The sequence below is a fragment of the Ochotona princeps genome, chromosome 3 (genome assembly GCF_030435755.1).
Source record: "Ochotona princeps isolate mOchPri1 chromosome 3, mOchPri1.hap1, whole genome shotgun sequence".
NCBI classification, from domain to species: Eukaryota; Metazoa; Chordata; class Mammalia; order Lagomorpha; family Ochotonidae; genus Ochotona; species Ochotona princeps.
Genome location: NC_080834.1, coordinates 107,044,156 through 107,188,334, shown reverse-complemented (window position 1 = coordinate 107,188,334; position 144,179 = coordinate 107,044,156). Strand labels below are relative to the sequence as shown.

General features: G+C 44.0%; 3 protein-coding genes and 1 pseudogene across 6 annotated transcripts; 3 read left to right on the top strand and 1 right to left on the bottom strand.

Annotated features, from left to right (window-relative positions):
- The first annotated feature begins 27,804 nt into the window (after positions 1-27,804).
- ZNF639 (zinc finger protein 639) lies at positions 27,805-36,891 on the top strand. Its single transcript, XM_004591278.3, has 5 exons — positions 27,805-27,885; positions 31,765-31,833; positions 33,657-33,767; positions 35,277-35,411; positions 35,532-36,891. The coding sequence occupies exons 2-5, from the start codon at positions 31,776-31,778 to the stop codon at positions 36,683-36,685; spliced, it is 1,458 nt and encodes a 485-aa protein (XP_004591335.2). The 5' UTR covers positions 27,805-27,885; positions 31,765-31,775; the 3' UTR covers positions 36,686-36,891.
- Positions 36,892-45,608: 8,717 nt separating this feature from the next.
- MFN1 (mitofusin 1) lies at positions 45,609-88,038 on the top strand. 4 transcript variants are annotated; one of them, XM_058661067.1, is made up of 18 exons: positions 45,609-45,742; positions 46,666-46,784; positions 50,992-51,127; positions 55,230-55,392; positions 60,622-60,746; positions 63,423-63,531; positions 65,472-65,579; positions 70,329-70,482; positions 71,270-71,337; positions 75,140-75,261; positions 77,616-77,742; positions 77,856-77,960; positions 78,049-78,151; positions 78,275-78,504; positions 80,162-80,314; positions 83,869-84,065; positions 85,948-86,082; positions 87,363-88,038. In XM_058661067.1, the coding sequence occupies exons 2-18, from the start codon at positions 46,670-46,672 to the stop codon at positions 87,442-87,444; spliced, it is 2,232 nt and encodes a 743-aa protein (XP_058517050.1). In that variant the 5' UTR covers positions 45,609-45,742; positions 46,666-46,669; the 3' UTR covers positions 87,445-88,038. The 4 variants fall into 4 exon arrangements, with proteins under 4 accessions (XP_058517050.1, XP_004591383.3, XP_058517049.1 ...); XM_004591326.3 differs by having other exon boundaries at positions 45,619-45,742; positions 46,669-46,784; XM_058661066.1 differs by lacking the exon at positions 45,609-45,742 and adding an exon at positions 45,858-45,993 and having other exon boundaries at positions 46,669-46,784.
- A 6,017-nt stretch (positions 88,039-94,055) lies between these two features.
- GNB4 (G protein subunit beta 4) lies at positions 94,056-121,635 on the bottom strand. The gene is made up of 9 exons (XM_058661069.1): positions 121,545-121,635; positions 117,530-117,568; positions 116,817-116,923; positions 114,027-114,090; positions 111,873-112,035; positions 106,144-106,210; positions 105,838-106,039; positions 99,093-99,309; positions 94,056-94,317 (listed from the first exon to the last, which is right to left on the bottom strand). Exons 1-9 carry the CDS (start codon positions 121,599-121,601, stop codon positions 94,211-94,213), a joined length of 1,023 nt encoding a protein of 340 aa, XP_058517052.1. The 5' UTR covers positions 121,602-121,635; the 3' UTR covers positions 94,056-94,210.
- On the top strand, positions 118,187-118,943 carry LOC101518720 (small ribosomal subunit protein eS12-like; annotated as a pseudogene).
- Positions 121,636-144,179: the final 22,544 nt, after the last annotated feature.

The following is a 144,179-nucleotide window of genomic DNA, read 5'->3' as shown; positions in this document are numbered from 1 at the left end:
AATTAATCAGATAGAAATAAAAAAAGCCATACACAAAATCAATGAATCAAAAAGCTGGTTTTTTGAGAAGATAAACAAGATAGACACCCCACTGGCCCTACTGACAAAGAAAAAACAAGAGAAGGCAAGAATTAACAGCATCAAAGATGAAAAAGGCAACATAACAGACACCGCATCCATTAAGGCCATAATTAGAAATTACTACAAAGCACTGTACTCCAACAAGTCAGAAGATCACCAAGAAATGGAAAAGTTCTTAGACTTCTACCACCTGCCAAAACTTAGCTCAGAGGCAACAAACGACCTGAACAAACCCATAACTGAAGTAGAGATTGAATCAGTGATTAAAGACCTCCCAACAAAGAAAAGCCCAGGCCCAGAAGGCTTCACTACAGAATTCTACAAAACATTCCGAACAGAACTGACCCCAATCCTCTACAAACTCTTCAAAACAATAGAAAAAGAGGCAACCCTTCCAAACTCATTCTATGAAGCCAACATTACCTTAATCCCAAAACCAGACAGAGAACTAACAGAGAAGGAAAACTACAGACCTATCTCTTTGATGAACATTGATGCTAAGATTCTCAACAAAATCCTAGCCAACAGAATTCAAAAACACATCAGACAGATCGTTCATCCAGATCAAGTAGGATTCATCCCTGGAATGCAGGGATGGTTCAACATTCGCAAATCCATAAATGTGATACACCACATCCAAAAACTGAAAAACAAGAATCACATGATAGTATCAATAGATGCAGAAAAAGCTTTCGACAAAATCCAACACCACTTCCTACTAAAAACCCTAACCAAGGTAGGCATAGATGGAAAAATCCACAACATAATTAAAGCCATATATGAAAAACCCAACACCAGCATCATACTGAATGGAGAAAAGCTGGAACCCTTCCCACTGAGATCTGGAACAAGACAGGGATGTCCACTTTCTCCATTACTATTCAACATAGTCCTAGAGGTACTCGCTGAGGCCATAAGACAAGAAAAAGAAATCAGAGGAATCCAAATGGGAAACGAAGAAGTCAAACTCTCACTATATGCAGATGATATGATTCTTTATGTAGAAGAGCCAAGAGACTCAATACAGAGACTGCTAGAACTTGTACGAGAGTTTGGTAGAGTGGCAGGGTACAAAATTAATGAACAAAAATCAACAGCCATAGTGTATGCGAACAGCCCCAAGATGGAAAAAGACTTAACCAGCAAGATACCATTCAAAATAACAGAGAAAAGTGAAATATCTGGGAATAAATCTAACCAAAAATGTAGGAGCCTTATTTAAAGAAAACTACAAACTACTTAAAAAAGAAATTGAACAAGACCTCAAAAGATGGAGTAACATCCCATGCTCCTGGATAGGTAAAATCAATTTCATTAAAATGTGTATACTGCCAAAAGCGATATATACATTCATCGCAATCCCAATCAAATTGCCCAAAACATTCTTCATGGAACTGGAAACAATGATCCAAAGGTTCATCTGGAAACACAAAAAATCACGAATAGCTAGAACCATCCTGAAGAACAGGAAGTTAGCAGGGGGAATCACAGTTCCGGACCTCTGGACATACTATAGGGCAGTGGTTCTCAAAACAGCGTGGTACTGGCACAAAGATAGAGAGGAAGATCAATGGAGCAGAATAGAAACATCAGAAGGAAACCCACACAGATACAGCCAAGTAATCTTTGACAAAAAGACAAACGACAATCCAGGCAAATGGGAAGCTCTGTTCAATAAATGCTGTTGGGACAACTGGTTAATAGCCTGCAGAAACAAAAAAATAGATCCACATCTCTCACCATACACTAAGATCAGATCCAAATGGATAACAGATCTAAACCTACATCCAGAAACCTTCAAACTTTTGGAAGAAAATGTTGGAAACACACTGCAACACTTAGGGGTAGGCCCTCACTTCCTAAAAAAGACTCCAAATGCAGTAGAAATTGAGACCAAAATAAACAATTGCGACCTCAAACTAAGAAGCTTCTGTACAACTAGAGAAACAATCAACAAAGTAAAAAGGCAACCCACAGAATGGGAGAAGATCTTCGCGCACGACATAGGTGATAGAGGGCTAATCTCCAGAATATGCAAAGAGTTACAAAACAACCAAAATGTCAAAACAAACAAGCCACTCAAGAAATGGGCACGGGAAATAGGCAAACACTTCACAAAGGAACAAACCCAAATGGCAAATAAACATATGAAAAAATGCTCAAGTTCCCTGGCAATAAGGGAAATCCAAATTAAAACATCAATGAGGTACCACCTAACGCCAGTAAGACTGGCCCACATGCATAAAAGCACCAACAACACTTGTTGGCGAGGTTGCGGGGAAAAGGGAACCCTACTCCACTGCTGGTGGGGCTGCAGGCTGGTACAGCCTCTATGGAAATCAGTATGGAGAATATTCAAACAACTCAAATTCAACATACCGTATGATCCAGCAATAGCACTCCTAGGAATATATCCAGAACACTTGTTTTATGAGAAACCAACATGCACTCCTATGCTCATAGCAGCACAATCAGTAATTGCAAAAACATGGAAGCAACCAAAATGCCCATCAACAGAGGATTGGATAAGAAAGCTATGGTTCATCTACTCCATGGAAAACTACTCAGCTATTAAAAAAAACAAAATGCAGTTCTTTGTGGCCAAATGGGCCAAACTGGAAACCATAATGCTAAGGGAAATGAGCCAATCCCAAAAGGTTAAATACCACATGTTTGCCTTAATTTAAGATGATATGATGTTATGTATAACATGTTATGTTTTGAATGTTATCTGTTGTGTATAAACTAAAATTGAAGTGTAGATGAGGTGGTCACAGAAGGTGGCTGGGAACTCGCATTTACTTTTAACATATTGGTTACTCATTACTATGTCAATTAATTCCATAATGATGTAAATTTTTGCTGATGGTATGTTGGAGCTTTCAATTGACTGGGATGATACTCTGCTGGCTCTGTCTTCAGACCAGAGAGGGTATACCTAAGAAGCCATTGAACTTGACTGGACAATAAGATGCTGGACTCTATGTTTGGTATATGCTTGCAATGGGGGAATCTCAACTGAACTTGAGCTGTGGTTATGCAACAAGGTGGAGGAATCCACCATGGTGGGAGGGTTTGGGGAGGGGTGGGAGAACCCAAGTATCTATGTAACTGTGTCACATAATACAATGTAATTAATGAAGTTAAATAATAAATAATTTAAAAAAAGTATAATGCAGGAATATGAGTGAGCCAGGCTTGCAAGACCGAAGCCCAGCAACATAGAATGAGTCTCAAAGTGTTCCAGAGTGGCCACATTTCAGTTAGGATTTACCTATTTCACGACAGTAAACATTTACTCATCATTACACAACGAATGTATGCACTGGTTTGGCCCAAAAAGGTGGACTGGAGATTATACTCTAACATGATCGGTTATGGGCATCATTTCTGCAAAGAGACTACTTTGTGGAAGAAGGCTGGTATCATGGCTCAACTGCCTAATCCTCTACCACAGGTACCAGCTTATGTTCCGGCAGCTCCACTTCCCATCCAGCTCCCTGCTTACGGCCTGGGAAAGCAGCAGAGGATGATCCAAACTCTTTGGGACCCTGCACCCATGTGGGAGACCCAGAGGAGACTCAGCGCTTTAGATCAGCTCAGCTCTGGCCATTGTAGCTATTTCAGAAGTGAAACAGCAGATGGAGTATCTTTCCGTCTTTGCTTCTCTCTGTAAGTTTGCATTTGTAATGAAAATAAATCTTTAAAAATAAAAGGCTACTGAACATTAAGAATCTCACTTCTGGGATTAGAAAAGGAATGTACAGAAAAACAAAAGAATGCTCCAGATAAGACAACACAGACCCTTTGCGCACCTCACCCAAGTCAAATTAAGCTGGTGGGTCAGGCTGTGTCGGTCAGTCCTCACACAGGCTCAGTAAGTGCCATTCTTGCTCTGCAGCCTTTTTAGCAGCAGTTGGTTTCTAAAGATAATTAACTTATTCATCACACGGGAAGTTTATCACCTCTGGTAAGACGTCGCCAAAACCTCTAGTTGTTTTGAAATATAACTTTTTAAAATAATCTTATTTAGTTGATTAGGGTACAAAGGGTCAAGGGCTACAAAAGTGGGTAACACCATTGTTTCCACACTAATATCGTCATTTTTCCGCCTGTATCTGGGGTCAGGGGAGAAACAAAGGGAAAAGCCATACCCAACCTCCCACCCATCCCAGGCCCCGATGTGAGGCACGCTCCGAGGGTCCTGCTCAAGCAGTTTTGATAGCTCAACAATTCTGAGTTACTGCCAACCTCGCCATTCCAATCGCAATGAAACCTGTTCAGAATCCACTGGCTGACATAGTCTCTTCATGGTTGGGGTTCTGAGAGCTGCAGTTCAGTTGGAGGGATCTCCAAAGAAACTTCATCTGAGATGATCCAGACCTGATTCTTTTTAAAGATTTATTCAGTTTATTACAAAGTCAGATATACAGAGAGGAGGAGAGACAGAGGGGAAGATCTTCCGTCCTATGATTCACTCCCCAAGTGAGCCGCAACGGGCCGATCCGATGCCGGGAACCAGGAACCTCTTCCAGATCCGATGCTGGGAACCAGGAACCTCTTCCAGGTCTCCCATGTGGGTGCAGGGTCCCAAAGCATTGGGCCGTCCTCAACTGCTTTCCCAGGCCACAAGCAGGGAGCTGGATGGGAAGTGGAGCTGCTGGGATTAGAACCGGCGCCCACATGGGATCCCGGCACGTTCAAGGCAAGGACTTTAGCCGCTAGGCCACGCTGCTGGGCCCCAGACCCGATTCTTGTGTGTGCTTGCTAGTACAGGGTCCGGCATAGTCTGTTGCCCCAATCAGCTTATGCACATGCTGGTCGTTGCAATTGTGGGTCAGTTCTGTTTCCAGCCCTGTCTTCTACGCGAACCAATGGTTGTTGCAGTCCAGCTCAATAAAATCCACTTCATACTCTGCCACCATGCAAACCAGTGGGAGCTGCAGCCTAGTTGTAGAGACTCCCAGGAACCCCCATCAGGCCTACCCCCTACCCTCGTTCCCATGCATGCCAGTATGTACCACAGGCTTGTTCAGTCTGTCCCACACCCCTTTAGGTCTGGTACTTGCCAATGCACTTTGAAGCCTAAATTGATACAACCAGCCTACTATCCAGCCCACACACATATTGGCAGGTGCTGTTCTGTCTCGCCACCCCTGCCCCTATCCTGGTTTTCATGATCTCCAGTGGAAGTGGTTACCCATGTGGGAGGTGCCCACTATCTCCCTACTAGGCCACTCCCACTCCCAGGTTGTGCACTCTCCAGGTGGTTCTGGAGTTTAACCTGACAGATTTAGCTCCCTGTGACCGCCTCTGCCTGCTGATGCTGTGGCAAAGCCCAACCAACCCTTACCCACTCTAATTTTGGCTTGTACCAGTTGGAACAGTCAGCCCAACCTGGTTTTTCCCTAATCTAGCTCACATGAGGCCCACAGGTGTTGTAGCCCTGCCTGGTCTGGTCTGCCCCCATCCCAACTCATACTCTCCAGTGGGAGTGGCTGTCCAGCAAGGGAATCCTACACGTTCCCCCTGTTGGTTTTGTCCCCGCCTTCCCCGGTTCTCATATCCTGTTTGGATGCTGCAACCACATCTGGTACGGCTCACCTCACCTTGGCATTCTGTATTGTGCACTGGTATGTGTTGCAACCAAAGCTAGCCCGACCCACATTCTATTCTAGTGCTCGGATTTGCCAGCAGGTGATGTGAATGGGTTCAGCCTGGTCTGCCCACAGCCCATGCCATATGTATGATGGTGGGTATCTTCCTCTGGCCTGGTCTGGGTTGCTCCCTATCATGGTTCTTGCACTCACCTGTAGGGACTGTATTCCAACAGAGGAGTTTCCCAGGCTCCTCCTTAGGAACCTCTCCCTATGCCAGGTCTTGCACGTACTGGTGGTTCCATGGGTCAGCCCTCTTTGCTGGCTTTTAGTCCATTCCAGTCCTTGGTGTTGGATATTTCAGCCCAGCCAAGGCTTGTCCATACCCAGACACTGTTCACACATGCCTCAGTAGGGGCAGAGACCTAGCCTAGTCCATCCTACATCCTCCCAGGTTCTCCAAAGCACCAGATGGTGCTGGCATCTAGTCCAGCTTGTTGTGCCCAGTGCCCGTCCACACTTGTGCCAAGGGAGATTGCAACCATATCCAGAAGAGAACACAGCCCCCACTCTGGCCCCTGGACTCTCCTGTGGGAACCCAACCCAGCAAGGGTGTACTCTCATAGCTCCCCAACTGAGTCTATTCCCAGCCCTAGATTACGCGTGTGCCAGTGGTTGCTCTGACTCAGCTTGTCACAACCCCTCACCTGTCTCAGCCTTTGCCTTCAATGCTATGGCCTATTATCCCTGGTTTATGCAGACCAGTCAGAGTCTAATTCGGCATAACATGTGTTCCATCCTGATTTCTCTTCTTTCAAGACCAGGTTTGCTCAGCCCTGACCAGTCCACCCCCTTCCAGCTGCAGCTTGGCCCACCCCACATCCTATTTTAGGATGCACCTTTGGGCCTGCTGCCTGGACCTGCCCAGACTGCTGTTGGTTCCTTTACCCGTAAGTGATGGCAGATGCCATGGTCACACCTAGTTCATCCCATCACCACCCCAGCACACGAGCTAACCTGCGGTCTTGTATTTCCACAGGGTTGGGCTCACACTTCCCCCAGGGAGTCTATCCCCGGACCAAGTTCTCTCGTGTGCTGCTCAGTGTCTTGACCCTGCCAAGTGTGACCAGTCCACTATTCCACCACCCAGTCACGTACTGGTACCTAGCCCTCCCAAGCAGGCCCCCAGCCATAGCTTTCATGTGGGCTGGTGTGTGGCAGTCAGTGATGCTCTATGCCAACAGTCCATCTCAGGATTCCCATGTGGATGGTGAATCATTCTGACCCAAATAGAACATATGGACTCTGCCCTCCAAACCATCAGGTCTCAGTCCCCACACTTGCCCAAAAGTTCCGGACCCCGTTACTGTGAGTCACCCACATTTCATCCCTCACCTACACTGACACTGGCCTTCTTCATGGGTGAAATATAAATTATTAACTATAATCAATCTACTGTACTACACAACACCAGAACACAATAATCTTGTCTAGCTGCAATTTTATACCCATTATCAAATGCCTGCCTCGCATCTCTGGTTTCTCCTACCCTTGCCAGCCACTGGTAATCGCTGATCTACCCCCTACTTGCATGAAATCAACATTTACAGATTCCACATAGGAGTGAGAACATTGATATTTGTCTCTACCTGGCTTATTTTTCTTAACGTAGTGTCTCCCAGACTCATCTATGCGAACATTAGCATTTTGTTCTTTGTGACTAAATATGTGGATGCTTTTTTCCCAAGATTTCCTTATTTATGTGAAAGAGTTACTGAGAGACAAGGAGAGAGAGAGACCTTCCATCACTGGTCCATGTTTCAAATGTCTGCAAAAGCCAGGGGTAGGCCAGGATGAAGCCAGGAGCTTCCTCCAGATCCCTCAGGTGGGTAGCAGGAACCCAAGCACTTGGGTCATCTTCTACTGTAGTTTCCATGCGATTAGTAGAGAACTCGATTGCAAATGGAGCAGCTGGGTCTGCGGACAGTGGCTTAACCCAGCACGCCACAATACATCCCCAAGCAGATGCTTCTATAATTGACCAGAACTCTTAGCTGCTCAGTGTTTCTCCTTTAAAAGATCCTTTTCTTATTTCTTCAGTTCACTGTCTTGCTCCCTGAATTGGCTCTTCAATTTTCAGAAAGTGTTCGTTCACTTTCTCTTTCCCATTAAAAGCTTTCCCCAAATCTCCTGGTTGCTGCCAAGGGACAGGTAGAAAAGCCATTTGGAAGCTAAATCGTGGCCCACATTCTGAGGTCGACACTGAGACCCTCTGCCTCCCCTGGGAGCCACTTGCTGCCACCCGTTGGTTTTTCCTTGGAATAACCAGTTTCCCTGTTAGGCAAACTTTCCCACAATCTCCAGACTTTTACTGTTTCTCATTTTCCCAAATTCAGATAGGTCTTGCTCAGCTTCTCCAGGAAGTAAATCTTCCCTCTTCTCTTGCATAAGTAGTAGTATCCTGGCTATGCAGGAAAAAATTCTAAAGGCTGCCACTTTCATTTCCGTGCACTTTCCCAAGGTCTTCAGTCACATACCTGTCTTGTCTAAACTGGCCCTTCCCAGAATTTTACTGTCAAAATCGGCCTTTTGGAGTCATCCTCCTTGTAGGCTTTTTACTGGAAAGGCAAATTTACAGAGAGAAGAGGAAACAAAGATCTTTTGTTCACTGGCTCACTCCACAAGTGGCTGCAATGGCTGGAGCTGAGCTGATCCAAAGCCAGGAGCCAGGAGTTTCTGAGTCTGCCATATGGGTGCAGGGTCCCAAAGCTTTAAGCCATCCTCTACTGCTTTCCCGGGTCACAGGCAGGAAACTGGATGAAAGTAGAGCAACCGAAACACAAACCAGCACCCTATGGGATCCCAGTTCATGCAAGGCAAGGACTTAAGCCACTGAGCCATCACACTGGACCTGGCAGTTATTTTTTTTAATGAAAATCAGTCCTGCTGATATTCAGACTGCCATGCCACTAAAAGCATAAGCAATGTTCCCAAGGCACAAGGGCAAGGTTATACAAATGATGTTTCTGTTCAAGACCACAGTATAGTTACAAAATGGCAAGCAATTCAGGGTGGGGGAACTTACACTTTTTCCCCAAGGCCATTGGAATTTTAATGACATAATTTGCAGGTCATACAAAATTATGCAACTTTAAAATGTGCCTACTACATATTTGTTGAATGTCCAGTCCCAGCTGTGGTTGACTTGGAGGGACCAGACCAGTAGGTTGGGCTGGATGTTCTCCACCCATGTGAGATGACTGTGGCTTTGTTACCAGCAACATCCCCAGTCTGGTTATATTCTCTAGCCTTCATAAATAAATTTTTTCTGAGCTCCAAAGCACCTGAAACTCTCACTTCTTGACCATAGCCCACTCTGACATGGCACCACTTCCCTAACTAACCCCTTCTTAGAATCATGCAATTCAGGGGTTGGCACTGTGGAGGAGTGAGTTAAGCAACTGCCTGCAGGACTGCAATCCAGTATGAGTGGCAGTGCATGTTCTGGCTCTTCCACCTCTGATCCAGCTCCCTGCTCATGCTCCTGGGGAAGCAGTGGAGGATGGCCCAAGTACATGGACATCTCCACCCACATGGGAGACCTGGAAGAAACTCCTGGCTTTAGCTGAGCCCAGTCCTAGAAATTGCTACCATTTGGTGAGTAAACCAGTGGGTGCAAGATCTCTCTGCTTCTGTCTTCTGCCTTTCAAAAAAAAAATTGTAAAAAAAAAGGTAGAAAAAGAACCGTAAATCTCATAACCAGCGCTATAAGGGCTTCCACCTTCCCCCTGCCCCAGACTGAAATGCTCTTGAGGTTCCCTTGTTTGGCCTGGGAAAGCAGTGGAGGATGGCTCAAAGCCTTAGGACCCTGTACCCTGTGGGAGACCCAGTAGAAGCTCCTGGCTCTTGGCTTCGGATTGGCACAGCTCCAGCCGTTGCAGCCGCTTTGGGAGTGAATCAAATTGAAGATCTTCCTCTCTGTCTCTCCTGCTTTCTAACTCACTTTCAGATAAACAAATCTTTTAAAGATGTATTTACTCATCTGAAAGGCAAAATTATAGAGGAAGAGATGGGAAGAGAATGCTACAGGGTGCTAGTGAGATCACACCAGACATGTCTCAGGTTTATTAAGGAGTCTTTATTAACCAAGCTTGGTGATATAGAGCATACTTGAAATAGCAAATCACAAGTCCATATGGCAATCCAACCAATCATAATCCAACCAAACATAATCCAAAGAGGAACAAATGGTCATTTCCCTCAAGTCCATCCATTAAGCTGAAGACCTAAGTCCCAGCTTCCCCAGCAATATAAGAGACTTGTAACAATCCTAAGAGACATGCAATGAGTAACCTGGACACACTTACAAAGCTGCAGACATTCCCCTTTCCCTGGCTTCTCTGCCCACATTCCACTACTGCTAGGCCTCACCTCTCCTGGAACCCCTGACAGCACACAGACCAGAAACAACATTACTATATCCATTGTCCCATCCAAGCAGCACACAGGGACCATGCTCAGAGGCTTACCTGTCCTGGGTCAGCCAAGAGTTGAGGTGCCAGAGTAATGAAAACACTTGACTAGAAAGAGAGTGAACTCCAGCTTCATGGGCCTTTTAAAGGGGCTTGTGAGGGGAGTGGGTACACAACAATGCAATACCTTTCCCCTCTCACTTGATAGATATTCGCTCCTGCACACCTGTGACTCACCTAAGGATTAAGGAGTTGATTAGTGCTGGTTGGGATGGGCAGGAACAGGAATTGGGCTTGTAGCTGAAAGCATCTAGACTGATTGGACTCATCTGTATCCAATACCCAGGCTGAATTAGGACCCGGGGGGAAGAGTATACAAGGAGAGGTCAAGGAGCGGTCAAGGAGCAATAAAGGGAGACTTCGCAGAGACTTCCACCATCACTGGCTGCACCCCACAGCATTCCCCACTTCACGTCTAATACCCGAGTCAAACCATTGACTCAGTCACATAACATTCCAAAGAACTTTTTTACAGATTTCAAATCAAACTTCAACCAGATACTAGCATATCAGTAAAACTCATTCCTCAAATCTTCCAGACTCCCCAACCTATTCCAGAGCAATAACCATTCTCCTGCAGAAACAGCATTTAAAAGTCCCAGCATTTTTTAGAACCCTTTAACCACTGATGAACCATATTCCACCTGCCAAGATGTTTCATTTACAATTTGTAATAATCCCTCTAAATAAGAGCTTGACAAATTTACTTTGAAAATATGCGGATAGTCTTTTACCTTTGCCCAATTTATACTCACTAACTGTACGAAGATGACCCAGAAAATATACATAATTGTGTTACAGAAAACTTTCGCAGCAAAAGGTTTAACACTCCGCAATCAGCAAACAGCGCACATGCTAGCAATGTTGAGATTTTTCCTAAAGCAACTCTAGCTGGAGAAAGAGGCAGAAGAATGGAGATTACAAGTTCATTCCATCTTCGGTTTCAAAGAGGTCTGAGGCTAAGCACTGTTACTGCAAAACAAAACCTTTTCTTTCACAAAACACACACACACTCAACAAAAAGACAGACAAGACAGACATGTGGCCACACAATCCAGAAACCAGCCGTTGGGAACCTAAAGTTTGGGACTCCCAAACCAGATGGCCCGCACAACGTCTTGTACGGTCCGGACTCAGAAGTTAAGCCGCGTCCAGCCTTCTTTACGAGTCCCATTATGAGTACTCCCAGAAACAGAATCAGATCAGATGGTGAGCCCCGCTTATGGGTAAAAACTCACCAGTGACCAGTCATACAGAACTGAGCGACTCCTCCTAAGCGTCAGTGTGAATCCTGTGAGCCAAAAAGCCAGGATCAGGTGCTGGGGCCATGTTAACCATCACAGTGGCCTCTCCAGACTACTGAGCCAGGTTCCAGAACACAGGATGGCCACTGCCCTCTGACCAGGAGTCTCTAATCTCGCTGGGTCCTCCAAATGCTACAGGGTGCTAGTGAGATCACACCAGACATGTCTCAGGTTTATTAAGGAGTCTTTATTAACCAAGCTTGGTGATATAGAGCATACTTGAAATAGCAAATCACAAGTCCCTATGGCAATCCAACCAATCATAATCCAACCAAACATAATCCAAAGAGGAACAAATGGTCATTTCCCTCAAGTCCATCCATTAAGCTGAAGACCTAAGTCCCAGCTTCCCCAGCAATATAAGACACATGTAACAATCCTAAGAGACATGCAATGAGTAACCTGGACACACTTACAAAGCCTGCAGACATTCCCCTTTCCCTGGCTTCTCTGCCCACATTCCACTACTGCTAGGCCTGACCTCTCCTGGAACCCCTGACAGCACACAGACCAGAAACAACATTACTATATCCATTGTCCCATCCAAGCAGCACACAGGGACCATGCTCAGAGGCTTACCTGTCCTGGGTCAGCCAAGAGTTGAGGTGCCAGAGTAATGAAAACACCTGACTAGAAAGAGAGTGAGCCCCAGCTTCATGGGCCTTTTAAAGGGGCTTGTGAGGGGCGTGGTTATGCAACAACGCAACACCTTCCCCCTCTCAGTTGATAGGTATTCACAGGTGTGCAGGAGCAAATACCTAATGTTGTGTGTTAAGGAGTTGATTAGTGCTGGTTGGGATGGGCAGGAACAGGAATTGGGCTTGTAGCTGAAAGCACCTAGACTGATTGGGCTCATCTGTATCCAATACCCAGGCTGAATTAGGACCCGGGGGGAAGAGTATACAAGGAGAGGTCAAGGAGCGGTCAAGGAGCAATAAAGGGAGACCTCCAGACTTCGCAGAGACTTCTACCATCGCCTGCTGCACTCCATAACGGAGAAAGCCAAATATATCTTTCAGCCACTGGTTCACTTTCTTTTTTTTTTAGGATTTATTTTATTTTTATTGCAAAGTGAGATATACAGAGAGGAGGAGAGACAGAGAGAAAGAGCTTGTCCAATGATTCACTCCCCACCTGACTGCAATGACTGATGCTGTGCCAATCCGAAGTCAGGAGTCAGGAACCTCTTCCAGGTCTCCCACACGGGTGCAGGGTCCCAAAGCTTTGGGCCGTCCTTGACTGCCCTCCCAGGCCACAAGCAGGGAGCTAGATGGGAAGCAGAGCTGCCAGGATTAGAACTGGTACTCAAATGGGATCCTGGCATGTGCAAGGCAAGGACTCTAGCCACTAGGCCATTGTGCCAGGCCCCACTGGTTCACTTTCTAAATGGTTACAATAGCCAGGACTCAGACCAAAACCAGGAGCCAGGAGCTTCTTCTAGTTCTTCCAGGTGTATTGCAGGGGTCTGAATACTCTATCTTTCACTGCTTTCTCAGGTGAACACACAGGGAACTGGATTGAAACTGGAGTAGCTGGAACTCCAAATGGTGTTTGCATAGGATGCCTGCATCACAGGCATTGCCTTTTTTCCTTTTAAAGATTTATGTAATTATTTGTTGTAAAGTCAGATATATAGAGAGGAGGAGAGACAGAGGAAGATTTTCTGTCCAATGGTTCACTCCACAAGCAGCCACAACAGCTGAAGCTGGGCTGAACCGAAGCGAGGAACCTGGAGCTTCTTCTGGGTCTACCACGCAGGTCCAGGGTCCCAAGGCTTTGGGCCGTCCTCCATTGCTTTTCCAGGCCACAAGCAGGGAGCTGAATGGGAAGCGGAGCCACTGGGATTAGATCCGGTGCCCATATGGGATCCCGGCATGTACAAAGCGAGGACTTTAGCCACAAGGCCACCACACTGGGTCCCCACAGGCAGCAGCTTAACGTAATGCCCACGATGCTTGTACAGATCATGGTATGTTTTTTTTTTTTTTTTGGCCTAACATTTTTTTTTTTATTGTTAATTATTTTGCATTATGTGACAGTTTCATAGGCTCTGGGTATCCCACCCCTCCCTCCCCCTCCCCTCCCCCCGGTGGATTCCTCCACCTTGATGCAGTATTACAGTTCAAATTCAATCAAGATTCTTTCATTGCAAACATATACCAAGCATAGAGTCCAGCTACTTATTGTCCAGATTGTCTTCATCGAACTGGAAAAAATGATACACAGATTCATCTGGAAACACAAAAAACCACGAATAGCCAGAACCACTCTGAAGAACAGGCACTTAACAGGGGGAATCACAGTACCGGATCTATGGACATACTATAGGGCAGTGGTCATCAAAACAGCCTGGTACTGGCACAAAGATAGAGAGGAAGATCAGTGGAGCAGAATAGAAACAACAGATGGAAACCCACACAGATACAGTCAATTAATCTTCGACAAAAAGACAGACAACAACCCAAGCAAATGGAAAGGTCTGTTCAATAAATGCTGTTGGGACAACTGGTTAATAGCCTGCAGAAACAAAAAGATAGACCCACATCTCTCACCATATACCAAGATCGAATCTAAATGGATAAAAGACCTAAACCTACATCCAGAAACCTTCAAACTTTTGGAAGAAAATGTTGGAAACACACTGCAACACTTAGGGGTAGGCCCTTACTTCCTAAAAAAGACTCCAAATGCAGTAGAAATCGAGACCAAAATAAACAATTGGGACCTCATCAAACTAAAAAGCTTCTGTACAGCTAGAGAAACAATCAATAAAGTAAAAAGGCAACCCACAGAATGGGAGAAGATCTTCGCACACGACATAGGTGATAGAGGGCTAATCTCCAGAATATACAAAGATCTCCAGAGAAACCAAAACACCAGAACAAACAAACTGCTCAAGAAATGGGCACGGGAAATGGGCAAACACTTCAAAAAAGAACAAACCCAAATGGCAAACAAGCATATGAAAAAATGCTCAAGTTCCCTGGCAATAAGGGAAATCCAAATGAAGACAACAATGAGGTACCACCTAACTCCAGATCATGGTATGTTTTAAATTCAGATGGTGAAAGGGCTTTAACTTAATTAGTTTTCCATATTTCTCTTGAAGTAGTAAAATATTCATGCTGGTAGCCCATATTAATTGTTTATCTGGGGGCCAGTGTGGTGGTGTAGCAAGTAAGTTCTCCACCTGCAACAGCCAGCATCCCATCTGGGTGCTGGTTCTAGTCTCAGCTGCACCACTTCCAATCCCCCTCCACACTGATGACTGGATGGCCCAAGGCCTTGGAGCCCTATACTCACATGGATCCACCACCTCAACCTTTTCCATTTGTTTGTGGTAAGAACCTTGTTAGGCTCTGGAACCATATCCTGGTGGCTAAATCCTCACCTTGCATGCACTGGGATCCCAGAGGGCATTGGTTCATATCCAGGCTGCTCCTCTTTCCTTCGAGTTCCCTGCTTGTGGCCTGGGAAAGCAGCAGAGAGTGACCCAACGCCTTGGGACCCTGTACCCACGTGGGAGACTCACAAGAAGCTCCTGGCTGCTGGCTATGGATCAGCTCAGCTCTGGTTGTTGCAGCTGCTTGGGGAGTGGACCAATGGATGGAAGATCTTTCTCTCTGCCTCTCTTTCTATAAATCTGCCCTTCCAATGAGGAAGATCTATATTTTTCCAATAAAAATAAGTTTTTTTTAAAAAGGACGTTTTTAAAGATCTGTTTTTTCTATGTGAAAGGCAGGGCTACAGAGGTGGGAAGACAGAAGCAACGATAGAGAAACCTTTCATCTGCTCATCCACTTTTGAAATGGTACAACAGCCGAATCCAGGAGCTCGGAGCTTCATCTGCCACATAGGTGGCAGGGTCCCAAATACTTGTATCATCTTCTGCTGCTTTCCCAACCATATTAGCTGGGAAACAGAGCAGAAGCAAGGCACCCAGGATAGAATCAGCATCTTAGGCAGCAGCTTAACCCAATCACCTCAACCTGAGTCCCAGTATACTATACATCATTGTTAACTGTAGCCAGCCTACCATGAACTATAACATCCACGTTTGTTCTCTGTGTTACTGTAACATTGTACACATTGACTGATCCCTCCCCAATCTCCTCTCTCCAGTCTCTAATAAGCACTATTTTACTCTTAACTTCTGTAAGATCAACTTTTCTTTTTTAAAGATTTATTTTCATTGGAAAAGCATATTTACGGAGAGGGGAGACACGGAGACATTTTATCTACTACCTAACTTCCCAAATGACAGCAGTTGCCAGAATGAGCTGATCCAAAGCCAGGAACCAGGAGCTTCTTCTGGGTCTCCTATTGCAGGTGTGGAGACCTAAGGCTTTGCACCATCCTCTGCTGTTTTCTGAGGCCATAAACAGGGAGCTGGATGGAAAGTGGAACAGCTGGGACATGAGCCAGTGCTTAATTGTTGCCATTGCAGGAGGAGTTTTAGCCTGTTGAACCCCTGAGTCAGCCCCAAGGTCAACTTTGGGAATCATCCCTGTGTGAATTAGATTATTCAGTACTTGTCTTTCTATGCACAGCTTATCTCACCAAACTTAGTATCTCCCAGGGTTCATTCAGGTGTCAGAAATGACAGGATTTTAAGCTTTTTATGGCTGAAGGGCATTCCATTGTATATATACCCCACGCTTGCTTTAGCCATCCTTCTGTTGATATACACATAGGTTGACCTCACATCTCAACTATTATGAATAGTGCTGCAGCAGACATGGGAGAACAAACAACTCTTCAACATACTGACTTCATTCCCTCTGGATATACACACCCAGTAGTGGGATCGCTGCATCATAGGGTAGTGCTATTTTTAGTTGTCTATTTTTAAGAATGTTAAGCAATTGTTGACAATAATTTTGGCAATTGCTGATGTGAAACACACATGTTCCTTGAAAAACACAAATTCAGAAAACTGATGTGGACAGAAAAACATTTTTAACATCCCCATGTGTGTTAAATTTACTTTAAAAATCTTCTCCCAGAAATGATTAAAGGCCGAAGTAGTCTCACTGATGAATTTTACTGAACATTTAAGGAAGACATAATAGTATAGCAACATGTTTATTCAGAAAATAGAGAACTATCAAATGCTTTCCAACTCATTGTAATAGATCAAAATAAACCAGATTTCAAAATCCAGTTGAGTGCAAAGGGAAAAAATTATGAATTATAATCGCAATTAATACATATATATTAATTATTAACAAAATATGTGAGTGTAGCAAATCAAATCCAGAAAAGGTATGAATCAGTCAGCTTTGGTTTATTTATTTTATTGTTTTAGTATCTGCTCTTTCGTTGGAGTTTGTGCTTTCATTATGGCAGTTGTTATTCTTCCATTTCTAATTTGAAGCTACTTTAATAATTTCTTTTGGGATTAGTCTGATACATGCCATCAGGTTTTTTTGTTTTGTTTTGTTTTGTTTTTGAGATATGTGGGAAACTGCACACTGCCGTGTGGCACCACACAACAAAAAGCAAGAGGACACAAGGCTGGGACACACCACCCTACCCCCCCAGACACACCATGCATCACCAAGGAGCCAGGGAGCTACAGATTGCCTGGGGTAGAGGGCTGGGAATGTATTGTCCCTAACTAGGCCACAGCCTCCACTGATACACATGAGGACTTGGCTAACTGGGCTGGGATGCAGCAAGCACCCATAGGTTCATGTGAGAAATGGAACTGAGGCAGAACTGACCAGGCAGCTGCATCCCAGTGGTATGTGCATTGGCTGGTGCAGGTGACAGACCAAACCTGACACTGCATTACCTGGCACACGCAAGAGACAAGTCTGAGGTCACTCCAAGTGAGGTTTTGGGGGACTCCCTAATCAGATCACTGGGCTCAGACCCCAGTCACAGGAAACATCACAGGATGTGTGGTCCAAGCTTGGAGTGGCCCTCCCCAGTTGTCAATGTGTATGTGTATGTGTATATGTGTGTGTATTTATATACATAGATAAAACATCTGTCTTCAAAAAAAAATCTGCCTCCAAGCTCAGAAATTGTCTTCTGCCTGTTGAATTCTGCTGTTGCATCTATTCAGTGTATTTTTTAAAATTTTATGAGTTATTTAGCTCTGAAATTTCTGATTATTTCTTTTTATTTTTGTCTTTGCTGAATTTCTTATTAATACTATAAGTTGTCTTCCTAATGCCACTGAATTTTCTTCATTTTTAAAAATTTATTTTAACTTCTTTTTAAATTATCATCATTGTATAATACAGTTCCACAGGCCCTGGGATTTCCCTAGTCCCCTCCCCAAATCACCTCCCCCTCACCAAATTCCTCTATATTATTACTATACTATAGCATAGCTCTTCATAAACAGTAACATGTTCATCATTGCGGGCATGGACAACGGCAGAGAGTCCAGCATCCTATTGTCAAGATACAGCTAGTAGTTTCATTAGTAGTTCATGTTTCATCTGGAATTTTCTTCATTCTTTTGTGCCTTATTAAGATTGCTTGAAGGGCCTGGCACTGTGGCCCAACAGCTAAAATCCTTGCCATGAATACACCAGGGTCCCATATGGGCGCCTGTTCTAATCCTGGCAGCCCCGTTTCCCATCTAGCTCCCTGCCTGTGGCCTGGGAAGGCATTCGAGGATGGGCCAAAGCCTGGGGACCCTGAACCCGTGTGGGAGACCCAGAGGAAGTTCCTGACTCCTGACTTCGGATATCAGCACAGCACCAGCTGTTGCAGCCACTTGGGGAGTGAATCATCGGACGGGAGATATTTCTGTCTCTCCTCTTCGTAATATATATCTGCCTTTTCAATAAAAATAAATAATTCTTTGAAAAAAAAAAAAAAAAACAAAGATTGCTTGAAGTCAAGCCTGGTGTGAGGGTTCAGTTGGGTAGTCCTCCACCTGAAGATGCCGGGATCCCATCCACTTTCCATCCAGTTCCCTGCTTTTAGCCTGGGAAAATAATAAAGGATGGCCTAAGGCCTTGGGATCCTGCACCCACATGAGAAACCTGGAAGAAGTTCCTGGCTTCTGGCTTTGGATCAGCTCAGCTACGGCCATTGCAACCATTTGGGGAGTTAAAACAGCAGATGGAAGATCTTTCTTTCTGTCTCTCCTTCTCTCTGTAAATCTTATCTGCCTTTTTAATAAAATGAATGAATCTTTAAAAAATAATTATTTTGGTAACTATTCTTTCGAATATACCAAGCCTCATCATTTTCATGAGCATTAAACCATATAAAAGATCTTAAACAAAAATTGTTAAACTTTACATACTGAATATTATAAAAACCCAGAACGGCATTTTTTGCATCTTATTTCTTTTCTTAACGGCTTGACACCAAGTAGGGCCACATGCTAAGTGGTAACTGCGGGAGCTTTTAATGGCCTGAAAATACCTGAAAACCTTGAAGTTATAAGGATAACTAAACAAAGTTTGCTTCCACGCTATCATAAGACGAATCATCAATTTTCTGACTTCAGATGAAGGACTTCAAACTTTGAAACTTACCTTGATAAAAATTTTAAAATGAGAAGTACTAACAAAGTCAGCCTTTTGTTATTAAAAACAGTTTGAATACATAGAATAAACTAGTCAGTGTATGAGTACTGACAGTGTGCTAAAGATTCTGTGCTTTCCTCCCGTTGGTGTGTTATTCATGTAATCCAGCTTTATTCGTTGATCTCTCCGTACCAGCCCTGTGCTAGGCTCTGATTGGAAGGAAACAAGGCCTTTTCAGAACATAACATTCCTCCTGGAAAGATTCCTCAGAGTCCCATACCCCAGGAAGGAGGTTGGTTTGATTGTGATTAAGGACTGTTACAAATGACTCTGTCTTTGAGCTTTTTTACTCCCAGTGGCGACAAGAGGAGGAGCAGCACAGGTTTGGGCTAATCCAAGGACCTGAGTGGGTAAATTCTCTGGATATTCCCGATCACCAGAGCTGCTCCCCTGAGCGCCTGGTCAGCCAACTTCCCACAGACTAGCTTTTCTGCTGAAACATTATGAAGTGAATCTGGAGCAAATTGAGTGTATTAGACTGTTTTTGCATCTGAGAAAAAAAAAAACAGCTGTTCCCATAGTTACCATTTAGTATGCGGCACCACTTGGTGTTAAGACTTGAGAACTGCAACATAAAAATATGCCCGCTGAACTGTAGTTTCAACAGATTTACAAAGTCTTTTTTACGGCTTCTTAGGTATACCCTCTCTGGTCTGAAGACAGAGCCAGCAGAGTATCATCCCGATCAATTAAAAGCGCCAACATACCATCAGCAAAAATTTACATCATTATAGAATTAATTGACATGGTAATGAGTAACCAATATGTTAAAAGTAAATGCGAGTGCTTAACCACCTAAGAAGCCGTTGAACTTGACTGGACAATAAGATGCTGGACTCTATGTTTGGTATATGCTTGCAATGGGGGAATCTCAACTGAACTTGAACTGTGGTTATGCAACAAGGTGGAGGAATCCACCATGGTGGGAGGGTTTGGGGAGGGGTGGGGAGAATCCAAGTACCCATGAAACTGTGTCACATAATACAATGTAATTAATGAATTAAAAATAATAAATAAATAAATAAATAAATAAAACAAAGTCTTTTTTACTTGATTCTGTAAGACAACAGTGGAAGCACCTACACCTGATCTTGGCCAAAAGGCCAAGATCTATGTATTTGTTTATCTATGTATTTATTTGTTCATGTTGGAAAGGCAGATTTACAGAGAGAGGAAAAAACAGAGGAAAAGCTTCCATCTGCTGATTCACTTCCCGTGTGGCTGCAATGGCTGTAGCTGAGCTGATCCAATACCCAGAGCCAGGAGCTTCTTCCAGGGCTCACGACTTTGGGCTGTCCTCTGCTGCTTCTCCAGGCCACAAGCAGGGAGCTGGAAAGAAAGAGGAGCAGCCGGGACATGAACCAACACCCATATGGGATCCTGGCACATCCAAGGCGAGGACTTTAGCACATAGGCTACCACACCAGGCCCAAGACATGTTTGCATTGCCTCCTCTACAGTGGCTGCCATGTTTATCTTGGAAGTAGTAGGTTTTAATAAATGCAGGTTAAATTAATTCAGATCTGGGGCCAGCATTGCGGTACAGTGCATAACATCCACTGACTGCATTACCAGCATCCCACATGGGTGCCATTTGGTATCCTAGCTGATCCACTTCCCATCCACCTCCCTGCTAATGGCTTAGGGGAAAACAATAATAGGTAGTCCAAGTACTTGGGCCTCTGCCACCCACATGGGAGACTTTGAAGAAGCTCGTGGTTGCTGGTTGTGGCCTGGGCCGGCCCTGGCTGTTGTGGTCATTGTGGGAATGAAGCAGGGAGTGGCAGATCTCTGTCTCTTCTCCCTCTCTCTGTAATTCTTTCAAATAAATAATTAAACCTTTATTTTAAAAAATTTAATTAACAGGCCCGGTGCAGTAGCCTTGTGGCTAAATCCTCACCTTTCATGCGCTGGGATCCCATATGGGCACTGGTTCATATCCCAGATGCTCCACTTCCCATTCAGCTCCCTGCTTGTGGCCTGGGAAAGCAGTCAAGGATGACCCAACGCCTTGAGACCCTGCACCTGTGTGGGAGACCTGGAGGAGGTTCCTGGTACTTGGCTTCGGGTTGACTCAGCTCTGGCAGTGATGACCACTTGGAGAGTGGACCAGCAGATGGAAGATCTTTCTCTCTGTCTCTCCTTCTCTCTGTAAATCTGACTTTCCAATAAAAATAAATATTTTGGAAATATGATTTATTTATTTAAAAAGTTGATAAACTACTCCAGATGAATCTGTAATAACAAACAACCCCCAAGGTTTAGCATGTAAACACACCAAACTTTGTTTCACATTTCCAAAGGATCTGCTATAGTTCAGATAATTTTAGCAGAGAGAGCGGGAAGGAACTGAGCAACAGAAGTGACATGTTTCCACTGACAAGCGACACATAACACTTGCATTGACATTTCAACAAAACGAAGCATCTAACTATCTCTAGCTTCAAGCAAGTGTAAGTACACCTAAATAGAGAGCATTGCAAAATTGCATTTCATTAATCAGACAGTCCCTACTACAGAACTAAAGAGTGAGTTTTCTTCCTTGGGATAATGTGGGCTCAGGGTTGCCACAAACCATCACTTGTAAAAGCTGTAATATTTGGCCCAGCAGCTTGGCCTAGCGGCTAAAGTCCTTGCCTTGAACGCACCCCGGGATACCATATGGGTGCCGGTTCTAATCCCAGCAGCCCCACCTCCCATCCAGCTCCCTGCTTGTGGCCTGGGAAATCGGTCGAGGACGGCCCAAAGCCTTGGGACCCTGCACCCGTGTGGGAGACCCGGAAGAGGTTCCTGGTTCCTGGCTTCAGATCGGCGCAGCACCGGCCGTTGTGGCTCACTTGGGGAGTGAATCATCAGACGGAAGATCTTCCCCTCTGTCTCTCCTCTCTATATATCTGACTTCGTAATTAAAAAAAAAAAAAAATCTTAAAAAAAAAAAGCTGTAGTATCCCCAAAGTGAAATGTGATAAAATGACAATGCTTGTGCCACTTAGTATTCTTTTTTTTTTTTTAAAAAAAGATTTAGTTATTTTAATTGGAAAGTCAGATATACAGACAGGGGGAGAGACAAACAGAAAGATCTTCCATCCGATGGTTCACTCCCCAAGCTGCGGCAACAGCTGGAGCTGAGCCAATTCAAATCCAGGAGCCAGGTGCTCTTCCAGGTCTCCCACATGGGTGCAGGGTCCCAAGGCTTTGGGCCGTCCTCGACTGCTTTCCCAGGCCACAAACAGGGAGCTGGATGGGAAGCAGGGCTGCCAGTATTAGAACCCGCACCCATATGGGATCCTGGGCATGCTAGGAGAGGACCTTAAGCACCATGCTATAGCGCCGGGGTCACCACATTTCAGCACTTTTGTTTTTCGTTTTTTATTTTTTTTTCCCCTGCGTTGGAGGAGGAGAGGAGAGCCTCAGAAATAAAACTGGAAGACATACTGCAGCTAATCCAAACCTTTACACTCAATTGGTTATCATATTAAAGGGTATCTGAACATTGTCATGCCATTGTAGTTGGTAACTGGAGGATTTTTTTTTTAATTTTGAAGATATTACACTTGTAGAAGTAGGGGTGATCTTACCAGAAAATACTTGTAAATGAAACTTCATCCTGAAATGTAAAGGTTGAGTTTCACAGAAGGCTGTACTAAGCAAGCCATTAACTAAAGGTGAACTCGGCACACCCCCTTGTGGCTTCCAATCAGATAGGAAGAACACCCAACCAAGAGTGGAAAGGATACATGCCTGTCATAAATTTGTGTTCATTCCCTAATCTGGGCAAAGTACTACCCAGACTATGATTAAGGGCTTTTCTAAACCTCTTCTTACTTTATTCTAGCTATGCTGAAAAGTATGTGCCAATGAAGACCAAAACCCCTCTTTCGTTTGATCTCCTGGAACATAGTGCAGGGACTCACCCAAGCCCTGCGATTAATGATTGGTTGGCTAGCATGTGCTTGCTAGAAACAGCACAGCCATGCTCCAGGTGACCTTGGGCCTCATCAACCACTTAACAAAGATTTGAACCCAGATGTTTACATTACAAAACTGAGTAAGACACGAGATTACTTTCCCTAATCTGTAAATTGAAACTAACAACCCCTATCGGTTGTAAGAAAGTTTAAACACAGTATCACACTGAGAATGGTTGTTGTTGAAACAATGTTCACATGTTTTTGAAACAACGTTCACAAAGTTATCGCTGCTTATTTATTTATCATTATTATTTTGAGGTCTCACTGGGGATGCATCTTTTGAACATCTGTTCATAGAAACTCAAGATTAAAAAAAAAATTAAATAATTGAAGCCAATGCCGTGGAAAGTTGACGTTCATTCCGCCAAGATTTTTAGACCCAAACAATCTAACACTTTCATCAACGATCTTCAAGGAGGTCCACTCTTACGCCTTCTAACCCAGGTTGCCTCAGAGAAGACACGGTTCCTTTCAGTCGTCAGCAGCTTCCCACGTATTTTAGGGAATGAAACGCCATCTGCGCGGCGTAATCCCGGCAAGGCCATTGTCACGAGTCCCCTGGAGGTGCAGGGTGGGGAAGGGGCCTCTTCCACTTTCTTCCAGAATAGGAGGGAGCGCCGGGGAAGGGTGGAACCGGTTCGCAGCGCGGGCGGGCCGGCGGCCATCCCGAGGACTGGAATCACCCGGGGCGCGCCACGGGGGCCTCCCCGCGGCCTGCAGCGGCCCTGGGCGGCGCAGCGAGGCCGGCGGGGGACGCGGGCCTCCGGGCCACCCCCGGCGCTGCAGGCCGGTGGTCCTTCCCGAGCCGCGGGCCCCCGAGGCCGGACGGTCCGGTCCCCTGCCCCCACCTCACCCCGTCACCTCCCCGCCCTTTCGGCGGTCCCTTGAGGTGCGCGGCGCGCAGGCGCGGAACGGGCCCGCGAGTGCGGCGGCGGAGCTGGGGCCTGGCGGACAGGGCCAAGGGTGCGCTCGAGGTCGAGGGGCTGGCCAGGCCGGGCGCTCTGCGGCTCGAGGGCCCCGGACCCGCCGCCCGCCACCGTGCGCCCGCGGGGAGGGCCGCGCCGCCCGCTCGGAGCTGCGCCTGGACCGGCCCGGCGGGCCCGCGGGCACTGGTGAGTGTGAGGGAGGAGCGGGTGGACCCGGCGCCTGAGCGCTGCAGGGGAGCCGGGGCGTGCGGGCGTATCTGCCCGGTGGAGGACGACAGGAAAGGCCGGATGCTTGTTTGAAACTGAAATCCTGGCTTCGTTTTCTGGAGAGAGGGCTTCCCCTCCCCCACCCCACCCCAAGGCAGTTGCAGGCCCACTGCGGGACGCCTGGGCCCCGAACTCGCGTTGGCGCCCTGCTGCTGTTCTCCTTAGAGTCCCCTCTGGGCTCAGGTCCTAGGAGCCCTCTCAGCACCGGACACACCGGGGTCATCGGCCCCGGGGGGACAGGTGCGTGGCCCCGGGTTGGAGGCGACTACACGGGGTGGCTCCTTGCCTGCTGGTCGGAGGGCAGCAGTGTCCGGGCCTCTGGGCTTCGGCCACCCATGGGTGCCACGCTGGCTACCCGGCCCCCTCTGGCTTTGTGGCTCTCCCGCTGCCCTCCGCCGGCCCTGCCACCAGAGGCTCCTGGCGGTAGCTTTTTAAGCCGAGTTTGGTTTTGCTTTTAAGTAGGTCTTAGGGACCCGAGTTGAAACAGTTCATCTCTGCAAAGATAAAAATTTGTGCCAGCCTGAGAAGTAACTGCTTGAACGCTGGATCAGATAGTTCAGTGAAGATCGCCTCGACTTCAAGCTCTCATGCAACCTGTCTGTACGTGTGTGTTGCATTGTTTTTTAAAATCTGGAAAGTGCATATTTTTATGAGGCTGAAAAGAAAACTTTGGCCTTGTTAAAACTCCTTTAGAATGTAGCTTTTTGAAGTAATGGCTTATTATGCAATTTAGGAAGAAAGACCACGTTGCCTGAAAGGCCTATAAAAGATTGAGCGATTTAATATACTCCAGCTATTATGTGTGTTGTGTTTTGAATATAGGTATTTTCGGTTTAGAAAAAAGAAAATTACCTGGACAGCTGAACGTGTGTGTTTGGGGCCATGACTAGTGGTTGGCTCAGTAGTAAATATGTGAAACCTTAAATAAAAATGACAGATGGGGAAAAGCTGATATATGTATATTATTTTGTTGGGCTTTTTTACATACATATATCATATGAAAAGTTTCGTATGGCATGATGCCAGTTAACTTAGCACAGGAAAAAGCCTAGATAATATACAACAAAATACTATGATTTCCATGTGGGGCACTTTTTAATCTTCTGATTTTCCTGCAGTAGAATGTTCTGTTTAGTGTGTATGAGTAAAATGCCAAACTTCTTCATCAAGGTGATTATGCATAGAAAGACATGTAAAAAAGGTGAAAAGTGGTTAGCAATTTTGGTCTTTTTTTTTTTTTTTTAAGATTTATTTTTTTATTGGAAAGGCAGATACACAGAGGAGGAGGAGAGACAGGAAGATATTTCATCCACTGGTTCACTGCCCAAGCAGCCGCAACAGCTGGAGCTGCGCCAATCCGAAGCCAGGAGCCAGGAGCTCTTTAACCACTACGCTATCACGCCAGGCCCAGCAATTTTGATCTTGAAGCTGAATCTTACCACTGTGCAGGAGGGAGATGAATGAGCATCCTCTCAGTGAGCTGAACCCCTTCTCATCAGTGGTCCCGCCTATCACTTGACAGTTTGAATCCTGGCTGACTTGCAACATTGGTTTTATTGCCATGCGTACTTTCCTTTTCTTTTTCATGCAGGTTCTTCACTTAATTTAGTTGTTTATCTAAGACTGGTTTGTTATTTGAAAAGAAAGTTAGAGGGAGAGACAGAGATCTTCCATCTGCCAGTCTGCTTTCCAGATGGCTTGAACAGCTAGGACTGGGCCAAGCTGAAGACAGGAGCCTGGAATTGCTGACAGGGGCCCAAGCACTTGGACCGTCTTTCACTGCTTTCCCAGGTATATTAGCAGAGAGCTGCATCGGCAGTGGAGCAGCCGGGTCTGGCCCCCACTCACGAAGGATTGCTGGCTCTGTACTTACTGGTTTTGCTAGCTGTACCACAGTGCTTGTTCTTGTTTTCTTGTTTTTTTTTATTTTTTTTTTTTATTTTTGTTATTTGATACACAGAGTTAGAGGAGACAGAGAGAGAAATCTTCATATCCTGTGGCTTGCTCCGCATGTGGCCACAACCACCAAGGCTGGGCCAGGAGTTTTCCCAGGACTCCCACATGATGACAGAGGCCCAGGGACTTGGTCCTTTCCCCCTGCTTTCCCAGTCTCTTCAGCAGGGAGCTGGATTGGAAGTGGAGCAGCTGGGACCCCAACTGGCAGCCACGTGGGGTAGCACTCCCGAAGGCCCTGACTTACCCCACTATGTGCTGACCTCTTCTTCATACTTCTAATATGGTTTGAATATGAGGTGTAAAGTTTTTTGGCTGTTCTTAGAAATTCTGGAAGGATACAATGAAGTATTAGGAGTCTTGGAATTTTACTGAAGATCACAACAGCTTCTCATTTATTATTTCTTTTTAATGCAAGGTTGACGTGGTTACTAAAAGAATGCTATTTATCTTAGCAGGTGAGGCATTCATTTTACATTTCATAACATCTCTGTGAATTTCATGGTTGTCAGTTTCTTCAGGCGATTCTCTCACCAGTTTGTGACGATGTGAGAACTGGAAGCAGAATGGAGCTTGCTGCTGGTGGTGCTTAGCAGTGAAGATTCACGCATGTGCGGTGCCCGCGACTCAGAAGGGCACGGATCTCCGTCTCTGGGCCTGCCACCTTGCTGACTTTGATTTCGCTGAGTCTGTTTCCTCAGCAGTAAAAATGAGGTGGGTTTGGTGGTGGTGCCTTTGTGTCCCCCATGGGATGTTGTGAGGATGCAATAGAAGATTTTTTTTTAACAGAAACAGTCTTACTGCCATATGATCACATCACAGGCGCCCGTACCTCAGATGCTTTACTTCTAGAAATGAGGTCTGAGTGTTCTAGCTCTGTCCGTCGCACTTGGCGGTGAGAGAAGCACTGTGTGCGGCTTGTTGCTCACGTTGTTTACGTGCCTGGTGCTGCAGTGGGCAAAGCGGCCGTCTGAGGCGGAGGAGGGCCTGCTGAATCTGACGGTTAGCCTGTGTTGGAATTGAGGTGATCATTTCATCTCCCCACTTGCATCCCAAGCTAGGCTGAAAGGGATTGCAAGCCTGCGCTTTAAAATAAGTTAGACTCTGCTTAGTTCCCAACTCAAAGTTGAGTATCCAACTTTGACTTGACCTTACCATGCCTCAGATTCTTATCAATAATAACGAATTCATTTCAAGAGGGTGATTTTGATACTGTAGGATTAAATGACATAAAGCATGTTTAGGCCTGGTAGGTAATAGGTGTTATTATTAAATCTCTGAGAACCTTAAGTGTGAAGTCTGAGACTTAATATCGACCCTCTGGTACCTTTCCATTCCTATAACAGATATTAGAATAAACTATGCGGATTTATATTCCAGTTCTGGTGTCAAGATTTAACTTTAGAAGGTGAATTTGATTTCCAAAAAAAATTAGAAAAGTATAAATGCAGTCACGCAGTTACGGATGTGTACAACTTTTGGTAGTTAGTACAGAATACTGAAGAGAACAGTAAGCCTGAATTCCCGTTCTGTAACTGCAGTGGGACCAGTGTGTCACTGAGTCTTGGAACTGGGGCACAGTATGCTTGTGTGACTTCTGTATGCTTTACTTACAGGCGTCTTTTACCATCTGAGGAAACTTCCCTGTGATTCATTTTATTTTTTTCTCACTACAAAATTAAAGAATTATACCAAGTAAGTAAAATGTAGTGAAGTTAAATTTGTAGGATCATAGGTTTTAATCATACATGCTGACCATACCTGTTCTGTTCTTAGCAGAATACTGAATGTGACTATGTAAAAAGGATTTTGTTTCAGTAAATTGCTTAGATTCTGAGATGCTCTGTATTTTTTTCTATTTTTCTTCTTTTTTAAAAAATTTATTTATTTTTACTGGAAAGTCAGATATACAGAGAGGAGGAGAGACAAAGAGGAGGATCTTCCATCCAATGATTCACTCCCCAAGTGACTGCAAAGGCCAGAGCTGCACCAATCCGAAGCCAGGAGCCAGGAGCTTCTTCCAGTGCAGATTCCCAAGGCTTTGGGCCATCCTTGTGCTTTCTCAGGCCACAAGCAGGGAGCTGGATGGGAAGCAGGGCCGCCTGGATTAGAACCGGCACCCATATGGGATCCTGGTGTATGTAAGGGAAGGACTTTAGCCACCGCACTGGACCCCATAAGTTTTTTCGAGATACTCTGTATTAACACTATTTCTTGTGAAAGCTGGAAAGCCAATACACATTTGTGCCAGGTTTTTGTTTGTTTTGTTTTGGTTTTAAGGAAATGTAGCTCTCTTAAGCTTGAAGCCTATATGAGGGACCAGCACATTAACCTAGTGGCTAAAGTCCTTGCCTTGCATGCACCCCAGCTCCCTGCTTGTGGCCTGGAAAAAGAGTGGAGATGGCGTAAAGCCTTGGGACCTTGCACCTGTGTGGGAGACCCAGAGGAAGCTCCTTGCTACGGATTGGCTCAGCTCCGGCTGTTGCGGCCACTTGGGGAGTAAACTAGCAGATGGAAGATCTTCCTTTCTGTCTCTCCTCCTCCTCTGTAAGTCTGACTTTCAAATAAAAGATAATATCTTTGAAAAAAAAAGAAATCTATTTGGAAGGCACAGTTACAGAGAAAGAGGGAGAAAATGTATTCAGTGTATTTCTGTGCTACTTTACTCCCCAGATAGCTGTAAGCCAAGAGATGGAAAAACTCCATCCACATCTCCCATGGGGGTGGCTGCGAGCACCTAGGCTGTCTTCTGCTGCTTTCCAAGGCACTTTGGGGAACTGGATTAGAATTAGAACATCTAGGCCATGTGTGGTAGCCTAGCAGCTAAAGTCTTCACCTTGCATGCACCAGGATCCCATATGGGTACCTGTTCTTATCCCAGTGACCCCGCTTCCCATCCAGCTCCCTGCTTGTGGCCTGGGAAAGCAGTCGAGGATGGCCCAAAGCCTTGGGACCCTGCACCCACATGGGAGACCTGGAGGAGGCTCCTGACTTCAGTTTAGCACAGCTCTGGCCGTTGCAGCCGTTTGGGGAGTGAATCAACAGACAGAAGATCTTTCCTCTCTGTCTCTCCTCTTCTCTGTATATCTGACTTTCCAATAAATAAATAATAAAAAAATAAAAATAAATAAATCTTAAAAAAGGAATTAGAACAGCTGGGACACTCGTCTCAGAGAGCTCAACCTGCTACACTGTAAGTCAGCCCCTATATGATTCATATTAATATTGTGGCATAGGCACATGAAGGGCCGGTTATGGTGGTCTAGCAGCTAAAGTCCTCGCCTTGAACGCAGCAGGATCCCATATTTGTACCGGTTCTAATCCCGGCAGCTCCACTTCCCATCCAGCTCCCTGCTGGTGGCCTGGTATAGCAGTCGAGGACGGCCCAAAGCTTTGGGACCCTACACCCACACGGGAGACCCAGAAAAACTCCTGGCTCCTGACTTTGGATCAGCGCAGCACTGACCGTTGCGGTCACTTGGGGAGTGAACCATCGGACGGAAGATAATCCTCTGTGTCTCTCCTCTTCTCTTTATATATCTGACTTTGCAATAAAAATAAATAAATCTTTAAAAAATGATTTAAGTATAAAGTTTATTGTTATTTGGAATTACCTGGCTCTCTTGATTCTGTCAGCATTGAAGCCCAAGCAGAGCAGGGAGGAGTCCGACCCTGCCGGTCTTTCCCAGGGCCCATGGCAGGTTACAGTATTTCATCACAATGACAGCCCCAGGCTTCTAACATTCATGTTTTTCCAAATGAAAAGTATTTTTGGAGTGTATCAAAAATGAAGGGCAAAGAGTTTCTCAATCTTATTAAAGAATAGTCACTGTTCTGTCTTTAAACCTGACTGGGAAAATAATTCAAAATTAGACAGAGGCTTTGTTTGACATTACTCTCAGGAAGTAATTTTTTTTTTAAGATTTATTTTTATTGGAAAAGCAGGTTTACAGAAAGAAGGAGAGACAAAGAGAAAGGTCTTACATTCACCGGTCCACTGTGCAAGTGGCCACCACAGCCAGAGTTGCTGATTCGAAGTCAGGAAGCAGGAACTTCTTCCTGGTCTCCCACGCGGGTGCAGGGTCCCAAGGCTTTGAGCCATCTTCCACTGCTTCCCCAGGCCACAAGCAGGGAGCTGGATGGGAAGTGGAGCAGCCACGACACTAACCGGCACCCAGATGGGATCCCAGAGCATGCAAGGCAGGGATTTTGCCATGAGGCTATTGCACCAGGCCCATAAAGTAGATTGTCATATGATACATTTCCTGTTGGTTAGAAATGATTTTTTTTAAAGATTTGTTTTGATTGGAAGGACAGATATATACAGAGAGGAGGAGAGACAGAGAGGAAGATCTTCTGTCCGATGATTCACTCCCCAAGTGACCACAATGGCCGGTGCTGCGCTGATCCAAAATCAGAAGCCAGTTCTTCTGGGTCTCTGCGGCGAACACCGAGCCCGGTCACTCAACAAACGCCAGGAGTATGCTTGCAATCAGACGTTTATTCAAGCGAGCACACATTGAATAGGATGAGGGAAGCCACTGAAAGCGCTTTCTTAGCTTATCTGTCGTGGAAGCCTGCTGGGCGTTGGCTCAGGTCTGGTGGGAGCCTGCTAGCTTCTGTGAAGCCCAAGAGGTTGGCTCCGATCTGGTGGGAGCTGGTTGGCTTCTGTGAAGGCCCAACAGGTTGGCTCCGGTTTGGTGGGAGCCTGTTGGCTTCAGCTGACTGGGACCAAAGCATGGGTTTATATACAATTCAGGGGGTCAAGCCATTAGTTGTTTACAATGGTTTTGGTTGGTTATTACTTGTTTACAAAGTATTTCCATTGGTTACTTTCACTTTCACAAACATGTTTACTTATTTTTGATTGGTTATAACTTATCTATTGGTAACACTCTTTGCTTTTTCTTAATTCTGCAAAACATGTTTTTTACATATTTGTCAAAACATATTTTTCTTCTTTTATTGTTTTTACTAGAACTTGTTTTTTTTAACATGTTTATTTGCATTAGAGCTTCTTGACAGGAGTGATATGAGAGGTGACTCCACTTTACCAGTAGTCTAGGAAGATGGAGTCACTTCTGTTCAAAAGTTCCAATATACGCACTATATCCATTAGTAAGTCACAGCATAGTTTACATAAAAGGTCTAGTAGCTATTTCTAGATCATCAATCTCAGATAAACATATAGTAATATTAAGAATACAATTAAGATTATTGATAATATTACTACCCATATTTCCCATGCATTCATTTTTATCTATACCCATTCAGGTATGTACTAAGGGAGCAGTGTAGATGTAGATGGGAGTAAGTAAACACTTATAATCAGACTGTTCCTATCAGTCTCCCACGCGGGTGCAGGGTCCCAAAGCTTTGGGCTGTCCTCGACTGCTTTCCCAGGCCACAAGCAGGGAGTCGGATGGGAAGTGGAGCTGCCTGGATTAGAACCGGCGCCCATATGGGATCCCAGCGCATTCAAGGTGAGGACTTTAGCTGATGGCCACGCTGCTGGGCCCAGAAATGATTTTTTTATAACTTGTAACAGTTGCTGTTTATGACTTTTTTTTTTAGATCGAAAAGATATGAATGAGTATCCTAAAAAAAGAAAAAGGAAGACTTTACACCCGTCTCGTTATTCAGGTTAGTACATACCTGAGTTATTTTAAAGTTGTGGAATCCATCTACTTTCTCATGAATTGGATGATCAAATAAGACTTAATATCTGGCTCACTGTTTAGGTGAGAGATCACCTTAAATAAATTTTCCTGAATAGGTCATTCTCACTGTCCTTGTGCTACGCTCACATCAGAAATTTACAGATACTATTTTATTTTAAAATGAAAAAAAAAAATTCTAAGAGATAGTCAGACAGCAGGAAAGAGGTCTTTCATTTCCTGATTCATAACTTCAACGCCCAAAACTGCTGGGGGCCGGCAAGGCCAGAGCTGGAAGGTGGGGACTCACTCTGTATCTCCCTCCTCGAAGCAAGGACCCAAGTCCTTGAGCCATCACCGCTGCCTCGCAGCATGTGCGTTAGCAAGCAGCTGCAATTTGAACCCAAGCACTGTGATTTGGGGTGTGAGTATCCTACATGATATCTTAACTCAGGTACCAAACATCCTCCTTCAAACATTATTTTACATGACCCTTACAACTTTGTGGCTTATCGGTATTTGAAGTTAGATAGTCAATGTTATTTTCTTTTTGTGAAAATGATAAACTTGTTTCATTTTGAGATGTTTAGTTTTTGGAGTCCTAGAGGGAGCTGGAGATAGAGCAAGCTCCTTTGCTAGTTTACTCCCCAAATACCTGCACTGGCCAGACTGAGCCAGACAGGAGCTGGGAGCTAGGAACTCAGTCTGGGTCTCCCACGCAGGTGGCAGGGACTCAGCCGCGGGAACCGTCACTTGTGGCTTCCCAGAGTCCATAGCAGCAGGAAGCTAGCATCGAGCAGAGGGAGAACTGGGACTCGGGCACACCGTGAGGGGCAGCAGGCATCTGAACTGGCTTCCTAAGCGCTAATGCAAATGCCCACCTCCAAGGCTCCTTTTTTATGTAGACAGATTCACAGGCTGTGCTTAAGATAGTTTGCATCATTGGGGAAGGTGGGGAGCAGATGAGACTCTGTCCTCTATTATTTTCAGAAATGTGAGCTCTGTTTTTTGTGACTGAGATTGGCTCTGTTGTCTTAGTACTATGAGAGAAGTGCTTTGTTGATCCTCCGTAATGCCGCTTGTGTACACATACTTAGACAGTCTGCAGCACACGTGTTAGCCTCCCAACCTACGTGGTATTTACATCTAAGGAGATAAAACCTGGTCCACTGCTTTCTGATCCTTCCTAGGCAAGATTGAACATGACTAGTTGGACTTGAATCCTGTGCGTTATGCTTTCCCCACACTTAGGCTTGTCTTCTGGTAACTCACTGTGTGCAGTTAACACAGAGTTTATCACAGATTTTGTGAAATCCTGATTACAAGATAAGTGTATCCTTGTATATTTTAAGTTAATTTTTTTTTAACTCTCTTTTTATTGGAAAGGCAGATTTACAGAGAAAGGAGAGACAGAAAAACAGTTTCCATTCACAGTTCACTCCACAAATGGCCGCAATGGCCAGAGCTAAGCCAATCCAAAACCAGGAGCCAGGAGCTTCTTCTGGGTCTCCCGCAAGGGTGCAGGGTCCCAAGGCTCTGAGCCATCCTGTAGTACTTTTCCAGGCTGCAGGCAGGGAGATAGATGAGAACTGCAGCTGCCAATACACGAGCCAGTGTCCATATGGGATGCCAGTGCTTAGAGGTGGAGGATTAGCCAGTTGGGCCATTGTGCCAGCCTCTCAGTTACATTTTAAAGTGTGTGAGTGGTCCTTTGAAAATTTGTGTATGTCAGATAAAGGGATAACTTACTGATTGTGAATATGTTTATTGTACTTGAATTTTTTTCTTTTCATTTTGGTTTATGCTCAGATTCCTCTGGAATAAGCCGAATTGCAGATGGATTCAATGGGATTTTTTCTGATCATTGTTACAGTGTCTGTTCTATGAGACAGCCAGACATAAAGTGTTTTGACAACAAAGGTATATTTCACATTCTCAAAAATATTTTTCTTAAACTATTTTGTATTTTTCCCTGTGTGAATATATGGTTGAAATGTGATTGATGATTTCAAAACAGACAACTGTTTATATATAAGAAATCATTTTAATTTTTAGCATTTCAGATAAATAAATTTTAAAGTACACTCTCCTCCTAAATATATGTTAGTTGCGTCAGACTTGGTGGCACAGCAGGAGTGATGCGGCCCAGGGAGGCTCTGTGGCTAAAGGAGCAGGACGGTGTGAAAGCATGGCTGTTCTCAGCCGGCAGGAGGCAGAGAACTCAGTGGCGCCTCCCGCAGGTGCCTCTTCAGCATTAGATGAATGAAAACTAGTGTTCAACTCCTGTCTTCCTCTGCAATCACTGGTACTCCCTGTCCCCTCAACTCCTCCTAGAAGCACAGAACATAAGGAAACATGAAAACTAGAGGGTCAAAGTTCTTGGGATGAACTCATGTTTAGTTTATGGAAGATATTGCACACACACATTTTTTTTTCTGTTAGGAAAGAGCCTGAAAGAAGAATATACTAGTAGCAGTGAGCACATTTTGTGCCCAGATCTTGGTTTGTAATACAGTTCTTGCTTACAATGAACTATAGCTCCTCAAGGAAAGAACTTATTGTAGATCTGGGGCAGAAAATACAGGACAGTCTTACAGTGCTGGAAAGTAGGGATTTGCTCAGGTATACACACACACACACTCACAAACTTGTTATGTTGGAGGAACCCATGACCTAACTGCAGCAGCTCCCAATTACTAAAGCTGGAATAAGGTGAGGAAAAAAGATAAGATAAATTTCTTCTAATATAACAATTGAATAATAAACAAGAGGGGAGAGGTATATTAAAGAATAATTCCAAATTGTTTACATGGATACTCTGAGGTGGAACATAACTCTCTACTCCTTAATTGTGGCCTGAACATAAAGATTTCCTTCTCAAAAGTGGAGTAGGGAAAATGAAGACACCAAGTATGGACTTAACAACAATGATATGTTAGTATTGGTCATTATAGTGTTGACTTATAAAGATCTTGTGTCCTGCTTCACTACCCAAATGGCTGCAGCAGTTCAGACTGGGCTGACTGAAGGCAGAACTGGACTGGATCTCCCATGTAGGTGGCAGAGGCTGTCTCCCAGCATGCGTTAACAGAAGGCTGGATCAGAAGTGGAGCACCCAGAACGTAAACTGTCACTGTTAGAGGATGCTGGTATTCCAACTACTGGAAAACCTGCAGTAACACAGTGTCTACCCAAGCTCAGTAACTGATAAACGTCACATTCCTAGGGAACTTCAGAAAGAATATTCTAGTCCATTTGGGCACAAAAGCAAGCACAGTTGGTTATTTGGGCCGATTTTCTGTGTTTGAAGCTTATAGCTAATGTCTGTGTTCATGGCTAAATCTTAGTCCTTTGTTCCTAGTGTAATTCAAACTTATAATAACTAATACTTCATTTAATAGAAGTGTTTTTCAAAATCCCTTTTTACAGATGATGATTCTGATACGGAGACATCAAATGAATTGCCAAAATTTACAGATGGAATCAAGGCCAGAAGCAGAAGTCAAAACTACCTGGTTCCCAGTCCTGTACTTAGAATTCTAGACCACACTGGCTTCCCTACAGGTTAGCAAGAGTATCAGCATTGGTGTGTCAGTAAATGAACGAAACCCTGCTTATTGTATTTATCCAATGGGCCTTCCTTAGTATTAGCAATATGATAATGGGCTTGCTTTTGTTTCTCAGAGAAATCTGCTGACGTAGAAATTTGCGATGAAGAATGTGACTCGCCTGAATCAGTTAGCCAGCAGCCTCGGGAAGAGAGTCCCATAGAAGTGCACACAGCTGAAGATGTCCCGATTGCTGTAGAAGTCCATGCAATTTCTGAGGATTACGATATAGACACCGAAAACAATTCCTCCGAGAGTCTCCAAGACCAAACCGATGAAGAGCCACCAGCCAAGCTTTGTAAAATTCTTGACAAGAGCCAAGCTTTGAATGTGCCTGCCCAGCAAAAATGGCCTTTACTAAGAGCCAACAGCAGTGGCCTCTATAAATGTGAGCTCTGTGAGTTCAACAGCAAGTATTTTTCTGATTTAAAGCAGCATATGATCCTGAAACATAAACGTACTGATTCAAATGTGTGTCGGGTATGCAAAGAAAGTTTCTCGAGCAACATGCTTCTGATTGAACATGCGAAACTCCATGAAGAAGACCCCTACATCTGTAAATACTGTGATTATAAGACAGTGATTTTTGAAAACCTCAGCCAACATATTGCAGACACCCATTTCAGTGATCACCTCTATTGGTGCGAGCAGTGTGATGTTCAGTTCTCCTCCAGCAGTGAGCTCTACCTGCACTTCCAGGAGCACAGCTGTGACGAGCAGTATTTATGTCAGTTCTGTGAACACGAAACGAATGATCCTGAGGACTTACATAGCCACGTGGTGAATGAACATGCCTGTAAGCTGATAGAGCTGAGTGACAAGTACAACAATGGAGAACACGGACAGTACAGCCTCTTAAGCAAAATTACTTTTGACAAATGTAAAAACTTCTTTGTATGTCAAGTATGTGGCTTTCGGAGTAGACTTCACACAAATGTTAACAGGCATGTCGCTATTGAACATACTAAAATATTTCCCCATGTTTGTGATGACTGTGGGAAAGGCTTTTCAAGTATGCTAGAGTATTGCAAGCATCTAAATTCGCATTTGTCCGAAGGGATTTATCTATGTCAATATTGTGAATATTCAACAGGACAGATTGAAGATCTTAAAATTCACTTAGACTTCAAGCATTCTGCCGACTTGCCTCATAAATGTAGTGACTGCTTGATGAGGTTTGCAAATGAAAGGGAGTTAATAAGTCACCTTGCCATTCATGAGACAACCTAGTTTTTATTTTGATTTACATAACATTTTTGTAAAGTAATAAATTCAACTTTTTTGGAGATGTTAAAATGGATGATTTTAAACATGATAATGAGATTTGCCTTTAACAAACAGGTTTTAAAAAAATAAGTTTTTAATTGCCCTGTTTTTGGGGTATTGCTACATTAAATGTCCAATATATGACTGTACCTTATGTATGGCATTTTCAATTGTGTGGTAGCTGATAGTTTTAACCATTCTTGATAATATTCATCCAGTTTCTTGCGTGTGCTCTGATTTAATGAACTAGGGAAAAACAGATATGAAAGAAACTTAACTACAGTTTTCCTTCCTTAACAATAGGTGCTACTCACTGTTTTTAAAAGCTTAAGACAAGATCAGTTTTTTGTGTGTGAAATCATTGGATTATTGCGCTGCAGAAATAAAGAGTAACACAGTCTGTAATCCAGCCCGCTGATGTTCCCCTTCCTGTCAGTGATTGTGCCCTGAGCAGTCAGTGGGCTCTGAGCCTTCTCACAACACTAGCAGACTAGTTCTGCCTAAGGAAGAAAAGGTGACTGTCATGGTAACCTTCATCTTTTTTTTTTCAAGGCCGTATCTATGTGTTGAATAATTTATGATAGGGTTGGAGAGGACCTGGTAAGAATTTAGACAAGAAAAATGTGACCATTTCAAAATCACAGTGTTTTTCCATTCTATTTTCAGTTGTAAAGCTGTAAAGTCATACCCAAACTTCCAACATGAAATTCCACAAAATATTAATATACAGTTAAATCTGAGTATTGAGTTACTACCACGATGTACAAATTATTTTTGATAATGTTAAATTAACTTTAGCATCTGAATTAGTTTCCTGTGGCTATCAAACATTTCTGCAAACTGAGTTGTTTAAATAGCAAATATCTGTTTATGATCTTACCAGAAGTAAGATCTAGAGGCCAGAAGTTCAAGTCAAGATACTAGTAGATTAGGGCCCGGCGGCGTGGCCTAGCGGCTAAAAGTCCTTGCCTTGAAAGCCCCGGGATCCCATATGGGCGCCGGTTCTAATCCCGGCAGCTCCACTTCCCATCCGACTCCCTGCTTGTGGCCTGGGAAAGCAGTTGAAGACGGCCCAAAGCTTTGGGACCCTGCATCCGCGTAGGAGACCTGGAAGAGGTTCCAGGTCCCAGCATCGGATTGGCTTAGTACCGGCCGTTGCGGCTCACTTGGGGAGTGAAACATCGGATGGAAGATCTTCCTCTCTGTCTCTTCTCCTCTCTGTATATCCGGCTTTCCAATAATAATAAAATCTTTAAAAAAAAAAAAAAAGATACTAGTAGATTTGCTTCCTTCTGAGGGCTATAGGGAAAGAGGATCCATACCTGTTAGAAGACGACGCTGGATTAAGGCTCACCCTAATGACCTCATCTTAACTGCAATAGTCCTATCTCCAAATAGGGTCTCATTCTAAGGCATAGGGCTTTGACATATCAATTTGAGTAAACAATTCAACTGCAATTCAGTCACAGCTTCTGAAATAGCAGTATCAGGAACACAGTTATTTATATCATTGTCCTTGAATGTCACAAACATTGCTGCTAAAAATATTGTCCAGTTATTCTGTATAGTTGAAAACGACAATTTTCACCCAGTGGTGTTCCCCCTCGGGAACCATGGGTATTGTGTATGACATTTGCAGCTGTGATTCTCAGAATTCCTTGTTTATATCTCTGTCTGATGTGTATGCTTGTCCTGGAAACTCACTTTGTCTGATTTTAACATTTCTGGTAGGGCTCTGTACACAAATGTTTCATAAAAACTTGAAAATCTTGAGTTTAAATTTTAAGAGCGCCTTAGAAACCCACTGATCTACGTTTTAGTTTTATGTTTCTTGTATAAATAGAAAATTGGGTTGTCCTAAGGCCAAGGACATTTAACCAGTTACATGACACAGTAGCAGAATGCAGATCATTTGGCTTACAGCCCCATGTTGCCATTACGACATGATTTTAATCTTTGTTCTTGGATTTTTTTTTTTAAGATGTACTTCTATTGCAAAGTCAGATATATATAGAAGAGGAGAGACAGAGTGAAAGAGCTCCCGTCCTATGATTCACTCCCCAAGTGACCACAACGGCCGTTCCTGTGCCGATCCAAAGCCAGGAGCCCAGAGTTTCTTCCAGGTCTGCCACATGGGTGCAGGGTCCCAAGGCTTTGGACCGTCCTCGATTGCTTTCCCAGGCCACAAGCAGGGACCTGGATGGGAAGTGTGGCCGCCTAGATTAGAACCGGCACCCATATGGGATCCCGTTCCCATTCAAGGTAAGGACTTTAACCGCTAGGCCACAGCACCGGACCCCCTCTTGGATGTTTTTCATGACTGTCACCTAGCCATTTACTTGATTTCTTGATAACCCTATTATTTATATTTACTTATGTACACCCAACTTCAGGAATTTATTTTTAGGAAACCTGTTAAATGATTTTTTTAAAATGTATATTTTACTGCCTTATGTTTGATCAGGTGTTCATAATCAAATCCCATATTGTAATGAAACTACTTAATGAGATGTAAGTCAGAAATTTTAGAACCATGTAATTATGTGTTTCTTGAAGAATCTGCAGGGTATATAGCCATATCACACTGACAATTTTGTCTCATAAGAATTTTGCAATGACTCTTCAGATAAATCTGTTGACCATCACTCACTGAAGTAGTTTGTGTGTAATTTTAGCATAACGAGCTTCAGTTAAAAAACAGACCTTGCTTTAAAAAAAAAAAAAAAGACCTTCCTAAAACTTTTAAAATACTTCTGGGAGACACGTTTCCACTTCATTCTTTTGGGATTTAAGTCACAGTTCCACTCTGAGATTACTTAACTGAGTTGATACAACACTACAATAGAAGTCCTGCTAACAGTGACTTTTACTGATGGTCCTCGTAGTTCTTCTTGCCTTTTTTCATCTCCCCCTTACAATGAGTTATTACTTCAAATTCTAAAACGTTCCCTATTATCCATAAAGATACAATTCTTTAGCGGGCTGGCCTCCACCCGGGCATCCCATTCGTCCTGGCTGCTCCACTTCCAACCCAGCTTCCTCCTGATGCGCTGAAGAACGCAAGAGAAGATGGCACGAGGGTTTGAGCACCTGCATCCATGGGGAAAACCCTGAACCCTCAACCTTCTGCCCTCGTCAAGAGGTTGGGAGGGGCCAGAGTGCAAGAAATAGTGACAGGAGATTTTACTGGAGAGGGCTTGTAAAATTCATTCTTGACAGCAGTCCTGGCATACAAGCCTCAAAGCTGCCTGTGACCCATCGTAGTGGTGTTCGTGGGAGTGTTTTCCCATCCCACAGGCATCTTTAAGGCTCCACCACTACTGCCCATGGTGTCTGTCCGATTTGTCCCTCTGTGCATTGCAGCAAAACCAGGTGCAGGAACTCAAATTCCACTGTAGTCTAGGGGAGAAGAAATGTGCAGAACTGGATGAAACAGAACACCAGACTTGGGCCTCTAGGCTCTGTCAGCCCCTGAGTTTTCCATAGGCATTTGCTGCTCAGCCTGGGTTCTGTTTCTGCTGCCCTGCCTTGGCCTTGGATCTGAGCTGTAGGTCTGGGCTGCCCGCCTCCCTTCCCCTAGAGAGAGGGGCCTTTCCTTTGGGATTGGGTTTCCCCAGGGAGGCAAGGGTAGAACTCTTTAATCATATCCTTCTCCATGACCCAGAGTTTCTACACACAGTCTTTACAAACCTTCCTGAGACTTCAATGTTCTGCCCCATCTACTAACTGCCAACTGCAACATGCTGTTAACTGCAACATGGCAGTGAGGCAGATAACTGGGCATCTTTGTGTAAAAAGTGTCTGGAGTCCAGAAGCTAGCCAGCCACCTTCGTGTCCCGCTCCGTGCAAAGAGGAATAAACCCAGTTTCTTTTTCAAAAAAAAAAAATAAATAAAAGGCCCAACGGCATGGCCTAGCGGCTAAAGTCCTCGCCTTGAAAGCCCCGGGATCCCATATGGGCGCCGGTTCTAATCCCGGCAGCTCCACTTCCCATCCAGCTCCCTGCTTGTGGCCTGGGAAAGCAGTTGAGGACGGCCCAATGCATTGGGACACTGCACCCGTGTGGGAGATCCGGAAGAGGTTCCAGGTTTCTGGCTTCGGATTGGCTTAGTACCGGCCCGTTGCGGCTCACTTGGGGAGTGAATCATCGGACAGAAGATCTTCCTCTCTGTCTCACCTCCTCTGTATATATCTGGCTGTAATAAAATGAATAAATCTTTAAAAAAAAAAAAAAAAGAAAAGAAACAGTGGTGCAGGCTGGCAAGGGCAGAGCAAGTGTGCAGGAACAATCCTACGATGATGCAGGAAGCAGAACTAAGGCCAGCTGGCTGAATGACCAGGCCTCTGTTGACAATTAGCCCTTTCAAGGGCAAACCTCCAAGGACCTAAATACCTTGTACTGGTACCACCTCCTTTGTCTCTGTAAGTAGATAAAGTCTCCACCTTTAATACATCAACCATTAACACAGCACTTCAGGGTTTAAATGCCCATATCAGGGCCCAGACCGATAGCTGAGTGACTAAATCCTTACCTTGCCATGTGCCCACATCCCATTTGGGAACTGGTTCGTGTCCCAGCTGTTCCGCTTCCCATCGAGCTTCCTGCTTGTGGCCTGGGAAAGCAGTGCAGAATGGCCTAAAGCCTTGGGACCCTGTGAGTTCCAGAAGCTCCTGGCTCCTGGCTTTGAATTTGCTCAGCTCTGGCCATTGTGGCCACTTGGGGAGTGAACCACTGGGCAGAAGATATTTCTCTCTATCTCTCCTCTCCCCGTAAGTCTGCATTTCCAGTACAACAAAAAAGCAAGGGCCTAGCGTGGTGGCCTAACAGCTAAAGTTCTCGCCTTGAACATGCCGGGATCCCATATGGGTGCCGGTTCTAATCCCGGCAGCCCCGCTTCTCCCCAGCTCCCTGCTTGTGGCCTGGGAAAGCAGTTGAGGACAGCCCAAAGCCTTAGAACCCTACACCTGCATGGGAGACCCGGAAGAGGTTCCTGGCTTTGAATTGACACAGCTCCAGCTGTTGTGGTCACTTGGGGAATGAATCACTGGAAAAAAAAATATTTACTCTTTTTTAAAAAAATCTATTCATTCATTTGACAGGTAGAGCTACAGAGATGGAGAGGCAGAGGTACAGAAGGAGAGAGAAGTATTTCATTCACTGGTTCATTCTTCAAATGGCCACAACAGCCAGGGCTGGGCCAGGTCAAAGTCAGAAGCCAGGAAGTAGGAAACTTTTTTCCAGTCTCTTTCACGGGCACAGGGTCCAAGGACCTGGGCCAGCCTCTACTGCTTTCCTAGGTGCATCAGCAGGGAAGTGGGTCAAAAGTGGAGTGTAAAGGTGTAGCAGATAGCACCACTAGCTAATTCTCTGCGTGCAAGTGCTGGGATCCCATGGTGGCACTGGTTCATGTCTGGCTGCTCCACTTCCCATCTAGCTCCCTGCTTGTGGCCTGGGAAAACAGTTCAGGATGGCCCAAAGCCTTAGGATCCTGCACTGGTGTTGGAGACCTGGACAAATTTCTTGGCTGCTGGCTTTGGATTGGCTCAGCTCTGGCTGTTGCAGCCACTTGGGGAGTGGACCAGTGAATGGAAGATCTTTCTCTTCTTCTCTCTGTAAATCTGTCTTTCCAGTAGTAGCTAAATTCTCACCTTGTATCAGCCATTATCACTTATTGGTGCTAGTTCATATCCTGGCTGCTCCACTTCCTATCCAGCTCCCTGATTGTGGTCTGAAAGGAATAGAGGATGGCCCAAGGCTTTGGGATCCTGCATTCACATGGAAAGCCCTTAAGAGGCTCCTGGCTCCTGGCTTCTGATTGGTTCAGCTCTGGCCACTGTGGCTGCTTGGAGAGTTAAGCCAGCATGCCGGGGTCCGTGCAGTAGGTGTGAATAACCCAAAGGTGTGAAGAGAACAGCTCTCTGCTTGGCAGGGCCCAGGGAATTTCCAGCTACTTGGCAGGGCCTAGCGGATTTCTCTCTGACCACCTTGACGCAGTTTTCACCCCCTTTCGCATGGGCACTCAACCACCCCACTAAGAATTTTGTATTGAGGCATTGTCTGCCCCTGTGAGATGGCTTTTACAACCAACATGAGCTTCAGAGTTAATGTTACTGATAATGTCCTGGTGAGTGGGCCTTTAACTGCACACAGGAGTACAATCAAGCCCATGCTGTTTCCAGACACCTAATTGTGTACCTACTCATTGCCATAAAATCTGGCCCGGACATTTAGCATGCTTTCTGGGAAATGGCTTGATAAGAATTTTACAAACTAATGGAAATGATGGGAGTATGGGTTAAAACTGCCATGACAAAAAATATAGCTACTGGGACCGTAAAAGCTATCCTGTTACTGTGACCCTAAAGGCCATCCTGCTAGGACAAAAAATATAGCTACTGGGACCCTAAAAGCTATCCTGTTACTGGGACCCTAAAAGTTATCTTGTTACTGTGACCCTAAAGGCTATCCTGTTACTGGGACCCTAAAGGCTATCCTGCTAAGGCAAAAAAAATAGTTACTGTGACCTTAGAGGTTAGCCTGTCTTTGCAACTCTTTAGAACATAGAAACTGTAGTTGCTTTAGCTGCTTTCATAATTTCTAACTAGAGGAAATATAGGCTGATTTCACTAATATCACAAAGATATACTTTTGATTATTGTTTGATCACTTATGAGGTTGTAGAACCTGCAGTTGTAGAGGAACTTAATGTTTGAAACCTTTTGTCTTAGATCTTTGCTTTTTCTCTTTTGATGTATTTCTCCCATTAAGTGATGGATAAGTTGTAGAACAAGAATTGCAGTAAGAGTGTATTACTGAGTAAGATGTGTTGTCTACTGAGAAATTCTTGGCTGCAACGTTGGAATGGATAATGCCCTGTCTTAAGGTGAAACAATTTGTATAACTGTCTTTGGAAACACTCACTTGTCCATTGTAGAATTGAAACTTAGATGGAGTAAACTTGGCTCATTGCTAATTACAATTCTTTCCGCCGTTTTAACTCTTGCTTTACTTGTTCAATTAACAAACTGTGTGAGCTTGCTGACCTTTAGTGCCAATGGCCCGTAATCCCCCTAGACCAAGACTCCGGACTTACTAACCCATACATAATTCAAGGTAGGGGTCTGGTTGTCACAGGTGGCGCCAAGGTTAGAGCCCAGACCTGAGGAGAGCGGATGAAGACTGGCAAACCAAGATAAGCAAGGAATGTGGAATCCTTCCTCAATCATCTCTCAGGAAGCTGTACATTGTGCCCCCCTGAGGCTATGTCAAAATGCCCCTAAAAGAAAACCTTGTACTGCTTCTGTATAAATAAAGCAGACAGCTTTCTCGCAATGTCCACAATCATCCTGGAATGGTAGTGGTCTGTCTCTCTTCTTTCTACTCCTATCTCACGCACCCTTCTCGAGCTCCAAACTGAGCTGGAGCTGGTCTCCGGCACCAGCAGATAGATCTTTCTGTCTGTATGTCTGCTTTTTCAATAAAAAATAAAATAAATCTTAAAAAAATAGAAATCATTTAAAAAATAAAAGAAATGGAGTATCATATGGCATGCCAGCATCACAGGAGCTGGGCTCACGTGCTATACCACAATGCCAGCCTTTCCCCATGTCATTTTCTCAAATATGCTAGGTAGTATCCATATATCAGTTTATAGATTGAGTTTCTGAGGCAAACAGATGGAGTGGTTTCACCTGGGAGAACACATCACTGGGCAAGGGATCCCCAGAATGGAGCAAGACTGTGGCTGCCTTGGTAAGCCACTGCCTCCATCCCATCTGAGTGGCAGTTTAAATCCTGGATGTTCCGCTTCAGATCCAGACCCAGCTCCCTGCCAAATTGCCTGGGCAAGCCCTTGGGTCCCATGTCCACTGTGGGAGAGCTGGTGCTCTGGGGTCTTGTATTTGGCCAGACTCAGCCACTGCCATCATTTGGTGAGTGAACCAGCGGATGAAACATTACTCTCTCTGCTTTCCCTTTTTCTTTATAACTCTGCCTTCAATAAGCAAATTTTTTTAAAAGTGGGGAGGGAGTTTAAAAAAATTAGATTAGACACGCTAGAATGATGTCTTGAGCCTGGAAAACGGCAACAGCACTTTGATAGGGTTGTGAGCAAAGGAGATTTGCAGTTTAACAAGTTCTCCAAGCAATTTTTTTTAAGGATTGATTTTTACTGGAAAGGCAGATATACAGAGAGGAAATTTCCCACCTGTTGGTTCACTCCCCAAGTGGCCACAATAGCCAGAGCTGAGCTGATTCGAAGACAGCAGCCAGGAGCTTCTTCCGGGTCTCTCAAGTGGGTGCAGGGTCCCAAGGCTTTGGTCCGTCCTCGAATTTTTCTCCCAGGCCACAAGCAGGGAGCTGGATGGAAAGTGTAGCAGCCAGGACAACAACTGGTACCCATATGGGATCCCATTTAGCCACTAGGCCACAGTACCGGATCCTCTCCAGATAATTCTTAAGCACAAAGTTTAAGCAGTAATTAAAAATACACCAAGCGTTAGGTCTCACCTCTAAACTCAGTCATCTCTCTCCGTCTGTCTGTATTTCCCTCCTTGTCTGTACTCCAGAGAGGCAACCATGCAAAAACCATGGATTAGGTCAAGCGCTTTTCCTTGATTGCCTCTTCCGTGACAAACATGGCCTTTTTGCCTCACAGCCCCTTAACTCCACAGTTTCTCCCTTCTAAGGCAGCCATAGCCTAGGCCGTCACAGAGCTTTGAAAATTTTTAAGAGGGGGAGGAGGAGAGGAACTTGTCCGGCGGAACCACAATCCAGTCCGCCAGGTGTAGTCTCTGCCCACAGCCAATTTAGCCTTCTTCCCTTAAGAAAAATGGCGTCTGGCTGCGATGCGTTTCCGGTGACGACACCAAACAGAACACTAGGGGACCACGGGCCGGAAGTGGGCGCTCCCGCCACGCCTCCTGCCTCCGGTTCGGGTTTATGTTGAGCGAGGGCGATGAGGCAATCTTCGGGCAGGGGCCGAGCGGTGGCTGCCGAGTGACAAGTGCGAGTCGGGACAGGGTGCGCGTCAGCTGCCTCGGTCGCCCGCGCGTTCCCGACTCTCGGGGTGACCTTGGGGCGGGCGGGGGCGGGGAGCCGTGACGAGGCAGGGAGCTGCGGGCAGGGAGCTGCGGGCGGATGGCGAGCGGGGCGGGCGGCCGGCCGGGGCCCGCGGAGCCGCGCGAGGGCGGCGGGGCGGCTGGGTCGGGTCCCGAGCCGGGTGTGCGAGGCCCCCGCCGCCGGGGCTGCGGCGTGGTGGGGCCCCTCCCGAGGTAGGTAGCTGCGCCCCGCCGGCTCCCCGGCGGGAGCCGTGCCCGGGGCCGCCCCACTCCGCGCGCACCTGTGCTCGGCCCGGCTGTAGTCGTTTGGCCTGGGTGTAATTTTCGTGGGAAACCGTCAGGGGATGTAAAAAGCTTGAGATTCCTCCAAGTTTCTGGTAGTCAGGTTGGGAGCGTTAATGTCTTGCGTCCTGTATTGTGATGAAAGCGTGTTCCCCCAACGATTGGTTTTATGTTGTGATCCTGGATTCTGATTCTGATTTTTTGCATAGCTGTTTCCTCCCACGTACAACTCCAGGTTGAGAAAGTTACTTTTGCTTGTGAACTTGGCTGCTACTCAGTTGTTTGACGTGCTAAGTCACATGCAATCACAACTCAGCCATAATTAGTTTCATATTCCCCAGAGGGAAAAGTAGAAATTGAAATAAAGTAGAAATGTTGGCTAGTCACTTTCATTTATTGTAGTGAAATAGCTTTGAAAAGTAGTCCTTAACTGTCTAACTGGTATATTTCTGCGCCTCCACCCCCCCCAAACAACTACCTAAAAATGTTTTGGTAGTTTGTTCCATTGGGGAGTTAAATGAATGAACTTACAAGCTGTTACTAATGGACATGCTGTTATCAGTCACTAATTGATGCTGTTTTACCTTTGTATTTCTGTGCTAGCAGCATGATGGCAGACACTGCATCTCCGCTGAAGCACTTTGTGTTGGCTAAGAAGGCCATCACCACCATCTTTGAGCAGTTGCTGGAGTTCGTGACCGAAGGCTCACGTTTTGTTGAAGGTTAGTTCCTTTTAAGTTTGCTTGTTTTTTTTTTAAAGATTTATTTTTATTGCAAAGTCACATACAGAGAGGAGGAGAGACAGCGAGGAACATCTTCCATCCAGTGCTTCACTCCCCAAGTGACCGCAACAGCCAGAGCTAAGCCAATTTGAAGCCAGGAGTCAGGAGCTTCTTCTGGGTCTCCCACGCAGGTGCAGGGTCCCAAGGCTTTGGGCTGTCCTCGATGGGCTTTCCCAGGCCACAAGTAAGGAGCTGGAGGAGAAATGGGGCTGACAGGGATTAGAACTGGTGTGTTCAAGGCGAGGACTTTAGCTGGTAGGCTACCATGCCAGACCCCCTTTTAAGTTCTTAACATGATTATTGTTGAAAATATTTACAGTTACTTTTTTCTTCAAACTGTAGTTATCGAATGCACACACATACAGGAGACTGTGCTGTATAGTATGTGAGGATGAGTAAAGCCGACGTCAGTCCTGCAAAAGAGGAAGTTCAGATGTTGTTAAGAACAACTGATGTTGTTAATTACTTCTGTATCAATAATTCATATGTTGCTTCTGTCACCAATGGCATTTTGTAATCATACTCATTTGAAAGGTGAAGAAAGGTGATGGAGAAGTTAAGCAGGTTGCTCAAGATTATATAACTAGGAAATGCTCAAATGGCAAACCAGGCAGCCCGCAGTTAGCCATTATATTTGTCCAGCTTTGTAGCTAAGCGTTACCTAAGGCCTGTTTCTCTCAGGTGTGGCTGAGAGGTGGAGGGTAAAGGCAGAAAGTTTTCATCAGCTGAGTGTAACTGCTGAACCAGCAGCAGTGATGAGAAGCGTATCTTCCTTTGCAGCACTTCTTTGGAAGTTGTTTGTTGTTGTTATTTAAAGGTTTGTTCAGAAGACAGAGTGACAGAGGGGAGATGGACAGATTTTCTGTCTGCTGGTTCACTCTCCAGATGGCTACAATGGCCAGCTCTGGGCCAGGCTGAAGCCAAAGGCCAGGAACTCCGTCTCTGTCTCCCCTGCTCCTAGTAAGATTCAGACACTTGGGCTGTCTTCTGCTGCCTGCCCCGGTCATAATCTATGCAGCTGTACTGAAAGCAGAGTAGCCTGGACTCTACTTGGTACCCAAGTATGGGATGCCTGTATCACAGGCAGAGTTTTAACCTGCTGCCCCACAGTGCTAGACTGTAGAAGTAACAAATTTCTTTTGGATTTTAAAATTATGTGATTGACAAATATGCAATGAAAAGGGAGGGATTTGGGACTAGGTGTGGTAGCCTAGCGGCTAAAGGCCTCGCCTTGAACACACCGGGATCCCATATGGGCGCTGGTTCTAATCCCAGCAACCCCACTTCCCATCCAGCTCTCTGCTTGTGGCCTGGGAAAGCAGTCGAGGATGACCCAAAGCCTTGGGACCCTGCACCCAAATGGAAGACCCAGAAGAGCTCGGGGCTCCTGACTTCTGATCGGCTCAACTATGGCTGTTGCAGTCACTTGGGGAGTGAATCATCAGACGGAAGATGTTCCTCTCCCTCTTCCTCTATACATCTAACTTTGCAATAAAAATAAATAAATCTTAAAAAAAAAGAAGAGGGATTCACAGCTGACAGTGGGAGACATTGGTAGGTTGGTACAATCAACCTGTTTTTTTCTTTATTTTTAGGACTTGTTTAATTGAAAAAGTGACAGATCTTCTATCCACTGATTCCCCCAAAGTATTGAGGGGTAGGCCAGATAGAAGCCGGTAGTCTGGGAGTCCATTTGGTCTCCCTTGTGAGTGCTAGGGGCCCTGGTATTTGGGCCATCTTCTGCTTTCCCAGGCACATTAACAGTAAGCTAGATCAGAATTGAAAAGGTTGAGATTTGAACTGGTCCTTCACCCACTTTGTCACAGTGTCAATTTCAGAATCAAGCTTTTGTTTCCTTGTTGTTCCTAACTCTTCATTGCTATATTTAAACTCCTTTTAACCAGGAATTCTGCTTTGTTGTAATCCTAGCACTGAACTTTACACTTCCAAGTTTTGTCATTGACTGTTTATGCTTTGGCAAGAATTTGGGTTAGCACAAGACATTAGCAAAATATTAAAAAAAAAAATCGGTGGTAAATGAAAATGAAGTTAAAGAATCGGCATTGTTGATGGAGCACGCCAGGTTGCCCACCATTGATGCCAGTGTCCCATTTGGGCTGTGGTTCGAGTCTTGAATACTCCACCTGTGATCCACTTCCCTGCTAATGTGCCTGGAAGAGCAGTGGAAGCTGGCCCAAGAGCTTGCACCTCTGCATCCTTGTGGGAGACTAGGAAGCAGCTCCTGGCTTTTGGCTTAATGTGGCCCGGTCGTGAATGTTGCATTCCTTTGGGGAGTGAACCAGCAGGTGGAAGATACCTCGCTGTCTTTCCCTCTCTGTAACTCTGCCTTTGAAGTAAAAGTACTAACTAGGGCCCGGTGCAATAACCTAGTGGCTAAAGTCCTCGCCTTGAATGTGCTGGGATCCCATATGGGTGCCGGTTCTGATCCCGGCAACCCTGCTTCCCATCCAGCTCCCTGCTTGTTGCCTGGGAAAGCAGTTGAGAATGGCCCAAAACCTTGGGACTCTGCACTTGCGTGGGAGACCCGGAAGAAGCTTCTGACTCCTGGCTTCAGGTTGGCTGAACTCCAGCTGTTGCAGTCACTTGGGAGTCAACCATTAGATGGAAGATCCTCTTCTCTGTCTCTCCTCCTCTCTGTGTATCTTACCAATAAAAAATAAATCTTTTTTAAAAAAAGTAAAAAAAGTAAATATATATATTTCTGAAAAAAAGGAATAAGTCTGATACCTGCCTTTTCTTGCACCTGGTCCACATTGCTAAGAGTAACGTTTTAATGGCAACCCCTTAGAAATTCAGGTATGGCTCACGGTCTCCAAGCTAAGAAAAGATCTGTCTGCGTTATCACTTGTCTTCTTCCACAGAACTGAGAAGAAACAATATATTTAACAAGAAACATGAAGATTTTAGGTTTATATTCTATTTTTTCTTTTCTAAGACTTTTGTTGTTGTTGGAAAGTTGCAGAAAGGAGAGACAGAGTGGCTGCAACGGCCACAGCTGAACCAACCCGAAGCCAGGAGCCAGGATTTCCTTCTGGATCTCACACGTGGGTGCAGGGTCCCAAGACTTTGGGCCGTCCTACACTGCTTTCCTAGGCCACAAGCAGGGTGCAGGAAGGGAAGTAGAGCAGCTGGGATACAAACTGGTGCCCATGTGTGATCCCAGTGCATGTAAGGCGTTGACTTTAGCCACTAGGCTATGGCGTTTGGCCCAGCTATTCTATTTCTGTTAGGTTTAGGGGTAGCCACCCACCCTAGTCAGAAACAAAAAAGGAGGGAGATCCCCACCCTTATCAGGCTCACATTGGCGTGTATCCCTCTCAACTATGTAGAAGATGTTTGAAAAATGGAGACTGAACTTAAGAAAAATGTTCCAGTTTTGTGTATATTTCAGGAGCAGGAGATAATCTGACATTCACTCTCTTATCACTGTTTATTTACATGATTTATTTGAAAGTCCTCCTCATGGGTGCCTTCTGCAAATGCCTGCAGCATCCTAAGCTGGGTCAGGTTGAAGCCAGGAGCTGCAGCGTCAAGTAGCTGGCCCCGGGTAGGCACACGGGAGACCTAGACGGAGTCTGCAACTCCTGGCTTTGGGCTGTCCTCAACTGCTTTCCCAGGTCACAGGCAGGGAGCTGGATGGGAAGCAGGGTTGCCAGGATTAGAACCAGCACCCACATGGCATTCTGGTACTTGCAAGGCAAGGCCTTCAACCACTAGGCTACTGCATCAGGCCCTAAAGGCTTATTTATTTATTGACAGAGTTAAATATAAAGAGGGAGAGACCGAGCACGAGATCTCCCATCTGGATTGATTCTCCAGATGGTTACAACAGGCGTGGCTGGGTAAGGCTGAAGCCAGGAGCCAGGATCTTCCTCCTGGCCTCCTACATGAGTAGCAGGGGCCCACACTTTGGGGCTATCTCCTGCTGGCTTCAAATCCAGTAGCTTGGACTCGAAGCATTACTGGCCTTTGTGATGCCAGAATGACAAGCGATGGCTTAACATGTAGCGTTACAGAGCTGGGCCCTGCTGTTTTTATTATAGCACAAAGCCAAATATATACAGTCTTTAGTATGCTGTAATCATAAATCTATACCACTTTTTCTAATAACATTTCAATTTTTCAGCAACATTTAAGAATCCAGAACTTGATCGAATAGCCACTGAGGATGATTTGCTTGAAATACAAGGGTATAAGCACAAGATTTCCGTCATTGGCGAGGTGCTGTCTCGGAGACACATGAAAGTGGCATTTTTTGGCAGGTAATCCTGTGTTATTTTTTGTAAGGTTAGTTTCCAGAAGGCAGTGTTTCTTGAGCTTCTCCTGAGCTATGTGTCTAATGTTTCAGCAGGTAATATTCTTGCCTTTCCCCCCCCTCAGCAGTTTCTTATGTTGTATGTTAAAGCTGTTAGCATGTGAAAGATTTTGTTCATTTTAGCTGCTGGGTTAAAAATGAGGTTTTATGAAGGTGACCGTATTTCTGCCTTTTAAGAATGTACCTCTAAGAACAACAAGGAAAGCTTAGAACCAGACAGGAAATGGTCAGCGTGGATTCACATATACCTTACTAGGTAGGACACAGATTAGTGACTCCTCACCATGGTGTTGAAGATTTCTCTGCACACACCTCCTAAAACTGTTCTGTACCTCAACAGTTGACATATGCCTTGTTAGAGTTATAAGCCAGTCTAGATTATCCTAAAAGCTGCCAAGTCCAGCAAAATTATGCTTCAACACTATAAACTGCTAAATACTAAAATGAAAGTAGACACGAGACAGCTGAATAGTACCCGATAGCCATTTTAAGGTGTATAGCAGCCGGTTGTGTATAAACTAAAATTGAAATGTCAGTGAAGTAGTCACATGATGTGGTTAAGAACTTGCATTTTTTTTTTAACATATTGGTTACTCAAAACCATGTCAATTCCATAATGTTGTAAATTGGTGTTGATGTTATGTTGGGGCTTTTAATTGATCGGAATGATATTCTACCAGCTCTGCCTTCAGACCAGAGATGGTCCCCCAAGAAACCGTTGAATTTATCTGGACAATAAGATGCTGGACTCTATGCTTGGTGTTTGTTTGCAAAGAAAAAGTCTTGACTGAATTTGTACTGTAATACTGCAACAAGGTGGAGGAATCCACCATGGGGGGAGGGCACGGGGAGGGGATGGGGGAATCCCAGAGCCTATGAGACAGTGTCACATAATGCAACGTAATTCAAAAAAAAAAAAGAAGAAGAATGTACCTCTAAGAATTGACTCTTGGTTGATTAAAAAAGTGGAAGTGTAGATAAATGAGAAGTGTGATTTGTGACTTTTTAAAGATTACGTTGAGTATCACACCTGTTTGGTGGACTGTTAACCCTGCTGGTGGAGTAGGATGTGTTTTATGCCACTATTAACTACCCAGGATGATAGAGTATTCTCATTTAACCAGCCTACTCATTCATTTTTTTTTTAAAGATTTATTCATTTTATTACAGCCAGATATACACAGAGGAGGAGAGACAGAGAGGAAGATCTTCCGTCCGATGATTCACTCCCCAAGTGAGCCGCAACGGGCCGATGCGCGCCGATCCGCAGCCAGGAACCTGGAACCTCTTCCGGGTCTCCCACACGTGTGCAGGGTCCCAAGACTTTGGACCATCCTCGACTGCTTTCCCAGGCCACAAGCAGGGAGCTGGATGGGAAGTGGAGCTGCCGGGATTAGAACCGGCGCCCATATGGGATCCCGGGGCTTTCAAGGCGAGGACTTTAGCCGCTAGGCCACGCCGCCGGGCCCAGCCTACTCATTCATTTAATTGTCATTTGCTAACTGCATGAGGACCGTGTGGTATGTTAAGTATTGTTAAATATTGTAAAGACGAATGCCTAATGCTGTAGTTGGTGACTCAAAAACCATGTGATTTGTTTGTTTTTTATTAAACTAAACTCACAGGCCTTGTCAGGTGCCCCTCATCTGCTGGGAAACTTGCTTTTGCACTTGAAGTTTCCTATTCCTTGGAATTCTTTTTGCTTTTGTATGGTGCCTTGTCATTCTTCAGATGTTACCTTAAATGTTTTTCTCAAAAGTTGTCCCTAAAAAAAAAGTTGTCCCTGATCATTGTCTAAAATACTCCTTTACAGTTATTCTTTTATTTTTAAGTATTTACTTAGTATTATTTGGAATGCAGATTTATAGAGAAAAGAGACAGAATCGTCCATCTGTTGGTTCACTCCCATAACAGCCCGAGCCAGAGCTGGGCCTTTCTGAAACCAGGAGCCTGGAGCTTTTGGCGGTTCGCCCATGTAGGCGCAGAGATCCAAGGATTTAGACCGTCCTCTGTTGCTTTCTCAGGCTGTTAACAGGGAGCTGGATCACAAGTGCAGCAGCCGAGGGCTGAACCGTCAGCCATTTGGGATGCTGAACTGCAGGTGGAGGTTTAACTAACCTGCTGTGTCATGGTGCTAGCTCTACACAGAATGGTTTTGTGTTAATTGTGAGAATAGAGAAAAAAAGAATAGAGAAAGTTTTGGTTTTTTATTTTTTTATTTTTTTTTTTAAAAAGATTTATTTATTTTTATTGGAAAGGCAGATACACAGAGAGGAGGAGAGAGAGGAAGATCTTCGGTCCGATGGTTCACTTCCCAAGTGACCTCAACGGTCGGAGGTGATTCGATCTTAAGCCAGGAACCAGGAGCTTTTCCAGGTCTCCCACACACGTGCAGGGTCCCAAGGCCCTGAGCTGTCCTCAACTGCCTTCCCAGACCACAAGCAAGGAGCTGAATGGGAAGCGGGGCCACTGGGATTAGAATCGGTGCCCATATGGGATCCTGGGGTGTTCAAGGCAAGGGCCTTAGCTGCTAGGCTACTGTGCCAGGCCTTGTTTTTTTTCTTTAACCATAATTGTTCCAATTTTAGTATATGTGTTGCTGGAGCAAGCACTGTTTAACCATAATTGTTTTAGGTGTTTTAGGAAAGCAGAGTGTCTACAGTGTTAGTATTAATCACTGTGGGAGTATCTCTAAAGTCATGTTCTGTAGGTGCACCTGAAGAGTCTGCATTGTTAGTGAGCTCCCCAGATGATTCTGATGTGGGGTAGAGGGACTGAAGGCACACTGCAGGCTCAGTTGATGTGCAGGCTTCTGACTGGATCTGGAAGGAATAATTTTATTTTGTTAAAAAAAATTTGTTTTGAGAGCTGTAGTTAAAGGTTACAGAGAGGGAGAGCTCTTCTACAGTTCGCTGTCTAAATGGATGCAATTGCTAAGGCTGGGCCAAGTCAGAGCCAGGAGCCTAGAATTTCTTCTAGGTCTCACACCTGGGTGGGTAGTCTCAAGAATTTGGGTCATCTGGAAATACCAATTTTTCTTTTTAGTTAATAGAAGTATCAGTTTTAAGGGAGCTTATTGGTATCCTGACAAAATGTCATAATGGGGGAGAGGATCCCAGACTCTACAGAACTGTACCATGAAATTGAAAATTTAAAACAAAATTTTAAAAAAAATTTAAAACTATCATGATATAAGTCAGTGTTGTTGTAATTAAGGCAAGATGGCTCTCCGGAAAAACCAAGTCGTATTTCATAAAGATAGATGCTGTTTTTGTAGTGAAGGAAAAGGCTTTTCTGTGACTGTATAATAACAAATTAGAACTTAGCAACTTAAAAACAATCGTTTCATTGTGTTCACTTAGTATGTGAGTGAAATATTCAGACACTGTGTAACAGGGATGTCTTGTTTTTGCTCCAAGATGCCTGGACCCTCAACTAAGGAGACATAGCAGTCTGTGCTGGCTCGGTGGCCAAGAGTTGGGGTCGTGTGACATCTTCCTTCATGTGCCCTGTTCCTAAGCTGGCTAACTTGGAGATGTGAACTCTCCACTGTGCACCTGCCCAGACTTCTCCATTAAGCTTGATTTCCTTGAAGCATGGCAGACTTAGGATAGTTAGAATGCCAAAGCTGCAAGTACATGTGGTCCAGTAAATGAGATAGATACTATTTTATGTTCTGTCTGTATCTATATATTATAAATATTTGATGAAGCAGTTACAAACAAGGCCAAATTTAAGGAAATGTAACGTTAAATCCTGTCATGTGGTAGAAGGAATGTCCCAGAATTTTTACACGTGATTTTAAGTTGTCATGAGAAGGATGAAAGAATAACCAGAGGATAGCTATGTGGGAAATGTGGGGTTTATTTTCCTGACTCTTTGCTCCCTGAAATGCTTGGGTTCATTTTGATACTTGAGTAAGTCAGATTATCAGCTTTTTAATAAAAAGTGCAATCTGATGAAATTTTTAAGAAAATTGCGATTTTGAGAAAGTTGGCCTTGTAAAAACAATTTAACTCTTGTTTTTTCTGATTTTGTGTATTCTTCAGGACAAGCAGTGGAAAAAGTTCTGTTATCAATGCAATGTTGTGGGATAAAGTTCTCCCTAGTGGGATTGGCCATACAACCAACTGCTTCCTGAGTGTGGAAGGCACTGATGGAGATAAAGCCTACTTAATGACAGAAGGGTCGGATGAAAAAAGGAGTGTGAAGGTATAATCATGAACCTTTAGTCACAGAATGTCCTGGAAATACTGTCCTTAATACGCTCTTTTAATAAGTTGTTCTTGATGTCTGTATTGCTGGAGATGGAAGAGCTGTTGGTGTTTGTCTTCATAACTTTCAAAGCCACTTGAATATTTTAAGTTATCAGATTGTCTTGCCTCAAAGGTAAATTATGAAAGTAAGATTCATACTTAAAATAAGAGTATATTAGAATTTAACATTTTTTAAACCTTTCAGTGAGAAGAGCATTGTTGGTATTTTGTTTTCATTTAATGTTGGATTTGTTTTTTAAAGAAAGCTTTATTCAAAAATTAGTTCCTGAATCTGCTTTGATATATGCCTGCATTTTTTAGAACTTCTGTTTTAACTTAGTGAAAATATTCATTAATACATGTTACAGTTTTATCGGAAAGGGCTAATGGCAATCTACTACTTGCAAAAATTTCTCTATTTAGTGCCAGTAAGCTCTTTCAGCCACAATAGTTAGATAGATAGCTAGCTAGCTAGAGAGAGAGAGAGAGAGAAAGAAAAAAAGAAAGAGGAAGGAAAAAAAAGAAGAATTAAAATGTAGAATGTCCATTGTGGAATGAAAGTCGTTGCTAAAAGCACCATTTCTTTTTTTGGTCACTACCTCTTATGTCTAAAATTTTCTCCTGTGAACACAAAAGTTCAGTTTTGTTTTTAAAGATTTTTTTTTTATTGGGAAGTCAGATTTACGGAGAGAGAGAGAGAGCTTCTGATCCGAAGCCAAGCCAGGAGCTTCCTCTGGGTCTCCCACGCAGATGCAGGATCTCAAGGATTTGGACCATCCTCGACTGCTTTCCCAGGTCACAAGCAGAGAGCTGGATGGGAAGTGGGCTTCCAGGACACGAACTGGCACCCCTATGGGATCCTGGCCCATGCAAGGGAAGATTCAGCCACTCTGCCTTTGCACCAGACCACCAACTAATTTTTTAAAAAGATTCAGTATTTATTTCAAAGGCACAGTGACAGAGGTGGGGTTGACTCCCCAAATGGCCACCATCACCAGAACTGTTCCTGGTGGACACCAGGATCCTGGAACCCTGTCTATTCTCCATGTGGATTAGGTCTGCTCAGAGACTTAGGCCATCTTCTGCTGCTTTTCTAGGCACAATAGAGAGAGGGAACTAGAGTGGAAGTGAGCATTAGGCACTTTAATTGGTACCCGTATGGAATGCCCAGCCTGGCAGGTTGTGGTGTAATGTGCTGTGTCGCAATACCAGCCCCGAGCTGACTGATTTTTTTTTTTGTTAAGATTTTTAAATTTATTTGAAAGGCATAGTTACAGAGAGGAGGAAGATAGATTTTCCATCTTGGTTCATTCACCAAATGGTAGTAGGAACTGGATCAGACTGAGCTCAGGAGCCAAGGATCTTCTTCCAGGTCTCCCTTGTTGGTGCAGGGGCCCAAACACTTGGGCCGTGCTCTGCTGTCTTCCTAGGCACATTAGCAGGGAGCTGGATCAGAAGTGGAACTGACACACATATGGGGATACCAGTGCTGCAGGCGGTGGCGTTACGCATTACACTGCCTTGACGATCCCGATTAAAATATTGCATGGCCTGAGACTGTTGTTTGAAATATCCAGATGAGCTGTGGTATTCACCACCCCTTAAGCCTATACAAATGAAATAATCAGGTTTTTTTTGATAATTTTTTTTATCCTATTACAATTCAGACTACCTTGACTTTGTAGAGTCTCAAAGGCAAGTGGTGGTGGTATAATTTAAAGAAGCAGTTGGTCATTTCTCTTGATAAATGTTCCATACTACAGTTCTCTTCCACTCTTCTTTCCCTTTTTTTGTTCTGTACCCAAATTTAAATTTGTTTCCCTCAAGTGGTGACCTGCTATAAGGTATAGACTTTCAGTCTAGTTTACTTAGTAAAATAAATTCACCAAAAATAGCTAATATGGGGCCCGGCGACGTGGCCTAGCGGCAAAATTCCTCGCCTTGCACGTGCCGGGATCCCAAATGGGTGCCAGTTCTAATCCCGGCAGCTCCACTTCCCATCCAGCTCCCTGCTTGTGGCCTGGGAAAGCAGTCAAGGACGGCCCAAAGATTTGGGACCCTGCACCCGCGTGGGAGACCTGGAGGAGGTTCCTGATTCCCGGCTTTGGATCGGCACAGCACCGGCCATTGTGGTCACTTGGGGGGTGAATCATCGGACGGAAGATCTTCCTCTCTGTCCTCCTCTCTGTATATCTGACTTTGTAATAAACACAAATAAATCTTTAAAAAAAAAAAGCTAATATGTTGTTGAGTACTTGCTATGCACCAACCACTAAACACTTGTAGTTATACTAACCTCCCCACAACTGTGTTAGATATTTGCTTTTATTATCTTAGTTTTGTAGTGAAAACAGCAGGACTTCAGAGCCATGCTTTTTTTTTTAAGATTTATTTATTTTTATTGGAAAGGTGGATATAGAGAGAGGAGAGACAGAGAGGAAGATGTTCCATCCGATGTTTCACTCCCCAAGTGGCCACAACGGCTGGAGCTGAGCCAATCTGTAGCCAGGATCCTCTTCCGGGTCTCCCACACGGGTGCAGGGTCCCAAGGCTTTGGGCCGTCCTCGACTGCTTTCCCAGGCCACAGGCAGGGAGCTGGATGGGAAGTGGGGCTACCGGGATTAGAACCAGCGCCTATATTGGATCCCGGCATGTGCAAGGCGAGGACTTTAACCACTACGCCATTGCGCCGGGCTCCAGAACCATGCTTTTTAAATATTTACTTCTTGTGTTTGGAAGGCTAAGTTACAGCGAGGGACACAGGAATCTTCCATTTGTTGGCTCTTTTGTCAGATGGCTACAGTGCTCACATCTGAGCCAAGCCCAGAGCAATAGACAGGCCCAGGCACTAGCACTTATGTCATCTGCTGCTTTCCCAGACTCAGTAACAGAGAGCTGGATGGGGATTGTAATAGCCAGAACTAGACTGGTGCTTATAAGGGGTGCTGACGGACCCAGTGTGACAGCTCAGTGGCGCAGTTCTCACCTTGGTACTTTCCAGGATCCCATATGGGTGCCGGCTTGTACCCAGCTGCTCCACTTCCCATCCAGCTCCCTACTGTGGCCTGGGAAAGCAGTCAAGGAGGGCCCATAGCCTTGGGACCCTGCACTCGTGTGGGAGACTTGGCGGGGCATCCTGGCTTCCGGTTTCAGATTGGCTCATGGCTCAGCTCTAGCTGTTACAGCCATTTGGGGAGTGAACCAGAGGACAGATCTTTCTGTGTTTCTCCTCTCTGTAAATCTGACTTTCCAATAAAAATAAATAAATCTTAGAAAAGTTGTTAGTAATCAGGAATGCTGACATATTAGGCGCCAACCTAACCTGCTTCACGATGTGACTGGCCCCTGGGTACAGGTGTACAAATTGATAGAAATGTTTACTAAACCTGAAAAACCAAAAACTGCTGAACATTGTCGCTGTAGAAATGTGCTTCATCGCTGATTAGATCTGTATTACTCGTTTGTACATCCATGTTTGCCTTTGAAATGTGATGCCGCATCATAAATGAGTCCTAGAAACCATAGAGGTGTGTGCGCTGGTTCCCCTTCCTGGTTTAGTTACTAATTCTATGATAAACACTGAATTTATTTTACACCTAATATCTATGGGAAATGTGTTAAAGGAAAGCATTGATTTTAGAGTTTCAGGTTGATACCTTAATATAGCTGTTGTAGGCACTCATTCGGTTCAAACAAATTTGTGTGAATAAAGACCCAGCTGCTGAGAAAGTCCTTCATCAAGAATGGAATAAATGGGAGACAACAAGATGGCAAACTGGGTTTGACTGCCACCTCCAACCGTGGCATGAGGATGGCAGTTTGAGTCCTGGCGGCTCTGCTTCTGATCCAGCGGATCCAGCTCTTTGCCTGGGCTCTTGTACCTACACGGGAGAACCAAGTAGAGTTCCAGGCTCCTGGCTTTGGTCTGGCCCAGCCCCTGCTGTTGCCATCATGTGGGGAATAAACTGGCAGAGAGAATGTCTCTTTTCTCTGTCTTCCTCTCTCTCAAATAGGTAATGAGTAAATCTTTTTTTTATAGAGATTTATTTATTTTTATTGGAAAGTTAGATTTTCATAGAAAAGGAGAGACACAAACATCTTCTATCCTCTGATTCATTCTCCAAGTGGCCGCAATGGCCTGAGCCAAGCCGATTTGAAGCCAGGAGCTTCTTCTGGGTCCCCCTCGTGGGTACAGGGCCTCAAGGCTTTGGGCTGTCTTCTGCAGTTTTCCCAGGCCACAAGCAGGGAGCTGGTAGAAAGTGGAACAGTTGGGACATGAACTAGTGCCCATATGGGATCCTGCTGCATGCAAGGAAAGGATATTAGACACTAGGCTACCACACTGGACCCATGAGTAAATCTTTAAAAAAAAAAAAAGCAGAAAGAGGAGTGAATATGTGTTAACCTCCTGTGTTGATTGCCTTTACTTTATTTTTTTTATTAAATTTATTCATTGATTACATTGTGTTGTAATTACATATAATCTGGGATTCTCTCCTCCACCCTCCCCCCATGGTGGGTTCCTCTACCTTGTTGCATAACCATAGTTCAAGTTCAGTTGAAATTCCCTCTTTGCAAGTATTTGCCAAGCATAGAGTCCAACATCTTATAGTCCAGTCAAGTCCAACTACTTATTGGGTAGACCCTCTCTGGTCTGAGGGCAGAGTCAGCAGAGTATCATCCCGGTCAAATAAAAGCACTAATATACCATCTGCAACAATTAACATTGTTATGATTGCCTTTACTTTAAAGAGATTTAATCTAAACCTATGTTAACAATTATATTTCCCCTAATACTGCCATTTTTCATCATTACTAAGCAATACACATTCATTTCAGAAGAGCTAGAAATTACAAATAGCTAAATATAAGAAACCCTAAACTCACACATTTCACAACCAAATAGAAATTTTGCAAGTTCCAAGGGATTGCATGTGCTGCTAAAGTTATTGGACATTTGTAGTATTTCTAAATCTGATTAATTCTGTGGGAGACAAAGAGTATGCTGTTTTAAGGGAACTGTTCTTGTTTTGGTTTGAGTTTCTCGACCTGGTTCAGGTGTTTTTACTTCTGACTGTTTAAAGTTGTACTGCTTGTATGCATGTTGGAAAATCAAGTATATCAAACTGTATATTTTAACTTTTATTGGATTTTATTACAAATCAAGTATTTATTTTTACTTTAGACAGTTAACCAGCTGGCCCATGCCCTTCATATGGACAAGGATTTGAAAGCTGGCTGTCTTGTACATGTGTTTTGGCCAAAGGCAAAATGTGCCCTCTTGAGAGATGACCTCGTCTTAGTGGACAGGTAAAGTTACATGTGAATTATGTTTTTTCTTATTAGACATTTATTTACTAGAATGATGCCACTTACCTTAGTGGATAGAACACAGACATTTAAGATGTGTTGTTCTTTTCCTTCTTGAAATTGTTAGGAGTCTGATAAGGTGTTGGTTTTTGTTTTAAAATATTTACAAAAAATTTCTGACTTTTCATCTAATTGTATTATAAGGAATTTTAAAGATAGCCATTTTTTGAGGTTTCCTTAGATTAACTTCATAATTTGGATATGTGATTTAGTATTAGAAATTGTGTACTTAGAGTTAACATTAACTATTTGAGAAGGATTTATGTAAAGGTAACTTCAAGTATTTTTCTTGCTAGAGTGCACATGCGTAAGTTCCCTCATATCCAGTTTACTCTCGGTTCCTGCAGTAGCTGGGACGGGGCAGACCTGAGCGAGACACCAGGGCCAGGGTCCCAGTGTCCCAAGTGGGTTGCAGGGACCCAAGAGCTTGGATCATCACCTGCTGCCTCCCAAGAAGGATTTCATGTATGTGCTGCGGAAGCCAGCACAGGAAGCTGAAGTTCGAATGGATCTAGGACTGAAACCCAGACGTTCTGATAGGAGATGCAGATTCATAGTCCTTATGCCAAATACCTGCTCTTTAGATAGATATTTTTCTTAATCAGTAGTGAGTTCTTGAGACAGTTTCCCCAAATAACTCTGATAACTAATACAGCATTTTATTGTTTCTGAACTTATAGAATGGGTGATATTGTAGTGGAGCAAGTAAAGCTGCACCTGCCACACCAGCATCCCATATGGGTGCCACTTCCTGCCCCCGTGGCTCGGTGTCTGATTCAGCTTCGTACTAATGGCTTGGAAAAACAGCAAAAGATGGCACGAGTGGTTGGGACCCTGCACCCACATGGGAGACGTAGATGAAGCTCTTGGCTCTTAACTGAGCCTGACCATTGTGGCCATATGTGGAGTGAATCAGAGGTGGAAGACTTCTTTCTCTTTGATTGCCTCTTACAGGAAGCATAGTTCAAAGAATTAATGGAAATAGCTCATGTGAGAGAGATCTTTGGGAAATAAAAATATTTGGTGTATTTCATGACCATACTATATGTAATCCAACCAGTTTAGATAGGTAGGTGGCATATCTTTCATTGCAATTTAGAAAAATGACTTATTTATTATTTATATAGATTTAATTTATTTTTATTGGAAAGTCAGATTTACAGAGAAAAGGAGTGATAGGAAGATTTTCCATCCACTGGCTCACTGCCCAATTGGCCATAATGGCCAGAGCTGAACTGGTCCAAAGCCAGGAGCCTCTTCCAGGCCTCCCACGCAGGTGCAGGGTCCCAAGGCTTTGGGCCGTCCTTGACTGCTTTCCCAGGCCACAAGCAGGTAGTTGGATTGGAAGTAAAGCAGCTGGGATACGAACCGGCACCCATATGGGATCCTGACGCTTACAAGACAAGGACTTTAGCCACAGCCACTAAGCTGTGGCACTGGGCCCTTTTTAATGTTAAATTTGAGAGAGACAGGAAGCTGATGAATTGGTTCTGTGATGGCTGGTGAGGGCCTTTCCAGCTTGGAGCCAGGAGCCTGAAAGGGGCATAATCCAGATCTCACGCAGGGGACAAGACTTCACTGAAGATTTTAAAGTATAAGTAGTGTATTAAGTTTGTATCGTGGAGGGTATTTTATAGTTTGTTATTTGTTTATAAACACCCAGATTTCTGAGCTGACTGGACATAGCTAATTGTACCACTGTTGTGTTTTTTTATTATTATTATTTTATTTTTAAAAAAAGATTTATGTATTTATTTGAAAGAGTTACAGGGAGAGACAGAGGATTCTTCCATCAGCTGGTTCCCTCACCAAAGTGCTGCCGTGGCTAGAAGTAGGCTGGCCCAAACCTAGAAGTACAGGGGGCCCAAGGACTTAGTGCTCTCCCAGGTGGATCAGCAGGAACCTGGGGCAGGTGGGGCAGCCAGGACTTGAACCAGTGCTCATGTAGGATGCTGGCGCTGTAGGCCATGGCTTTACCTGCTCTGCCAAAGCGTTGGTCCTGTACTACTGTTTTTGACTATGTTAGCCTAGTTTGTTGTATGTTTCAGTTTGCAGCCTTTCAGAGCATAAAAGATGGGTAAGGTAGAAATATTGGCCATATAACCTGTTTTGCCAAAAGCCTTGGGTTAAAAATTTCCTAGGCTTCATATGAATGGCAGAAATTTTGTCCTTTACATTTCAAATATATAAAAGTAAATTATGGGCCCGGCAGCGTGGCCTAGCGGCCAAAGTCCTTGCTTTGACGCACCAGGATCCCATATGAGCGCCGGTTCTAATCCCGGCAGCTCCACTTCCCATCCAGCTCCCTGCTTGTGGCCTGGGAAAGCAGTCGAGGATGGCCCAAGGCTTTGGGACCCTGCACCCGCGTGGGAGACCTGGAAGAGGTTCCTGTTTCCCGGCATCGGATTGGCACAGCACCGGCCGTTGCAGTCAATTGGGGAGTGAATCATGAGACAGAAGATGTTCTTCTCTGTCTCTCCTCTCTGTATATCTGACTTTGTAATAAAATAAATAAATCTTTAAAAGTAAATAAATAAAATAAGTAAATTATGCCTGTGACTCAGAATTTTTTTTCTAAAATTTTCACCTGATGCAATTTTTACTTATTCTCATTAGCCCAGGAACAGATGTCACCACAGAGCTGGATAGCTGGATTGACAAATTTTGCTTAGATGCTGATGTCTTCGTTTTGGTTGCAAACTCTGAATCAACACTAATGAACACGGTAGGATCTAATCAGTTATTGTTTGGGTAGTGGGAAATTAACTGATGTCCTTCAAAGTTTTATTTTAAATTGTATTTCAAGGGAGGTGGGGCGTGCACGCATGCGCGCGTGCATACACAGACACACACACACACACACACACGGAAATCCCAAACACTTGAGCCATCTGCTGCCTCCCAGGGTGCACATTAGCAGGAAGGTGGAATGGGGAGCTGAGCTGTGATTTGTGCCCAGGCATTCTGATATGGGGTGAGGGATTTGTATTTCCGTAGTACTAGAGGCCACCTCTGATTTTCTGTAGTGTTTCCTAGGTTTCAAAGCGTTCTAGGCTTTAGCTTCTGGAAATCTTTATGAATTTACGATGACAGTATAGATGGTGTTGATATTGTCGGTCTCAGCAATGGGTGCCGGAGTTGTTACGCTATCTCCTCAATAAAATAATAACATGAACAGTTGCTGCTCTCTGCCATCTGTCCAGGAAGACTTCATATTTTCAGTTTTGTCAACGTTTTCCAACTTTATCCATATACACTGTAGGTTCCAGTCCACCTGTATGTACTTTAAGTCACTGTCAGACTGAGAACAGTTTAGATGAATTCATGGACGGTGAAGAGAGGGTGAGAGTGCGCTGGTCTTTGTCTTCTGTTTCACTCCCCACATGACTGCAATGGCTAGGGCCAGTCCAAGCCTAGGGGAGGAGCCAGGCACTCCACCACAGCGCAACAGTGGACCTGCATGTTGGACCTTAATGAAATGCACCTCAGTGTTGGCTTCCTGAAATGTTTAGGAAATTTTTAAAGATTTATTTTATTTTTATTGGAGAGGCAGGAATACAGAGAGGAGGAGAGACAGAGAGGAAGATCTTTCATCCGTTGATTCACTCCCCAAGTGGCTGCAATGGTTGGACCTGAGCCAATCCAAAGCCAGGAGCCTCTTCCAGGTCTCCCACGCGGGTGCAGGGTCCCAAGGCTTTGGGCTGTGCTTGACTGCTTTCCCAGGCCACAATTGGAGCTGGATGGGAAGTGGGGCCACCAGGATTAGAACCAGTTCTCATATGGGATCCTGGTGCATGCAAGGCGAGCACTTTACCCATCTGGTTACTGCACTGGGCCCTGATTTTTTTTTTTTTTTTTTAAGATTTACTTACTTATTTTATTTGAAAGATTTACAGAAAGAAGGACAGAGACAGAGACAGAAAGAGATCTTCCATCTGCGGGTTTACTCCCTAAATGGCTACAGTGGATAGAGCTAGACCAGTTGTAAAGTAAGGAACTTCTTTCAGGTTTCACATGTGGGTTCAGGAGGCCAATAGTTGGGAGCAGCCAGAACTTGAACTGGTACCCATGTGGGATGCTGGTGCTGCAGGTGGGAGCCTTATTTGCTGTATCACTCTGCCAGGCCCCTAAATTGACTTTTTAAAAAGACTTAGAGGGGGGAAAAAAAAGACTTAGTGGGGAGCAAGCACTTTGCCTGGCGTTTGACACCATCATTCACCTTGAAGTGTCCTGATTAAGCACCTGACTTTAGCCTCCGGCAAGCAGTGGTAATGGCTTAGGTAATTTGAGCATCAGATTGGCCCAGTCCCAGCTCTTGGACATTTGAGGAGTCAAACAGCAGGTGGGTGTGCATGCATCCTGCTTCTCTCTCTTATTCTAATACACACACACACACAAACACATACACACACACGTTAAAACTAAAAGTAAGGCAGGATCAGGAAAATTTCATCCCCCCCCCCCTTTTTTTAATTTGCCTTTGTATGTGTTGATTTTTTTTTATTTTTCAAAAGTTTTAATGCTTTCAAGAATGCTTTAGGATCCTCTATCAATGGGTCTTAATCATAGTTGACTCAGTGATTCAGACCTTCAAAATGATTTGTCGGTTATTAATGTAATATAAGATACTTTATAAGTGAATATTGAGATTTTGTTTTCTTTCAGGAAAAACACTTTTTTCACAAGGTGAATGAGCGGCTTTCCAAGCCTAATATTTTCATCCTCAATAATCGTTGGGATGCCTCTGCATCAGAGCCAGAATACATGGAAGACGTAAGTTACTTTAAAATCAGAACCTGTTGTCCTGGTATTTGTTATCCTTTACCCTTCCTCTTAATGAAAACCATGATTTCTAACAAGATAACTTTTTCTGGTATCTAGTTTTACAAGACAGAATCAGAGTATCTGACTTTTCTGGTTTCTTTGATCAAATATATTGTTGTAAACATATACATTGTTATGTGATATTGCAATGCGTTTTCTACCTTTAAAAAAAATTTATTTATTTGAAAGAGGCAGAAATATGGAGGGAGAAAAAGAGATTTTCCATCCAGTGGTATACTCTCCAGATGTTCCAGTAGCAGAACTGGAGTTTTATCTGGGTCTCCCCCACAGATGTGGGGGCCCTCGCACTTGGGTCATCCTCTGCTACTTTCCTGGCTGTTTTAGCAGGGAGCTGCATGATAAGTGTAGCAGTGGGACTCAAGTTCTGTCCAGATGGGCTGCTGGTATCAGCAGCTTAACCCACTAAGAACAATAGGACTCCTGACGTATTTTCATTCTGAACAGTATTCTATAATCTGAATATACTAAATGATAGGAAATTGGGTAAATTTCCTATATTTAGCTAGTACGAGTAATGATTCTATGTAACTTTTTGTATGTGTTTTTCTGGTGTGCATATGTATGCATTTTAATTGGGAATATGCAGATAATTTTCAGTGTGGGGTGTGTGACTGTGACCGCCAGAAAGTATTCAATATCTGAGAATGTTTTTTGTTGTCCGCGGGGATAGTGCATTACTGTATCTTGCAAGGTAGAGGCCATAGATGTTGTTATATACTCCTAAAATGCAATACAACCTCTTAAGATTATGCGACCCAAAGCATTAATAATGTAGAGGCCAACCTACAAGTTAAGAATATATTTGTTTTTAGTAAACAGGGTCTAAGAGTTTTGTAAAGTCAGTTTGTGCTTGTATCGGTGGATTGAGGATTCAGGTTGATTAGCATCTTCACCAGCACTTTGTATTGTTTCATTTGAGTCACCTTGGTAGCTACAAAAACTTTTTTTTTTTACAATTTATATTTATTTTTATTGGAAAGTCAGAGATACATAGAGGAGAGACAGAGAGGAAGATCTTTGTCTGCTGATTCACTCCGCAAGGGGCCACAACAGCTGGACCTGAGTCGATCCGAAGCCAGGAGACTGGAGCTTCTTCTGGGTCTCCCACGCAGGTGCAGGGTCCCAAGGCTTTGGGTCATCCATTCTCTGCTTTCCCAGGCCACAAGTAGGGAGCTGGATGGGAAGTGGGGCTGCCAGGATATGAACCGGCGCACATATGGGATCCCAGTGCATGCAAGGTGAGGACTTCAACCACAAGGCTACTGTGCTGGGCCCGAAAATTTTGTCTTTTTAAGATTAAAAAAAAAAAAGGCAAACTATTTGTAAGGCAGAGATACGGAGAGAGGATGAGAGACAGAGAATCTTGATCTGTTACTTCACTTGGCAAATGGCTGCAACAGCTTAGCCGAGACCAGGCTGAAGCCAGCACAGGCAGCGGCTTGGAGCTTCCAGGTCTCACCGTGGCAGAGGCCTGAGCACGTGGGCCGCATCTGCTGCTGCTTCCTCATGAGACGCCAGCCCTGCAGAGGCTCAACTTGCTGTGTTACAAGGCTGGTCTCTAAAAAGAAACTTCTTAAAAATAATAGAATTTCTGGGCCCAGCGGCGTGGCCTAGCGGCTAAAGTCCTCGCCTTGAAAGCCCCGGGATCCCATATGGGCGCCGGTTCTAATCCCGGCAGCTCCACTTCCCATCCAGCTCCCTGCTTGTGGCCTGGGAAAGCAGTCAAGGACGGCCCAATGCATTGGGACACTGCACCCGCGTGGGAGACCCGGAAGAGGTTCCAGGTTCCCGGCTTTGGATCGGCGCAGCATCGGCCCGTTGCGGCTCACTTGGGGAGTGAATCATCGGACGGAAGATCTTCCTCTCTGTCTCTCCTCCTCTCTGTATATCTGGCTGTAGTAAAATGAATAAATCTTTAAAAAAAAAAAAATAGAATATCTGACATTTTTTCTGTAAAATGTAATTTGCATGACACTTTTTGATTTTAATAATTTTTTAAATTTATTTTTTATTTTTGTTTTTTATTCATTTTTTTATTATTTTAGATTTTTATATTTTTTCATTATCTTTTTTATGTTTTATTTTTCTTCATTTTGTATTATTTTTTATTTTTTAATGATTGTATTAAGTTATGGTAGAAAGCTTTTAAAACTTACTCTCTCCCATAATTGTTCATATTTAGATTATTTGATTTTGTTTCCCCCAAAGTTGGAATTTTATCTAACACACAATTTTGTATCTTTTATTATTTTCTGTAATTATATAATTTCTTTTTTTTTTTTTAAGATTTATTTTTTATTTTTATTACAAAGTCAGATATACTGAGAGGAGGAGAGATAGAGAGGAAGTAGAGCTGCCGGGATTAGAACCAGCGGCCATATGGGATCAAGGCAAGGACCTTAGCCACCAGGCCACGCTGCCAAGCCCAGTAATTATATAATTTCAATTGGGATTCACTTAATCATCAGAAAATTAGAAAATACCACCAACAAATTAATCTCCCCCAGGAGCTCAGCATTCCACCTTAGCTTAATTTTCCTAAATTGTAACAAAGAAATCTTTTATCTTAGACGTAATACTGATAGCTGATAGTGACTTTTAACTTTAAATATTTATTGGGCCAGTCATTTAGTGGTTAAGTCCTCGCCTTGCGTGCATCGGGATCCCATATGGGCACCAGTTCTTATCCCAGCTATTCCATTTCCAACTCCCTGCTTAAAGCAGGCCTGGGAATGAAGTAGAGAATGCCCATAAGCCTTTGGACCTTGCAACTGCATGGGAGACCCAGAAGAAGCTCCTGGCTCCTGGCTTCGGATTGACTCAGCTCTGGCTGTTGTGGCTGCTTGGGGAGTGAACCAGCAGACAAAGATCTTCCTCTCTGTCTCTCCCTTTCCAATAAAAATAAATAAATCTTTAAAAACTTCTAAATATTTATTATAAAGGTGAGGAGCTTATACAATCATGTGACCCTTTGACTTCTTTTTGTTGTTGTTATTTAAGATTTTATTTTTATTGGAAAGGCAGGTTTACAGAGAGTAGGAGAGACAGAGAGAGAGATCTGTTGATTTCCCAAATGGCTGCAGCGGCCGGAACTGAGTTGATTCGAAGCTAGGCACTAGGAGCTTCTTCTGGTCTCCCACTTGGGTGCTTGGTTTCACCATTTTGGCCATCCTCTGATGCTTTCCTAGGCTATAAACAGGGAGCTGGATGGAAAGTGGAGCAGCCAGGACATGAACTGGTTCCCATATGTGATGTCTGTGCTTACCAGCAGAGGATTAGCCAGATTTTGCGATCCCCAGAAAATCATCAGGGGTCTGAAGTCAATGCAAATGCATAAACGCAGGTTATTCAAGCTAACCTAGGCTCCCCCCTTACCCCCCGTCCCCCGCCCAGCAGGACAGGGAGCAGCAACAACCGAATCAGCATCAGCAGCAAAAAGGGCAGAAGAAGGGCCAGAGGGAAAAAAGGGCTGAGGTTCAACAGCACAGGGTTTTTATACATTTCAGGCCAATTCCATATAATTATACAGTCATGATTGGTCAGTTTAAGTATTAACTTTTATAAAGAGTAAGTTGGCAGGCTTCTGTTGGTGGATTTGAAGCAAACAACTTTCAAAAAGTACAGTTTGATGGGCTATAGGTCAGTGGGTCTTATCTAACACCAGGGGCCTCCTTCCTGAGGAGTGGTCTGCCTATGTGACCACCCAGGTGTCCTGCTGGCTGTCACATAGACAGTCAAGCCTGGAGTTCACGTAGTCCCCGGCCAAGCAGGTAAGGCAAAAATCACAAAAGCAGAAAACACTGAGGTTCTTCAGAAACATTAAGCTCTCCCGGGGTCTCCAGTTCTCATTAGGATGCAGGGAGGCGGAAGATGGGCAAGATAAATGTTTGTTTTCCCTCTTGTGTTCATGGGAGAACCGAGAGAGGGAGGAGAAAGTGCCCCACTCCTTGCTGTCACACTGCGTCATCTCCCAGGGATGGAAACAGTCATTTTCAAAAATGTCGGTGAGGATCACCCTTGCTTTGAGTGTTGCCTGTCAGGAGCATTAATTTGCATATATTTAGTTTTTTTTTAATGACATAACCACATATGTCACTAATAGAAAATTGATTCTTTATATGCCACTAGAATTAACACTTATCTGTGACTTTTTTGCAAAGATTTATATAGTTGTTTGAAAGAGTTATATATAGGGAGAGAAACAAGGAGAGACATGTTCCATTTGCTAGTTCATTCCTCAAAAGGCTGCAACGTCCAGGTGGGTCCAGCTGAGGCTGGAGCTGGGAGCTCCATCTGTGTGTGCCGTGTGGGTGACAGGGTCCTGAGCACTTGGGTCATCTTTTGCTGCCTTTCCAAGTACAGTTCACCTGGGACACTAGTGTGCAGGACTGCTTCCTCTGCTGTGCAGTGGTGCTCGTCTGTAATGTTTTATAATAATTGTGTAGTGTTTGGTGATCCACCAGAAGTTTAAATACTTGCTCAAAAGAGAATGCTTAATTTGAGAAAAAGATGTCCTTTTATTAGAACATCAAACTTTATTGAAATTTCACAGACTTGTTAAGAATTTGGGAACTATTACTAAATGTTCATTATAAATGTAATGTCGGTCTGTAGCTGGTTTTAATTATGTTTGTTGAAGTTTTTCATATTTGTTTGATATTCTTTTTTTCTTTGTAGGTACGTAGGCAGCACATGGAAAGATGCCTGCATTTCTTGGTGGATGAGCTCAAAGTTGTGGGTCCATTGGAAGCACAGAATCGTATCTTTTTTGTTTCAGCAAAAGAAGTTCTTAGTGCAAGAAAGCATAAAACACAGGGAATGCCAGAAGGCGGTATGTATAATTACAGGTTTCCGGTGAAGTACAAGTATAGGTTTTGAAAACAATGACATCTTATCTTGCTGTGTTTACTGGCTCTTCCTTTTTTTGTGACTTTTCTTTCCATGGTCCTACTTTGCAAACATTAGTGGAAATTTCCAGAAACAGAAATGTTTTAAATTTTGTGCTGTTCTGAATATTGCAATGATATCTTGCCCTCGCCAGGATATGTTTGTGCAGTGTTTCTGTGCAGTATATGCTATCTACCTATTAGTCACTTTGTTATCACTTACCAAGTACCAAGTTGATGGCTATGATGATTGTAGTACTTATTTATGTTCAGGTAACCCTTGTTTTCTTTGTGACTGCAAAGTTCAAGAATAGTAATTCTGAAAAGTTGGATATGTGCTGAAGACAAGCTTAAACTGCTTGTTTAAGAGAAAAGTTGAAAACTCTTGTCTTGATTAGGGAAGAAAGAAGTTGTGTGCTGAGCTTGCTAAGGTCAGTGGTAAGAATGAATCTTCTATCCACAAAAGTGAGAACAAGGAAAAAGAAATTTGTGTTAATCTTGCTGTTGCATTTCCAACCACAAAAGTTATGGCCGCAGTGCTTGAGAAGTGATTAGTTATGGTGGAAAATGTGTTAAATTGCTCTGTATGTACAGGAAAAAGTGCAGTACGGTGTGTCTAAGTCTTAATAGCACTCTTGGTTTTAGGCATCCACTGGAATTTTTGAAACATATTCCCCGTGATAATTGTGGATGACTCTACTAGGTTTTACAATCTTTGCTTGTGTATTACAGGTGGGGCACTTGCTGAAGGATTTCAGGCAAGGCTACAGGAGTTTCAGAATTTTGAACAAATCTTTGAGGTAGGAATTTTGTGACTGTATTGGCTAATGTAAAACTTTCATATTGGTTGGAGAATGAAATCTTTGTTATTTATCTTCATCAGTAACCTTTGCTGTTATTTAGTGCAGTTACTGAAACAAGGAAATTTGGAAGAAAGGAAACCCGTGCAAAATGGATGATGTGTAAGGATTGAGAATTAAAGATCCTAATTTGTTTTTCCTTACATACTTACTCATATAAGGAGAAGCTGTTTTCGAGTGTTGCCTAGGTTTTGCAGTTAATGAAATTCCATGTTCAGCCATGTGGCGCAAGGACAAACGATTATAATACAGCGAAGTGAAAATCATCGTTTTTTTCTTTTTGTTATACTATTTATAGAGATATAGAATGTGGCTAATGTTAATTTGATAAAATTTTACTCACATTTGTTACTTGTTAATCTGCACATTTTGTGAAAGATTGCTGAGCAAATGAATGAATACAAAAATAATTGATATAGCTCTGATTCATTAGGACTCTGGGAATCTAAACTCTTACTTAGCCCTCGTTAATATAATTCTGCATAGATTCCATGTTACCTTGCCTTTTATGAGTTGAAACAAAAACTGAGAATTGAAGAAACTTCCATCTGTAGCTATTCTTCCTTATAACTAGTAACTACCTTAAAAAGAGATGTGAGTAACGACTATACTTGGCAAAATTTTTTAGATCAATAATTTGTTTACTGTTCCTCACCTTTACTTTGGGTGAAAGGGGAAAAGGCCGTTAGATGAAGACCTGTTTGAGAAAGAAAACCCACTGTGTTGATAAAGGCTCTCTAATTGTTGAGAAGCTTCTATCATTCTTATTTTTAAATATATTTTCCCATCTTAGTTTTTAATTTTTGGTTATTTGAAGAAAGAAGACTATAAAATAATTCTTTTCTAGGATGTCTTTAATGTTTGTGGTAAAGGATATTCCTGGGGTGATGGGTGAAATTTGAATGTGGAGTAGTGTTAGGTAATAGTATTGTCCCAGTGGTGAATGTTCTAAATAGAGCTGTCTGGCAAATGTGTAAGAAGGTGTTCTCCCCTTTAGAAGACAGTGTTGGTGTGTATTTAGCAATGATGGTTGCAGTGACCTGTGAAATTGTTTAGTAAGGGAAGAAAATAATAAGTGAAATTCTGTTAGACCTGTGTAAAGCAAGGAGAGGCAAGCAAGCGAGGCTGAAATTATTGAACTTCTAGATTAAAAAGTATATTGGCATTCTTTCTTTATTTCAATATTATTATATTGAAATAATACATGGGAGTCAGTGTTTGTGGGGTTTGTTGTCAAGGAGACTTGGTAAGGATGTTGGTTATGTTTTAAAAACAATACAGATAAACTCTGATGTTTCCACATACATAACTGTGATTATCAGCACCTGTACATGTTCTAGAGAAATCAAAACTATCTTAATTAGGATGTGGATAAATGCTGAAGCTTTTCACTAGTCTGCAGTAGGACACTCTGACAAGCTGGCATTTTAATTTGTTTAATATTTTAAATATCTTGGAAATGTAGAGTTCCCAATGAACTATGTCTGGGAAATGCTGCCATTAATATGTGGATGTCCTTGAGGAGGTTCATATATGAATAAATATATATGAAGGATACTTAAAATTGACCCAGAATACAAACTCTTGGGCATATTCCCAATACTGTATTTGTGAATAGCATGTTTCTTTTTCAGGGTACCTCTTAATACCGTACAGACCAATGGGAAAACTGGTGTGGGATACATTTTAATTAGAAGAAGATGCTATTCTCATCTGTGCTTACCCATTGTTATGTATTTTTGATTGAGAAATAACATTGTGTGATAACTTGTGGAGATGTCTTCCCTTTTGTCTCGTCTAGCTCTAACACTGTGCTGTACCGACACATTTATATCTTCATTGCTGATATCTAGATCTGCTTCATCGAGGAACATAGAATTTCTTTGAATTTTTTTTCTTTTAAAATATTTTTATGCTTTCATTACAATTTTTTTCTGGAGTTTAACTTGGCACATTTATGAGATGATCACTTAACATGAAAACAAAGTTATGGTCATTATAAAATAAATAGTTTACTGTTCAGAAGTTAAGTGTTCAGAAGTTTAGTGTGGTTTTAAAAGAGGAAGTATATAGCAGCATTTGACATTTTCTTCGGGCACACACAGAAGGGGAACAGTGTCCACCCATTAGTTGTGAAATGGAGTGAGTCACAGTGATTGGGGGAATAGTGACTCCCCACGGGCATGGATAAAGCTCTGTGATGCTGGGGAGTGTGAGCTGAACTACCTTTGTCAGCTGTTGACCACAGTACCCTCACGTGCCCTGTAGCTAAAGAAATGAGTCTGTTTTTGTTTTCTTGATGTCAAACAAAATACTAAAGGAGAGAGTCAAAATGACAGATTTTTTTACTAGTGGAAATTAATTTCTTTTTTTTTTTTTAAATTTTATTGGAAAGTCGGATATACAGAAAGGAGGAGAGACAGAGAGGAAGATCTTCCATCCTTTGATTCCACAAGCAGCAGCTATAACCAGAGTTGAGCTGATCCGAAGCCAGGAGCCCAGAGTCTCTTGCGGGTCTCCCACGCGGGTGCAGGGGCCCAAGGCTTTGGGCCATCCTCTACTGCTTTCCCAGGCCATAGGCAGGAAGCTGGATGGGAAGCAGGGCCGCCAGGATTAGAACCGGTGCCCATATGGGATCCTGGCGAGTGCAAGGCAAGGACTTTAGCCACCAGGCTACCATGCCAGGCCCAGAAATTAATTTCTGGCACGAACACTAAGCATAAGGTTACAAGTGATTATGTAACATTGACAACATTATTTTTTATTAAATATATTTTTATTTTGAATTTTGAATTATGTGGTGCAATTTCGCATAGGCTGGGATTCCCCCACCCCAAACTCCCACCCCCCTATCAGATTTTTCCCATTTTGTTAGAGTAGTGTATTCCTTCAAAAGGAATCATAATTCTGTCAGTTTCTTATTTAAGTGTACCTGACATTGCTGGTACGGACAATGTCAGACAGTCCAGCATCCCATTGTCTGCACATGTCCAACAGTTTCTTTGGGAATCCATCTTTTGTATTGACAACTTTGGAATTATGTAATACTAATATGTACTGATATGTAGTTCTATTAATGATGTAATTTTAGGTGAATATTATTTTAAAGCTTGGGAGATGTTCATTTTTACCAAGAAAAGACTATATTGAACATCAGGAATTAATCACTAAAGCTTGTACTACCTAATCATACAAAATTCAAGAAAATGAATTAGGAAGTGTATCAGAGTCACTGAAGACCTTTTGAAGTTGTTCACTTCTAATCAGTGGGCCTGCTAGTTTAGTAGCATAACATCAATCATAACCTTAACTAATTTTTGAAAAAGGAGATGGAATACCAATTCACAATTCAGTTATGAACTTTATTTAGGTTATTACTAGTGTGAGAAAAATCAAGATAAATGGGGTAGAATTAGATTAAGAGAGCCACACAAAATGAGCAGTGCTGTTGGAGAAACTTGCACAAACAGTGCCATTTGTTTATTTTTTTCCTTGTTATAGCCAGACCACTGCACATTACTGTGTAACAATACACAAAGATATGAACTTGCTGTTAAAATTTAGTTTACTTTTGATTCTTCATAATTTTATGTTTCATAACTTAAAGTTCTGTTTGTATTTGAATTTATTTTCTGTCCTTATTTATGTTTTAAGTTAACAGACAGCAAGTTTTTTGTGTTTAAATTCCTGAAACTGTTGTGATGGAATTGCAGTAATGTGTTATGGCTTGGGCCCCTCGCAGGAGTGTATCTCGCAGTCAGCAGTGAAAACAAAGTTTGAGCAGCACACTATCAGAGCTAAACAGATACTAGATACTGTGAAAAACATAATGGATTCAATAAACGTGGGAGCAGCAGAGAGAAGGTATGCATTGTTCATTTTATTGCAATAAAAAATGTTAGCTTTTTTGTGTCAGACTTGTTAAAACTAAAATTTTTCACACCAAAGTTAACAATGTGAATTTAACTGATGTTTGTTTTTTAAATGAATATTTGAAAGTATAAAGATAATCCTGAACAAATCATTTATATTCCTTGGATCTCAGTATTGCCCGGTATGATTTAATATTTGATACTGTTCAGTGGCTTTCAAGCATCTTTAAAGCAGTGGAAAGCGTCTGTTCTTCAAGCATAACTTGATGAAGAAGTGCAGAACTGGCATTCAGCCATGCCTCCTCCTTTGCTATATTCATACACTGATCACCTTGAAATTATTCTTTTATGCCATATGTGTGTGTTATCATCTGGTGAACAAATAAGGTAATAGTACCTACAAACCGAAACGTTGCTCTGGTAAATTATACCCTTATATGTCATACTGTACTGTATTATCTTATTCTGTTTGTTATTTTATCAATTGGAAATGAATACATCCAAGAGTCCACACTGTCTCAACAGACTTGGTGATTGAAACATAGATCAGGACGTCATCAGACATGACAGAAGGAGCCATGTTAAATCTCAGTTGGAAACAAATTACCAAATATTAAAGTCCAAATGTATTTTCCCTTGCTGGGAACAACATTCCCTCCTTTCCTATGTATTACATGATTTGGGTACTTTGTTCAAAACGCATCATGTGCAGAAGTAGATACCTGCTAACATGTAAAACCCAGAGCTAAGAAACTTAGGTTTGATTTCAGCCTCTGGATAATGAAGTTGGTTACTATAGAGTCCCTGTCAGCTCAGTTGCTTTATTATAATGCCCCAAATTTAGTTTAATGGACTGATCATTTTAATTTAAAAAATATGGGACATTATTGTTGGGTGTTTGGCTTGGTGGTTAAGATGCCCATGTCTCATACTGGGTTTGAAACCTGGCTCTGCTCTCGACTCCAGCTAACTGGTAACACAGACCCAGGGATGATGACTCAGTAGACTGGCTGCCTGTCACCCATGGGACAAGACTGCATTGAGTTCCTAACTCCTGGCTTTGGCCCCAGCCAGGGGCTGTTGAAGGCATTTGGGAGCAAACCAGTGAATGGGAGCTCTCTCTGCCTTTGAAATACATAAAGAATATGTAAAACTATATCTGCATCTATCTATATATGATGTTAAAGTAAAAGTAAATATGGCACAAAGAAGATATATTTGAATGTAGCTTACATAACCATAGCTATGTACATAACCATAGTTATGTAGCTTTTGCTAAAGATATTAAAAGGATCTCAGACTGGTGCAATAGCTCAACTGGCTAATCCTCTGCATTGCAGCTCCAACATTCCATATGGGTGCTGGTTCATGTCTTGGCTGCTCCACTTGCCATCTAACTCCCTATGTATGACCTGGGAAAGCAGTGGAGGATGGCTGCAAGCCTTGGGACCATGTACCGGCTTTGGAGACCTGGAAGAAGCTCCTGTCTCCTGGCTTTGAGTCAGCACCACTTCAGCTGTTGCAGCCATTTGAGGAGTGAACCAATGAGTGGAAAATCTTTCTGTTTCTCCTTCTCTGTGTAAATCTGCTTTTCCAGTAAAAATTTAAAAATATATATTATAAGGATCTTAAAATTTTGTTTTCCTGTGTTTACTAGGAATCAACAGATTTTTTTAAAGGTTTATTTATTTTTATTTGAGAGGCAGATTGACAGAGCGAAGGAGGTAGAGGAGAGAGATGTTTCATTCATTGTTTCACTTGCCAAATGATCATAGTGGCAGAGCTGAGATGATCTAGAGCCAGGAGCCTGGAGCTGCTTTTGAGTCTCCCATGTAGGTGCAATGCCCAAGTGCTTAAACATCCTCTGCTGCTTTCCCAGGTCTTAGCAGGGAGCTGGATGCGAAGTGGAACAGCCAGGATGAGAAACCAGTGTTTATATGGGGTGCTGGCACTGCAGGCTGAGAACTGTGGTGTTACACTGGCACACTGGCCTGACCAGCAAACTTTGTAAAAAGAAGTTAGTAAATTTAGGCTTTGAGAATCATACTGTCTCTTTTGCAGCTTTAGAGCAAAAATTACCTGCCTTAGATAGTGAATAAATACTTGTGGCTGTTCCAAGAAAAACTTAATAAAAACTGGAAGCTGGCTGAATTTGACTTTTTGGGGTACCATTTGCTAGCCCCTATTTAACTGTCATTAAAATATTTGAATTCTGTTGGTATTCAGGATTTCTTTTTTCTTATGTCCTACTAATAGTTGGTTCAATACATTTAACGTGAGTCATTGCTTGATTGTTTTGGGACATTAATATGCCCTGAACATTGATTACTCTCCATACCATAATAGAGTTTATTCCCTGGAAGAGAGGGAAGATCAGATTGATAGACTGGACTTCATACGGAACCAGATGAACCTTTTGACATTGGATGTTAAGAAAAAAATTAAGGAGGTTACTGAAGAGGTGGCAAATAAAGTGAGTGACAGTAACTTCATTCTTAAAGTATTTGAAAATGCAAACAGTTTTTGACTTTTATAAATGTTATTCCTTAGCTTAGAGGAATATTTTTAAGATTTTTATATTTTCAGGTTTCCTGTGCAATGACAGATGAAATTTGTCGGCTGTCTGTCTTGGTTGATGAATTTTGTTCTGAGTTTCATCCTACTCCAAGTGTGTTGAAAGTGTATAAAAGTGTAAGTTAAATATACTGAGGGGTGGACATTGTGATTCAGCAAGTTTCCCTGGAGAAGAAATAATGTAGACATGTGCTGTTGTTAACAGGAGTTGAATAAGCACATAGAGGATGGTATGGGAAGAAATTTGGCTGACCGGTGCACCAGTGAAGTTAATGCCTCAATGCTGCAATCCCAGCAGGAAATTATTGGTAATATTTATGCCTGCACATAGTGTGAGAGTGTTGGTCTGCTTTCTGTTGTCTGTTTCATAGAAGATAAAAACATTTTTTTTCTATTTGTTAAAATAAATGTCATCATTTTGTTTTCTCTAGAAAATTTAAAGCCTTTGCTTCCAGCTGGTATACAGAATAATCTACATACACTGGTCCCATGTAAGAAATTTGATCTCAGCTATGACCTGAATTGCCACAAATTATGTTCCGATTTTCAAGAGGATATTGTATTCCATTTTTCTCTGGGCTGGTCTTCCCTTGTACATCGATTCCTTGGCCATACAAATGCACAGAGGGTGCTCCTGGGATTATCAGAGCCTATCTTTCAGGTATTGAGCTTGATTCTTCCAGTTGGAACTCTCCATTTTTTTTTTTCTTTTTTGATTTTTCTAATGTAACTAACTTTACCAAATCTATACATTTATTTGTAAGCAGGTGTCTGTTTCCTGTTTCTGTGTTAGGTATACCATGCAAAAGGGAAGGCCCACCTGAAAGGTTTTTATCCAATATTATTTTAGGTGGTTCCACATTCATTTTTTGACACTGTATTCTATTTTTAAAAATTTTGGTTTTTAGAGTTCAGATAACTTAGAATAAATGCAGTTGTTTTACACAAAAAAAGATAAAACCAGCACAATTTTTACATTCTGTGAACCCAAAACGACCCTTATGACCATTTGTAGGTAATCATCATCCCTGTCTCCACTCCCGCCACATAGCTACCTTTGTTTATATTTATATATACATACTTGTTTGAAGAGAGAGACATCTTCCATCTACTGGTTTACTCCCCAGGTGGCTACAGTGGTTAGGGCTGAAGCCAAGAGCTTCCTCTGGATCTCCCACAGGAGTGCCAGGCACGGCCTAAACATTTTGGCCGTATACCACTATTTCCCAGGTATATTAGCAGGGAGCTATGTAGGAAGTAGAGCTGCAGAACATGAACTGTCACCCAGATGGGAAGCTAATGCAGTAGGCATTGCTTAACCTGGTACACCATGATGCCAACACCTGCATTTGTCCTTTCTGAACATTTCCTGTAAATGGGATTACATAAAAATATGGCCTGGGCTGGTGTGCTGCTGCCTGGGATGCCTGGCTGCTCTACTTCAATCCAGTTCAGTGCTAATGCTCCTGGGGATGCAGCAGAGGTTGGGCCAAGTACCGGAGCACCCGGACCCATGTGGGGGATCCGGAAAAAGCTCCTGGCTTCAGCCTGCCCCAACCCCAGCTGTTGTGGTCATTTGGGAAGCAGGCCAGCAGATGAAAGAGCTGTTTCTGTGGCTCTTCCTCTCTTTTTTGCAACTCTGCCTTTCAAATAAGTAAAACATGAATCTTCTGTGGTTGACTTTAGGGTTTATCCTTAAGGTGTTGGTGTCTCCCTATTTTATTCCTTCCTATGGTCAAGTAATATTTTGTTAGAGAAAAAACATTGATCTGTTCATCAATTGGACACTTGGGTTTTTATTTTCTATTATGAATACTGCTGTGAACATTTATGTTTCTGGTTTTATAAACACTTTATTTTTCTTGAAGATGTACATTCTAGTTAATATTTCTTCTATCGGATATGTGATTTCCAAATATATTTTTAAAGTCTGAACTTGTCCTTCTGTTTTCCTTGCTGTAATGTGAAATTTAAAAGGTACCTGTTTTTAACAAAAATAGTCTTACTTTTTGATTTCTAAAAAATTGTGCTTTTGATATGAGACTTTCAAAAATGGCTCTAATTCCTGAGAGTTGAGGGTCCAGTTAAAAATTTAGCCTAGTGTGTGTAATATAAAAGTTATTGTTTGGCAGGACTAATTGTTAGAACAGTTTTTAATTGTTTTATTTTCTTGTATATTTATGACATAGTCATTATTTTGTACATAGATTTACTAGTAATTTTGCAGAAATATAGAAAAATTTTATAGGTATAAGAAATATGTAAGTATTTCACTTACAGTTAAATGTACTAAGCTTTTTCTCCTGCAAATTGATTAGCTCCCTAGGTCTTTGGCTTCTACTCCCACTGCTCCCGCCAATCCAGCAGTGCCAGATAATGCGTCGCAGGAAGAGCTCATGGTGACCTTAATAACAGCATTAGCTTCTCTCACGTCCAGAACGTCCATGGGCATCATTGTCATCGGAGGAGTGGTAAGAAACACTAGTACAATTACAACTGAAATGTCCGTAAAGGTGCCTGTTAGCTCACAAAAGGTATATTTGTTTTTATTTCTAGTAAGGATCTTTAAAGTGATACGAAACTGTTACAAGTAGTAAATTCAGAAGTTTGATTTTAGATTTTAATACATTCATATCTGTGAGTATACATGTATCTTTAGAAATACCACCAGCTATCTAGTTTTTAAAACTACCTCTTAATTACTTCCTTGTACATTGGAGTAACATAAAAGGACTAAGTGTCCCATTTAGCTTTCTCTGAATGTCAGGGCAATGCATCTGAAAGTATTAAATATTAGTTTATTTATTGTTGCATTTATTTTTATTTATTTGAAAGGCAGAATGCCAAAGTTCTGTCGAGTATTGCACTAGCCAGTGCGTGAAACAAGCAGGGATGAGCCAGGTCAAACTAGGAACCTAGAACTCAAGCCCAGTTCCCGATGTGGTGGCAAGACCCAAATAGCTGCAGTAGCACCAGTGCCTCCCAGGATGTCCATTTGCAGGAAGCTAGAACAGCGCTGAGCCAGGATTAGAGCCTAGGCGCCCTGAGAGGGGATGCAGGGACCGTATTAGGGCTGTATTGTGGGGTAGCCCAAGGTGCAGGCTTCCTACATAGCACCGCTTTGAGACTGGCAGCCCTCTACTAGTGTGCCCAGGGAAGCAGTAGAAGATGGTCCACATGTCTGGGCCCCTGCACCCATGTGGGAATGCTGGATGGCGTTGTAAGTTCCTGCTGTCGGCCTGACCCAGCCCCGTCATTGCAGCCATTTGGAGGAATGAACCAGGAGAGGGGAGATCTCTCATCCTGTCTCATCTCTCTGTAACTCTTTCAAATAAATCTTTTCTTAAATATTTATTTTTATTGGAAATGCAGATTAGATTTATGGAGAGGAGAGACAAAAAGATCCTCCATCCACTGGCTTACTCCCTAAGTGACCACAACAGCTGGGTCTGAGTTGGTTGGAAGCCAGGAGCCCTGAACTTCTTCTGGGTCTCCCACCTGGGTGCAGGGTCCCAAGGCCTTGAGCCATCCTCATCTGCTTTCCCAGGCCACAAGCAGAGAGCTGGATGGGAAATGGAGCAGCCGGGTCACGAACTATATTACTCCTATATCAAATCGTGGGCATGCAAGGTGAGGATTTAGCTGCTGAGCCATCATGTCAGACCTAAATCTTAAAATTTTTTTCATATTACTGACATCTTAAAAATGTTTTGATTTGGAAACCTCTGAACTAAAAATTTTTCTTGTTTTGAGATGCCTTAAATCAACAGACCTGACAGGTTATGAAAGTTCTTTCCTGGTACTTATGTGCTGAGGCGGATTCTTTTTCAGCCTGATTGAATTTTGAATAACTAAGATTTTCTCACTGAGAATGAATATATATTTTTAGAAAATATAATTGACCAGGGCCCGGCGCAGTGGCCTAGTGGCTAAAGTCCTCACCTTGAAGACACCAGGACTCCATATGGGCACTGGTTCTAATCCCAGCAGCTCCACTTCCCATCCAGCTCCCTGTTTGTGGCCTGGGAAAGCAACAAAGGATGGCCCAAGGCCTTGGGACACTGCACCAGTGTGGGAGACCTGGAAGAGCTCCTGGCTCCTGGCTTCGGATTAGCTCAGCTCCAGCCGTTGCGGTCACTTGGGGAGTGAATTATTGGACGGAAGATCTTCCTCTCTGTCTCTCCTCCTCTGTATATGACTTTGCAATAAAAATAAATAAGTCTTTAAAAAAGAAAGAAAGGAAATATAACTGACTGGAGACCTACCAGGAAGGGTAGGCACTTGATGCTAGCGGGACTGAAATGCCATTTAGCTGTCCTTCATCCAAAATCACAGTGCCTGGGTTGAGTCCTGGCTCCTCAGCTTCTGATCCAGCTGCTTTCTAAGGCACCTGGAAAGGAAGCAAATATGGCCCGAGCGGTTGGGTTCCTGCTACCCAGGTAGGAGAACAGAATGGAGTTTCTGGCTGCTGGCTCTGGGCTGGTTCAGACCTAGCAGCTTTGGTAATTTGGGGATTAGATAGTGGGTGAGAAATCTCAATCTTCCTGCCTCTTCCCAGCCCGTACTGCTTTTTTTCTTGTTTTCTTTTTATTTCTCCTTTTTTTTTTTTAGATTTATTTCCTTTTATTTGAACTGCAGAGTTAGAGATACAGGGCTTCCTCGTGGTGGTTCCGTAAATGGTTGCAATGGCTAGGGCTGGGCCGGCCAAAGTCGGGAGCCAGAGCTTCTTCCAGGTCTCCTGTACGGGTGCAAGTGCCCAAGGATAAGGATTTGGACAATATTCTTTGCCGTTTTCCCTGGTAAACTTGTAGGAAGCTGGATGGATTAGAAAAGGGGTAGATGGGAACCAAACCAGGGCCCATATGGGATGTTGGCATCATGGTGACATTTTTAACCAGCTATGTCACAGTGCCAGTTGCACTCTTTCAAAAAAAAAAAATAAATGCACATTTTTTTAATTTGACATTTGCCAGTCAATTTTAATGTACACTACCCCCACAGCACCAAAATTCTGATACTGGGACAGGCATTTGGAACAGTAGTGAGGACACTGTGGCACCATGTTTCCTACAGAAGTGCCTGGATTTCCGTTCTGGCTCCGCTCTAAATTCCAGCTTCCCACCAATGCACACCCCAAGACAGCGGGTGTGATCAAAGCAGCTATGTCACGGCCGCCTGGTGGAGACCTCGGCTAAAGTGCAGGCTTCTGACTTCGGCCTGCCCTGTACCAGCTGGTATGCACATGCGGAATAAACAAGCAAATGCAAACCTCCATGTGGTTGTTTCTGTCCCTTTGTCTTTCAAATAAAATAAAAATTTATCAAGAGTTACAATACCTTTTAGAACATCTTATTTGAAAGAGGGAGGGAGAGGGGAAGACACAGATTTTCCATGTGCTGGTTCACTCCCTAAGTTGCTTCATCAGCTGGGTCTCCTTCCAGGTCTTCCTGGTGGCTGGCGGGGCCCAAGCACTTGTGTCGTCATCTGCTGCTTGCCCCGGGAATATTGACTGGAAGCAGAGCAGCTGATCTTGAACCAGTGCTTGGATGGGATGTTGGTGTCACTGGCTACGGCTTAACTTGTTGTGCCACAACACTGACCCGCTACACATTGCCTTTTTGTTTAAGATTTATTTATTTATTGGAAAGGCATATTTACAGAGAGAAGGAGAGATAAAGATGTTTCATTTGTGGTTCACTCCTCAAGTGGCCACAATGCCCGGAGCTGAGCCCATCTAAAGCCAGGAGCCCTGAATCGCCTCAGGGTCTCCCACACAGGTGCAGAGTCCCAAGGCTTTGGGCCGTCCTCCACTGCTTTCCCAGGCCACAGGCAGGGAGCTGGAAGGGAAGTGGAGCATCCAGGATATGAACTGGTGCCTGTATGGGATCCCGGGGCATGTACAAGGCGAGGACTTTAGCCACTAGGCTATCACGCCAGGCCCTACAGAGTACCTTTAAATGTATTTCTGATTGTTGTTGCTTTTTTTATTTATTATCTCAGAGTAAGCTATGCCTTTATCTTACAGATTTGGAAAGCTGTAGGCTGGAAGCTCATCTCTGTTTCCTTAAGTATGTATGGAGCTCTGTATCTTTATGAGAGGCTGGCCTGGACCACCCGCGCCAAGGAGAGGGCCTTCAAACAGCAGTTTGTGAACTATGCAACTGAAAAACTGCAGATGATCGTCAGCTTCACGAGTGCCAACTGCAGCCATCAAGTACAGCAGTGAGTGCCAGCCTGTGGGGAGATTTATTTTTATTGTTGCAGTCCCAGTTTGTACATTTTAAAGTTATTTCCTAGATCTCAAGGGAATTTTATCATAACATACTAAATATGTAGGTATACACAGTTTCATACATCTGTTTATCTGAGTATCTGTTTCACTAGTTTAGTAATTATTAAAAATACACACACTGTTCTATTGAAAGCAGAACTTAAAATTTCCCTGAAGTCGAGATCACTGCAATTTAATGAACATAATAGTAATCATAGTACAAAGTCAAAATGGTAATCCAGTGGAAACATGAACGCATCCTAACTGCGTGGTGCTCTAGCAGTTGCTTAGGCTAAACGATAACGAGGAAGATGACTTCATGCTTCGTTTGTGTGACACTGGAATTTGGTGGAGTGGGAGAAAATGGGGAGCAGGAAGCACGAGCAGTGAAGGTCCAGGAGCGCAGCTGCGGGGAGTCAGTGCTGACCATGGTCTGGAGGCACGCACACGCCAGTCATGTTTTCTGTCGTAAAAGTATGTTACATGATGCTTTTCAAAGATAACACGAGCCAGAAATCAAATCGAATGGAACTCTACTAGAAACGTGGCCAAATTTCACTGTGTTAATGTATTTTTGCCTGTGTCACTGGAGTTCCTGCAGTTCCTTTCTACACTGTTCTTGAAAGTTTACCAGGGTTTAAGTAATGTTTATGCTTCTGAAGAAAAATACTCCTCTGCCTTTTCTTTTTTAAATCATTTTTTAAAGATTTATTTATTTTTTGGGCCCGACGGCATGGCCGAGCGGCTAAAGTTCTCACCTTGAATGCCCCGGGATCCCACATGGGTGCCGGTTCTGGTCCCAGCTGCTCCACTTCCCATCCAGCTCCCTGCCTGTGGCCTGGGGAGGCAGTCGAGGATGGCCCAAGGCTTTGGGACCCTGCACCTGCGTGGGAGACTTGGAGGAAGTTCCTGGCTCCTGGTTCCTGATCTGACTTTGTAATAAAAATGAATAAATCTTAAAAAAAAAAAAAGATTTATTCACTTTTCTGAAAAGGATGATTTACAGAGATAAAGAGAGAAAGAGCCTCCTGCCACTGGTTCAGTCCTAATATGGCCAAGATGGCCGATGCTGCACCGATCCAGAGCCAGGAGCTCCTTCTGGGTCTCCCATGTGGGTGCAGGGTCCCAAGGCTTTGGGCCATTCTAGATTGCTTTCTCAGGCCACAAGCAAGGAGCTGGATGGGGGAAGTGGAATAGCTGGGACATGAACGGGCGCCCGTATGGGATCCCTGCACCTGCAAGGATTTAAACCACTGAGCCATCTTGCTAGGCCCACCTATCTGCATTCTCATGCCTCATTCATGTTTACATCCATACAGAAGAGGTAATATTACCTCATTACCTATTAGGCATTTGTCTTTTTTTTTTTAATATTAATTTTTATCCAAAAGGCAGATTTAGAGAGAGAGGAGAGGCAGAGAGAGGTCCTCCATCCACTGGATCATTCCCCAAAAGGCCGCAAAAGCCAGAGCTCAACCAGTCTAACGCCAGGAACCTGTAGTTTCCTCCATGTCTCCCAGGTGGATGCTGGGACCCATGGGCATAAGCCATCCTCTGCTGCTCTCCCAGACCATAAGTCTGGAACTGGATCGAAGGTAGAGCAGCTGGGACTTGATGTGGTGTCCATACGGGATGCTGGCGCCACAGGCTAAGGCTCAGCCTAGCACACCACTGCCCTGACCCAGGCATCTGTATTTGGGACGAGACAAAATCAAGCTTACAAGAATGTCATGCCCTCTCTAACAGTCTTTGCGATTCTGTTTTAAAATTCAGTGTTCTTTTAATAGAAAGTTTACATTAAGGCTCATTTGTGATTGCTAATGTTATTTTAAGGGAAATGGCTACCACTTTTGCTCGCCTGTGCCAACAAGTTGATATTACTCAAAGACATCTGGAAGAAGAAATTGCTAGATTATCCAAAGAAGTAGATCAGCTGGAGAAAATCCAAAACAATTCAAAGCTTTTAAGGTATTTAAATTTTTTTCCTTCAGTGATACAAAGATTTATTTATCAACTGCTAAAAGATAATTGAAATTTAAATAATAGAAATTGAGTTTAAAGGCCTATATGACCAACACCCATAGCTTTTTTTTCTCATGGGGATTGTTGGGTGTTCTTAAAACTGAAGAAATGAAAGCAAAACAAAGATTTCCTAATGAAATGTGAATTTCTGGCTCAATATTCAAGATTCTTTGGGTCTAATAAAATGGGAGGTGGAATAAGACTGGATGTGTCACCCCTCAAGTTTTTACTTAGCTGTTCTTCTTTCAGCTTTCTGGTTTGCCACGTGTGGAAAAACGGTTGAGCATCCCTTCATCTCTGCTGTTAGAACGAAGCACATTCTTTTTTTGGTGGGGTGGGGGCAGAGGGGATTGTTTAAAGATGAACTATGGGGGCTGGCTTTTTTTTTATGTTTGCATAGTTGGTAAGGATGCATGCTCATGAGGACCACTGATTAGGATGGGGTGGGTCAAGGCATGGGGCAAGTGGCTAGAACAAACATTGCCAGTTTTCCCTTTTTCTGCCTTTTCTCCTGTATCTAGGTTGGGGGAGGGAGGGAGGGAGGAGAGTGCTACTTCCATCTGAAGGCCAGTTTTGTGGCCTAGTGTGAAGCTGCTCCCTGCAACACCAGCATCCCACGTGTGGAAAGGTTTGCTCATGTTCTGGGGACGCGGTGAAAAATGGCCCGAGTCCATGGACTCCTGTACCTATGTTGGAGACCTGGAAGAAGCTCCTGGCCCAGCTCTCGCTGCTGGGACTGTTTGGGGAGTGAACCAGGGAAGGAAGATCCCGCGTTGTAACTGTACCTTGCTAATTAAGAACCATCTGCTGGTTCATTCCCCAAATTACTGGGCTGCTGGTGCATTAGGGAGCTGGATGTGGAGTGGCCCACTCAAACCCGCACCCATATTGGATGTTGGTGTCACATGCAGAGGCCCCAGGTGTTCTGTTTTCTCATTCCCCTTTCACATCTACCAGCCTCTTTGCATATATATATATATATATATATATATATATATATATATTTATGTATCTAAGTAACATTATGTATTCTCTATATTTGATCATTTTGAAAGATAATCATGATCATGTGACTTATGATTTAGCTATCTTCTGTTTACCAGAAAGCCACAGGAGCACATATGATAAACATTCTGAAAGGGTTGGTGGTTGAATTTGAGTTCAGTTTTCTAGAGCAGAAGGAATGCATTTTCTGACCTTTGTGATCACCATTTTTTTTTAATTAGAAATAAAGCTGTTCAACTTGAAAATGAACTTGAGAATTTTACTAAGAAGTTTCTACATTCAAGTAATGAAGAAGAATCTTAATAGATTGCTTTGGTGTGACCATCACAGCAAATGGAACTTGGAAGAGGGGGAGTTATTTTTATGAAATAATTTAAAACATGAATTACACTAATTGTATCTAAATAGCAAATGCCTACATAGACTCTAGAAATGATCTTAGGGTATTTGCATTTCTGAAGAGTGTTTGGGCGTCTTTAGTTTTGATTTGGGTAAGGAAAGGCTAAGTCATTTGTGTTAAAATAATAAATTAGTTAAAATTAACAGACCATCTGTGTGACCCCTGAGGGGTGGGGCCTTGAGCTCTTAACAGGGCTTTCTTTGTTTTTGACTCTGAATAACTCTGCTTCCTGGCATCCAGGAGTTAGAGTGAGCCTTTCATCTTTCTCAAAACTGGTTTTTGATGCTGTTTTGTACACTGCATTGCTCAGACTGTGAAGGAGTGTGAGATGGTGTTGACTACATCAGTTTTGCAGGTTACAAGCACTTCTGTTGTGGCAGGTATGTAGACCACTAAGAAATACCATTTTTACTCCTTGTTTATTCCCATTAAAAATGATATAAAACAGTATAAGGGTTTGTTGTTATAACTGGTAATTTATAAAAGTATTTTAATATAAGCAATTTTTTGACCTGTTTCTAAAGAAGCACTTGTTTCGCTCCAGTTATGCTTCCTGTGAGGAGAGTTTATCAGATTTAGAAGTAAAATTGGAAACGGAAGAGACAGCCAAGGACTAAGGAGGGCTGAGTTTTGGATCATAGTGGTGATGTGTAAACATTCTTCAGGCATCTGTGTAAGTTATTGCTGCATTGTCCACCATTGGAGGCTTTTACTTGTATGAATTTTTCAGGGCTACATTAAAAATGATTATACATTTTACCTCAGTGAAGCTTGTGAGTTCAAGTATCTTATTGCTTATATATTGATAAAACATGAATCTGAAGAAAATACTGAAAAAAATGACATTCTAGCTCCTTGTTGTACAAATAATAGACTCACTAGATCAGCACCACCCAGGCACTTAATGGAAATACATAGTACATTTGGCCAAGTACAGGTTATGCTGGAGGACAAAATTTCAAGTTTTTTTTTAAATACTACTTTTTCTGTATCTCCTGGATGCCAGTGAGTCTTTTTAAGAACAGGTACAACTTTTATAGATATTTTAAGAAGAAATAACTAGTTAGGCCATATAAATGTCTGTTAAACATACCTGTTTTATATAAATCAGACACTAGAAGACAATATAAAAATCCCACTACAAATGAATATAATTTTTACCTTTTTCTCATCAACAAATTGAATTAGGTGACATTGTAGGAAAAACAGCGTCTCAAACTGGGTACTGCTGATTTAAGTTAGAGATTCAAGCCCTTAACCTTTTTACTAACCCTTTACCAAAGTAAACTTTTAAAGTCACATAATGGTGTCATATTACATTAAATGTGGTGGTTTGGACTCAAAAGTTTGGTCCGTGGATTATCCTACCTGTATCACTTCTAAGAGAAATGTAGGCTCTGAATGGTTTCAGCCCAGACCTTCAGAATCAGAGATGCTAAACAGTGTGCTGCTCTGAGCTTTCCAGCTGATCTGACACATCCTGAAATGTGCTTACTGCTGTGGTGGCGCTGTGGATAGCGCGTTCTTCACTAGTGCGAATGTTATGCCGCCTGATCAAGTTTGAAAATGTATGAATGTTGGAAATGGAACACTCAGACACTGCTGCCCAGTTCCTGTGGCTGGACAGATGTATTCACCAGGCCACCAGAGATTATGTAATTATAAGCTATAGAAACATATGCTTTATTGTTTACTATTTCTGTAGGATTATTTATACACTTTGTATAATCTTAACATTTTACAAAACATTTTCTAAGTATGCAATATTACAAGGTGAAAATAAAACCTATTTGCCTAATACTTGATAAATTTTGTATTTCTGGTAGAATTTAGTGAGTTGTACTCTCTTAATCACTTAGAATAGGCAAATAAAGTGAGTTGACTTACTCATAGGATTGTGTTACTGCTGCTGGGAGCACCTAGCAATGTACTGAAAGGGTAAGTAAAAGTTGCACGTATCAATTCTTAGGATACTAACAGGCCACCACTGGATGAACATTTGAGAGTACATATCTAGTTCTCTTCATAGAAATGCAACATCATCTGAGATGTCATGAATTTTCTCCCCTAAGATTGTAACAGATGAACATAAGAATTTTTTAACAATACTGTAAGCAGAACTGGCTGTAAGAGAACTATGGGGAAGAAACATTTTACTTTTTAATGAAAATCTGTAGCTTTCTAATGTTGAGATGGGCCAGGTCACAGCAAGGATGATATTGCTCTGGATGCTGGCATGCGTAGCAGAGTGCCTAGGTCAAGTCCTAGCTCTCCTTCCAACTTCCCCTTTCTGCTGCTGTGTACCCAGCGTCAGCACGTGACGGTTCAAGTTCCTGCCAGCCACGTGCGACAGATTCAGTTCCCAGCTTCTGGCGTGGCCCAGCCATTGATATCACAGACATTATGGGAAGTGAACCAGTGAATGGAAGATTTCTCTTAAACAGGATGAAAATAAAAAACTTAAAAATAATATGCTATAAGTTTGTAGTCTGAAAGGATGGATTAGTAATACTCCAGACTGTTCTTTGCTTACAGTTGCTCATGAAAAAAATTGAAGATGTTTAGATAAAGGAATTGGGGACTAAGTATGAAACACTGAGCATGAATTTAGCTTTTGACTTAATATGATTTGTTTTAAAGACTAAGATGGACAACAGTCACGTTAAGAGCATTTTATTGATTACAATATCAGTTCACAGCAACATTTCACAAAGTAACTGTACAAATGAACCGATCACTGTAAAAGATTGAAGAATACTGTTAATCATAGTACGAGTCTGTATTGTATGGTTTAAAGTCTTTATTCACTGTCAGTTGGCCATAAGCATGCTGAAATCATTCTAGGTGAAGAAAAAACACTTTTCAAAATGCTGAAAACACTGCAATGAACTTTAATAGCACTTAAATGTGGACGCCTTTGGATAAGGAAATGCCAAGTGTTCAGAGACCTCTTTGAAAAGAGAAAAATAGAAGCACCATTATGTAAGAACAAGACAAATACCAGTTGATCACTGAAGCTCAATCATATCAATAAATATGTAAGATTTTGTTGGGTACATCTAAAACCAGTTGAAATGCATTAGCAATTTTAAGAAAACTAACTTTTAGGAAATCTGAAAGGCTAACATTTGCTTAATACAATGTGTACTATCAGCCTGTGATTAATAATTTAGTTTTTAAAAGAATGCTAGCTTAACTATTCAATCTCATTTTAATGAATACTTACTGTCACCAGTACTTATAAATGTAGCACTGAATTTGAAGCAACTCAGCATGATCAGTGGGAGAAAAACTGATACTCTGAAATGTAGTTCATATTCTACTTAATCCAATTTCAAATGCCACATTTTTCATTATGCTGTTATACGGAAGATGGTTTAGCTTGTGGCTGCTCTCTGATAATTGTACTGGGGGTTAAGAAAGTTTAAACTGCTGCTGTCTACCATGGCAAAAGGGAAAAGAGAAGCTGAATGGAATACTTAATTCTTTTTTTTAAATGGAAAGTCACATATACAGAGAAAGAGACGGGAAGATCTTCCATCCAACAATTCACTTCCCAAGTGGCCACAACTGCCAGAGCTGGGCCAATCAGAACCTCTTCCGGGTCTCCCATGTGGGTGCAGGGTCCCAAAGCTTTAAGGCCATCTTCGACTGCTTTCCCAGGCCTCAAGCAGGAAGCTGGATGGGAAGCAGGGCCACTGGAATTATAACTGGTGCCATATGGGCTCCCAGCTAAGGCAAGGTGAGGACTTTAGCCACTAAGGCTACCCCGCCGAGCCCAGAATACATAAATTTAAGAAGTTTCTAAGCATCTTGATTCAGACCCTGAAGGTCCTAGAAAGAACACCTTCACTGTTAGATATAATCAATTTGTTACACAAACAGAAAATTATTCAGTTGTATTAGGTTAAATCAGATGTTCACATTATAGCATCAGTTTCTCTAATGTCAATGAAATCAGAATTGTCGGAGGAGCTCTGTTGTGTAATATTTGCACACACCTTTTAGCAAACAGAAAATCTTTTGTCACTGGAGAAAATGTTTTTCTTCTAATAGGTAGGTTAACTTTAAAAGTTCTTTAACTTCCACCGACATCTTGTACTTCAAGAAGTCATGCATTAAGCAGTTCATCTGTGTCTAAAGAATTACCTACTAGCTCTCCTGTTCAATTACTAGTTCCAAGTGCTCTTTGTTTTTATTAACATATTGTATGAAGTCATAATTAAACATCTGAGCTGCAGATGGGCCTTCCATAATTAGTCTAAATGTTTAACAGCAGAGTTGGCAAAAGTGAGGCCTACCCATAGAAGCAGAGGAGTTACCCTGTTGATAGCAAGAACTGCTTTCTTGATCAGGCTTTTTTTTAAAAATGTTTTTTTTGGACCAGAAAGGGACCATGTTGATTTAGAACAGAATATATGCCTTTATAATACTCCTGCAAAATCTCAAACTATTTGTTATGAAATGGAATCTACAAATCAGTCTGCTCCGGGATGTAATATTTCAATATTTCTTACAAGAAAGATTATTGGACACCAACCAAACTGATATTCTTGATGCACACTAAGACCCAAACTCTACAGTGTTCCCCAAAATTACACACTTCAAGTGATTCGGAAGAAGTCATGCACAAGATTGGCTGACCATCGTGACCAGCAAGCTTGTTCAGCACTGGTCCTCACAGCACTGGGAAGCAAAGGTCTAACTGCCAAAGGAATTAGTACAGCAATGGGGTCCCTTTTCCACTGTTTGCTCATGTGTAAAATTATTCACAGTGTCCCACAATTACTAGATTTCATTTGTCCACTGTTATTTTAGAAACTGCTTTACATTCCTCTCTGGAAACAAACACCATTTATTGTTTTCTCCATGACTCATTGACAATGCATAGTTTTTTGACCAAAGTATCATGTTATTATGATAACTAGAGAAGATGCTCTCATATATAAGCTTATTATTATTATTATTTCACAAGTAACAAGTGTTTTTTGAATAGGATTTTGGAACAAATTGCTGAAATTCACAGCAGCCTTTGGCCACCACCGTCCCCTTTTTGGAAAGTGTGTGTCCCTTTACAATATTCTTGCCTTACCTCAAAGTGCTGCTTTTTATGAAGTGATATAATAGTCCACAAATAAACATTAACAGCAACATTCATAGTTATCTTTGCCACAATATAAATATACATTCACACCTGCCATTTACAACATTCTGTTTTGGTCCTACATCCTAATTTGCCTTTATCCATTTTATGCTCTAGTACCAATTTGACCTTGATAAAACTTAAACTGACTTCATTTGGTGCAAGTATTAGCACACTACAAATACAAAATGAAGACAGGTAAAGAATTATGGCTAACAGACCTATCTGAGTAATAATTTACAGTTTATTAAGTTACAAGCTGCATTTCTGCATCCCAGAATATCCTATAGCTAGTATAACAGTCTTATATTATCAGTCATTTAAATGTATTTGTACAAGCAAACCCAACATAACAAGTCTCTTTGTGTCTAATTTGGGGGGCAGGAGTCACTCTGACCACCGACGACATAGTGCTCGTGTGCTCCTCTGACTTCCTAAATATGGGGTCGTTCAGATCTGGTTATTGTTTGAAGCGGAACCACTTAGAAACCAGTAAGTTTGTGCTTAAGGAATACAGAAGAGTAAAAAGCTTAACTGTTTCACTTGAAGAAATTGGAAAACCTTTACATCAGTTCAGATTTTATAGTACATAAACAATACTCAGAAACCCACCTTAACAATTACACAACAGCCGTACCAACAATTTGTTAGATTTTTACGTCTTTTAAAAATCTAAGACCGTCAACACCCCACTTTCCTATCTAGATTTATGCTGGCAGAGAACACTGGGGGAAATTCTTCAGATACAGGGACAATCCATATATTTATCAAACTTCTGAGCTATAAATATTTTCTACACACTTAATTCTGGAAAACCAAATCAGTAGGGAATCCAGCTATGTAGAGTGCTGGTCAGTCAACTGATCATAACTAGTCTTCTAAACAAGGATTACTGAGGTACTATCAACTACTTTTATTCACATAATACTTAGTTAAGCTTTTTGTATGTATTTAAAATATCTGTGAAATCTTAAATCTCTGGCCTTTGGATTATCTGTCCCCTGAAAAAATTAAAAATGAGCTCTTTAAACTGAGTATGGCACAGGAGGCGAGAGGATGGCCGGCCTCCCCTGTGGGCACTCAGCCAGCAACCAGGGTCTCAGGAAGGTCAGGGGCGCTGCATACGAGCACACACACCGAGCATCATCTACTCAAATGGTTCTTCTGTTACAAAACTTTAAAAAAAAATGTAGTTCATGGAAAAGGAAAACACAATGATATGCTGCAAAAATGCATACACTCTGTTCTACACAAATAGACTGGTTGCAAGCAAACATTCCTCAAGGTTGAATTAACTCCTCAGATTAATACACTGGTCTTCCTGATCTCCGCAGGCACCTCTGCTCCGCCTCGCCTCCCTCTACTGTTTTTGTACTTGACTGAAAGCTTTTTGTTTGTAATAATCTCAATAGAAAAATCTTTACCTGCAAATATAAGGTAGAATTTTCTTTTTTCACAGCTATAGGCTGTAGAATTGATTTCTCCAGATACCAATGGAGAACAGAAATTAGGTTAAGACCACACTGTTAATTCCAGATTCTAAGGAAACTGTCCCACGAGCCTGTTGCCACAGCCATGCCATCATCAGTGACACCTAAACAGCTGACACGGTTGTCATGACCAGCAAGGACACCTGAAAAAAAGTTGTGAAGAAAGTTAGCAGTTTTAGAAGTAAGTAAATGCATACATAAAAACTTAGAAGGCATTTAACTCGTAATGGAGTGCCCTGCGGCCTCAGATGTGTGGACTGAGCATATATGTAAAAGGTAGCCTTTTGTATTACTTGAATTTCTGATCCATAGCACTTTGCATTTGATTTTTGAAAAATCGCTTCAAAATTAAGCTCCTTTATATGAGAACGGATGCTGATGTTTACTCTGCATCTCTGTAAGTTCATGGCACTGCAGATTTTCCTACTGACCCAGGCTGGCTTCAACAAAAACAAAACATTGAATGAATGTCACTGATGTTGCCTTACATAAGCAATTTCAAAATTACTGTCATTTATTTTCTTCTGCTAACTTCCACCACTGGAATGCTGTTGCTTATAATTTCTTGAAGCCATCAAATTAATCTGGTTTTAATTTCTTTTGCATATTAAAGTTAAGCCCGGGGTGGGAGGCAGCATTGTGCAGCAGGGTTAAGCCACTGCCTGTGAAGGCAGCATCCCATTTGAGCGGTGGTTTGTGTCTGAGTCCTGGGAAGGCAGATGGCCTGAGCGCCTAGGCCACTGAGGTCCATGGGGGAGACCAGCATGAACTTCCTGGCTGCTGGCTGTAACCATTTGGCGAGTGAACCAATAGATGGAAGGCTTTTTTCTCTATAACTGCCTGTCAAGTACGTAAATAATTTTTTTTTAATAAAGTGAGAGGCCAGCACCACAGCTCAACAAGCTAATTCTCTGCCTGCAAGCATCGGCTTGGGATCAGCTCTGTTTGGGTACCAGTTCATATCCAGCTGCTCTGCTTGCAGCCGAACTTTGTTTTGGGCCTGGGAAAGCAGCAGAGAATGGCCCAAATCCTCAGGCCACTGTACCCATATGGGAGACACAGAAGCAACTGGCTCCCGGCTTCTGACCAGCCCAGCTTGGGCCATTTGGGGAGTAAATCAGGAGATGGAAGAAATCTTTGTGACTTTTCCATCTGTTCATGTGCCTTTCACAAATGAAAACGAATCGAATAATAATAAAAAAGTTAAACCTGATAGCCTGATCACCACAGAGGAGCAAATTAAATATTCTCAATAATGCGGAGAAATGTCTAATTTTTAGTAAGAATTTGTAAGCCAGGCAAAGTTTCCTCCACTGGTTCACTTGGCAAATGCCCAACGCAACTGGCTTGGCCAGGCTAGCCTCAGCAGACAGGAACTCAATCAGATCTCCCACAAGGCGGGCAGGGAGCCATCAGCTCCGGTGTCTTGGCGGGGCACACTGGCAGGAGGCTGGAACTGAGCTGAGGCTCTGACGTGGCAGTAGCATTTATAATTGGCTGAAGCCTGCACCCCTCTTTTAAAACAATCTGCTTTTCAGCATATCATTTTCATTCACTGTCAGTAGCAGAAGGTTATCTTTTTCAATTAAGTAATACTTCTAGTATGACAATGTTTGGCAATGAGCAAACTAATCATTCTGGGATGAAATAAATTAACACTATATTTAAATATTTCAAGTCATATCTGGCACCATAGCCTAGCAGTTAAAGTCCTTGCCTAGCATGCACTGGGATCCCCTATGGGCACCGGTTCCCCTGCTTCCCACTCAGCTGCTTGTGGCCTGGAAGAGCAGTCAAGGACGGCCTCAAAGCCTTGGGACCCTCCACCCACATGGGAGACCTGGAAGAAGCTCCTGGCTCCTGGTTTCGGATCTGCTCAGCTCTGGCCAATGAGAACACTTAGGGAATAACCCAGCAGATGGAAGATCTTCCTCTCTGTCTCTCCTCCTCTCTATATAGCTGACTTTCCAATTAAAAAAAAAATCTTTAAATAAATAAATAAATACTTCAAGTGATCCTGGAGAACAGAATGAACGAACAGCCCAGAAATCAGGATTCCACTTCAAGGCAGAAGTTCTAGTTGAGCCAGACAAACTAGTTATATAAGCAAAAGCAAACTCAACCTCAAGTATGAGGCTACTGCAAAAGTTGGTGGAAAAAGGAACTAAAAGGTAAGTTTAGGGGTCCAGATTTATATTGCTAGAACTAAGATACAGATAAGGCAAAGTAAGATTTCACTAGACTACTGAAGAATCACTAAGACTTCCTGCAGGAGCTTTCCCTGGTCCTTGTCTGCCTCCAACTTTGGGTCCCCACCCCCTCTCGTAATAACCATCATCAGGAGCGCTCCAGGAACTCCTCAAAACAAACAAACAAACAAAATTAGAATAGACAGACAGAGAACAACAAGGAAAGCTTAGAAACAGACAGGAAACGGTCAGCGGGGATGCACTTATACCTCACTGGGTGGGACACAAAGATTAGTTACTCCTCACTGGGGTATGGAAGATTTCTCTGCACACCCCTCCTAAACATGCTCTCCTAAACTGTTGACATATATCCTGTTAGAATTATAGCGTTAGACCACCTGAAAAACAGCCAGGTTCAGCGAAAACATGCTTCAATGCTATAAACTGCTAAATACTAAAATTAAAATAGGCATGAGACAGCTGAATAGCAATCTAAGCCATTTTAAGGTGTATAGAACACGGTTGAATATAAATCAAAATTGAAATGTCTATGCAGAAGTCACAGGTTGTGGTTGAGAACCTGCATTTTCCTATTAACATACTGGTTAATCAATACCACGTCAATTAATGCCACAATGTTGTAAATGGTTGGAAATATTATGTTGGGGTTTTTAATTGATTGGGATGATACTCTGCTGGCTCTACCTTCAGACCAGAGATGGTCTCACCAAGAAACCACTGAACTTACCAGGACAATAAGATGCTGGACTTTATGCTTAGTAAATATCTCCAATGAAAGAATGTCAACTGAATTTGAACTATGGAAATGCAACAAGGTGGAGCAATCTGCCGTGGGGGGAGGGTGTGGGAAGGGGCGGGGGGAATCCCAGTGCATAAAAAATGTATCACATGATGCAATGTAATTAATTTTAAAAAATGAAATGCAATAAAAATATGTTAAAAAAAAAAAAGACTTCCTGAAGGAGAGGTGGTCTTGTGGCACAGCACGTAAAGCCACTGCGGTGGTGCTGGCATCCTGTATGACTGCTCATTCACGGTGTTTGGGATTCGGTCACCCAGATCCAAGACCTGCAGGAAGCTCCTAGCTTCAGCCTGGCCCAGTCCTGTGTGCTGCAGCCACCTCGCCTTCGCTAACTCTACCTTTCCAATAAAAGTTTTTAAAAATCTTTCTTAAAAAAGGCCCTCAAATACAAACAGATCCACTCTGAGACATTATCAACACTGGCAGAACTACATTAAAAAAGTATAAACCAAAAAAAAAAAATTCCATTTTAGGATTGCAGCATCGTAGACTTGTACAACAGGATTAGTCACAGATTACTTAATTGCTCAGCAGTGAATACATCTTGTGCCATAATTATGTAAACACTGAATATTATTCTAAAAACATATACTGTATAGGGAAAAGTGGGAGGATGAAGAGAGACAGCTGTAGTGAGAGCAGAGATGCTAACACCAGATGCTCATTGCCTGTGACCAACAACAGATCTGCTCAGAGCCAAAACACAGCAATGCTGCCTCCCTGAGAGGATGGGGAGAACGCAGGGCTTGTGGCTCCGGGCTGCTGCGGCCGGAAACAAGCCATCGAGAACTAGCCCAGTGCTCTGGTACCATTCTAAGTAGATCTTTTGCAAACAACTGATTTTAAAGGCCGAGTTACAGAGAAGAGTCAGAGAATCTCTGGCTCAGTGCTCCACTCCCAGATGGCTGCAACGGCCACAGCTGAGCCGATCAGGAGCCAGGAGCTTCCTCTGGGCTCCCTTGTGGGTGCAAGGACATAAGGACTGGAGCCAAGCCCGGCCATCCAGGAGGCTGGATCACCAAGTGGAACAACTGGGCTCAAACTGGCACCTACCTGGGATGCTGGTGCCATCGAAGGGAAGCTAACCTACTACGCCTTGGTGCCAGCCCTAGTAGAACTGAGTTTTTGAGAAAAAATTTAAATCACTCCACTGCATAGATTTTCAATGACAGACATCTTCATATGGCTTGATGGATGCTTGACTATTTTAGAACCTGAGAAGACAGTAAGGCTAAGGGGCCTTGTCCCGAATGGACTGCTCCAGAAGGAAGACAATTACAGCGGCAGGTAACGATGTTTTCCTTCTGGTTATAAGAAGATTTAACTAGTGGTTAAATCTTCACCTTTGACATGTCAGAACCTCATATAAGTGCTGGTTCACACCATGGTTGCTCCACTTCCCATCCAGCTCCATGTTTGTAGCCTGGAAAAGCAGTCGAGGATGGCCCAGAGCCTTAGGACCCTGCTCCCGCGTGGGAGACCTGAAAGAAGCTCCTGGCTCCTGGTTACAGATCAGCTCAGCCCCAACTGTTGTGGGGAGTAAACCAACGGATGGGAGATCTTTCTCTGCCTTTCCAATAAAAATAAATCAATCTTAAAACTTTTTTTTAATTAAGAAAGAATATTGTGGTTTGTAAAATAACATACTGAATCAGTCACAATTCTTTTTTTTTTATAAGCAAACCTTACCAAACAAAATATTAGTGAACTGACAGTAAACATTTCTCTTCAGAAAACAGAAGTGTGGCTTATGGGCCGTGACTGTACTCAAAGGGCAACCCCATGGGTGTAACTGCCAGTGCTTTAACCATTTTCCACAGCGCACAACACCCCCAAAGACCTGGGAGACAGCCGGGGTGACCTTGTGTCCTGAAAACCAGAACCCAGTGTGGGCCTATGTACTAACCTGCACGGTCTCCTTTTAGCGTGTCCCACACATTACAGTTGAAGTCATCATAGCCCGCTAACAGGAGTCGCCCACTTTTTGAGAAAGCCACGGAAGTGATTCCACAGATGATGTTGTCATGAGAATACAGTAACAGCTCTTGATCGGCACGGAGGTCAAAGAGTCGGCAGGTGGCGTCATCAGAGCCAGTGGCAAAGGCATACCCATTTGGAAAAAACTAGAAGAGAAAATCAATACACATTTATCTCCACTATGTATACAAAAACCGTGGCAGGTAGTAAGACACCAAGTGCTATGGTAAGAAGGGTCTAGAGTTGAGTTCCGGCTTAGCTACTTACCACGTTAGGCACTGAAGACTACTAACTCATCTGGACCTTAGCCTCAGAATGTTGCTTAGCACTGAATGAAAACCAAACATACGAAACACACAGCAAGTATTCAATAAACACTGACTTTGGTCCTCCATGTCTTTTAAACATTTATTTCTTTTTATTGGAAAGGCAGATTTACAGAGAGAAGGAAAGACAGAGATCTTCCGTCCACAAGGCTCATTCCCCATGTGGCTACAATGGCCACAACTGTGCCAATCTGAAGCCAGGAACCCAGAGCCTCCTCCGGATCTCCCACGTGGGTGCAAGGTCCCAAGGCTTTGGGCCGTCCTCGACTGCTTTCCCAGGCCACAAGCAGGGAGCTGGATGGGAATTGGAGCAGCCAGGACAGAAACTGGTGTCCACATGGGATCCCAGCGCATGCAAGGGGAGGATCAGCCAATTGAATCATCACACCAACTCTCCCTTTTCCCCTGTTTTTATTTAAAGTCCACATTTTATCAAAAATTAACGGGTGGGTGGGTGTTTGGCGTAGTGGTCACAATGCCACTTGGGACGCTCATATGCCATATCCAACTGCCGGAGCTTGGGTGCCCAGCCTGACTGCCGACTCCAGCCTGTCGCTACGGGACACTCTGAGGCGGCAGGATGCGTCTCAAGTGTCTGCATCCCCCCTACCCATGTGGGAGACCCCAGGCTGTGTTCCTGGCTCCTGGCTCCAGTCTGGCTCAATACTAACTGTACACACATGAGTGAAACCGTGCATGGTAGAGCTGTTGGTCCCTTTCTGCTTTCCTTTTCTTCAAATCAGTAAGACAATAATCATAAAAAAAATTTTAAGCCAAGGGGATCACATTGTAGTACAGCAAGTTAAGACTCCCCTTGCGACGCCAGCAACCTATTTGAGCACCAGTTCAAGTCCTGTTTCTCTATTTCCAATCGAGCCCCCACTAACGCACCTGGGCAAACAGCAGAAGATGGCGCAGCAGTACAGGGCCCTGCCACTCACGAAAGACCCAGAATGAGTTCCAGGTTTCAGCCTGGCCCAGTTCTGACTGCTGAGGGAGTGAATTAGTTAAAGGACAGCCTCTTTCTGGTCTCTGAATTCTCCTTTCAAATAATCAAATCTTTTAGGGATATATTTATTTTTATTTGAAAGGCAGATTTACAGAGATTAGGAGCGGAAAAGAACGAAGGGTAGATGGAAAAGGATCTTCCCTCCGCCAGTTCACTCTCCGAATGGCCGCAATGGCCATAGTCGAGCCAATCTGAAGCCAGGAGCTTCTGCTAGGTACGGGGCCCCAAAGACTTGAGTCGTCCTCTGCTGCTTTCCCAGGCCTTAAGCAGGGAGCTGGGTGGGAAGTGGAGCAGCCAGGACACAGACATGCACCCCTATGGGATCCTGGTCTTGCAAGGTGAGGATTTATGTACTGAGTCATTGAGCCACTGAGCTAATAAGCTTTCTACCCCTGAATCCCACGAGACAAACCACAGCAACCCTTTTCTAGATAATGAAGCAAATTTCACTAAATCTGAAATCATTTAAGTGTTTTCCTCTAACTTCAACAGACTGAAGCAAAAACTCAATAAAATGCATATGACTTTATAAATCATGTCTGGTGCGGTAGCCTAGTGGCAAAAGTATCTCATGTCTACTCCAACAGCCCCCAGTGCAAGTCCCCAGACCCCAGAGATCATGAAAGAGACAGAAGCCACCAGCACCTCTGGCTCCACAAAAGTGCAAGAATTCCACTGGAGGCTCTGGCTCCGCACAGACAGAACGGACTGCAGTGAGTTTTAAGTAGCAGCTTATGCACCGGTATCCCATTTGAGCACAAGTTCGAATCCCACCTCCTCCAATTCTAATCCAGCCTGCTGAAACTGCACTTAGGGAAGCAGATAACGGCCCAAGTACTTGGGCTACTACTGCCCACAATGGAGAGTCGGATGGAGCTCTGGCTCTTGGCTTGGGCCTGGCTCAGCCCTGGCCACTGTCACCACTTGGGGAGTCAAACAGTGGACAGCAGCGGGCACTCTCTTCCACTCTAACTTGCTTTTCCAATAAATACATGCATCTTAAAAAGAAACATACAATCAAAGCTCTATCAGAAGAAATGGATGCCAAGTGACAGTCTACATCCCCAGAGGCAGTGCAGCTGGCAGTGAGGAGCAGCCCCCTCCCGCTGCCCAACCTTGCAGATACGAAAGAAAAGAAAAAGTTGGAAACACTTGCCCCACACCTTCTTTCCTACACACCATGGCCCTTCCTACCCTAATCAGGAGCCCACAAGAGTACACAGCCTTCTCGACGGTGTGAACATCAAAAATAAAATTTAGAACAAAAACAAAAAAATAAAAAGAAATGGATTACCTCAACAGCCCTGTGTTTACTAAGACACGAAATGTGAAATTGTTCCCCTCAAAGAAAACTCCATAGCCAGATAGCATTGCAGGTACGCAGAATAAAATATTTAAAGAAGAAATACTACTAATTACACACAAAATCTTCCAGAAAAATAGAGAGATAACAACTCTTTTAAATGATACCAGAGCCAGATAAAACATTTCAAGATTTAAAAGAAATGGAACAACCTTCATGGCTATACATGTAGAGCTTGTCAAATAATCTTAGCAGATCAAATCCACACAGGATGGTTTTAAAGGGTCATGGAGAAATGGATTCAACAGATACATTTTTAGGGCTGGGACTGTGGTGCAGTAGGCTAACCTGCTGCTCCGCATGCTGCCGTTTACATAGGAGAGTTGATCTGAGTCCTGGCTGCTCTGCTTACAAACCCAGCTCCTTCCCACAGCACCTGGGAACGCAGTGGTAGTTGCGCCCCTGCTGTCCCAGGGGAGACCTGGACGTGGGTCCCAGCTGCTGTGGCCGCTTGGACAGTGAACCAGCAAGTGGAAAATCTCTCCCTCCCTCATCTGACTTACAAATAAACAATTCTATACAAAGAGGAGGCAGAGGAGTTTGACATTTATCATTTTAATAGGCTGAAAAACAACAGCCACATAATCATCTCAATAAGTGCAGAAAAGAAGCCTTTGCTAAAACCAAACACCCATGGTCAATTTAAAAAAACTTAGGAAAATTAAATCCAACATCTTGACCTAAAATAAACAGACTCCTGCTACTTCTCCTCAGAAAAACCTTATAAAATCAGGCATATCAGAATATCCATAATCTGATTAACATGATGGGATGAAGGATGGCAAGTGTGAGGCTTATTTGCTATAAAATGCTATTATTTTACACAAGCTGGTTTAAGGGGAAGGATATAAGGGTAAATTGTAAAGGTGACTGTATTCCTGGAAGTCTGGAATCTCCAAAGAGACACCTGCTTCCTGTTACAAGCGAAGCTCCTGTTTCCTGAAAGACCAGGAGGCAGGCAGGAGACCCGGATAACCTTGGAGTTTCTGGATTGACGGGAAAGACAGCTACTTTCGAGGCATGCTGTTTGATTACTGTCTGCATTGAAGTGATATGATCAGGACCCCTAAGCCTATACGCTGTAAATTCCTGTCGCATGCTTTCTGTTTTGTGTCACTGTTAGCCCCTAATCATGTACTTGCTCATTGTCACACAGCTTTTGATTCTCTTACTGTAAAAATCTCACGATTATTCATAAGCTCTTGCTTATGGCAAGAGGTTGCCCCTCGGACTAGACATTAAACTCATCTCACTCACCTTGGAGTCTCGCTCGGATTCATTGAACCCCAACAGAAGGGGCTTATGGAAATGATAGCAAGGCATTTAACTTCTGATTTTATCTATAAAATGTATACAAGTGATTTTAATATGTGCATGGTAAGAAAAAAAACTTTCAAATTGTTTCTGTAAAACTACCTTTCATCTTATGGCACCAGCATCCCATATAGGCACTGGTTCATGTTCTGGCTGTTCTACTTCCAAACCAGCTCCCTGCTTGTGGTTTGGGCAAGCAGTGGAGGATGGCCCATGGGACCCTACACCCACATGGCAGACCCAGAAGAAGCTCTTGGCTCGATTTTGGATTGGGTCAGTTCCAACCATTGTGGCCACTTGGGGAGTGAAGCAGTGGGTGAAAGATTCTCTCTCTCTCTCTCTGTCTCTGCTTCTCTTCGTAAATCTACTTCTTCAGTACAAGCAAATAAGTCTTACAAAAATCTTCTTATAAAACTAGAATGCGTCTTGTATACCTAGCTACTGGCTATTACAGTACTTTTATTTTTTAATTAAGATTTATTTATTATTATTGCAAAGTCAGATATACAGAGAGGAGGAGAGGCAGTGAAGAAGATCTTCCATCTGATGATTCACTTCCCAAGTGACCGCAACGGCCAGTGCTGCGCCCATCTGAAGCCAGGAGCCAGGAACTTCCTCCAGGTCTCCCACGCAGGTGCAGGGTCCCAAGGCTTTGGGCCGTCCTCGACTGCCTTCCCAGGCCACAAGCAGGGAGCTGGATGGGAAGTGGGACTGCCGGGATTAGAACTGGCATTCATATGGGATCCCAGTGCATTCAAGGGGAGGACTTTAGCCACTAGGTCACCGCGCTGTTCCCCACTACAGTACTAGTTAAAGTTCAGTCATATCTGTGTAAATATCCTGGGCACATATTGACACAGAGCATTTATCCAACTCACACTCTCCCTACCTCCTCCTAACTCTCCTTCCCTCAGTTCTGACCATGTTGCAACTATCGGGATTGCTGTTAAGAATGCTATTTTGGTGGGCCCGGCGGCATGGCCTAGCGGCTAAAGTCCTCGCCTTGAAGGCCCGGGATCCCATTTGGGCGCCGGTTCTGATCCCGGCAGCTCCACTTCCCATCCAGCTCCCTGCTTGTGGCCTGGGAAAGCAGTCGAGGACGGCCCAAAGCTTTGGGACCCTGCACCCACGTGGGAGACCTGGAAGAGGTTCCTGGTTCCCGGATCGAATTGGCTTAGCACCGGCCCATTACAGCTCACTTGGGGAGTGAAACATCGGATGGAAGATCTTCCTCTGTCTCTCCTCCTCTCTGTATATCCGGCTTTCCAATAATAATAAAATCTTTAAAAAAAAAAAAAAAAAAAAAAAAAGAATGCTATTTTGGGGCCTGGTGGCCCAAGCAGCTGAAGTCCTCGCCTTGAATGCGCTGGGATCTCCTATGGGCGCCGGTTCTAATCCTTCCCATCTAGCTAATACTTCCCATCCAGCTCCCTGCTTGTGGCCTGGTATAGCAGTCGAGGACCCTGCACCCACGGGGGGTAGACCCGGAAGAGGTTCCTGGTTCCCGGCTTCAGATCGGCGCAGTACCGACCATTGCTGTCAATTGGGGAGTGAAATATTGGACGGAAGATCTTCCTCTCTGTCTCTCCTCCTCTCTGTATATCTGACTTTGTAATAAAATAAATAAATCTTTAAAAAAAAAAGAATGCTATTTTGGTTTCATCCTAACTTATAAATCATCTAGCTAGTTCATCCTCATATACATTCAGTGCTTTTATATTCAATTTGTTTACTTTCACTTTACTTGAAATACAAAGAGATGTGGGTCTTACATCTGCTGGCTCACTCCCCAAATACCTGCAACAGCCAAGGTGGGGCTGGGCCCACGTCAGCAGCCAGGAACTCAGCCTGGGTCTGCCACGGGGGTAGCAGGAACCAGTGACCTCAGTGATCCCAGTCACCACTGGCTGACGCCCAGGCTGCACATGAGCAGGAAGCTGGATGGTGGCAGAGCTGGGACTGGAATCAGGCATTCTCAGATGGCCCCTGGCTGTTCTCTGTGGCATCTTCACTGCTGTGCCAAAGGCTGGCTCCATACACAGTACTTCTTGTCTGGCAGAATTTACTTGCGGTGATCTGTTGGGTTCTGCTGTGATGCGAACTAGCTTGTAACGAATGTGCAGCACTTACCGAGCACCGCCACAGTTTCATTAAGTCTTCTCATTACCTTATGCATAAAGGTGGTAGTACCTCATTTTACAAACTGAGGAACGTGAGGCTGACAAAGGTTAGTAAGTAGCTTATGAGCCCGCTCCCACAGCTGGCTTTGCTAGAAGCCACACTCTTGACACCACTCTGCTGCCTTTTTCTTCCTTAGCATTGTTCCCTTTACCTTGAAGGATAGGACTTTTTTTCTCTTCCGAATACACAAGTGTGGCCATCCCTGATCTGCCTATTTGCTCAAGACGATCTATCCCTTTTTCTCTGGGGAATAAAAAAAAAACAAACTAGCTAGAAATAAAGACCTAGAATCATAGAGTAATCAAAGCTTGAAAGGCGGGGGTGGGGGGCGGAAACCAATTCCTTACCATTTGGTAGTCAAGGTTGAAGTAGTACATAGTTAATAAGAACTCTAAAGTGCACTTTGCTGCTACCATCATGCCACAGAGCACAACACTTGCAAATTCAAAATACACTTTCTTCAGAAACGCTGTTCACTTACACTGACAGCGTTAATGTCGGAGACGTGCCCTGTGAATGACTGCCTGCACATGCCGTCACGGATATCCCATAATTTGGAAGATGCATCGCAAGCACCAGACACAAAAGTCCTCATGTCGGGACCAAGGGAAAGACTCATCACGTCTCCCGAGTGCCCGGTGAACGTGGTGGTCTGCTGGGCCGTTTCGATGTCCCACAGTGCACTGTAATCAAAAGTAAATAAAAACAATCAGGGACGATCAGCTCCTCTGCCTTCAGGTCCTATTAGGACTCTTCTCTCCCCCACAGACCTCTGCGATCAACTCACCAAGTTGTGTCTCCTGAACTTGTGACAATTTGGCTGTCATCTAAAAAACGACAGCAGGACAGGTAGCCTGCAGAAGCGAGAGGAACAAGCTTTAAGTTATCATTGATCAAGTAACTCCAAACAGTAACACATCTGGTTATAAACATTATATCAGTATGATGTTTTAATTAGTGGGTCTTCAAATATATTTAATCAATAAACCCTTTTCAGGAAGTTAATACAGCAATGACATTGTCCTGTGCTGGTCTCTGCCATCAGACAATTACATAGAGACCCCTTCCCAGAAGTCACTGTGATCCATGGACAACTATGTTCAGATCCTGGAGAAAGACTAAAAATAACAGTGAGAAAGAAGACTAGCAAGGAAGGCTTTATGAAAGATGTGGCTTTTTTAATGAACAATTTTATTTTATTTTGTTCTATGATACAGTTCCGTAGGCTCTGGGGTTGCCCGTGCCCTTCCCCAAGGTCCTTCCCCAACCCCCTGCCAGTGGAAAGATGTGGCGTTTCAAATGACAGAAATCCATCCAAGAAATTTTTGGAAAAGCCTGGTTAAACAGTACTGCCACAAATTTATGAGCGGAAATCAGATGAATGGCAATGAACTCCCCTCAGTAACACTGCTAACCAAAAGCCACGCCGTGGAAGAGGGCTGAGTACACTGGCAAGGAAAGCCAGCAAGTCTTGTGAGGTGAAAAACACTTCATTAATATCTTAAATTGAATGCTTCCAATTATGTAACGGAACACAGATGCCACAACCTCCTACTACATAGTAGCAGAAGATAAAATCATATTGCTGGGCCTGGCGCAGTAGCCTAGTGGCTAAAGTTTTCCCTTTGCATGTGTTGGGAACCCATATGGGCAGTTCATATCTCAGCTGCTCCCCTTCCCATCCAGCTCCCTGCTGTGACCTGGGAAAGCAGTCGAGGACGGCCCAAAGCCTTGGGACCCTGCACCCATGTGGGAGACCCAGAAGAAGCTCTGGGTTCTGGCTTTGGATCAACTCAGCTCCGGGTGCTGCAGCCACTTGGGGAGTGAACCAGTGGAATGAAGAGCTTTCTGTCTCTACTCTCTGTTCATTTGCCTTTCCAATAAAAATAATAACTAAACCTTAAAAAATCATATTTGCTTTTTGTACATTTTACTATTCAGGTTTCTTTCTTTTTTGCAATTCTACTTTTTTTTTTTCTTCACAAAAACAACACAACTATTTAAGAAACATTAAAAAATTTACGGGGGTCCAGAGCAATAGCATAGTGGCTGGAGTCCTCACCTTGCACACGCCCTGGGATCCCATATGGGCACTGGTTCTAATTCTGGCAGCCCCACTTTCCATCCAGCTCCCTGCTTGTGGCCTGGGAAAGCAGTTGAGGATGGCCCAAAGCCTTGGGACCCTGCACCCGCGTAGGAGACCTGGAAGAGCTCCTGGCTCCTGGCTTCAGATCAGCTCAGCTGCAGCCGTTGTGGCCACTAGGAGGGTGAAACATCGGACAGAAGATCTTCCTCTCTGTCTCTCCTCTCTGTATATCTGCCTTTCCAATAAAAATAAATAAATCCTTGAAAAAAATTTACTGGAGAGGCAGCCAGAATCAACACAAGAGAAGAGTATAAGTGACCCCAGCTGTAGGCAACTGCCTAGGTTGCACTGTACCTAGGCAAGTGTCGCTGCTGGGAAAAGCAGCTAACAGCTGGCAGGCACTATAGTCACCTGTTCTACTTTTTTTTTTCCTTAAGATATGTGGGAGGCAGACACCAGCATGCCACCAGACAGGGTATGGACATCCACATGTTCATGGGCCCTGCTTAGGCAGACAGGGCCCCAGGCAGGGCACACAACTGAAAGACTGGACTTGGGGGTCTGCATGCCACCAGACAGGGTATGGACATCCACATGTTCATGGGCCCTGCTTAGGCAGACAGGGCCCCAGGCAGGGCACACAACTGAAAGACTGGACTTGGGGGTCTGCATGCTCGTGGGTATGGGGACTTGTGGCCTGCTCAGGGAAGCAGTTTTGAAGATGTGTGGGAAAGAGGACTGTGGAGGGAGAATGCTGACAGGTGAGCAGTGACTTCTGGGGGACTTCCACCAACCTGGCTCCTGTACCTGCAGGTAAACCAGGGAGCTGAGACTGGGTGGTTTAGAGGAGAGAACCAGAAGACCTTGGGAGCCAGACCAATACATTCCCCAACATGGAGACCTGAGCTGGGACTGAGACCACTGCCTACGGGCGCACAAGAAAGCCATGGCTGGGAGGCCTGCCTGCCAGGGCTTGACCAGAGTACCTGCCAGTGAGTGTTGGGGTAAGTATGGGTCATGACACTAACCAGCACAGGAGAGAGAAACGGGTTCTGGAAGCAGGTTCTGTGGGGGATCATGGGCTCACCCCTGTGGACTGTCTTATCAGCTTGTTCACTTGAGAGCTGGAGTGGTGATGGGCTGAGGTGGCTTGACTGTGGAACTCACCAATACTCATGGGTAGTGGGGTTGGGAACAGGCTGGTGTGGTCCAGGCTGTAGCACCCACAGCCTGGTGTGGGGTGTGGGGCAGGTCACAATATCCAAGAGCACACACAAAAGACAAGACTGGGAGGGAGCAGGCAGAATGTACCAGATAAGGGACTAGCACTGGCTGATGTGTATGAGATCTGGGTGTGGGAGTAGGCCTAGTGGGGGGCACTTTGGGAACTCCTCTGGCAGGTGGTCACTCCCACTGATGAGCATGAGTCAGGGCTGGGTGTTGGTCAGGCTGGGCAGGGATGCTACACTTGTTGGCAGGTGTGTGGGTTGGCTCTATAATGGGTCGGGCCTGACATAGACAGGTCATACCACAGCACACTGGCATACATGGGAGACAGGCTAGGGTGTGGGCCATGCTGTCCTAGGCTAGGGTGCAGGCCATGCTATCCTAGGCTAGGCTATCATAGTTGTTTTTCATGAAAGCCAGGGATGGGAGCAGACTGAGCAGGGTTAAGCTGCAGCACCTACCAGTGGGGACTTAGGACTGGAGGCAGGCCAGACCGCAGTATCTGACGGCAAAGGCCAAGCTGGCTGATGAGTTATGCCAAGCTGTGTCGGAGCAACCCCTGGCATGTCCAAGATCTGTGGCTGGGAGTGAGCTTGGTCGGGGAGCTAAGGGAATACCTCTGCTAGGCTGCAGCTCCCATTAGTGAGCGCAGCAGCTGAAATGGGGGCAGCGAACTGGGCTGAACATGGCTGCAGTATTGCTTGGCACAGGTGTGGACTTGGCCTGGGGTATGCCAATCTGGGCTAGGTTCCAGCACCCACTGGTATTCACGAGAGCCAGAGTGGGTGTAGGACAGGTTGGGCTAAGTCTCGGCACTTGCTGAACCATGTGAGAGCTGGGTCTGGGGGTGGACCCAGCTGGGTCGTAACACCCAACAGTAGGAGCTGGAATGTTTACAGGCCAGTTGGGCAAGGCCTTTGTTCCTGCCATGACAGGACGTGGAGCAAACCAGGTTGGGTCAAGGACCCACCATTGTGCACAAGAGATGGGAAGTGACCTAAGAGTTTGGGGAACTCCTCTGTCAGGATGTAGTCTTTGCAGGTGAGTGCAAGAACCAATCCAGGTTACAGACACCCACCCACATAGATGTAGGTCAGGTCTGGGGGCAGGCCAGGCTGGACCACTTCACAGTACCCACTGGCAGATGTGAGAACCCGGACAGCGTGCAGGATAGGCAGGGTTGGGCTGCAACACCAGCCAGTTCACATTAGGGCTGGGACTGGGGCTGGCTGGGTTGGACTAGGCTGTAGCACCCCCTAGCAAATGATGAGGTGAGGTGGGCCATGCCAGCCTGGGTCACAGCACCCACCAGCACATGCAACTGGTGGGGGGAGGGGTGGGTGGAGAGCCCAGCAGGAGGGTTATGGGGGGTTCCCCTTTTGGATTACTGCTCCTGCTGGTGAGTGTGAGAGACGGGACTGAGGGAAGACTAGGCTGGGCAGGGCTACAATACCTGTTTCCTGCATGTGAGCTGGATTGGGGAAGCCAGGCTGGGCTAACCAACTATATCTATTAGTGCATGCACAAACCAGAGTACGTGCAGGCTGGCTGGGCTTTGCCACAGCATCAGCTGGCAAGTGCTGAGACTGGGAGCAAATCCTGTCAAGCTAGACCGCAGAAGCACCTGGAGTGTGAAAGATCCAGGGCTGGGAGTGGGCCCAGTAGGGAAACCATGGACACCTCTCTGATGGGCTGCAACTCCCACTGGTGAGCATGAGAACCAGGGCTGAGGGCAGGCCGTAGAACCCCCTAGCAAGAGTGTGGGCTGCATAGTAGGGTTGGTTGGGTTGAGTTAGAATCCAATGCCCATTGATGTATACAAGAGCTAAATGGGATGTTTGCTGCAGAAACTGGCAAACACAGGAACCAGGGCTGGGGACAGTCCTAGTAGTTGTTACTGGGGATTGCTCCAACTAGGCTGCAGTTCCCACTAGGGGGCATGAGAGCCGAGTATGGTGAGCAGGATGAGGCTGGGCCATAGCATCCATTGATTTGTGTATGAGATGGGGCTGGGAACAAAACTGACCAGGTGACTGCAACCTCCAACGTGTGTATAGGCAGATGTGGGTGACAGACTAAGTTGAACCCTGCACTGGCTGGCACACACTGGGGTCACGCTGGGGTTACCTCTGGCAAGGTTTCTTCGCTGGACTGAGAACTCCAGCCACAATGAAAATCACAGGATCAGGTCTGACCATGAAGTGCATGTGTCAGAATGGTTCTCCACAGTTGCTGATGCCTGTGTTGTGGATGGCATGCCCAGATGCTCACGGGGCACACTGAGGCCTCCAGAGGACAGCTAGAACCATGGAGGGCAGAACAAATTGGACAGCTCTTCCGGACAAATATCTGAGCAAATGAAGCCTCTGAAGGTGGACTATGTCAGCCAATGGACCTCGGAAGGATTTCCTTAACCTTAGAGTGATGAAATCAATGCATCTCGGGACTATCAAAACCACTTAAGCAGTATCCTCAGAAAATGCTCCACCCTGGGGAGCTGGGAGGACATTGAGTGGCCCTTCCACATCCTTGGATACTGATGCAGTTGGGTTTCTGGGAGCAGCCCTCTTCCTTTCTCTCTCCAGCTCCCCCAGACAGCAGAGGGAAAAAGGAGACTGCACTTGCCTTATCCACTTTCCAGTATCCCTCAACCCTCCCCACCTAGCTGGTAGTCCACATGGGCACGCATCCCTCCCAAGCATACAAAAATCATCAAAAATAAAATGATTACTTTAAAAAAACCATAAGTAAGGTGAGTGAGAGAGTGAGATCCCATCCACTGACTGACTTTCAAATGTCCACCAGAGCCAGGCCTGGGCGGGGCTGAAGCAGGGTGCTGGAAACTCAATCCAAGTCGCCCACACGAAGCACAAGGATCCAATTACTGGAGCATGACTTTTGCTTCCTTCCAGGAGCTGAAGCTCAGGCTGAAACGCAGGAACTCCAATATGGGATGTGGGAATCTTAACTGCTAAACAGCCATTTGAATGATACAACTATTTTTGAAAGAGAAGTAAAATGATATTCAGCAAACACACGATTATAAAAAGTGATTGTCTCCCTTATTTATACTCATTTCTGTTCTCCCTCTGTTTATCGCCCAGGTGTGACCGGGGAGTGTAGGTGTCGCTCACTGTCCCTGATGAGTGCATTCTACGGCAGGACAGAGGAGTGAAAGGGAGAAACAAGACAGTGAGGCTCACCTGTGTGACCCGGCAACTCCCGGCTCACTCTCACGTTTCCCTCTCTGGTTTTCAAGTTATAGATGGAGCAGATGTTGTCCAGGCCGCCACAAGCCACATAATTACCAGAAGGCGCATACGCACAGGTCATTACCCAGGAGGACCGCAGAGGGATGGCGTGCATCTGCAGGACAAACGCCACACGCAAAGGGTTAGGATTAAGCAAAGAACAAAAGAATGGGCTTTGATTTTTTAAACTGTTTACAGGGAAGTAAATATTACTAAAAAACATAAGTACATCTGAAAAAAAGAAAAATGCCAAATACAACTATGAAGTGGCTTGAGAAAATCAGCCATGACAAACAGAACATAAGCTGCATCAGAATGCCCATGACTGGGGCCAGCACATTGGCTTAAATGTCTAATCCTCCGTCTCTGAGAATGACATCCCACATGGGCGGTGGTTTGTGTCCTGGCTGCTCCACCTCCCATCCAGCTCCCTGCTTGTGGCCTGGGAAAGCAGTTGAGGACGGCCCAAAGCCTTGGGACCCTGCACCCGTGTGGGAGTCCTGGAATCAGCTCAGCTCCAGCCATTGTGGCCATCTGGGGAGTGAACCAGCAGGTGGAAGATCTTTCTATCTCTCCTTCTCTGTAAATCGGCCTGTCCAATAAACAAATCTTCAAAAAATATAAATAAAAAATAAATATTTTCTAAATTATCAAACCATTTGGAACTACAAAATGGCCTTTCAGAAATAATTCTTTTAATAGAAGCAAGGACATAAAGATGTCTCAATGCTGATATAGCCATTTGGAAAATTAAGTGTCATGTGTTAAAGATTTTACTAAAATTCTGTGATATTTGCATTAGTGCTTGGAAGAAGAATTTCTTCCTTCAAACCACTGAACAATACACAAGGAGGGAACAAGCAACTTTCTCGGGTGATAAAATGATTCTCCCGGGAAGAGATGACACCACCACCCTATTTAGGCACATTCTGTAGGATCTCTCTCAAACACTGGTGGCAGTCTTGTACCGATCTGGTTGCCCCTGTCTGGTGGCCTGCTACCCTCACCCCCACCAGTTGCAGGTGGAAAACTGTAAGGTGGAGGGAATGCCAAGGCTGAACATCCTACAAGTCATCAGTATGCCTCCTGCTTACTCTGCACTCTCAATTCACCTCAAAGGGTAACTTTTAAAAGCACAAGTATTTTTGCTTTAGGAAAATACAGCTGGGGCATATTTAATGTTAATTCACAGTTTTTTTAAATTGTCATATCATCTAGCTTTAAAAAAATCTCCATCTTATTTCACAAATATGATTTGTATTTTATTATTTTTTAATTATCATTTTATTTTGATAATCTTTACATAGTTGATTAAGAGCACAAAGGGTCAAGAGCGACAGGAATGTGGGTAACACCACTGTTTCCACATTCTTTTTTTTTTCCTGTATCTGGAGTCAGGGGGAGATAAAAGGAGAAGTCCCACCCAGCCTTCCAGCCATCCCAGGGTCCTCAATGTGGGGCATGCTCTGAGGGCACTGCTCAAGTGGTACAAATACTATTTCTAAATATTTAGTAAAAATAATTGTATGTTTACATAGAGTATAAAGGTATTGGACTTAGGAAAGTATTCTCAAAGCTTTTTCTTTACACTCAACAATTTCAATCAGGGATTCCTTCCAGTGGACACATGGAGAGACTCCATCGTCTCGGCCACCAGAAGACCTCAGCCACTCATACCTGGCCTCTGATCTAGCATATGAACAGTCCAGAAATATAGCTCAGTGCTTGGAGTAGGCCGAGAAAGCTTCACATGAGCTGTGTAGTTCACCCACAATGAGAAATCAAGATCTCAAGAGCCTTGCGTTATCAGGAACTCAGAGTTTTTTCCTTTTATAATTTCCTTTATATGTAAAATGGTACTCTTTTCTTATATTTCAAGCATGAAATATAAGACTGAAACAAAACAATGTTCCCAAAGTTTGTGCTTGGAAATAGGAAAGGGCCAACTATTAAAAGTTAATACTAAGACTAAAGAAATGATACAGATGAAAATAAATGGAATGAATAAACTTAATCCTAGAAAGCAACTAACTCTGTCAGGATTAAAAGAATTGGTGGTCAGCAAACAAATACAAGAGTATGTAAAAGAATGATAAGAAATTTTACCTTATTTGTTGTATAGCTATCCCAGATAATTAATTTTCCATCTTGGGACGCACTGACTAGCAGCCTAGAAGAACAAACACAAAAATAATTTGATGCACAAAGGAAAAAAGTAGCTTGCTATGCACCACATTAAAATAGAACAGCTCAGAAAAGATACAATCTTTCTAATTTAAATCTTCATATCAAAAAGATTCTTTCAACTCCTAAAAATTATTGCTACCTGTCCAAATTTCTAACATATTCAAATTATAAAATAAAACAGCAATGACCAAAATGTCCCTGGCTATGCTCTAAATTTCTCATGGTGAAAAATTTTAGTTATTATTGAAGAGTATGGTGGATATTAGCAAACTAGTTTAATGATTTCCTGAAATTTCCTGACAATCCCATCTCGTTCAGTTGGCAGACATTAATGTCACAGGTTCAACTCAAGATACACACCTTCTCTTGAGCCTCTACCATCTGCTGGGACATTTATGCATATTTGTAAGAAATCAAGAAAGTTCAAACTACCAGAGGGTGACGATAACACTTAAAATTACATAGGAAACTTAGTAAGAGAGGAACAAGAATGCGTCATGAAAAAAACAGATTTCTGAGAGCTAAAAACAGTCTGTATTTGAGGAGAAGGGTGTAAGAATCATCAATGACAAGAGACAGAAAATGCAGCAGTTTCGGGAACTGAACCTATAGTGTTTCTAGAACTAAGAAAAGCAAGTTGAGAAAAGCAGGCTGGGTTTACACTTCAAAGCTTTGTTTATAGACTATGGTGTATCAACTATGACACAATTTATTAGTCACTGATCTGGCTTTTACAGTTTTATTTTTTATGATAGTTTAAAATCGTGTATCCTTAAAAAAAATGACTACCCTCTGCCTGCCTCCAGCACTGTTCCCTTCCCTCTAGGGAAACATTTCCCTGCTCTTCTGGAACAGTCACTGTTACTTTTACAAAAGGGAAGATCTGACTGCAGGGTAAGGGATAGGACTAAACACGCCTTCAAGATCAGCTGGTACCATCTGTGTATGCGTGGAGAAGAACAGAAAGCAATGGGCTGGCAATCAAAATGGGTGGGAAGACAAGATGAGAAGGTCTGGGTGATACTTTTGTTTCACTATGAGGATTAATAATCTTGAGAAATGTTTAAGGAAAGCAACAACCAAGGTCTCAAGTGATTCTGTTTTGAGCTAAAACTTTGCTATGTCAACAGGCAAGTTATTTTTATCTCAAAATTCTTCAGAGCCTTTAAAAAAAATTCTTTGGGGCCAGCACGATGGTGTAGCAAGCTAATTCTCTGTCTACAACATCAACATCCCACGTGGCTCTGCTTTGGTTTCCAGCTGCTCCACTTCTGCTCCAGCTCCATGCTCGGGGCCTCGGGAAGCAGCAGGCCTCGGGCACTTGCACCCGTGTGAGAGTCAAAGAAATCTCTTGGCTGCTGACTTCAGACCAGCCCAACTCTGGCTGTAGCAGCCGTTTAGGGAGGGAGTGAAACAGCAGATGGAATATCTGTCTGTCTCTGTAATTCTAACTTTCAAGTAAGATAAATATTTAAAAAGATGCTTTATGAAAAAGATGAAACATTCATCCTAACTTTATTATAGTTACTTAAAAAAAATTTATTCCTCCTTTAAGAGACGCTTGCATTTTGCACTGAGGTATTCTGTTTACATCTGAAAGCACCAAGTGAGGCTTCCATGAGGAGACAATGATGTACAACTCCTATCAAAAAAAATAAAATAATTGCTTGGTTTGAACATTGCCCCATAAGATGAACCAGATCAAAGGAATAGCCCAAACTGCAAGCAGACCTGCCTTTGCTAGACAGTCTGGAGAAAGTCCAGGCTGCACTGTGACCCCGGGAACACAGTCAGGAACACAGTCAGTCGTGGTGACCGCACTGTCCAGCTGCAGGTCAGGTGGCACCGTGCACGCACATGAGTGTCTGTACTCAGAGCACATGTGTCTATGGTTGGGCCTGGAGAAGTGAAAGCCACATGCGATGAAAATATCTTTGTTTCAAATAATTCCATCCTTTGTGGATTTAAGTAAGAAATGGCTTCAGCATATCCAGTAACTTATACATATGGTATACAATCAGTTTCTGCCTATTAACTAAAATTTCAGGTTTCTAATAAAATTGCTTTGGGTATTTTTACAAAGAGAGCACAAAACCATAAAACAAAAGAATCTTATAAAGTTTCTCCAGTTTGGGGTCTGGTGAGGCGGCTCAACAGACTCTCATATGGGCACAGGTTTGAGTGCCGGATGCTCCAAGTCCAACCCAGCTGTTAATGACCTGGTAAAGCAGCAGAGGATGGCCCAAGTCCTTGGCATTCTGAACCCATTTGGGAGACCTGAAAAAAGCTTCTGGCTTCTGGCTTCGGATCAGCTCAGCTGTGGCCTGTGGCCTCTGTGGCCTCTGTGGCCTGTGGCCTCTGTGGCCTGTGGCCTGTGGCCTCTGTGGCCTGTGGCCTCTGTGGCCACTTAGGGAGTGAAGCAGTGGAAGATATTTTTCTGTCTCTTTCCCTCTCTAAATCTGCATTTCCAATAAAAATCAGTAAATCTTCTTTTAAAATAAAAGTTTCTCCAGTTTATTCATTTTCCATATTAAAGATTTTAAAATCTCTAAAATGCAAATGAACACTTTAAAGTCACATGCTCATAGTGGCTGTGTTTTCTGCAAACACTGCATATAGTTTTCTTTTAAATAAATTCGTTTGGAAAGGCAAATGGTAATTCTCAATGAAAATAATTGTGCCAACAGTTTACAAATGACACGGACAAACCTCGAGTCGTATCCCCAGTGCATGGCATAGATCTTAGCCAGGTGACCCCTCAGGGTACGTCTTGTTCGCATCTGTATTCGGCCAACGGAGTCCATGTTTGATGTGATCTTTGGAAAGCAACCAAAATTAGCTTTTACCTTAGAAATAGTTCAAAAGATAAACTAGAAACACTAAGGGAATTTAAATAGTAGATATACAATAAATACACAGTAATTAAAGATATTGTAACAATTCTATAGAACATAGAATTAATACATTGCTCACAAAAAACTGATTAATTTACATTATGTGCTATTGTTTCTTACCTACAGTAGGTAACTTACAGAATAATTTTCCTGCCTTTAAGCTTTAGTAGAAAACCAGCCACAAACGAAAATTTAGTACTATATATTAAGATACTTCACAACTTTAACTGTCTATAAGAAAGTTTTATATTCATATAATATAAAATTCTTTGATGGAAATCATTAATATTAATTAGGCTAATGAAACTTTCCTAAGACGCCCTATAAGAAAAAATTTTACATATTTTATGGAATTTATTGTTTCACACATACTTTTAACACTTTTTTTAAATACATGCTCTGTGTAGCATACGACAAATCATAAGATGTTTTCATATACTTTATTATTGTTAAGTATTAATTAAAAGAATCTGAATGTACTTTATGTCAGTGTCCAGTTGCTTCATACAGCAAACACAAACACTTTACCTGCACCAACGTTGCATCGTTACACGCTTTCCTGGCATCCTGAAATAGAGCAAGCCGATTACAACAGCATGAGATCGGAACCTCCGGATAGGAGTAAACATTTTCTTCTCAAAATGTCAGCTTACAAATAAACACTTCACTACATCACACTTTGTTTTTCAATTTTTATCGAAATAAATTCCCATAAAATTGAAAGCATGTAAGTCAGTGCTTTTGAGTACATTTAAACTGTTGTGCATCTAATGTCATTATCTAACAAAAGCATTTTCCTTTTCCTGCTGTCGCTGCCGAGGTGAGCCCCAAGTGCACTCAAGATTCAGCTCCACAGGGCTGGCGCAGCAGCCTCGTGTATGTGCAGGGATCCCATACACTGGTTCGTATCCCAACTGCTCCACTTCCCTTCCAGCTTCCTCCTTGTGGCCTGGGAAAGCAGTAGAGGATGGCTCCAAGCCTTGGGACCTTGCTTGGGAGACTCAGAAGCTGCTCCTGGCTCCTGGGTTCAGATCGGCTCAGTTCCGGCCATTGTGGCCACTGGAGGAGGAAATCAGCAGTGGACAGAAGACCTTTCTGTCTGTCTCTCCCTCTCTGCAAATCTGACTGTCCAATAAAAATAAATAAATCTTAAAGATTTTTTGGCTTCACTTGTAGCCCGCCGTTATGGCTGAGGAAGGTATCGCTGCTGGAGGTGCAGTGGACAGGAACGCTGCTTTACAACAGGTACTGAAGACTGCCCTCATCCACCACGGCCTGACGCTAGGCATCCCTGGAGACCTAGAGCCTTGGACAAGTGCCATGCCCCCTTGGCCTGCCTGCATCCAACTGTGATGAGCCTCTCTGTGTCGAACTGGTGGAGCCCTGTGTGCTGAACACCAGATCAGCCTCCCTAAGGCTGACGACAACAAGAAACCTGGGGAATGGGCCCGGCGGCGTGGCCTACCGGCTAAAGTCCTCGCCTTGAAAGCCCCGGGATCCCATATGGGCGCCGGTTCTAATCCTGGCAGCTCCACTTCCCATCCAGCTCCCTGCTTGTGGCCTGGGAAAGCAGTCGAGGACGGCCCAATGCATTGGGACACTGCACCCGCGTGGGAGACCCGGAAGAGGTTCCAGGTTCCCGGCTTCGGATCGGCGCAGTACCGGCCCGTTGCGGCTCACTTGGGGAGTGAATCATCGGACGGAAGATCTTCCTCTCTGTCTCTCCTCTGTATATGTCTGGCTGTAATAAAATGAATAAATCTTTAAAAAAAAAAAAAAAAAAAAAAAAGAAACCTGGGGAATGACGGCTAGGCCTCTGTAAAATTGACTGAGAGGAAAGCCCCGTCAAGGCGCTGGCTGCAGCTGTGTAGTCATTAAGGACTATGGCAAAGAGTCTCCAGCCAAGGATTTCATCGAGGAATACTTCAAATGCAAGAAATGAACAGACAGATATTTGGCTAGCATACATACACACACACAATAAAACATTCCCACCACACCAAGAAATAAACTCAGCACACCACGGATTCCTGTTCTCTCCACCTCCCACTACTGCTGCCCCCTTAGTAATCACTGACTCATGTTCTTCCTCCATAGATCGGCTTTTTGTAAAGATGGAGTCCCACCATGCAGGTCCTTCCGTGATTGGTTCTTTCGCTAGGCACGTGTCAGGACCTCCTCATTCCTCTCTATGATGAATAATATTCCACTGTATGATACAGCACATTCTGTCTGTCCATGAAAGGAGATGGAGCTTTGTGTTATTTCCATTTTGGGCTATTATGAATAATGATGCTATGGACATCCATACACTGGCTTTTGTGTGTACACTTGTATTTTCAATTCTTTTGAGAGTCCAGGGTACTTAAAAAAGTTTGTGACAAAATGGAATTAAAAGTAAATTTTAAATCTGTAATTTTGGGACCAGCACGATAGCGTAGTGGTTAAAGTCCTCACCTTGAACGCACCATGATGCCATATGGGCGCCGGTTCTAATCCTAGTGCCCTACTTCCCATCCAGCTCCCTGCTTGTGGCCTGGGAAAGCAACAAAGGATGGCCCAAAACCTTGGGACCCTGCACTCGCATGGGAGACCTGGAGGAAGTTCCTGGCTCCTGGCTTTGGATTGGCACAGCACTGGCCGTTGCGTTCAATTGGGGAGTGAATCACCGGACAGAAGATCTTCCTCTCTGTCTCTCCTCCTCTCTGTATATCTGACTTTGTAATGAAAATAATAAATCAATCTTTAAAAAAAGAATACATAATTTTATAATACACACTTCCTGGAAGCATTTGAAAGACCCCTCACACACCTAGGAGTAGAACCTTTGGGTCCTGTGGCACCTCAATTGGTTCACAGCAGATCTACCATTTGACACTGCTGCGAACTAGATAACAGGGTTCCAGTTTATCTGCAGCCTCACCAATACCTGTTATGGTCTTATAAAATTATTACAACCACTGTTGTCGGAGCAGCATCTCATTACAGTTTTGACTTATATGCATTTCCTTAATGATTAAGTTAGACATATTTTCATGTGTCTATTGCAAGTGTTTCAAAATTCTTTACACCTAATCTTTTAATTCTGTTTTCCACAAACTTTTTGAAATAACATTCTATATGTATCTATACTGGAAGAGTATCTATGCAAAACCTATGGGAATATTTAAATTAAGCTTTCTTGCTCAGTTATAGGAGTTCTTTGTAAATACTACAAACTAGATCCTTCTTAGATGTGTGATTTGTAAATATTTTCTCTTGTTCTGTGAGCTGTTTTCATTTCTTGCTACTGTCTTTTGACACAGAAGTTCTGAATTATGGTGAAGTCCAATTTGTCTGTCTTCCCTTTGTTGTTTGTACTTTTGGCCATATTTACCTAAGCCAAGATCATGAAGAATTCCATCAAGGCTCACTCCTGAGAATCTCGCTCTTTAAAGTGTCCCACTTAGCACTATTCCCATCTGAACGTTGACCTCCTTGGAACCCTCGCAGTTTAAGTCTGGTTATGACTTTACTCCACCTGGAATCAACACTTTTCTGGTGAACTTTCTTCCCGAAGCCACTGCTTTTCCTGCCCCTTTCTTTCTTTCTTTTTTTTTCCTTGCATTCTCTCTACTCAGATTTTATTTTTTCTCTTAAGCAAGTTCTTTGGAAAGAGCTCTTGTGAGAGCATCCCACTGAAAAGGATCACAGCTGGCTTGGTTTTAGAGTCTCCCTGCCCGGTGCCCAGCTCCCTCGTGCATGCATACGAGCTATTTTAGCTTTCACTTCTCTCTGTACGAAGTAAACAGCTGCCAGGCCGCCATAACCAGTCTTCCTTGCACCTGCTCACTGAGAGGCTCCTCCCAGATGGAATGTCTTTGTCCTGTCACTCTCAGCACCTGCCTTCCTTAGTAGTGCTCAGTACCAACAGAGCCCGAGGAAGCTTCTGCTCTGTGGTGGCAGGGAAGGGCTGCCCGGACTGGCCCTTCCACACTGCTCTCTACTTCGCATGAGATTTACAGCTGCAGGCCACTTCCCCAGCACCTTCTCGCAGGCTGCTGCATCAGTGCACTTGGCAGCTCTTCCCCATCCTATTATGGTGCGAAGTTCTACACTACTTCATTCTGCTAGAGCTGTATCTCATCCTCATTACTGTTTTGACTTCCAAAGGCAAAAGATGTCAGAGTGTCCTGATTTTGTCACTAAATTTCAATGTTTCTGTAATCAAACATTTTAGAGATTCGTATGTTCCTAGTGTGACTGCCTGGTAATACTGCACCCAAAATCTATGGTTCTAGGGCAGCAAGGAGGGAAAGGAGTCCGTCTCACAGCTGCAATCACAGAGACTCCTGACTCCGCAGGAACACAAGAGCCCTTCACCCACACAGGAATGGGGCAGGAATGAGTTCTGGAGAGTTATATAGAAGCATGACAAAAACATATAAATTTTGGCTGGCCCTAAAAATGATTTTATATGCACACTGACAAACTAATGAGCAAATGTTGTACATGGCTGATAGTAAATACAAGTGTAAACACTGCAAAATGGAAACATTCTTACCTGGATCTGATTGCGCAGCTGTTCGGCCTCCTGCCTCAACTGCTCCAATTCACTCATCTTCCAATCTGTTACTTCAGCCACTACCAAATAAAACTGAGACAAGACAGAGAGGGAGATTATCTTTGATTCAATCTCCTATTTATATCTTAATTTACCTTTTAAAATTTAATTTTCCTTTTAATGTTCCCATTTTTTTTGAAAGGGGAAGGAGAGGGAGTGAGGAGAGCCACTCCTTGCTGTCAAAGCACATCAGCACCCAGGGACGGGGGACGGTCCTTTGATGCGCCTTAGAGACCCCAGTGTGGGGAAGAGCATTCCGAGGATGTTGCTTGAGTGATTTTGGTAGTTTTGAAATGCTGTCAGCTTCATTGTACCCAGGCTGAGAAAATCTTGCCAAGGTCTACCGGCTGATCAGGTCTACCTTGGTGCATCCCCAGGCCTAGGAACATGTTACAAAGCTTGGCCAGGAGAGTGGTCCAACCTGTTCTGCTTTCCATCCTCTGATGAGGCACTTGATGTCGTCAACTGGCCTAGATGAGTTGGCTAGCATGTCCCTTGTGTACATCTGAGCATGCTCTCTACTGCATAGGCATTGGCCACTGAGGAGCCCAGACCTGATGAATGCACTCCAAGGTCTGACCACATGTATTGTGGTTTTCCCTGCGGCTGGGGTTTGAGTCCACTGATCTAGTTGAGGAATTCCTCAAGAATGTTCACCCGAGGTGACCTCAGACTTGACTCTTATGTGCACCAGCCGGTGCAGGTCAGGTGTGGTCTGTCACCTGTACCACCCAATGGTGGATGCAGCTGTTTGGACAGCTTGCCTCCAATCCCACCTCTCATGAGCACTGAGGCTGCTTTGGCATAGCCTAGCTCAGCCTGCAACAGGTCTAGTCTTCACACACACACCAGCAGTTGTCACAGCCTAGTCGGGGTGACTTCTCAAAATCTCCACCAGGCCCACCCCCAACCCTAGTTTGTGTGTGTGGCGGCATGTGCTGTGGCCTAGCCTGGTCTGGCCTGCACCGCAACCAGCTCTCTTCGTAAACTGGGTATAGCTCACCCCGTTCTGGGTCTCATGCATGCCAGAAGGTACTACGGCCTGGCCTGGCCCAGCCTACCCCTAGACCCAGCCCACACAGATGCTGACCAGTGCTGCGGCCCTGCTTAGCTCGGTCTATCCCCAGTCCTGGTTCTTGTGCTCCCCAGCATGAGCTGTATCATGCATGCTGGCGGGTGCCTTGGCCCTGATAGGAATGGTCCGCCCCCAGTCCCAGTTCCTGTGTTCCGCAGCATGGGCTGCAGCCTAGCAGGAGAGTGCCCCAAGTCCCTTACCAGGCCTGTCCCAGCCCTAGGTATCATGCATGCTGGCAGATGCTGCAGCCCTGCTGGGCATAGCCTTCCTTCAGTCCCTTTGCATGTGCCAGCAGATGCTGCTGTGGCCTAGCCCAGCTTCCTCGCAGTCCCAGCTCTCTAGCATGTCAGGTAAGTCCTGGGGTCCAGCCTGTCACCACTCATAGCTCTCACACAGACCAGCGAGTGCTGCAGTCCCACAGAGGCAAGCCCTAAGTCCCTTATAGAATCTGCTCCCAGATCTGGTTCTCTCATGTTCTGGTGGGTGCTGTGGCACAGCGTGATGTCAGCCACCTGCTGCTCTAACACTTGCAGGCAGGTACTGTGCCCTAGCCCAGCCAGGCATGCACCCAGCCCCAGCTTTTCCAAGAATCAGTGTGCAGTAAGCGATGCTAATTAGCCCACCCCAGGTCTCTCACATGGGAGGATGCCTTGGCCCGACTCAGACATGCCCTCTAGCTTCCCTCCTTGACACCATCTCATCTCAGCTCCCTCGTGTTCCTGCAAAGGCAGTGGCCCAATTTCTTCCCTGTCAAACATACCCTCAGCTGCCCCCATTCCAATACATCCCTAGGCCCCTTCCTTGAGCAATCTGCAGTGTCCCTGTCCTAGGGAACTGGGGTGGCATTTTCCAGGCCAGTGTTTGTTATCTTTCCCATGTATCTTTAAAAAAAATTAGAATATGCAACTATGCTGGCACACTAGTACAGTTATCCTAAATTTAGCATTGTCGAAGGGCAAAACGCCCACCAGCTATGGCTGCTTTTCTCCAGTAGTGTAACACCTGCCTGGGTTTAATCTACCTTTAGAAATAGTGAAATGCTACTTCCTTTTGGGTCATTCTGAAACTCAAAGCGAGATAGCAATTATGAGTAGAGCTTTAACTTATTTATTTAGTAAACAGAGACCCAGATTATTCTGAAAGGTTCTGTGCAGGGTGGCTGCGAGAAGACAGAAGAGAAATCTGGAGTCACAGCATTCCAGGTCGACTGGCAGGGAAGGGACACTTGGCAGTGGTTCCCGGGGCACTAGCAGGCACCCCATCTGGGGAGCAAAAACAGTGTGACCCACTGATTGCTTCCAAACTGTCCCTGCCCCACGCCAACGCTTCCTCATTCAGTACATGACAATTCTGTCCTTGCAATTGTTTGTTAAAAAATCTGTTTTGCTTGTTTTTTTTTTTTTTTTTTTTTTAAGATTTTTACAGAGGGAGGGTAAGGCAGAATGAGGGAGGGAGGGATACAGAGATCTTCCATCTGCTGGTTCATTCTCCCCAGTGACCTCAAGGTTAAGAACTGGCTCAGTCTAAAGCAGAGAGTCAGGAGTTTTCTCCAGGTCTCCTATGTGGGTGGCAGGGGTCTGCTTTTACCCCTCCATTATAAGGAACTGGATGAGAAGTGGCCTAGTCAGGGCCATGGACACACACTGGCACACATACAGAATGCTGGTATCACAGGCGGCAGTTTTACCTGCTACGCCATAATGCCAGACCCTGGTTATCACCTTTAACTTGCATCTTTCCCCATCTTATTTACTGGAAATCATTTATTATTTTCTAAAAAGATTTCTGACTGGTGCCAGCATGGTGACATAGCATACTAATCCTCCACCGGCAAGTGCTGGCATCCCTTACGGGTGCTGGTTGGAGTCCCAACTGTCTCACTTCTTATCCAGCTTCTTGCTTGTGGCCTGGGAAAGCAGAGAAGGATGCCTCAAGTCCTTTGGCCTCGGCACCCATGTCGAAGACCCAGAGGAAGCTTCCGCCACTGCAGCCATTTAAAGTGAATCGGCAGATGAAGATCTTTCTCTCTGCCTCTCCTTCTGTGAATCTGCTTTTTGAACAAAAAAATGAATCAATCTTCTTTAAAAAAAAAAAAAGAGAGATATGATTCTGATCTACTTTCAATGCTCGGTCCACGCCACCATCATCTCTCATCTGGCCTCCATCCTGCTGCCTTTGACCACTCTCCGTCTAGTCTAACCACAGCAACCTTGCAGTAGGCACCACTCATGCTCAGAGTCCTCAGCCAACTAAGCTCTCCATCTTGACCTACGGATGCATCCTCTATATCTTAGACATAGACACACACTCGGTGAGCAGAAGGGAGACCCCCACCTTGTGCCTCTGCCTTCATTTCCCTCTCTCATTCACCCTGCCCCAGCTATCTGAAAGCCTTCTGGATGTTCCTTGAACTCAGTGTCTTTAACACCTGCCCTACCCTCTGCCTGGGCCATCACTTCTGGCTCCCGTACACCTGTTCAGCTGCTTCCTTGGCAGAGAGCCCATCACTGCCAACACAAGTGCACCCAACCACACTACCCTGTAGCCCCTCCCTGCTGCCTCATTTTTCACAGCAAGACTCAATATGATAGAGCTTAAACTGACTTTTTTGTGGCCTATTTTCTCCTGGTAATACTGAAGGTCCTAGAGGCAGGATCTTTGCTGCTTTATCCTCTGCCTTATTATGAGCATCTAAAACACTGGTTTACAGCAAATAAACTAGCTTGAAATATGTTGACAAATAAAGGAGTATTCATTTTTTTAAAAGATGTATTTTATTTTTATTGGAAAGGCAGATATACAAAGAGGAGGAGAGACAGAGAGCAAGATCTTCCGTCTGATGGTTCACTGCCCAAGCAGTTGCAATGGCCAAAGCTGAGCCAATCTGAAGCCCAGAGCCAGGAGCCTCTTCCAGGTCTCCCACCTGGGTGCAGGGTCCCAAGGCTTTGGGCTGTCCTCGACTGCTTTCCCAGGCCACAGGCAGGGAGCTGGATGGGAAGTGGAGCTACCAGGATTATAACCGATGCCCATATTGGATCCTGGCACGTGCAAGGCGAGGACCTTAACTGCTAAGCTACCGCACGGGCCCAGGAGGATTCATTCTACGGTTAGGATAAAACAGAGCCAAAGACAATAACAGTACTACCTCCAGACAGGAAGCCACCAGACTCCCCAGGCACCTCTTCCATATCTCTGTCTCTTTGCATTTGCTGTTTTCCTCTTTCCAAAAAACGATTTTCTCTGCTTCTCCAATCACTAGATCCCAGTTCATATCTCCTTGGATTAAAGTTGTAGCTTCAAATGACTGCCTTAACTCCAAATGCCCCAAAAGAGATTTATTTTGTTTCTAGCACCTATCCTCCAGTCACATAGATTATGGCAAAAAAAATACTCTCTTTCAGAAATAAGTTTAAAATTATTTTGTCAAATTCATGGTGTTGTTAATTTCTTTTTTTTTTTCATCCTGTTGTTGATTTTGTTTTGTGGCTTTTCATTAGTAACTGTGTAATGGAGACTATCATATCCAGATGTGAGGATACAATGCAGTATGCATCTCTACTTTCGGACAAAGATGGACTCCCAATGAAACTGTTCACTATATCTTAACAATAGGATGCTGGAATCTCTGCCATTCTCCATGCCTGCAATGATGGACATGAGACTGTGTAGGAAGAACTATACTATAGGATATAGGGGATATAGGGGAACTCAATGAGGGGGGAGGGGATTGGGGAAGTGGTAAGGGAAATCCCAGGGCCTATGGAACTGTATCATAAAATGATAATAATAAAAAGAAGTAAAATTAGAAAAAAAAAGAAATCCAGTGGAAATGATTGGTATGGCACATAACTATAACTGAGAAGAACTGGAATCATTCGAACATTTCACTTCCAATTTAACACTGTGCTCTATCAACCGACTAATCAAAACTTTCTCTATTTCTTTCCTGTATCTTTTTTTCCTTCTGCCAGATAAACAATAGGCAAAATCTTGTGTCACAACCCTTGCCCATATTGGACCATGCATCTTGGAACCAAAATCCTACAGATTCTGATGCCTATTTTCTGGGTGCCAAAAAAATCCTCGGAAACCAAGACTAGTTTAAGCTCCTCCTATTGAGTTGCCAATATGCTAAAAAGGAGTATCAAGGAGGTCCACCTGTTTCAAAACTTTTAAGCACATTAAAAGCCACCTGCCACTCACCTACAACAGTGCCATCCCACAGCCACATACATAAAGCAGGAGCTGTCTTCAGCAGTTACTTGAGACAAAGATCTGCATAAACAAAAGGAGACTTGCCAGGCTGAGTGCCCAACAGGGTGGAGGTACGGCGAATACAAATGGCAAACCCAGATACAAGCAGTTCCCTTGTAAAGCCACCCCCTGGTGGATAGGGCACTGTTGAGAGAAGCAATGTGCCAGGGGGCTGGAGCACTGCTGCCATCTTGCTGAGTAGGCCAGTAACACAAGGCCCCAGCCCTTCTACTCAGACCATCTCTCAAGTTTAGATTTCCAAGAACTAACCTTGAGGAATAAGAGAATGTCTCCTCAAAAGACAGACAGCAGGGATCCAGTGCAGTAGCTTAGTGCCTAAAGTCCTGGCCTTGTATGCACTGGGATTCCATAAGGGTACCGGTTTATGTCCTGGCCCAGCTGTTTCACTTTCCATCCTGCTTTCTGCTTGTGTCCTGGGAAAGCAGTCGAGCTTGAACCAAGGCCTTAGGACTCTGCACCTGTGTGGGAGACCCAGAAGTGGTTCCTGGCTTCTCTCCATAAAGAGATAAATCTTAAAACACCAACAGCAACAACTCCTTTGTCTCTAACCAAGAAGTCTTATGTCTTCTGCCAGCATGAATGGAACAATATCAGGTTTATTTTCCTATAATTAGGTAAAAATTCCAGACCACCTGAAGTCCTTAACAACAATAAGGTTCATGAGGGAAAAAAACATCTGGGGCCCCCTATGGAAAAGAGAGTATTCAGGGCATGGTCCTTCCTATTCAGGTTAGAGTCTCAGTCCAGCACTCCACCAAGAATGTATCAGTACTGCAACTTTTTACCCACTATCTTCACTCTGAGTATCAATTAGTTTCCTCGCACCCTTTGTAAGCCTCCAGCCTTCTCACGACCCCTTGGAGCAGAGGATCTTGCCTGCTACATCCTGGAGAGTGTAGAAGTCATCAAACATGAACTTCTTCTGTTTCCCCTACAGATACACAAAGCCATACACAGATGGACCAAGCCGACTCATCATACCCTCCTCCTTCCCTCTATTACAACAGATGAACTGACCTTTCTGAAATTTGGATCAATTTCTTTGCTAGTCTTTTAAACTCCTACCTTTTCAGGAATCTTATAGTATCATAGTATATTCAATCTGTTTCCCCTTTTTTCCTACATTGCTTTAGTCTTTTTTACTAGGAATTTTTTTCAGTAAAAAAGGTAAAAAAACTAGCATAATTAAGATCTATATTATGCATCATGTAAATCTATAAAATATTAACAGTTTTTGCTGTATTTTCTTCAATTATTTTTGTCTTTGGGTAGGTACTTTAAAGTCAATTACATATATCAAAGCATTTTCCTACTAAATACTTCAATACATAAGGGTACTTGAAATATTTCAGAAAATTAGTTAGGGGCTGGCATTGTGGCATGAGTTAAGGTATTGCCTGCAATGCCAGCTTTCTATATGGGAACCACTAGTTCCAGTCCTGGCTGCTCCACTTCTGATCCCAGGTCATTGGACGCAGAACCGATATGGCCACCCAAGTAACACCTCCTGGTTTAAGCCTGCTCTAGCCCAGCTTTTGCAGCCCTTTGGAGAATAAGCCAATAGATGAAGGTCTCACCATCTGCCTTTTAAGTTAAATAACAGTGTCATTAAAAAAAATCAATTAAAAGGTTAAGTTTACTTTGATTCAAAGAAATTTTGAAACCCATGCATTGCTTCTTTTTTAAAAGCACTAATGAAGAATGCATATTATTTTAAAGATGATTTAATTAAATTGAGAGAGAGAGAGAGAGAGAGAGAGAGAGAGAGATTGATTTTCCATTTGCTGGTTCACTTCCCAAACGGCCACAAGGGCCAGAGCTGAGCTGATGTGAGGCTAGGGGTCAGCAGCTTCCTCCGAGTCTCCCATGGGTGTGTGGGTACAGGGACCAAGGACTTCAGCCATCCTCAGTTGCTTACCCAGGCCATAAGCAGGGAGTTGGATCACAAGTGGAGCAGCCAGCATTGCAGGCAGAGGATTAGCCTGTATGTCACTGTGCCAGTTCTATCCATAAACTTTTTGAAATTTTTCTCATACATTTCTAAAATTACCAGGACATTTTTCTACCAGACCACAATTTCATGATCATAGCTGCCAAAACAGTACGTATTGATTACTCAATTCATTTTCAAACTTCCCTAACTGGCCCACCATTGTCGTTTTGTATATCTGATTTGTGCAAATTAAGATACAATTAAGGAAAAAAAAAAAGATACAATTAAGGACTACATGATACACTTGATCAGGTCTGCTAAGCCTCTCAAAACTTTTTCCTTATTAACTTATGGGGAGATTGGGCCACCTGTCCTGGAGGGGGTGGTCCCTCATTCTCCTGTCTTCCTCCTGGTCCTGCTCACCTTGTCTATTTCATCTCCCAAACAGCCTGTAGCCTGGAATCATGTCTGATCCACCTGACTATACTAAGGTCTCACCTACCCATAATGGCAAGCATCCTTCCAGTGATGGGATCGACTTTATATCTTAGTGCACTACAATGAACTTCACATCTGTTTCAACGCCTTTTACTGACGCTAACATGGGTCAGCATGTTCAGGTATTAGCAGCTGAAACTAACAACTGTAAAGTTACGCCCTACTCCACTTTCACCCACTAAACGACCTGTGGAGTTTCCGCATCAGTGGTTAAACATGCTCAAGTCTCCCCTTTGAGAAGAAAACAGAGAAGTGCTTGATGTCACAATTCACTAATACCACGGTCCTTTTTCTTCCTTGAATAATTAAAGACCTTTCAAGAGAGTTGCCTGTACATGACCCCGTTTCCCCTCACGTGGATTCTGAATTCCGAAACCTCATTCCTGGCAACAGACTTCAGTTAGGCTTAGCAGGCCTGGGAGCAGCGGGCGGTTACAAGGCACAGGGCAGTCAGAGCCGTCAGCTGCAAAATCAGAACCCTTGGACTGCTTGCACCAGATAAATGCCAACTTTCTCTGAATGTCTGAAAAGAAATGTCAAGCTGCCTGTCCCTCTTCTTTCTTTCATGCTGCTAAAAAGAGGAGCTAACTTGTCACTTTAAAAAATAGCTTTGCCACTTGGGAGAGAGAACATTTTGAATACACAGGATTCCTGCACTGATCTCTCCTGCCCATTCAACAATGTCAGGACTCCTGAGAACACCGATCAAACATGAATTTGCAGAAACTAATTGTAAACCACTCCCAGGCAAGCCAGGAGTCAGCCAAGGACAGCATGGGGCCAAGACACCCCAGGTGGAAGCTAAAGCGATTCAGTCTCCTTGTTTTCAAGATGAGGTTCCAAAGTGGGTCAGCAGTAAACAGACATTGTGTCTATAAAGGAGCATCGAAAAGTTGCTAGAAAAAGCAGGTCGAGAGTGTAGGTTTATTCTGGTGCAAAAACAAACAAACAACAACAACAAAAACCACCTTGAAATAGTATATATGAAAAGTCTTCAAACATGTTAGAGGAAAAATACATATAATGAACAACTTGTATGGAACGCACTGTGTTGCCGCTGCAGGGTACGAACGAGATCACACCAGACATGTCTCAGGTTTATTAAGGAGTCTTTATTAACCAAGCTTGGTGATAATAGAGCGTACTTGAAATAGCAAATCACAAGTCCCTATGGCAATCCAACCAACCATAATCCAACCAAACATAATCCAAAGAGGAACAAATGGTCATTTCCCTCAAGTCCATCCGTTAAGCTGAAGACCTATGTCCCAGCTTTCCCAACAATATAAGAGACTTGTAACAATCCTAAGAGACATGCAAAAAATAACCTGGACACACTTACAAAGCTGCAGACATTCCCCTTTCCCTGGCTTCTCTGCCCACATTCCACTACTGCTAGGCCTCACCTCTCCTGGAACCCCTGACAGCACACAGACCAGAAACAACATTACTATATCCATTGTCCCATCCAAGCAGTACACAGGGACCATGCTCAGGGGATTACCTGTCCTGGGTATGGCCAGAGCAAAGGAAGCACACGACCAGGCACAAGCGAGCGAGTCCCAGCTTCACGAGTCTTTTAACGTGCTTATGAGGGGAGTGGTAACACAACAATGCAATACTGTCCCCTCTCAGATGATAGGCGAGTCCACCTCGGCAGGTTCAAATCCAGAGAAACGAAGTCCTCCGGGGCATGGACCGTGACAGCTGACAGCAAAGCCTAACTCCTCACCCTGCACTTATCTGACACAACAGTTCCACAAGGCACAGTAAGGAGGAGAGAGCAGCCAACTACTGGCAAAAAACCTTGAAAACCCACTGAGGGGGAAATGCAAGGTGTGGGGAGGAGGACAGTCCCCACCACTTAGGCCAACTGCAATGTAAATGAACCCCAAGCCTTCCTACTCCAAGCTCAGGACAATCTCCAATCTAAGAGAGGAAATCAAAAAAGCAATCTCTTATCAGATCTCCTCGGAATCATAGAGAAAAAAAAAGGAAGTGACTCTAAACAGAAAATCGAGCGGGACTTCCTCAAGGCCACAGATCTGATCAGAGGGTCGCAATGCTAAAGACACTGGCATCAGGAGTTTCATTTGTTTCCGGCATATGGGAGAGAATCTCTTTGAAGGTCAACAGCTCAAAGGCTCACTGAAGCTTCCTCAGCACCCCGGCCCACAGCCCGCCACGCACAAGCATGTGCTGTGGCTGATTTTTAACAACAATCCCTAAATATCAGCATGAGAAGACTAACAAAAGGGTGACTGCTGGTGCCAGCAGCTTGGGCTGTGTAAGCACACCTTATCCACAAGAACACTTTCTCCTTTACTCCACAGAGAAACAAAGAATCGGAAACCAAGAAGAAACAAATGCAGAATTAGCCACAGCAAAAAACAAACAGCTAGTCAGACTTGGGAGGATAGCAGCAAGTTGAAAATTCAAGTAACACCTCAGGAACAAGAATTTTGAAAATGATTCCTGGGCCCAGCATGGTGGCCTCGTGGCTAAAGTTCTCCCCTGACAAGTACCGGGATGGCATATACAAGCTGGTTCATATCCCAGCAGCTCCACTTCCATCTAGCTCCCTGCTTGTGAACTCGGAAAGCAGTTAAGGATGGCCCAAAGCCTTGGGACCCTGCACTCATGTGGGAGACCTGGAGGAAGTTCCTGGCTCCTGGATTTAGATCGGTTCAGCGCCGGTTATTGTGGCCACTTGGGGAGTGAATCAGCAGATGGAAAATCTTCTTGTTTCTCCTTTTGATATATCTGACTTTCTAGTTTAAAAAAAAAAGTCTTAAAAAAAAGAAAAAAAATTTAAAAAAGAAAATGATTCCTTTAGATTAGTAACAGAAAAGACTACCAATTCAATAGGAAAACATACAAAGATATGAATTGGTAAACAAGAGCAGGAAAAACAGGAGGACAATATGCAAATAAGACACCCAGTCTCTGGAATCAGGGAAGCACGAATTATAGCAGGATACTGAGGCAGTCGGGGAACGGCACGAGGAGCAAAGCTGCTGCTTGCAACACTAACATCCCACACCGGCCCCAGTTTGCATCCTGGTTGCTTCTCTTCTGGTCTAGCTGTCTGCTAATGAGCCCGGGGAGTGCAAGAGAAGATACTCCAAGTGCTTGGCCCCTGCCACTCATGTGGAGACCCTGAGTTCCAGGCTCCTGGCTTCAGCCAGACTCAGCCATGGCTATTGCAACCATTTATGGAATATGCCAGAGGCTAGCAGAACTTCCTCTATATCTTTGCCACTCAAATAAAAATAAATAATTTTTAAGATTTAAGCCAGGATACCATTTCACATGTATTATAGTGATTACATTTTTTTTCCTTAAATTTCAGAGTTTAGCAAGGCTTTGGGAAAATGTCAACTCACACTCTATCAAGATAATTCCTTAGAAAACAATTTGTTATCATCTAACAAAGGTAATGATATGTATTACCTTTCTTTTTTAAAAATGCATTTATTTTTATTAGAAAGGCAGGTTTACAGAAAGAACAGACAGATCTTCCATCCACTGGCTCACTCCCAAAGGGACCTCAACAGTCAGAGATGAGCTGATCCAAAACCAGGTGCCAGGAGCTTCCTCCGGGTCTCCCACATGGATAAAAAATCCCAAAGCTTTGGACCATCCTCAACTGCTTTCCCAGGCCACAAGCAGGGAGCTGGATGGGAATAGAGTGCCTGGGACATGAACTGGTACACATATAGAATCCTCGCATGTGCTAGGTGAAGATCTAGCTACTGGGCTTTATGCCGGGGCCTAGATAGGCATTATTCTTCAACCTGACAGTTCAGTTCCACTTCTGGTTGCACCTGTACGAGTCCTCAAAGAGACTGTACACAAACTCAAATGGAGGGTGTAACAGTGCTCCATGACAATAAACTAGAGAGAACACCGGTACCCAATGACAAAGTCAAGAATTGGCATGTGTGAACAGTGAACTATTACAAAGCTGTGAGCACAATCTATTATATACAACACAGATGAATGTTAAGATATTAAGGAGAAAAATAGTAAGTCCCAGGAGTCACATACTAGCAGAATATCACTTTCACACAATTCAAAACCGCTAAACAAATAGTTTAATACTTTTTTTTTCTTTTTGAAGATTGGACAGGCAGCGTGACAATGAGAAGAAGACACTGCCCATCTGCTGGGTCTTCCTCCAGATAACTGGAATAGCTGAGCCTGCAACTCCACCTGGGTCTGCAGGTGCATGGCAGGGACCCCCACACTCGGATCACTTTCTGTTGCTTTTCCCAGGCGCATTAGCTGCACACTGGATCAGAACTAGCGTAGCTGGGACTCGAACTGGTGGTCTGAGATGGGATGCTGGTATTCCAAGCAGCACTTAACCCACTGTACACAATGCTACCCCCTACAACTTTCCCTCCTTCCCTCCCTCCTCTCTCCTCCCCTCTCCTCTCCCTTTCTTTCCTTCCTCTCCTTTTTTCCCCCTTCCTTCACTCCTTCATTCCTTCCTCTTCTTAAAGCATAGAAAAAATAGAACAGTATTTAGCAAGAACACATGGTTTTAAGTAATTGGTAATTTTTACACTCTTGGGACTTACATTAAATAACCTGCTTTAGTTTAGGGTAGAGTTGAGGTTTAAATCCAAGTATCCATGAAACCTAGGTTTTTCATCACTCTGCTGTTTTGCCTCTGTTCTTTCTTCCCTTTCTTCTCCCTCAAGATTTGTTTGAAAGCAAGAGTTACAGAGAAGAAAGACAGAGCAACAGCGAACCTTCCATCTGCTGCCTCTGGGCAAGGCCAGGAGTGCAGAGCTTCTTTCTGGTCTCCTACATGGGTGGCAGGGGCCTGTGCACTCGTACCATCGTCTGGTGCTTTCCCAGATACATTGACAGGGAGCCGGACTGGAAGTGGGACAGCCAAGATTCAAACTGTGTTCCTATGAGATGCTGGTGTCACAGGTAGAAGCTTGACCCACGGTGCCACAATGCTGGCCCCTGCCTCTTCTTAAAGGGTGTCCTGTGTGGGGCCAGCACCATGGCACAGCGGGCTGAGTCTCCACCTTTGACACCAACATCCCAAGGATGCAGGATTGTGCCCCCAGATGCTCTGCTTCGAATTCAGCTCCCAGCTTGTGGCCTGGGAAAGCAGCAGCAGATACCCGGATTTGTAGGCTTCTGTACCCACTAGGCAGGTCTGGAAGAGGCTCCTGGCTTTGGATCAGCTCCACTCTAGCTGTTTCAGCCATTGGGTGGTGATAGGCAGTGGGGAGAGGAGATGGGAGACTTTACTTCATAAGCAGTCCTAAGTCCATCAGTCTGTTACGTAAGTGTGTCCTGACATTGCGGGTACAGACAATGACAGGTAGTCCAGCATCCCCTGATGATATCTTTTTAAAATTTATTCCTATGACTTTCATGACCCCACACTGGTTCTCCTGCATTTGCCCCTTTGTAGGACAAATTCCATTCATTTCTTAGGTATCTGTGTAAGTCTGCCAGAGTTCTATCTTCCATCAGCTAATAAAGAAACTTCTGGGAGGAAGGAATGATAAAAAGGAGTATGAGATAGTCTCATATATAAACCATTCCTTCCTTTACAAAAAAGAAAAGTCAGAAAGAAACTCTGGAATAGCCAAGGAATTTCACTGATGGTGAGTTTTGCTCAAGGTAGTGTTGGAATTGTTTATCACTATCTTTGGTACTGAAACTGCTGACTAAAGTAATTTTAAACTGATAGTTTAACAGACTTTGTTTGATTAAAAAGCACAGTGATCTTATTTTCAATTACCATAACTTGACTGAGCTCTTTTTCCACATGAATACTTGATTCCTGGGACACGTTTTAAATGACGCTCTCAGAGTAAAGTGGAGGCATTGTTAAACTGGGCAGAAAGCAGCCCATTGGTTACCTTCTGAAAGTTCAGCTGTACCAGTTACAAATATCAAAAGATACCAATGAGCCATTGTATCTAAGCCAATTCAGTCTAAGATAAAATGGGAAAAAATCCAGTTGCATAATTCAATGGCCTTCTTACTCTACATTTTAAAATGTCTGCAGAACTTTTAGCAAAGGCCAGCATTATGTAGTCTGCATAATTATTCTGTTAGTGAACAGTTCTTTCAATCCATTCAAGACAAAGCAACACAAGTTATTTCTTAGTGACTAATAATTTTCATGATCAGGAAGGATAATATAAGACATCAAATACCTTAAATGGTAATTTTAAAATTCAAAACTTCTGTTTTTAAAAGTCTATTCATCAGGCCCAGTGTGGGGTAGCCTAGTGGCTAAAGTACTCGCCTTGCATGTGCCTGGGATCCCATATGGTTGCTGGTTTGTATCCCGGCTGCTCCACTTCCCATCCAGCTCCCTGCTTGTGGCCTGGGAGAGAAGAGGAGGATGGTCCAAAGCTTTGGGATCCTGTATCCACACTGGGCTCCTGGCTTCGGATCAGCTCAGTTCTGGCTATTGCAGCCTCTTGGGGAGTGAACCAGTGGATCGAAGATTTCTTTTGCTCTCTCTCCTTCTCTCTGTAAATCTGACTTCATCAGCAATGGGTACAGTGATGTAGGTTTGCCATAGTGTGCAATTACTGAATCCCATGTCCAGCTGTCAGTCCAAGTCATGGTTCCTCACTTCCAGTACAGCTTCCTGCCTACAAGCCCAGGAGATAGCAGATAATGGCCCAGTGCTTGAGATCCTGCACCCACATGGGTGCACCCCACATGCCAGCACCCCACACTGCAGTGCCAGGGTTTGTCACCTGCTGCTGGCTCTGCTTTCAGCTCTCTTCCTTTGCAGGTGCTGGGAGGCAGCAGGGAGAGCCCAGGGGACCCTGCCCAACGTGACGCCTGAACTGAGTTCCAGGATCCCAGATGCAGCCCTGCTCCTCAACCACTGTGGGCATTTTGGGAGGGAATCAGCAAACAGGAACTCTGTCTAACCCTTCTCATTCTCTTCTGGCCTCTTTAAAAAATGTAAAAATCTATATCTATTCATCAGTAAAGTCAATTTCAAATTTTTTAGAATTTTTTTTTTCACTTGTCAGGTTTATATTTCTTGTACTTTGAAGAAATAAGCTGTAAGTCCTGGTGTGATGGCTCAAGTGGCTAACCCTTTGCCTGCAAGTGCCAGGATCCCATATGGGCACTGGTTCGTGTCCCGGATACTCCAATTCTCATCCAGCTCCCTGCTTGTGACCTGGGGAAGCAGCAGAGGATGACCCAAAGCCTTAGGATCCTGCAACCACATGAGAGACCCAGAAAAAAGCCAATCCTAGCTTTGGATCAACTCAGCTCCAACCACTGTGGCCATCTGAAGAGTGAACTAGCAGACTATCTGTGAACTAGCTCTTTCTATCTGTCCTTTCCATAAATCTGCCTTTCCCATTAAAAAGAAATATTTAAAAATAAGCTTTAAAATCCATAATCAGGTATTTAAATCTTTTATGACCTTTCTCAACTGAGAATTTAAAACTACATATGCCCCTTCACCCCAAGTATTCCATATACAAATATCTCCAAGAATAAAATATTCTCAAGAAGTTGACCACAAACTTGGAGCTACATGGAGCAAGTAGGCACAAGAAAGTAGATGTTGAACAAGCCGAAACTGTGGCATAAGGCATTAAATTCTGTTTTGATTTTACTACCAGCTTACTCATGATGTTAAGCATTAAGTTTCCTCAAAGTGAGTGAGTTCCACCTCCTGTGAACTGCAGGCTGTCTGTTCTGTGTGCCAGGCAATCAAGCAGGCACCACCCTCCACATTCTCTGCCCCATCCCCTAGCAATTATGGCCCGATAGGACTCATTCTCACAGAACGTACCAGAAACTCGGGACACATATGAATAAGCTCAGGTCCCATGCACACAAAGATCTACAATCTGTCATCTCAAACTAGGGCCAACTGCATTTCAGTATTCGGAAGCTCTCAGTGCACTCACTGCATACGGCATGAACATCCTATCTGGACGCCAGGATAGCACCTCAGAATCAGAAAGGGACATTGCTACAGCAGGGATATACTTGGCAGATAAAAAAGATGGTAGTAAGTTTCATGTGGATGTGAATTGCACTGCCATCAAATGTGCTCAGATCACAAAGTTTTGCTGCTAAAGGTTTTGGAAGGGGGAGAACTAGTTTTCTCGGATTTCCAAATTGTGGACAAAATATTACTGATTTTTAATCCATATCAGCAGGATATGCATAGGATATGCACAGGAGTAAAATGACCTCTCAATTTAAAAGGAGAAGCTGGCCAGCAACGAGATAACATTTACTGAGCACTTCTCACGTGCATGCACACTGTGCAAAGCATTACACGTAACTAAAATTCCAAGCAACCTTAGGAAGCAGGCAACAGTATCACCCTTGTTCTAGTTCTATGAAGGAGATTATTTCTTTAAAAAGATGTATTTTTATTTTACAGAGAAAATAAAAACAGAGAGGTCCTCCATCTGCTGGTTTACTGCCCAAATAGCTACAATGGCCAGAGCTGAGCCAACTCAAAGTCAGAAGCCAGAGCTTCTTCTGGGTCTCCCCCATGGTTGCTGGGACCCAAACACTTGGGCCATCCTCTACTGCTTTCCCAAGCCATAAGCAGCGAGCTTACATTAGAAGCGGAACAGGCAGGCTACAAACCACTGACCATCTGGGATGCTGGCACCACAGGTGGAGGATTAGCTTGATATGTCATTGCACCAGCACCAGAAGAGGAAACTTTATCCATGGAGGTTATGAACTTAACCCAAGTTCATACAACTTCATGACAATTGAAGGTGATGACTCTTACGGTGTGATCTAAGCAACAGTTTCTCTTCTCTGGGCCTCAATTATCTTGTCTGTACAGCAGGGACACTAACAACTACCTCAGAATTGTGTGTAGGAACTTGGCATGTCCTTGGGAACGTAACCAGAGCTCATTTGGTCCTGCAGGGAAAACACTGAAGAAGTAACAACCGTGAACTTTACGCAGTACTAGCCATAGCTGTTGTCTGATAGATATGATAACAAAATGCTCTAAACAGAAAAGGAAAATATGGGAAGGCACTGTGGCACAGCAGGTTAACAGCCACAGCTTGCACTGTTGGCATCCTACATGGGAGTACTGGGTGGAATTCCAGCTGGTCTGATTTCGATCCAGCTCCCCACTAATTCTCCTAAGAAGGCAGCAAAGGACTGCCTAAGAGCCTGGGCCCTAGTGGCCCAGGTCAGAGAACCAGATGGCATTCAGATCCAGGTTTTAGTCTAGTTCAGTCCTGGCTGGTACAGCCATCTGGGGAGCAAACCAGCAGGTGAAACCTTTCCCTTCCTCCAACTGTCTTTAAAATAAATTATTCTTTTTTAAACAGGGAAATGAAATCATTGCCAGCCAAAAATCCACACGTCCTATCAACTGAACGGCTTTCCCTAAGGTATCTGGGCCACCTGGTAATCACAGCCCCTCTCCCACACCCCACCAGCACGTCCTCACCTTGGGGTGCTTTGAGGTGCTTCTTTCAGCTTTCAAGCCTTCTGGTGTGTGCCAGGGAAGAACGAACTTGACAGCTGCAAACTTCACTCGCCAGTTTAAATCAGCAGTTTCTGGGGGCAGGTATTGCTTCCCAGGGGGTTAAACCACAGCCTGGGACACCAGCATCCCACCTAGGACTGCCACAGGTTCAGCTGCACCTCTGCTTCCAATCCGGCTTCCTGCTGCTGTGCACTAAGAGGCAGCAGAGGTCTCTGCCACCCACGTGGGAGACCTGCATGGAGCTCCAGGCTCCTGAGTTCAGCCTGGCCCAGCCCAGGCTGGTGCAGCCATTTGGGGAATGAACCAGTGATAGAAGATATCTCTTTTTCTCTCCCTTGCTCCCTCTCTGTCACTGTGCATTTCCAATAAATACAAGAAATCTTAAAAAAAAAAAAAAAACACTACATTAATTAAATAAAAATTCGTATTCTACTTTGGGCAGTTCACTTTAAAAAATAAATAATACATTTTTGCTTCTTAAAAGCAGCAGACTAGCATCATGCAGGAATTTACCAAAATTCAAAGGAGAGGACCTAGTGTGATGGTTCAATGGCTAAATCCTCAACCTGAAAGTGCCAGGGCCCCATATGGGTACCAGTTCATATCCTGGCAGCTCCACTTTCCATTCAACTCCCTGCTTGTGGCCTGGGAAAGCAGTCAAGGCCAGTCTTAAAACCTTGGGACCCTGCACCCACATAGGAGACTCGAAAGAGGTTCCTACCTTCGCATCAGATCAGCTCCGGTCGTTGCAGCTACTTGTTGGGGAGTGAACTAGCGGAAATCTCTTTCTAAATTTATTGTTCTAATAAAAACAAATAAATCTTTACAAAAGAAGGGAAGAAACAAATTCGAAGGAGAAGCCCCTTCCCAGGCCCAGAGAATCAGAAACTGAGGGTAAGCTCAGCTGTGAGCATCTCAGCAAGCTGGGCAGGTGATGCCACCAGATGACCACGGGTCTCAACTCTACTTACAAAGCAGTCTGGAAACTATGACTGGAGGCAAGTTCAGGAATGTGTGCTCATGCATTAACAAATTACTAGGAACAACTCAACTGGCACCATGTCTTCCTGGTCAAATAGAACATTTAGAAGCTTAAAAAAATAGGAAGACATTAAAACTTATTCACATTCTTGCTAGGTCTTAAAATAAGCCAAAGTTCCTGGCTGCTGGCTTTGTACTGGCCCAGCTCTGGGCATTGTGGCCATTTGGGGAGTGAACTAGCAGATGAAAAATCTGTCTCTCCTTCTTTCTTCGTAATGCTGCCTTACAAAAGAAAAAAATGATTGTACTATGCCTATTACTTTTATCTACTGTCATGAAGTACATAAGAACACAATTCTAACCTATGATCAAACCTAATCACCATGTGATTCATGCATCTACTCCATAAAGATTTAAACCTACTTTGCGAGGCACAGGAACCTACACCATCAGAAAAGTTCACTAGCTTTTGAGAAAGACAGATAACCAGCAATAGTTATACTAGGGCGAAAGTGCTGATAGGGAACAAATTTTAAATGATACCAAAATCAAGTGTTCATTAAAGTAAGGCTGAACTCAACATACCAAAGATTTCAAATTTAACAACTGTGAGCTTTGCAAAACAGCATAAGATTTTATTTTACTTCATCCTAAAATTATCTTCACTGACAAGAACTTCTAGCTTAAATATTCTAAGATGTGGTGAACCAAATACTAGCAATGTAAATTATAAATCTCTGATTTACAAGTGATATCCTTGGCCTGTCTCTTTCACAACTCAAGTGTTTCCACCTCTTAGACTTCACATTTACTCACTCGAGAGGCACTAGCTCCAATCACTGGCTCACTCTGTAGCAGTCTCAATGGCCTGGGACTGGGTTGGGCCTGGAACTCGGTCCAGGTCTCCTCTGTGGGTAGCAGGACTCTGACCACTTAAGCCATCACAGACGCCTGGCAGGGTCCACTCTGACAGGAAGCTGGAGTCAGGAACCTACAGCGGGTATGGGACACAGGCACTTCTACAGTGGGTATGGGACACAGGCACTCCTACAGCGGGTATGGGACACAGGCACTCATACAGTGGGTATGGGACACAGGCACTCCTACACGGGAGCTGAGTGTCCCAAGGTCTGTGCCACATGTCTACCGTTTCTGGATTGCTTAATAGGCAAACTGACTCTGGATCCCTAAGCCAGGGTCACATTAGGCAGGGTTATGACACTAACCAGCACATGATAGAACCAGGTCCAGGGGTAGATTCTGTGGGGGATAAGTGGGCCCAACCCTACGGAAATAAAAGTGTCACTGGGTAGCTCAAGAGTTGAGGTAGTGATGAGCTGAGCTAAGTGTGAACATGGAACCCACCAACACTCACAGGGAGTGGGGCTGAGAATAAGCTGGGCAGGTCCAAGCTGCAGCACCTGCATGTGTATCCCAAGACGGGGTGTGGGGGGGGCTAGCCCACAACATTCACCAGCTCATACAAAGGTCAAGATGGAGTGGTAGACTATGCCGGGCAAGGGCCCAACACCCACTGGCATATATGAGATCTGGGTCTGGGAGTGGACCAAGTGGGAGAACCTGGGAAACTCCCCTATGGAGTCATAGCTGGTGAGCATGTGATCCAGACCTAGGGGTCGGACAACTGGGCAAAGTGCCTCCATCCATTGGCAAGTGTGAGGGCTGGTTTTAGAAGGGAGCAAACAGGGCAGGACCGAGCAAATCTTAGCACACTGGCGAGTGCAAAAACCAGAATAGAGTGCAGGTTATGCCAGGCTAAGGTATCACACCTACTGGTTTACATGAGCCAGAGATGAGAGCAGACTAAGCAGGGCCAGGTTGCAGCACCCACCAGCAACAGTTGGTTCTAGGGGTTGGCTAGGTCAGGCCAGGCTACAGCATCCGAAGGCAAAGACTTAGATGAGGGGCTATGCCAGGCCAGCTCAGAGCAACCACTGGCAATGCGCGCGATCTGTGGATGAGAACAGGCCTGGAGGGAGCAAAGGGACACCCTGGTTGGGGTGTAACTCCCATTAGTGAGTGCGAGGGCCAGGGTGGAGGCTGCACGGTCCCTCGGCATGGGTGTGGGCTGGATCGGAGATGCACTGGACTGGGCTAGACTCCAGCACCATCTGGTGCTCATGAGAACCAGGGTGGGTATAGGACAGGCTAGGCTAGGTCTCTGCCCCTGCTGAGCCATGGCATGAGCTGTGCCAGTATGGACCAGGCTTGGTTGGACTGTAGCACCCAACAAGAACCAGATAGGGTAAGAGCCAGTCAGGAAAGGCCACTGCTCCTGTGGGACAGGAGGTGGACTAAGCAGGGCTGGCCCATGGACCCACTGATGTACACGAGATCTGGCATTGGGAGAGATCCTGATGGAGGAGCTTGGGTAACTTCTCTGTTGGGACACACTCCCTGCAGGTGAGTACAAGAACCAAGACAGGGAGCAGGCCAGACAAGGCCAAAATATGGTACCCACCAACATACACTTGGCACAGGTCAGGGTAGGCCAGGCTGAGTCAATCCATATCACGAACTGGCAAATTCAAGTGCCAGAATGGAGCGTGGGTCAGGCCAGGTCGGAGCGCAATACCAGCAAGTCCACATTAGGGCCGGGACTGGGGGCTGGCAGGACTGGGATAGGCTGTAGGCACCACCAGCAAGAGCTGGAATTGAGGGTGGGCCAGGTGAGGCCAAGCTACAGCACCCACTGGCAAATGCCAAAGTGGGACAGGTTGTACCAGACTGGACTGCAGCACCCAACCAGTACATGTGAAACCCCCGCGGGGGGATGGACCCAGTGGGAAGTGGTGGGCCCTTCTCTACTGGGCCACTACTTCCACTGAGAGCTGAGATGGGGGCAGATCAGGCCAGCAAGGGCCACAACATCTGATGATCTACATGTGAGCTGGATCAGGGAAAAGCCGAGCTGGGCTGACTATACCTTCTGGTACATGCATAAGCCAGAGTGAGTGTGGGTGGGCTGGGCTTTGCCGCAACATCAATTGGCAGATGCTGATATGGGGCCAAATTCTGTTAGGCGCAAGCATGGCTACAAAGATGGTGGCACCCACTGGCACCAGTGTGGACTGGGTAGTGGGGCTGGTTGGGATGAACTTGGCTTCAATGCCCATTGACATGTATGAGAGCCGAATGGGATATGGAATTGACTGGACCAGTCAGCTGTTCATATTGGCAAGCATGGGAATGAGGGTAGGGAGTGGGCCTGGTGGGCGTTTCACAATTTGCTCCAACTAGGCTGCAGCTCCCACTGGTTTGCGTGGAGGCCGAGTATGTGGAGGGCAGGATTGGGTTGGACTCCAACACCCATTGGTTTGCATAAAATACAGGGTTGGAGACAGAGCTGACCTAGCAATTGCAACCACCAGTGTGTGTGTATAGGCTGATTTGGGTGACAGATTGTGCCAGACCCTGTACTAGCATGCACACACAAGAACCAGGTCTGGGATGGGCTTAGATGAGGTTTCTTTGGCAATTCCCTACCAACTGAACCGCTGGACTCACAACCCCAACCACAGAGAGAATTGCAGGTTCCATGGTCCAACCATGGAGTGCTTGTGTCAGAGCTGGGCCTCCGCAGCTGCTCAGATGGAGCAGTGGACAGCATATCCAGATGCACATGGAGGATATGGCAGTACACTGGAGCCTCCAGGACACCTGGTAGCGTGGCAGAGGACAGAGGACAGAACAAATTGATCAACTACCCCAGCCAAGCATTGGCAGTGAAAAACTGGGCACACAGAAACCCTAAGGTGGACTATAGCAGCCTGTGGATTCTGGAGAGATTTCATCACAGCTGGAGTGGCAGGATTGCCAGCAGTTCAGGAATGCTGAGCTATCAAAACCTCTTGAGAACCTCATGGTGTTACAAATTTCTATTTTTCTTCCTGTTGGTTTTGCATTGTGGCTTTTCATTTAAGGGGATGTATGGTAACTATGTAATGGAGACTATCATGTCCAGATGTGAGGATACAATGCAGTGAGCATCTCTATTTCCAGATGATTTTTCAGATCTATTTCTATAGATCATCATCTATTTCCAGATGGACTGCCAATGAAACAGTTAACTATATGTTGACAATAGGATGCTGGACTCTCTGCCATTGTCCATGCCCGCAATGACAGACATGATGTGACTGTTTATGAAGAACTATACTATAGTAAAAATATAGGGGAACTCAATGGGGGGAGGGGACTTGGAATGGGGACAAGGGAATTCCCAAGGCTTATGGAACTGTATCATTAAAGGATACTAATAAATAAATATAAAAAATGAAAAAAAGAAAG

Coding starts and splice junctions, on each gene's coding strand:
- ZNF639 (XM_004591278.3), top strand. CDS start 31,776: ATGAATGAGTATCCTAAAAAAAGAAAAAGGAAGACTTTACACCCGTCT. Junction 31,834..33,656: donor ACACCCGTCTCGTTATTCAG/GTTAGTACATAC, acceptor GTTTATGCTCAG/ATTCCTCTGGAATAAGCCGA. Junction 35,412..35,531: donor CCACACTGGCTTCCCTACAG/GTTAGCAAGAGT, acceptor TTTGTTTCTCAG/AGAAATCTGCTGACGTAGAA.
- MFN1 (XM_058661065.1), top strand. CDS start 45,860: ATGGCGAGCGGGGCGGGCGGCCGGCCGGGGCCCGCGGAGCCGCGCGAG. Junction 71,338..75,139: donor ATTTTGAACAAATCTTTGAG/GTAGGAATTTTG, acceptor GGCCCCTCGCAG/GAGTGTATCTCGCAGTCAGC. Junction 77,961..78,048: donor TGTTGAAAGTGTATAAAAGT/GTAAGTTAAATA, acceptor TGTTGTTAACAG/GAGTTGAATAAGCACATAGA.
- GNB4 (XM_058661069.1), bottom strand. CDS start 121,601: ATGAGTGAATTGGAGCAGTTGAGGCAGGAGGCCGAACAGCTGCGCAAT. Junction 112,036..114,026: donor ATAGCTATACAACAAATAAG/GTAAAATTTCTT, acceptor TTTGTCCTGCAG/ATGCACGCCATCCCTCTGCG. Junction 106,040..106,143: donor AGTTCAGGAGACACAACTTG/GTGAGTTGATCG, acceptor TTTTGATTACAG/TGCACTGTGGGACATCGAAA.